Below are 144,179 nucleotides of genomic sequence, written 5' to 3' on the forward strand. Positions count from 1 at the left end.
GGTTTGTTCAGAGGAACAAAACTCTTTCCAAGGGCACAGAGCCTCACTTTTGCCCCAGTCCATGGATGAATGAGGTCTGAGCTACCTCTGCTGGTGAGGTTCTGTTCAGTACTTCTGGGCAGAGAGATGATAGAGCCAATCTACAACATGTATTCACACTGGGTTGTGCTTTACACACATGCCCACTGTTGCACTCAAGCCAATAGGGAATCTGGATCAGATACCAACATCATCTTGTTGATTACCTGACTGAACTGTATTGACTTATCACACACTGTCTGTCTTACTGAGTGATCACCTAGCCCCATTGAAACACGCATTTGTGCAGGCAGACCATTCATCTACTTCACCACCACAGCTAAGAAGCAATGTCCATTGACACTTTGTCAAAAAGGAATTTAGATATTCCTGGAAATGTGTAGCTTAAAATTTTCCATCCTATCAGGTGAAAGGGACACAACAGTGAATTGCTTCAGTGTTTCAGATGTTAGATGAAAGTGACATCCATCTACTGGTACTCTGAGCAGGATGATATATTTATCTTTAAAACTCTAAGAGCTAAATATAATTGTGAGTGTATGATTTGCCTTGTTGGCTGCTGGATAAAAAAGGCATTGTGAGCTTGAGGTAGCGTGTCCCTACTGATGTACATCTATGATCAGTGTTGAGAAAATTGAGAGGCTGGCTAATTCTCTGCAAGATTTCCAGTCACAGCTTCAATCCTGCAGGTCATGACATGTTTAGGGTTTTTTTCGTGTAGTGGGTTGGGTTTGTTTTGGGTTTTTTTTTGCCCCCTTCAAGCCTTTCTGTTTGTTTCTTGCAGAACTTTGCAGATCACAAGAGTTTGGCTAAGCTTCAGAGGAGTCATGTGAATGTATAGGATCACAGGTGAAAAGAAACTTTCACCGATTTGGTGAATGCTGCTGGAGCATCTGGTTTTGTAGAACTCTCAATTTGTTTTTAGATTTTAAGAGTGTTTGCATTCTTTCAGCTTTCTTCCTATACTTTGGTAACTCCATTTATTTTCTTGGGAAGGGCTTTGGGGCCCAATTTTTAATCAAACTTATAGCTGAGGGCATGACTTAGCTGTAGGAGCGGAGAAAAGCCTCAAAAACAAAGATTGAAATGATCAAGAGAATACTAGATATGTTGTAGAACTCTTACAAACCCCCCATAAATGAAAATACATTTATTTACTAGCAAAGCTGATCAATTGAAAATTATTAAATAGTACATTCAAAACTGTTTGTACAACACTAATTCAACCACTTTGTTTATGTGCATTACACTAATTTATTTTCTTTCCTCCTATGGATTTTTGTTTTAATCAAGAACAAAATGATTTAGAAAAGATTTACACTAAAAAAATTAATTTTGGTGCTCAATCCTGATTGTAGTTTGTTAGCAAAATCCCTAATGTAGTTTTAGAGAAAGGAAGCACTATATTCATTTGAACAGAATCCCTAAAGTATCGAACCATTTTCAGATAGAGCTTAAATTCAAAAGTTGAGTTCAAACGTGCCTGGTTCACAGCACTAACACCATTATGTAGACTATTAGCAATGATGTTCTGTGTTGTCCCTTTGTCCTACTTCACTATTGCTGTTCAAGCTGCTCCATCAGAAATACTCAAAAAGTAGAAATGTCCCTGATAATGTCACTTAACTCCAAACCCATATGCCTGTTGTGCTTATCTTTCAGTAGGGGCAGCAAGACTTTTATGAAGCCTGTTCACATCTGAGATGCATGCAGAAGTTAAACTCAGTGAGTTTAGGAAAGGATGGAGTTCCAGCTAGAACAGTGAATTTCCTGACTTCTGATTAAAACCAGATGCTCAGTACTGTTATAACACAGAGTTTTATGGGTGAATACAGCAATATTTTGTTTCATAAATGTGTGCTTTACAACAAATCTAATGGGAATTGTAAAGTAGTACCTCACAATATCAATGTTTAAATGTCCCAGCATAGTATATTAAAACCATAGCAATTCTTTGCTCATGACACAGCTGAGGTGCAAATCCATATGCTGATACCCTCTGTAAAATGTGTCAGATGGAAGATAGAAACACAGTCTCTCAGGACAATATTTCAGGGCCAAATGCAGTCTCTCATGGGAGGTCTTTATAGATCGATTTCTTGAGGTTATGAAAAATAAATGTAAACATTCTTGCAAATGTCTGTCAGCATTTAGGGCTTTGCATTATGTATAACTTCTGTCCATTTATGTCAGAAAGAAACATCACAGTGTGTCATACAGATTTTCCTATATTACATACTAAATGTATTGGTGTGTCAATGGGATTTTGAAGACAATCTTCTCTAGCTCAATGTTTGCCTTCCTGGAAAAAATTAACTGCATATCTACATCCTTCTCCAATGGAAAAATCCCATGTAAAGCATTCTCCCCACCCCCACCCCCACCCCCACCCCGCTTCCTTGCTCTGGAAAGGTATCCAGCCATGTAGAAAGAAAAGCAGAAGTACTGAGAGATGTACTCTTGGGCCAGTAAGGGGTGGAGCCAAGTGGGCAGCTGGCATTCCAGTTGCTGTTTCCTCTGCCTGATCTGTTAGTGCCAGTGCCACAGACCCATTCATGCCAGTGCCAGACCCAATAGTTCATACAGGAAATAAGGAGGCTTTGGTTGTGTCAAGGCTACTCAAGCTTGGTGCCCCAAGTTTTCACCCTATATTACATTTTATAGCAGAGGAAACTTGCCTCTGGAGTAAGGTAAGGGTTGGACTTACTGTACAGACAGCGTCCAGAGTACTGAGGCGTGATTTGTGACTGAAACAGCTGTACTGACAAAAATTCCTCATGTGAATGGATATACACAGATTAAATTTTCCTTTAATTAGGGTTGGAGGTGTGGTGTGGTGCTGGCTTTCTATGTCCACCTTTGGTTTTTTGGTTTTTTTTTCTGTTTTGCTGTAGTCACTTCCTCTGCTTTCATTGATATTTCCCCAAATCCAGTATGAACATGAACCCATGAAGGTAGATTTCAGATGCACAAGGTTTCATTAAGTAGCAGATATTAGAGCTATAGTGTTTCTTCTATAGTGCTCACTCCAAAATATTGGAGGAAAAGAGCTGTCACAAAACATTAAACATCATTTTTCTTTAGGAACGCGAATCAGGACAAAACACTACCATGGAGTGGTTACCTCATTTCAGAGTTAAAGTGGTCAAATTGTTGCAGTGGTTCACCTGTAAAGATCAATTCCTAAATAAGGCATTATGCTTTTGTTCCAGTTACTGCTGGTATGGCTGAGATCAGTAGTGTTGGAATGGGTTGGTATCTTCAATCTTTCTCCTGATTTCTGTGCCAGGGTGTCTGTATTTCCATAGGGAGTACAAATGAAGGCATTATATGGATGAAAGTCTGGATCATACTGGGCAAGGTCCATCACTATAACTTTTTGATCTATGAGGGGAAAAACACGTCCTTTTACTTTAGATCTATTTGGTGTTTGTGAAGACATATGGAGTGAGAATACTGGAAACCACATGCCTGCATTTATCTGAAGGTTGGGGATTACCTTCCTGACGGGTGAGAAAGAAGTTGTCTCAAATCTCATTCAAATGTTTCCTTTGTTTCAGTAAATCCTGGAAGAGCGACAAAGTATAGCAAATATGTAATTTTGACATGAAAAACAGTCTTAAAGGGCCTGAAATGTAACCACAAATTCCCTTTAGCTAGGCACAGAGATTGAGTGTGACTCTTGCAAATGATCTGTTCTCGCATGTTGAAATTCCAAAGGTTGGTCTCGCTCCTTCTTTTTCTCTTTTTAATTGAAAAAAAAAGATTATTGCTCCCCCATCTCATTAATTTTGCCAAGTCTCTAGGGGTATTGAATCTCTCTTCAAAGTAACTTAAAGCAGCCCTTGAACATTATCTTAAACATGTGCCACTGTCGGCTCTTTGAGGGTCCTGCATCCAGGTATCAAGCTGGGGTGCTGGTAAGAGAAGGACCTCAAGGAGAGGATCTTCATGTTCGATCAGACTCCTTCTCACTTTGACCTTTGCAGATCAAATATGACCTGAGGGACTTTATGAATCAATGCAATGTAGCAACTTTCTGTTCTGGTTCCAGGTTCACCACTTAACTGCTCTTTGAGGTTGGTCAATGTGGTGCTTTATTTCTGTGTCTCTACTTTGTACCTCTTGAGACAGACAATCAGCTCTTTGGACACATGAGACATCCCTACTGTGCAAAGCCTGCTTATGCCATGTCCTGCAGTCCTGTGCCCAGAGACTTGCCTACATCTACTCAAGTCAAGGCCAGAGCAAGATCACCCATTTAGTCTGGCAGGCTGAGCATGAGGCTGGACGATGCCATTGCTGGGCTGGAAGCAGAGCAGAAGAGTCTGGATGCTGCTGCAACATGATGTGGCTTAATAATGCTCACAATGATCCACAAATGGTAATAATAAAAATACAAAGTATGGTATTGCTGTAGGATGCAGCACTATTGTCTATGTAGAAAGTAGAACATGTGGGGTTTTTTTCCACTCATCTTCCACTGCAACTGGCAGATGCGTTCTTGTTAGGAAAAAAGTGTACCACTGAAAGACCCATGAAAATTACTTTTCTGAATGATCATTTGCACCAGCTCAGTAGTCATTTTGCAAATTCTAATGTTAAATATTAATATATTTCAGTGAGTGTCAGCTGCCAACATATTTTTTATTAGTATATAGGCTGTCACATCATTGCTCTCAGCAGTAGAAAGTGATGGCATTCTGAGAAACGTAGAAAGCTGCTGTTAACTTTGTCATCCTCTCCTTCCCCACAGAAGGTCCCTCTCCATTGCATTGTATCATTTGAATTTGAGAGCAGTGTTTTACCTTTCTATAGATTTACTTAAGGCAAATATTGGTGTGATGGGAATCTGTAACAGACTTTCTGCTCACAATTGTGATGTCACATCAACTTTGTGACCACTTCACTTCTGTTTTCAGCTTCTCTGGCATCACCCTTTAGGGCATGATGGAGAAAAATAAACCAAACCCAACTATAAAGTTCCTATATAAGCAAAATAAAATGCTGGATTAAACTGTCTGCTAGATCTGACTGAAAGCTCTGCAATAAGGGGTAAGCTGCTTGTTAGAGGGGGTTGGAAATGGTGCAAGGAGGAATTTGCAAAACAAGGCTGTACATCTGTGCAGGCCTCTGGAGAAACAGAGGGAGGAAGGCAGGGAGGTCTCCTCTTTTATTATCTGATGAACATCAGTCCCTTTGGTCAGACTGCTAGGCGCCTACTGGAGCTTAACCTCAGATTAACATCTGCTTCATTTCAGTGTCTGTCTGATAGTGATATCAATAAACATCATCATCTTACAGTAAAAGCTGATAATTAAATCTGTGCCTGCTGACTCACTATCTATTGTGCCCTGGGGAATAATTGCAGATAGTGAAGATTTAATAGATAAAAAAATATTTTGTATATCACTGAGTAATGAATATGAAGCTCTTGTAAGTGCGATTTAACTACTTACAACGTGTATCTATAGATCATATGAAGAGCAGCCAGAGGCAGGCTGAACTTCCCTGTGTTTTTGTAGACTTGCTGTAAATGGGTAAGTCCTGTTAACCAGATCTGGACCCATTACACCAGGATGGTACCGGCAGGTTTGAACCCTGTCTCTTTTGGCTTTGCAAATATCTGTGACAACTGAAAAGAGTGTATTGGAGGAAAAACACAGGTGAGCACAGTGTCACATTGCACATACATTTGCAATGAAGAGCTCTTGCACTCTCTAGTAGGCAAATCTACTGTCAGGCTTTAGTTGGACAGACCCGCTTTTGAGCTACAAAAATCAATTTTTCATGATTTTCCTCTAGACTGCCCCATGGCGTCTGGTAAACAGTCTCTTGAAGTGGTGGGGCTGCACCTACCACCAGTGACAAGGAGTAAGAAACATCCTGAAGGAAAGTGTGAGGCATGAAACACTTTGAGCAAGGCAAGGGCTGACAAGCACTTTCTAGTGTTACATGTGAGGCCCTGTTAAGAACAGAGTGTCATTCAGCAGGGAGACTCCTGGCCAGCAGAAACAGCTCTCCAAGGGCCTTCTGCACAGTAGTGGCTGAGCATCCTGCTGAAACCAGTGCACAGCCCCCAGCAAAGTGATGGAGAGATGCTCTTGTCAGCCTCCATTAATCACTCGCCTTGCCTCTTACTGTCACTGCCAGGCTGAGCTGTTAGAAGACAGGAGCTGCAGAGAGCTCAGTCCCCAGCCCTGGAGAGGTTTATGTGGGTGTTCAACTCTCTGGGCTGTCAGAGAGCCTTCAGTGGTGCTGCAGGCAGGTTCAGAGTCTTAATCTGAGGGGTTTTGATTGGTCTATTTAGAAGATAGAATGGGAAAAAGAGAGAGAAAGGCAAAAGTTGATTCCAACTCAGTATATTTTATGATTCTATGATTTCATTTTTCTAAACAGCTAGGCTACATATTTGTATATTCAGAAAAAGTCACTCTCAAGAAATGAAAATGTGAAGACTGCATTGGAAGAAGAGTACAACAGTGTAGCTCTGCCATAAGCAAGAGAAAAGAGACTTCTTTCTTGCATTTTAAATCAAATTTTGTCCTGCTGGTTTGGAAAAAAAGATAGAGCCGGGCGTAAAATCACTTGCATAAACACTAATTTAAAAATAAGTTTTTAGTGGGTAAAAGAGTAAAAATCAGTTAAAATATTTCAATTATGTGCACACTTACCTTCTTCAATCTACCTGTTCGAGACCCATTGGTGTAACTCACCTAATGTCATTTCTTCTGGAGATGGACCAAGGGACACATTTTGATCCTTCTGTGATTGAGGCACTGCATCATCAAATCTACATGAGGATTTGAGCTCACTTCTGAAATAGTGTGTGCAAGGTATTTGGGGTGCTGCTCGCAAGTGATGTACTCAGGTATGTAGAAATTCTACTTCTGCATTTGGGATCTGCTCTGCGGGATAGGTCATGGAGCCAGCCAAAACTGAAACTGTCCCTGGAATCATTCAGGTTTAATTTGAAGGTCTGAATTTAGTGCAGCTTGAATTGTTTATGAGTGAGGATATTTAAATATCTTTTCTAGACATTCCTAGATTGTAATACAGTTAAAATTTATTTAGATATAATTAAAAAGCCCAAACGCTGACAATTGTTCACCCCAAAACCTCACAGTACTACACTATACTGACTGTCAGAACATTAAAGCAGAGGGAGGTGAAATATCACAGTGTTCTAAATGTGGGAACACACAGAACAGGAACCTGTGGACCCATATTTAAGGAATCTTTAGAGATCTCAGATATGCTGTTCCTACTTTAGTTGATTTCTTTCATTAAAACATGCACCGTTATCATGGATTAACACATATCATGTCATGAAGGCCTGATCCTGTGAATAGCAAAGGTAATTTGGCCCTTGATCTTGATGGGCTTTCAATTCAATTATTGAAACAATTTCTATTTAAAAAAAGAATAAAAAAAATCTGTAGCTCTATGTGTGTATTTGATGCAGGGACCCAACCAGAGATCAGTGACTTGCACCAATATTTTATGCAATGCTTCAAACTGATACCCATTTGGCAGGGAAATGGCAAACTGAGGAAAGACAATTGGACACAGTTGTCAAAGTTTTCATCGGCAGGACAAATCTCCTTTGCCAAGATTTAGGCTAAAATCTTTTGCTTTCACTTTTCCCATGGGGACAGTCCCTGTGGTTCAGCCATGTGCATTAACCCACTTAGCTGCCCAAAAGTGTCTATTGAGAGAAGGGAGAAACCCTCACTCTTATCCTCTCCACAGAGGAGAGGAGGGGACACTTGAGCTTTGTTTGGCTTAGCCTCTTTGTGATTGTACTTGCATTAGGAAAAGAAACTTTGTGTTTAGTGATAGATGAGAGTGGCAAAAGCCTCTGGGAGACTGTGGGTGGTCTCATAAAGTCTGAATTTCAAATCATGCTTTGCTGGAGATTCAAGGGTCTTCCATACTCCAGCGAGGCCCTGGGCAACTTGGAGGGAACCAGGCGTTCCTCCACTGCTTTGAGCACATGGGGGCACCTTGCAGTTTTGGGTCTCAGAGGCATCTTCACCTGTAAACTAGGCACTGGGAGACACACAGCCCCATCCTGCCCTGCTTGCTGAGCCTGAGGCTTGGACAAAGGTTTGCCCTTTCTCTGGGCAAACCTTTCTCTGGTCTGGGTCCTGCAAGCTGCTGTTGAGCTTAGCTACAGTGCTGCTTTGCAGCCCCGAGAGGGGCAGGTTCTGGTAGGTGCCTGTGACTGGAAAAACTTGCTAGGAAAGGTGGTCTGTGGCTCGATGGAATACCATGGGTGGCCAGGTGAGGTCAAGGCAGCCGGCCAGCATACACAAGGTTGTATCATCCATCTTCCTCCTGGCATGGGCTGCAGAGCCGTGCAGGTGGGCATGGACCTGGCCAGTGCAATGGAGCAAGAGAATCCCAGGGAGCTGGGATTAACTGGGTAACTTGTGCATGTTGCTTTGAACATATGAAAAGGTATAAAATGCTAATTATTATTATGAGGTGTCTAACAGCCCTTTTTAATTTACTGGTTGCTGTTTTCTTTAGTGTGCACTTATAAAGGGCTTTTGGCAAAAGGGACTGTTATTGTTAAAGTTCAGAAAGTAAAATTTTGGGTCACATGTCCAGCGCTGTCTTGGAAAAATTATATAACTTGTCCAACTAAAGTGAGACCAAAATTAATGGAGCAGGACTTACATAAATGGAGCAGAGCCAGCTCATAGCCTTCGCTGTCTGATGTATACAGATCCCCCAGAAGCCTTTCTACATGACTAAATGTATTTCAGTTGTGTTTCTTGAAGGAATGGTAGCTCAGTGTGTAATAATATTGACCATATCTATAGAGAAAACACTTTCATCTGAACTCTTAAGTGCTTCGCTGACATTAATGAATCCTGGCTGAAGAGAAACATTATTTGTATTTCTGAATAGGGCACCTGAGGCATGGAGAGACTAAATTTCATGAGTGAAAAAGGCACTTACATCCACCTGTGCAACGTGATCTCTGTGGCTGCATTTACTAAAGCTGGGCGGATGCTGACACCTGTGGCTCAGCAGCACCCTCATGGATGGTGTCAGCATTAACCCACCTATGTATTTCTCTCATTGCCCTTAGTGTTCTCACACCTAGAGTTAAAATGCCAAACACTTTCAAAGATCTTGCTGATTCTGCAGATTTCCCGGTGCATGTTTTCACTGCTTTCAGTGGTTTCTGGTTGGGCTGGAGCTTCCACAAATTGACACAGTAGAAAAGAAGTAACTCATGATACTGGGATTTGTGTCTGAACTGGGATCACTTCCCAGCTCCCAGGTTATCTGCTTGCCTTGGCCAAATGTGTCATCGTTGCTGAACGACACCTGCACCTATCTCTTCTGCTGGCACCTGGTATCTGAGTGATGGAAACCTAGGTGCACAGGAAAAAAGGAGCTGTGACAGCCTCCACCAGCTCCCTGCATGAATCATCAGGGCAACAGGATACCCAGACCACGCAAGCAGCACGTGTACCAGAGAGCATGGGCAAAGATATAGAGTTCAGCAGCACCTCACTGAATCTGAGCGGGGTTCTCCAAGCCGCCAACTCCTTTCAGCTCCTTGAAGCATATCTGAAGAAGCTGATGGGGTGGAATGGCAGAATCACAGCCTGTGGGGGACTGTTTGGCAAGGGAATTGTACAGGCTGTCTTCCAGCAGGTGGTTTTCTATGAGCTTGGTGAATCAGAGAGAAAATAATTTGTAAACCCCTGTTATTGAGAAGGTATCTATTTATTTTCTAGATCCTGTTGCTGGTTCCTGGGTTACCTCTCTAATTTTTGCATCTGGTACACAGCTCAAGTATGAGAAGCATTGTTCCAAGACAGCAGATGGATGAACCACTATAAAGGTAGTGGCATCTCAGGTGAGTTTCCCATTGGCTTTACACTATACATTGTTTCCTCCCTTGTTTTTACTTTCATTTTTCCCAGTAAGTATTCCTGGCATTGACAACTATCATGTTGAAATCCACAAATGCAAGTTGCAAACCCAGGGAACTCACTTTTCTTTTGGAGCTGTAAAATAAGGTATTATTAAAAGCCCAAGCTGTACTGTTGCCAGACAGTGCCATTAAAAAGAGGTGTGAAATAATTTGTATGCAGTTAAAAACCTATGCAGTGTTTCTCCCAAAGCTCATATCAAGGCTTTTGGGGGCGTGTTGGAAGGATTTGACAATGATGACTATATGTTTGAGAAAATGCACAGCAACAGCCTTGAATATGTTAGGGAATTAGTGCGTATTTTTTTCCTTTTTGGCAAAGGAGTTATCTACAGCAAATTGTTTTGCATTATATTCTCCCTAAACTATCAATTGGGAGGAAATTTGATAAAATGTGCACAAGAGGAATAGAAACTAGAGCTATTGTTTTGATGTGACAGGTATGAAGATGAAAAGATAGAGAACTGATTTAATTTCTATACAGAAATGTGTAACTGAAGAAAAAAGGGAATTGAGGGAGTTTGGTTTAGAAAGAAGTTCTTTTCTTCTGCAGGAAAATTCGAAGGTTCGTGCTGGGCTCTGTGTGGTGGCCAAAGGCTTTTTTGGGAAAGCAGGACACCCCTGAGCTGCAACCTGTATAATTTGTCCACAGTCAACCAGAAGTTAACTGTAACTCTGATTAAACTAACTTTTTTAAATTACCAAGGGGTTCAGTGTCCCTGGATTTCAGAGTATCTTGCAGATAGATTAGGAATTGGGCTCTAAACTCCATTAGAGTCATGTCACGTAGTTTTTATTTGTAAGAGAATTGTGTGCTGGAGTTTGGTTTTGGGCATTTGTACTCAGTGTTAACATCTTCTTTCATTTAATTTTATTGTTCAAACCCTTTAGATGTGGGGTTTTACACGGATTAAATTAGGATATAACAGTCATTGTTTAGTCTTCCATTCAAAAGTAAGTACATTTAAAGAAAAGAAGCTGTAGCATTTAAGTAAAGGACAGTAAGGAGTGTATACCCAGAGGGGCTGTCACTTTAGATAAGTACGACTGCAAGTTCTGTAGCGTGGTAACATGGAAAGCTGGTTTCTTCATGTGTTAGTTTTGTTCACTACTTGATATAATCAGGAATCCAGGAACTCTTTAACCTGACTCAGAAGAATAAAAGCTATATTGAAGCAGAATGCTGATAGGTTTTCAGGATCTATTATATATCCCATAGTATATAGGGGAAAGAATACTCCAGTCTGTATTCAGCACACAACAGTAAACACTAATCTTGTTATTTACCATGTTCTAAAAACATATATTTTCAGGAATGACATATATGCCTGGATGACTGGGTTAATCTTTACACCTTGATTTATGAACCTGTTAACAAGCCTTCCTATTCTCTCTGAAGGAGAGTGCTATAAACACTGTAATTTAATCATAAAGCTTTTGACCTTAGCACTATCAATGGGAGGCCTTGTTGCTGGTTTAGCTTGTATAGGACTATGTTTGAAAGTTGGTATTCCAAAAATACGTTTGCTATGAATTAACATTTGAGTGAATTTTGGCAGCTACTTTTATGTCTGGTTTTGTCTGTTCTCTGGTAAAAAACTTTATCTGGAAAATATCTGAGAGGAGTTACATTCAGACTCTAAATGCAAAAGTATTCAGTGATACAGAAATGTATATAAGCTACACAGTTATTTTTGCTCTCTCAGCCAAGGGCTGGAACCAGTCCCAGTCATGACCAATAATAGCTGAGCAAAGCTCAGTCTGGAACATTAAGTATTTCTTTACAAACTGACTTGGTAGATAATTATATATGTGCTTATTGAAATAATTGGTAAATTAAACAGTTGCAGATGTTTGCAGGATGGTGTTTGCAACTAGAGTTCTACAGAACAAAATAATTCATTTGACAATGGTAGAAAGCAAAATGCATTTGAGGAAATTACAACTGATTTTAGATATTCTGCAGATGGAAAGAGACTCTTACATCATGGGATGTGTTATTTATTGAGAAACAGTTGTTCCAGCTCCAGTTGTGGAAGAAAGACAAAATTTAAAGTGATCAAAAATTACACAGAGCAGTAAGTGTGAGATTTAAAATTCAAGTAGGAAATGGGAAAGAGCTATTTCCCCATGGTTGAATTGAGATAGTGACTTGAGATGAGATCCTTTTGACGCAGTTTTGCTTCAAGGAAGAAATGGTCTGGAGGGGAAGAAAGACCCAAATTTATAGAGTGCATAGGGAGAAGGAGAAGACAACAGGATAAAGTTAACTTCACTGTTTCAGACCTCAGCAAATCCTCTGGATGTCAAGGAAATTTTTTGTGAAAGCTTTGGTCATACCGTCTTCTGCCTGACTTTTCTTTTGTCTCCTGTTTCAAGGAATTTAAAGAGGAAACTTGGGAAATGTTTTGTTAGCTAACACTACTGACCAAGACTTGTGGGGGTTTTTTGGTTAAAAAGTTGGTGAGCTTTAAAAGTACACTTTGAAGCGGGTTTTACTGGTCTGTTTGATTTCCATGTGGATTCGAAGACTGACCATCAGGAAGAGGCAGTGACTACAACAGTAGAGCAGCAAACAGTGCTGCTTCCTTTGTCTCAGAGGGGTAGGATGTTCATGTTTGGAGCACAAGGCCTGAAAAGAGTGCCCTGTGTTCCTCTCTTTCAGGTTATCACTGTACCTGTGCTCTCGCAATCTCAGAGCATTTATCCTTGAGAAGGTCTGATAAAGCAAGATAGTAATATTATTCTCATTTTTCAGGTTGTGGAATCAGGAAGAGAATGTAACTTTCTCCCACTGTGACAGAAGCATATTTGAAGCAGAAAAATGAGTCTCAGTATGTCACAGTTTACTCACAATGGAACACAAATTCCAGAAAATAAGTCATTTGAGGACTCAGATTAATATACTGATTACTCTTTTCCAAAATAAAGGAATGTTATTTATTTTTATTGCTTTTCAGGTGTAATGGTTCACAGCAAATAGTATGGACTGCTCCTCCACCAACCCTGTGATGCTCTTCCATGAAACTGTGCCACCTCTTCTACACCAATGTCTTTCCCTTCTCCCACATCTTGATGCCCCTCTGCCATTTTTACCTGCACTGAAAATGTTGGTTAAATTTATTGTTATACTAATTACTCCATTTACAAAAATACAGTTGTAAGCCTTTCCCTGAGTACCTTGCCTTACATGCTTTTCACTTAAGTCCTCACAAAATTACAAGTCTTCTTTCTCCTTAATCATGCGTTTCAGCAGCTTTTTACTCTCACTCTTCAGTGGTTTGTGGATCTTTTCTTTCCAGTTCTTCCCTTTGCTCACTGGAGATGCTTCCTCTTTTGTCTTTGTGAGATGCTGTCACATAGCTCCACCAAGCCACGTGTAGGAGAGATTTATTGCAAACTAATGATAGCCCCTGTGTTTATTTGAGCTGCTGTCATGTTTAGTCTCCATCAAGGCGCAGTGAGTGGCTGCATCACTGCCTCTCACTTACAGGTTTTTTTAAATGCCACTTTCAGCACATGTTGTAAAACACCGCATGGTGAAGATAACCCATTTTGTTAGTTCTGAAACACAAAACTCCTCTCACCAGCCACCAGAAAGAACCTCACATAGGTTGTATAAATGACTTTGTTATGGCCAGGCTAGATACTGAACTCATAGATTTTTGCTGTCATTACCTGCTTAAATGGAAGTGCTGACAGGAAAATTCACACTGACAGTATAGCATGACTTGGTTTACTATGAAGTCAGCATCCAGTTTTCTCCAGCAAGCATCTACAGCTATTCCACTTCTTGCATGTTAAAAGTTACTCTTGCTGTAGGCAGCAGCTCATTGAAAAAAACCATAATAACTGATGTCTTAATCCTTTAATGAGCACCTGCAGAAAAGTTATCTCTAGATGCAGCTTTTATGCTGGGTGTGACACCAGTGAGGAGAAGGGGCAATTGGGAAGCTTTCCTGGGAGTCAAGAGCAACCTGGAAGAAGGCAGCTCAAAATGATGGAGCTTGTCTAAAGAATCAGATACCCATGAGAACATATCAAATATAACTGTGGAGTTGCTTTGTCTACAGTGGCTCTTGAATGAAGGGAACATAAACAACATAGCTAAATCAGAGAAAGGAAGCTATGGATTTATTTCTCTGTAGCTCTCTCAGAATGGAGTAACTCTTCAACATCATGTTTAGGAAAATAATAATCTTTACTTTTACTCTAGGACTTCTCTGATGCTGAGCGATATTAAGTCGTCAGAGTAGCCTGCTCAACTCACTGGGACACTTCGGTTTTATTTTCCACCTTTCCGACGTCTTGCCCAGTTTAGACACTCCTCAGTATTAGGAGGATCATCTACACAAAGACGAAATGACTGGCAATACAAGATATCTCTTGGGGGCTGGCATATTCCTTCACCAGATAAGAACTTCCTTGGCATGCAGCATGATATCAGGAAACAGCCTGAAACTTGGGAGTCCTCCACACTTTGGAGAAAAGGCCTTCTGTCCACCTCGTGTGTGGGATAGATAAAGTATGTGTTCATCAAATCATGATGTGTTTTAGAAAACCACTTCTGTGACTCATATTGCATCAGTCGGGAAAAGGGCTCCCTACAAAAGGGACAGCTGACGGAGAGTTGCTTCACTGACTTGTCCATTTTTTGGGGAGGAAGTGGGACGATCTGCTAGTTCTATGTGTCAGGCTGGTCCAGCAGAGGGGGCTTTTACACAGACGAGAGACAGCTTTGTGTGTGCAGTTACCAACACCCAGGTGCAAATGCTCCTGCAGCAGGAAACAGCAGTCTGACCAGAATCCAATTACAGCATTTAGGATGTAAACACAGTGAAGGGTTTATTAGATTAAATTTGTGATGCAGGAGACATTTCATATTTTATTTGTGCCTGGACCAGTGGACTGAAGACAGCTGGTGCAGTATTGTTATTGTCCATTAAAAAAATGTTCCCTTGTTGTCACTCCACCTTCCCAATCGCAGGATGTTTCAATAATTGCTATAAAATGTGCTCATGCTGATGAAACGTAGCAGCAGCTATATGATCTTGGAGGAAACAATGATATAAAACCTCAAAATATTTTAGAACTACATTTATGCAGCACCTAGAATTGACCCTCTATAATATAGAAAATGCTCTATTTGTGGCTCTGAAATGTCTTGTTTGATTGTTAAGCTAGTTCCCTACACATGGAAAATTAAAACTCCATAAAATAAAACTTGGTCATTTGTGCAAGCAGGGCCTCAATGAATAAGAGAAGCTTATGACCTTATTTTTGACCACTAAGCCCCACTCCTTGCAGCCAGCCACACTGTGGGTACATTAGCTTTCTCAGATTTCATTTATACATCCCAAAATCATGCTTTACAGCAGCTCCTGGCTCTGTCTCTAGTCAGATAGTGTTGCTATTTTCTTTCATGCAGAGGCATATCTGAGTTGTGACCAAAAATATTAAATAATGTATTTTCAGTTATTTCCAGCATGGTTGAAGGTTTGATATAAATAATCTTAGGTGCAGAATGAGAAATGAAAGTTCTGTTAAGGTGGCTTCTACTGTGGAGCAACCCTAGCTGTTGAAATCCAGATGTGACTTCCACTGGCTTTGTATGTCCCTGTGCAATGTATATTTTAATCTACTACTGTTTGTAAGCTATTCATCTTCTAAGATTTCTATATGCTACTGCATATACAACAGTAAGCACTCTGGCAGACTCATCTCAACATCTTAATTGTGTTAATTTTTTTGTACTTGCTGGTTTGGTTTTGCGGGTTTTTTTCTTGCTGTAAATGCAGGCTTTTAATTTGAACTGGTTTGCAACCTGCACTGCATCCTCAAATAGAATATTGTCAAATAATATTCAAAAAGAAGAAAGTATAATTTAACAGATAAGGGTTAAGAAAAATGTATTTTAGCAACCAAGTAGGAGGAAAAGAAGGAGAAAGGTGTGAGAAGAGCACTGTAGGAAGGACATGGCTGCTGCGATGTTTAAGAGTTGATTGGAAGGTGAAATCTGCATTTCATGAGAATGTCTCCTGGCAACTCTCTTTCAGAGTGACCATTTTTTCCTGAACATTTCTGCAAATTGGATTTATTATCAGTTTGGCAAAAATTTTCATCACGAGGTCCATATAATAATGGAAAAATCCAGGAAACTATCTGAGACTTTGGACCCAGGACTCTGCAGGGCAGAGGGATTTATGCAAGGCAATGCAGGTGATACAGTTTGAGTTTGTGATCTGCTTTCATGGTAGAGAAAGAATATGATGTCTGAATAAAGAGAGAATGTGCTTGCTTGGGAAAAACACTTGAGCAATTTGAATTCTTTGGCATCCTTTTAAGCATTTGACTCCCCGTGGCAGAGTGGAATCCATATTTGTATGAATTAAAGCCCAGCCACAAAGAATAACAAGTTAGCATAGCATAGTTGGTTCAAGTAATTAAAATCTGACAGTGCTTCTCTCAGCTTCTTTTTTCTGACTCAAATTCTTCCTACCTTCTCAGGCATGTCCAATAACAAGTAGCATAACTCCAAAACGTCCTGTGTGACTAAGTAAATGAGCTTTATTCATTAAGTATGTTCTTTTAATACAGTGAATTTTCAGTGATGCACAAAGACCATGCATGGTAATTGAATATTGGAACCTATTCTTCAAGCATAGTCCCATGCTATCTAAATTGTGGTAGTGGTTTAATCCTTTGTCTCTAGGCTAAATCTCAGTGGGAAGACAAAAGATACCCCATTATGCTAAAAAAATAAAGACACCTAATCCTATACTTTAACACTTGCTGTTGAAAATCCACATAAATTCTGCCACCATCACTGGCCAAGCGTGACCACTGAAAAAATACCAGTTGATTTTTATAGAGTTACAGTTTTTCTATTATAATTTCCTATATACGACAGAAAGATCGATTGTGCTTTTAGTACCATTTTGCCTAGTAGCTGCTTGAGAACTTCTTTTGGCTGTTTTCTGCAAGTTGAGTTCACTTACTTGATCATATCTAATCCTCTGGAATAAACCCCATCTGTTCATTTTTAGAAAGTGAACTTTTACAGCTTTATTACTGACCATACAAATTGGTAGTCATGAGTTTTATGTTTCCTAGTTGTACTTTGTACAACTCTAGCTTGGTAAAACTAATTGAGGAAAACCCATTGAGGGTTGCAATAAAAATCATGGAAGCAGAGGGTTGAAAGGCAATCCAGTAGCTTGTCTGGTTCTTTCTGTTCCAGGATAAGAACAACTACCTTTATACTAATGTTGTATTCTGTTATCATATCTCCCTAATACATTCTTCAATACTTGTGGAAACACCACATCACAGCCTTGCCTGCAGTACACTGCCATACCACTTACCACTACCCTATTTCTAACCTTGAAACAGTGTGTACTATTATAAATCCTTCACTCATTCTGTGAAAGCTTTGAAATATAATAGATGAGCCCAAAAAGGTCAAACCACATGTCTGTTTCAGAACAAAACTTTCCGAATGACCTTCCTCAAAACGGCAGTTTTGCAAAACCAGCATCACTGAAACGGTCAGGGCTTTCTGGTTTATGAATAATCAGGACTATGATCAAGAAACATGACATGAGTGTGAGTAGTGAAAAATGTCCCCTAAAGAAAAGCCTTTGTACATGGCATGAGATGAAAAACAACATTGCAACTTGCATATATGTGTATGTTTAAAACAGGATTAGTTTCCTATTCATCTCCAGAAAAGGAGATGCTCTGTGGTTTGCATAGTTCAGAAGAAGCTCTGGGAATGATATTTCATGAAGTTTTGAAATTACTTAATAGCATGGAACAACATGTCCCACTGTGCCAAATCATTTTGACTGAAAGCCACTGGAATATAATAAAAATTATTGCTGCCTCTGCAAAATTTCTACCTATCCCCAGAACAAGTTTATAAAGAATTAAAGGAAGGAGATCACTATGAAAAAGAATTAAAATCTCAGCTGATACATAAATAGCTAATCGTACAGAACTAATTTGTAACTTGGGAAGAGCAGCAAAACACTGACCCTTGTTTGCTCTTTATCACATTGAATAGTTGCTGTGTTTGGACAAATGGGAATAACTTTGCCAAGATTTCCTATAAGCTGTTTTTGTGGTTTGATACTCTAAGGGAAAAATTATACCACAGTGAATTAACAGAAGAGCTCAGGTTGTGTTACAGCTTGGTACGCTGACAAGGGGTAAAAATATGTTCAAAGCATACCTGCTATATGACTATGAGAATAGCCTACCCTCAAAATTTGATGGAAAACCAGACAGCCTATAGTTAGGCAGAGGGCAACTAAAGACCTGACCATCTCAAAGCAAAGCCCAACCAGCTCTACAGCTTAGGTGAGGCTTGCAAATGTTAGTTCAATGGAGATATTTACTATGCAGCCAGGCACAAGGCATCTTCAGCACCTCAAGGTTTTCTAGGCAGACCGTGCCTAGGGCCAGACAGGCCCTACTGACTAAAACTCCACCAGCCTGGCACTGAGAGCAAAGAAACAGATGGAGGAAGAACTTCAACTGCTCAACACTTGCTCAGAACCTGGCTGAGCTGGTGCAGCGCTGCTGTGTAGCATTTCTGCGCATGTTATCCTGGCTGGATTAAAACCAAGGAGAAGCTCCCACTGCCACTGTCCCAGATTATCCACTGAGCTCCTACTCCAGTGTACTGCAAAACCCACATGCTAGGGGTATTGGCAGGATAGTGGATAGGCCTAGGAGTCAGACCTCCTCCTCTTCTTCACTCTTTGTCTCTGGATTAAAAATAAAATTGTAACAAAGCACATCTAATTTGCAGTCTTTTACACATAGATATTGTAGCTAATGCAATTAATTTAATTCTAGTGATGATCTTTGGTCTTGCTCCATGGCAAGATCTTTACAGTGTAAACAATAATTGAATAGTCTTAGAATAAGGATTCTTTCATCATTTTTTAGCATCATCATTTTAAGCTATTTTTTGGATCAATAATATAGCCTTTTTTTTTTTTAATGTAGCTGTTGAAATTCCATGTGGTAGTCAGGCTATTAGGAAAGACATATTTGCTTCAATATTCTTTATGTCAGATTCATGGAAAATTAATAACTGCATCATAAGAAAGAAAAAGGGTGGTTTCTGTTCCCAAACAAGAGTCTGCCTTGTTGAAACCTCCGACCATCCACTTCACTTTGATTGCGTATGTTCATTCTTTCTTTGATCACCTCATTAAAAATGGAGAAATGATTGATTTGCTCTACTTTGTTCTGGCCTTAACAACTTTGCAAGCTGTGTGAGACAAACAAAGACTCCTCAGAAAGGAGAAGAAGGAAAATGAGAAGGAAAGAAAATGCTGAAAGGTCTCCTGGCACTGTGAGTTGAAGCAAAAAAAATTGATTATGACAGTTCTTTTAGTGGCAAAGCACAGACCTGCAGAAATCAAGTGTTTAACTTCTCAGGAGGTTGGTCTCTTGGTTGATGTATTGCCTAACAGCAATGCAAGCCATTCATGCTACTCTGCAGACACATTACCGTGCTTTTGCTGATCATTTCTGCAGAGGGAAGGATCAAAGATCACTCTCTCGATTCAGAAAAAAATTACTTAATCCTGCTAAAATTCCTTACATCATTGGAATGATGCTCTGCTCTGCTCTGCCATGGAAAGCAATGCGAAGCACTGGGTAGCAATTTGTGCTAGTTGGTTCCCTGCTGTGAGATGAACTCATGCTCATTTGAAGACCAAGTTCTAGTTAGAGCCTCTGTTTGCTCCTCACACAACCATCTCCATATTCATTCTAGTCTTGGTGCATCTGTCTTGCCTCTGCACGAGCAGGGTTACAGTCTCGGAGTTTTAGGCCACTTCTGGCTTTACCATTTCTTAAGGGCTAATCCGTCCCTTTGGGCTGCTGACTTTCTGGATAGCTCCTTCAAGGACAAAGTTTCATAAGACCTTATTAACAGCAGTATGTAATATTGATCTATGGAATATCAAAAAGTTTTGCTTTATAAAATTTCCAAGAGAAAAAGTGACACTGGAGCACTTAATCCTTAGTGAATTGAAAGAAAATTAGCTTTTTACCTCAATGTAATTTTCTGAATCTTCTCAAGGGGATGCTGCCATCTTTGCCGGTTTGCAATGTGTGAGTAGTTCCCCACTGACTTGCTGGCTGGCCTCCATTATTTATTTGAGTACTTCCTACTCCATTACACACTCCCACAAATCACATAAACACCACATTTAATGTAGAGAGAACCCTGGAGCTAGCTCATATTTTGTAGATGTAGAGGATTAACTCAAAAGCACAAGTCATGTCTGAAATGTTTTGTGCATCAGATGAAAGATGAGAACCAGTGGGTTGACCCAACTACCACGTATGTGCAATCACCTCCTGGTCTGCATTCCTGGGACAATGGACAAGAGGAGTGAGAAAGAAGTTAGGATGAAAGGGACAACAGGTGGAAGTGAGGATGTGCATCTGAAATACACAGTATTAGTAGAAGTCATGGAGGGACCTGACTCTGACACACCTGCAGATCAGCTGAGAGAATGTTGTCATTCCATGCTGCCAGTTCTAAGCTGATACAGGTTACCTTGGCTTGCAGTTGTCCCTCTGGTGCTCTGAATGCTGCCAAAGAAATCATAGAGACATTATTGCCTCTGGAGAATGGTTTTGTCCATCCCATTACGGGCAAGTAGCCCATGCTTGCATCCATATCATACTGCTCTCTTCCTTAATGGGCCAAGGATGCACTAGAGATGCTTCCCACTGCTAGGGCTATGCCAGGTGATTCAGATTCTCAGAGGCACCAGCAGAGAGAAATTCATCATACTCCCACCTGTCTGCTCCCTCTGTCAAAGAAAGGCAACACAGGGCTGCTAGATGCAACCACACAGGGCGAGAGCAGGAGCGAGACAGCACGGCTGTTGGGCAGGGCTTTCCCAGAGGTGTGGGAAATGCTGCTTCCAGATCCTGTTCTACTTGATTCATATCAGGATTGGTAAGAGAAGGCTTTTCTCATCAGTCAGACAAACCCCCAGTCTACTAATTGAAGAGACAGTGGGCAGAGCAGGTTTTCTTCACAGCTTCTGCATGCACAGTCCTTCCCTTTTATATACAAAATATTATTATGGAAGCAGGAATGTGAACTGTGGTCATTTATGCAGGAAAAACAGATCCTCAATCCAGACCATTGAGTGAGTTGCTCCATTGCAAATTCTCTCTGGTTTTCCAAGAAACAAATTTTAACTATCCAGCAGGAAGTGCGTGTAAAAAAATTGAAATCAAAAGTGCTAGGGAAACTGTAGGAAAAGTGGTACTGAGCCAGCACTTAGGTGATTCCCTTTCTCTGGATTTGTCACGTTCAGTGCCTGTCACCTTGTTCTGCTACATGAGCATTTAGAGGGGAAAATCAGTTTAGTTAACCTTTTTATTCAGCAGAATGTCTGAGAACTCCATTAATAAAAATCTGCAGGCGGGAGAAGAAACGTGACCTCTTTTTTTTTTTAATTTGAGGACTGTAAATTTTTATTCAAGGGACTGATGTTTTACTAGGTAATGAAGCAGCCTGATTAACAAATTCAGGAGTCTTTCATTTGTGCAAAACAAAACAGACCAGCAGTCGCTTTCCAGACCCACATTACTTTTAGCAGGATCTCTGCACTCAGGTTGGTGTCCCATGGAGTATTCAAATTGCTGTTGTGATTTCTTTTGCATTTAGCAATACGACATGGCACAACCTCTGTAACAGAGCAGGGCTGTGGCCCAGCTTTGTCCAGCAATCAGCTGGGGAGGTTCTAAGAATGCTGTGCAGCCTGACTCCACAGCAGGTCCTGCTTCTGATGCAGGGCTGTGTCTGCACCACTTGTGACAGTCTGTGTTGAAATGGAGAGGTGCAGCTTGATAAGTGCTTCCCACCTTCCTTGGAGAGAGCCTTCAGCTGCCCCATGTAACTTCTTCTATCACTGCTTGCCTAACCCTTATCTCACTAGGAAAGAAAGGAAGCCTATTGGCTGGTTCTTGTTTTTAATTTTCATGGCAAGATAAAATAAAGATTCCTTCCCTCTCAAAATATCTGCTGTGCTCCTCTTAAGGGGTACATTAAAGGATGACTGAAGAACACCCCAGAGACATTCACTTTCTTCCAATGATATATGTGTTGGCATATATATTTGTTAGTCACTCATTTGCAGTCACTTTCTAATTTCTGCCTGGTTTCAGCTCTCTTGTCTAGAAAGCAGAAATTTTTGGGACTGTATGCTTTTTTGCCTTGTTAGATTGAATAAGAAGGTTGTCAAACAGGTATTTTTCCTCTGGAAGCTAAGCAGCTTTAAGAAGTCAGGTACTCTCCCAGTCATTTTCTCTCACAGGTTTTGCACATACCTAACTGTAGGCTTTGCTCATGGATCACAGAGTGATCCATGGTGGACACATGCTCAGAATTACATCTTGTCCACACCCTCCATAGTACAGGTTCATCACCACACAGTCCTCCTGATGGAAACTTGTTTTTTTTCTTTTCCTTCAAATTCCAGAAAACCTCAAATAGGCTTACATGTGAAGGAAGAAAAACAATATGAAAGACAAAACACCCCTTCCTTCCTGTTGTGTTTCCAGTGAGTATCTGCATGTTTCCTTCCACCAGGGTTAACTTTTCATGTTAATATCCCTTTATGTACTTGAAAGCTTGTACAAACACAAACATACGACAATCCCCTTCCAGAGCATGAGGAAATCTTGTATGTATCCGACTATCATGAGGGAGAGTAAGAAATTACATCAGGGCAGGCAAATTAAAGCCCATTTGTTACCTACTCCAGAGGCTTGTGCACTGGCTTGGTTGATCTCCCTTTGCAGGCTGGCCTGCTCAAGCTACTTTAGATGCACTTCCCAGCCTCCTGTCTCCTCTGAAATAACTAACTCCCGAGTTTGGCTGGAGCACTTGCTTCTTCCTCTCCTGAGTTGCAACAGCAAAACTCTAGGCACACTATGATTTTAGGGTTGGTGCTCTCTGCTTTTAGCCAGGAGTTTAACAACAAATGTATTTCTAGGAAGAAAAGGTACTGGCTGTTAAACCTGAGGGCTGCTATTCCAGCCCGCAGCCGCCCTCATGGCCGTCAGGGACCCAGCTGCTGCTGCTCCTGCTCCTCTTCACTCAGGGACTCTGGGACATGGGTTCTGCTTATGGGCAATGGACAGTCCCCCAGCACGCATTGCCTTGGCAGCAAGAAGCAAGGCTTTCCAAATGTATGTCCTCCTCATCCTGGTCAATACAATCCATGTACTGCTGACAGGTCATGGGAGGCTGGCATGGAGGTTTCACCTTCATGCTGTGTGGCAAAAAGGAAGTTGACGCTGGAAAGGGCATGGCATTTCTTAGTTGGAAAGCAACTCAGAAAAAAAAGTGCTGGAGGCCAACTTCTTCCACACACTTTGCATTTGAAGTCAGTGCCTTTGTCTACAGATCTGTCATCCTACTCATCACCTTCTCACCCAGTCATGCTCTCTCTTGGCAAGGTAGCAATTACTTGATGGCTCCCTGCATGGGAATAAAGTTTCTTCCAAGCAGGAATAGAGACCATTTTCCCTTCAATTTTAAACAAAGATTATTTTTTCAAAGTTTCCTTTAAATCCTGGTACCAGAGGAATGGGAAGAGGAGTTAACACAAGAACAAAATTAAGCTTCCCTTTAAGTTCAAGCTCAGAAAGTTGAAAACTTGGTATCTTAGGATCCAAGCTTGTGATAAAAGCTCTGAAATATTTTTCCTGAAAAGGCAGATTCCAGAAAGTTTTAAGGGGGAAAAAAATTCTTTTACCATTTCCAGGACCAAATAACAGAAGGAAGTCAAATACCCCCCCATTCCCCAAAACACCATCTTCAGAGAGAAGGAACTTGTGAAGAGCAACAGTCACTGGTCAGCCAGGTGCAATCTAGATTTAGAATTCTTGCCATTGCAGAGCCCACTCTCCCCTTTGCTCAGCGTGTGAAAATGCAGATGGCAACATACACAGTGACTTTGCCTCTCAAATCCCATTTTTTGAAGGACTGGAAGAAACAGAGAAAGGCAGGTCAGTAGATAATCTGCACATGGACTGTGCATCTGTGGTAATTTTGTACTGCAGAGCAGAACCTGATAATACCAGCATGGTCTCTCTTAAACCCAAGAGAGGTACTTAAAGGCATTTCATGTACCTTGTGCCATCTTCTATCTTGTCTCCAAATGGAGAGCTGCCAGGCTAAGTGAGGACATCCATATTCAAGTGAAACATGAGTAAAGTAATGAGTGGCAAGAACTTTGTTAGAAGATGGTTCATGCCTGGAGAGTAGGTCACACAAATCTCATAATTATGTACTACCCTGTAATTACAACAGATTTTAATTTTCTGTCTTTGAAAACAACTTCAAGAAGCCTTGATGCAATAATTACTCCAAATTTAGGATTTGTGACAGTCCTGCTGGTGAAATATCTATTTCTAAGAAAAACATTGGCTCCCATTCATGATCATTGACATGACCACTGTAGAGACTAGCTTTAGTTAAAATACAAAAATATTTTCTTATGGATTTCTTTATATTTGTTTTGGAAGCATTCCCAGTTAATAATAATTACAACAGTACTCAAGCTGTAAATGTAGAAGATACTTAAAGAACTGATAAGTCACTCTTTAATGATTGCTTCTTTCTACAGTTAAAGTTTTATAGTTTAACTTAACTTTTTTATTCTAACTATTTCTCTCTCTACAGAGTTGCAATCCCTGTAAGGTATATATTACTTAACAGTATAAACAGTCTCTGTGAAATAAAGAAGGACTATTTGTACTACTCTTGCACAATTTATGACTACTGCCATCAGTAGGCACAGGCAGGGAAGCGTAACTTGGAATAGCTCAACAAAACAGCAAGCAGGACTGGATGTTTCGCGCTTGCAGCTCTTGTAAAGAATTATGAAAGTGGATAATATTGTTACTCTTTGGAACCATGCCAAGAAAAGGAGTAACAAATGATGAAACCAAGAGGTATCTTGTAGATACCTGGAGTGTCTGCCATACTGTAGCATTAAGCTTATCAGCAGGAGTAAAGAACAGTTTGCTTCCAGCATTATTGCTTAACTTCAAAACTAAAAAGTGACAGCTGCAAAATTACCAACTCGTTGATGTCTGATACCACACTTTGCTCTGCAGGCATCTGACCAGCGCTGTGGCTTTTTAACTACTGAGAACTTTCCCACTAGAAGAATGAATTCATGAAGGACTGACAAATGCATGCTGCATATGGAATCATACAAGCCCTTTTTGAAGGCAGCATCAGGAATAAAACCATATTCTGTAAACTTACTTTATAGTTCGTTGCCATTTCACAACACTGCAAGTTCAAAGTTTGCATAGGATACTTCAAGCAGTGAGCTGTTATTCATAATGAAAATTATATGTTCTTTTAAAAATCTCTGATTTTAAAAAGAAATTCAGTTGCTACCTCGTAAGAAAATAACTTCAAGAAGTTCTATACATCAAATATTCACCTATGAGACCTCTACATTTAAAAGATTTGTATTTTATATATATAAATGCATACATACTTTTGATGAGTTTTCTAGATTTTGACAGAATTTAAGCAGCCAAATTAGCTCCTGGTGCCTCGTACTATCACTATCATACACAGAGGAGCATGAGAAAGTGAAAAAAAAAAAGGAGAGAAAATTAGGGAAAAAAAAGTTTTCTAGAGACCCTTGTACAGTTTGGACTTATTGAAACTGCACACAATTGAAGTTCACTCCTTTGAAAGATGGGATGCCAAGGAGCGATGCATGTCCAGCAGCTCTGGGCAGCCAGGGAGATCAGGACAGGTGCTGCTCAGCCCCTCTGAGGTTTGCAGGTGAGCACATGGCTCTGGCTGTAGCAATGTAGGGTACTAGAGACACCACAGCATGTGCTGGTTTTCCAAGCTGTGGCAGAGACTTTTGGTCAGAAGTGCAGTATCTGCAGTTATACAAAGGCAGGCTTAGGAAAGTCTTTCTGGGTAATGTGACAATCAATTTGTCCTCTCCAAATACCAGCAACCTTTTCTTTCTGTTTTACATCTCAAGTTGTTTAATTTTTTAGAAGTTTAGCGCTTTTATTTCCCAGCATAAGACCTTCAAGTTTGTTATCCTGACCCTGTTGAGGGAGGTTGAAAGGAAAGGAAAGGAGCCTTTTTCTTGCCCAGTCTTTGCTGGCTCCTTCACTCAATCCTCCCCATGGTGTTATATGATGTTAGGAGACAGAGATGTCTTTGTTTCTGAGGCTCCCACGCAGTATTGTCTTGCCAAGCTTGCTTTCTGTGAGCCATGCCATTTTGTGCATGTGTCCTGGAGCCTACACCAGTGCCACAGGCAGCTTAGAGGACCTGTTACTGGCATTCCTGCTGCCCTGCAGGGCAGCACACAGCTTTAACACAGCAGCTACCTCCTTGCCTGCTACAAATGGATCATTTCCTCTGCTCAGAGCAAAGCCCTTAGTCTCACTCGCTGATGCACAGAGAGAGGCCACACCCTGGGGTTGCAGAGCAGGGAGAAAGTAATATTTTGTCAAGGCAGTGCAAGTAGTGAGCAGTCCCTGGGTGCCAGAGTGCTCCTACAGCAGCAGGGATGGGTAATTTAGCAAAGGAAAGTCAAAACTGCTTACAGCTGCATGGAAGAAAGCAACCCAATGCTAAAGCTGTGTAAGACCTTGGTAGTTGTCTGTCAGGGATTTCTATCTGACTTCCTCACACTGAGCAAGCCAGAGCTTCCCAGCCTCTGTATGCAAATCTGAACAAGCCACCAACATTATATGCTGTGTGGAGTGCTCCTGGACAGCTGCCACATCTCATTTCTTGTGTTCTTCTTTTGCTTGAAGGAACAGGTTTTACCTGATTTAATTCAAACAAGTCTAGGATCAAGCAGAGAAATATCAGCTCAAAGGTGTCCTCTCAAAGAGACATATATTGCATAGCACCAGATATTCTGGAAGTTTGTTCCCTGGGTGTAGTGCATACTTAAAAATGTTTAACTCATGCAAATTTTTCTCCTGGCCCCCATGATTTATTGCACTGGATTGTTTTCTACTGACAAGGCTGGCTGCGAAAATGGGGTGGGACCTCAGCTACGACGAAGACTTTAGGCTGGAGTGTCTGAGATTTTCCGAGTTTTCTCTTGAATGTCCCATCAGTTAAAAGCAGCAGAACAGAAGCCAAGTTGCCTTTTCTGTTTTAAATTAGCCCTGTGAAGAATATGACTATCTATCCTACACTCAACATCATACGAGCATTAGCAGCCACCCATTCAAATTGCATGTAGTAGCTTCAGGCACTCTGTATGGGTGGGTCAAGGTTCTCTTCTGCCAATCTAAAAAACCAGATGCATGGGGTAAGTCAAGGGGCAGAAGGCCCACAAAGAGTTGCCCCCAGACTGCATTTTGCAGTCAGACCACTGGCCAAGGCTGACTAGGTCTTCTCCAAGCTCCCTGGGAGCACTGGCATCCCCTCTGAGGGAGACTCGTTGCCCACAGACAGGGTCAGGGGCCCCTGGGTCGAATATTTCTTACAGCTGCAGGATGCCAGGCCCAGCACATCTGCTGATGCTCACTCTCTAGCTTTTGCATATGGGCACAGTCATGCTGGGTGATATGGGACAAAGGAGGTGATATTTGCTTGGGGCTTGCAAAAGCTCTACCTGAAGCAACAGTTTCATGAGCTATGCTAGAAGTTATTTAATGTACTTCCAGCCTAAAACTCTTGGATGCCAATAGTTGTGAGTTAAATTCTGAGATGGCACGGAGTTGCCTTTATGAAATGCATAACTCTTTGAAGTGATAACAGGCCTGAACTGCTTTTATCTCCCTCGACAGGGACTCCATTATAAAACAGCAATAATGTTCCCAAGCAGACAGCATGCCCCCAAACAGCTGTGATCTTACCTATCTTACAGATAGAGGCCTTGAATGATCATCAGCCTTTGTGAGCTCAGTTTATCTTATAAAGCCATGTTGAAAGAAAAAAGCAGAGGAGGTGAACAGCAAAGCCTTTGCCAACTGTATTTCGCTGTCTAATGAATACTTAGGAAAAAAACATTTAAATGCTCTTAACAGTTCTAGTGACACCATTTGTATGCAAGTGCCATCATCGTACTGAACAAACTTGGGATCCCTGGTATTTCTAGAAAAATTTTAAAGGAAAAAATACTGACAAAAAAACAAATGGTTTATGTGTGACCTTTAAGGCCCTTTTAGCAAAAGTAAATTATTCTATATTATTCCAAAATTGATATTTTCTGTTACTGATTCCTTTATTATAACTTGAGTTACTAGCATTTCTATGGTTAGATGAGTTAGATGCAAAATACACAAGAAGCCTCATGGCTCATTTTTAACAGGTAAAACTAAATTTCTGCATCATTTGATACTGCAGCTGATACAGTTAAGTGTTAGCACTTCATTAATATTTTTACTTGGAAGTGCAGTATTTCTATTAATGGTGAGTCGCATTAACATTCCTAAACCAGCCTGATCTGAACAGGTGGCACTACACTCTGCAATTTCATTCCTACTAGAGGTGCAAAACAGGGTGTGGAAAGCTTAGTGCCATTTTTTAATTTGTCATCTGGGCTGTGGAGATGCTGCTTGTGCTGAAGCAAGGGTTTGCTCCCTACCAAGCTCTTAGGCTTCTGAAGGGCTGGAAGGTGGCAGAGCAGGTACAGCTGAAGGCATTTATGTGAGGTTTTCTGCCAGTGATTTTGTGGGCACATCACCCAGAGGGAGCACAGAGGTCACCAAGCTGCTTGGAAGAGAATGGATAAAGAATGTTTATTCAGCATTTTCACATTAGGCAATGTGGCAAACACTCAAGAAACTTCTTGGCCAAGTCCAGCATTGCTATAGAATCTGTGTTTGCTTGCACGGACTTACTGTCAGCTTTGTCAAGCATTTCAGCTTTGTCTTTGAGGCAATCGCTATGCATGAGGGACAAAGTGTAGCTGAAGGTAAGGCTGTACTGTACTCCCTGGACAAGCTGGCAGGAGAGTGTAAGCTATGGCTCTGCTGCTCCCCACCACTGTGGCTGTGTTCCTGCATGGGGTCAACTTAGGTCATTCATGCCTAGCATCTTCTCTGGACCCAAAACGTTTCTTCTTGCAGGGATAGCAACAGATTGTTGCTGGAGTGACGTGGTGATGGATATGTACCTGGCCACATAGTGCTAAAGGACAAGCATGACACAATTTCTTTCATCTGATATCATCTTTCTGGGTAAGCAGCAGCCCACGCTCTGTGGGATGTCAGGATGATCAATTCTGCTGGGGACTTCTAGCACAAGGTCATTGCAAGTCATGGCAGCTTGGCAAAGGAAACTAGAAAGAAGAGTTAATTTCTCTGCTTGGGGCATAGACAGTGACTCTCCCTACTCACAGCCTTGCCAAAGTTACTAGCAGTGTGCAGTACATCCACAAAACCTGTACTCCTTTGCTTTCCACAGAATCTTAATAAAATAAGGATTTATTTACATGCTTAATCTCCACTCCTACCTCAACTATATCTGTAAGCTAGCCTGGGTCACAGGTAGCTGCCAGAAGCATAGAGAGGTGTGTAGTGGAGCCAAGGAAATATAGTTTCTGCTATAAGCCTGAAAAAATCCTATACTCCCCACATTCTACTTTTTTTTTCTCCCTAGTTACTGGAATTCTTCCCAACAGCAGAGCTGTACCTACCTTGGAAATCCCCCTCTGCTCGGCTACACTCTCTTGGAAATCCCCCTCTTCCACTCTCCCTGGGATAATACTGAAGATGGTAGGCTGCACTTCCTGGGATGTATATCCAATTTCCTCTTCTTGCTTCTCCACTTCGAGGCTGCTTCTTGGCCCAGTTCCCAAACCAGGCCTCAGGAAGGTCACCAGGGTCTCTCACAGCCCCATGCATCCCCACTGTGGGCTTCCCACTCTGCTTTACCCTCTTCCCTCTGCCTCCAGCTTGTGCTCTCTTTGCTCAGAAACCTGTTATTTGTTGTGGGGCTGTAAGCCTGTCCATGGGGAGAGTGGTGGGGTTTCAGCAGGGATACGCTGCAGTCCAAACATTTACACTTTGGGTTCCTCCTCTATTATACAGGTGCCTGTGACATACACATAAAGAAAAAACCATGTGATGCTTCTGTGTGGTACACAAAAACATGAACTTTGGTAGAGATTTGCTGGGAAGTGACGTGTCACGCTGTAGTCTCATACCTGGAGAACCGCTTCTCTTTTTCAATAGCTGACTTGGTAGCAATATAGAGAATGAAATGGATGTTATGGATTAATAAAACACAGAGACATTTTATTTGAACCAAAAGTTAAAATTTTATTTGGAATATCAATATACCCCAAAAAAATAAAAATAAAAATTTCCTTTTATGTAATGAAATAGCCATTTGAAAATGGTAAAATAAAGATATTTATCATACTATTTCTTCTAGTTATTGTACACATATTTAAGGTTTTTTTTTCTGAATATAAATCTAGCTTAAGCTTTAAGGCTCCAAAAAGCCTCAAGCATGTAGTGGCCCTTTTGAGAAAGCAGATAAGTCAATCAGAGCTGGGTTTTTTCAGCAGACAGGCCTTTTTGAAGCTGTCCAGGACTGGACAGATGTGAGATTTCTCAGGAAGGTCACTATTTCAGGGGAGTATTACTTTGTACCCATTGGGAAATACACTCTAACCCCTCTTCATGCAGCATTTTACATTATGATGTCCTGGGGAGGGCCCTGGTTCCCCTTAGCTGTCAAAATAATGTGCAGATCCAATGTTATTTGTGTTGGTACAGTTGACTTAATTTAAGAAATCAAATGCTACCCTGTGATGTTTGCTCTGCTAGAAATTAAGTCAGCAATAAGATCCTGGTCCTGCCTTTACCCCTGTAAGCAAAAGGTTTCTGTGCCCATGTATTGCTGCATGGACTGCAATGGAGCGTTGACGATTGCAGGATCAGGGACTTGTCTTTTGCTTTCTTTTAATAAAATAAATGGAATGGAAAATGTATTGAAATAAAACAGTGAAAACCCACCAACAATTCTGAGTTGTAATTCTTCCCTTTTAGAGGGTTCATTGATGCTAGGCTGGAAAATATGACTGAAGACCCATGTCAGTGCCTGAGTAATGCCCCAGGTGGTTCATGTCACAACTAAGCAAACAAGGGAATTTAGCTCTTGCATCACTGTCTGCAAGTGGTCTCCAGTGGGCTGAAGTAAAGCTCCCTGAAGTCACTGGACATCTCACCAACAATCTCACTTTCAGTAGGCACTGGAACAAGTCCTGAACTTAGGCGGTATAGTCTGAAATCTGCTTTGATTTATTCCTCGATCAAAGCCATCTTTATTACTTGAAGTATGAGTGTGTATATGATTTGTATATAAAGCTGTTATACTTCTGCTACTAGTTCTGAAGCACAGGATAGACTGCAACTACTAAAGATATTACAGCATTAATGCAGTATATCTCGCACTGCTTACAATGCTCTTTCGTGGTCATAATAACTGGTCTCATGCTCTTTGTTGCCTGAAGCCACTTGAATATTGATCCCTGAGGTACCACTGCTTTCAACTAAAATGTCACAGATTTTTACTTTCAGGAGAGAAAAATAAAATACACTCAGGACTTGAAAAAATTATTAGATGATGGATGTTCCTACAAACAAATCCATAGACCCATGTTTGCACTGAAGGAGCCACTTCCTAATTAACTTCCACAGTAGGAACCCCTACACACAAGCCTTATTCCTCCAGCCACCTCATCCGGGGCACCTGGTGCTATGCAGCCCACTCTTTTTCCATGTTGCCTTTCCTCATCTCGGAAAGGAGTGAGCATTCAGCCTGGAAATACTTTGTCCTGGCATATGGAATGTCTCCCTCCTTGCCTCTCCTGCAACTTGTGCTCAATATTTTATGCTTACTACCCTGCTTGGCTGTTTCGAGTGATTCCTTTTGCACACTTTGGCCCTTATCTTGTATTATTTTAATGTGAGATTCTGGTGAGAGGTCTCTTTTGGAGCCAGCTGTTCCTAGTTGTGTGTTATCAGTGAGCCCAGACATAAATAATTTTTGACTGAGTTACAGAAGGTCTGCAAGAACAAGGGGTTTCCTTCTCATCACAGGCACAATCTAAAGAGGCCGCAGAATTACCCAAGTTTTTGTTCTTTTGCTAACTAGCTGAAAATATTTTCCTTAAAGTGTTCACTACACAGAAGCGGTGTTAAGGAAGGGCCAAATTCAGCTGGCAGCTGCCTAAGCATAAATCCATACCGACCTTTCTGGTTTTATTTCAGTACGTTAGATTAATGCATCAAAACATAAAACACAGACTTCGACACTGGCAGAGCGACCTTATCACCAGTGTAACTTTCCTGACTTCAGTAGTGGATCCCATAACAGCATTTCCAGCGTCTCTTGTGGCTGTCACAGGTCCCATAATGCTTGGTAAATTTACATAAAGTTTGAGTTCCCCGTGGCATGTGTGCAAGCAACAGAATTACAACTTTCTTTAAAACAATTAGAGAAAAAAGGGTTCTGGTACTGGGCACAAAACCTTGAAAGCGTGACTCCAAGGCTCAAATCAGCAGAAATAAATAAGACCCAAGTATCTTGTGGCTCACAGGTTGGAACAGCTGGAGTATTGCTGAGGTGTCACTACATTAGGATTGACTGGCTCAGTGTTTGTACAGGTGAGTGGGTTAAATGTGATGTCTAAATATTATGCATGTATGTTTTATTTGGGGGGAAGTAAGAAAAACAATGTAACTTGCTTTTGTCTTATCCTCAAATTCTTTAATGCCAGTTACACCTTTGACTTCAGTGGAAAACCTCAGAGGAAAAGCCTAATGGAATAGTAAGGCCATAGGACCTGTGTAAATGCATGTGTGATGTCATCTCCTGAAGCAAATGGCATTGTGACAGCCAATTCCCAGAGTGGCGATAAATGTACCCTAATTTACCACTGTACTTTACGTGTCTGATCTTGCTGCCCCTTCCCTACATGTACACTTGTCTGCAGCCTAGTCCCCCGCCAGGGTGCCCACTGAATTTGTGCTGAGTAACCCCTCCACACCAGGGGTACGTGTGCACTGTCTGTTGAGGAGGTCACTTGGGGTGGTGTCTGCGCTGGAGCCGCTTCCCAGGCAGCAAGGAAGCTGGCCCTTGCCCACCCAGCCTTGGCTAGTAGGGTAGTGGGCACACTGAGGAGCAGGTGCTGGGAATGGTGCAGAGGTACCTACAAAGGCTTTGGGAGGATGGGGAAGGAGCAGGTGAAATTCTTGCTCCACTGAAGTCAGTGTCAGCATTGCCAGCATTGCCATCCAGCACAGAGAGGTGTGGGGTTTTTTTATGCCATTAAGGAAAACAGAGTATGAAACATGGTAGGTGGTTGTTTGTAACCCATCCTGTTTTCTGCCTTTGTTACACTGAGGCCACAAGTCCCTGCCATGCTGCGATATCACTTCTTATAGATAAAGTTTATGGGGTTTTTAAGTCATGAGTCATAAGCCTCAAAGTAGCAGGAGATGTGCACAGTTCCTTCCCCTCTGCTCAGACAAAAGGCAGTCAGGCACGCCAGCTCTGTTCAAAGCAAAGCAAAGCCTCCACTGACTTCACAGAGTCCAAGACTTCTGCTCCAGCTTCAGCTCCAGACATTGGACCACTTCCACCCCCTCTTGCTCTATTTGAAGAACTCAAGACACACAGGACTGAGGGTCTAAATGGCACCATGGTGGACTTCTACCAATGCTTATCAGCTAATTGCAGCTTGACTTTAATTTTGCCTTTTCCACTCTTAATCGGTCTTTTTAACCTGCTTTTTAGCCAGGGCAAAATTAAACATGAGGAAAAAGGCTTATTTAGCATTATAATTATCTACTCCCAAGCTGTATAACAAAATGGTTTACACATTTAATTGGTTTTGTCTAATATTTCCACGTATACAGTAGTCCTATTAATGAATATCATAGCTTCATTACTGCATATCACATTTTGCTATGTTTTGTACGATAAAATAACGTCAGCACATCAATAACTTAAATAACACAAATGTAAACTCGTTTTCTGCTTGTTATAATTATGATTTTAGCCTGAATAGGCTTTTGATTTGTAAGACCATTCACATAATATGGAATGTAACTTTATTTGTTTTTCTTTTGTATATAATGAGACACCGAAAGCCCTTGTCATCTCTTAACAGGATACTAAAGCAGCTCTGTTTCATGAATGACAGCACAATTAAAGCTAAAAATCATAATTAAGAAAACCCTTTTGTACTGTACAATCTCAAATTAAAGCAAGAAAGATAATGACAATCTTATGCATTAGCCAGGAAACGTGATTCTCTGCCACTGGGCTGCTTTTTCTTGTTGACAATTCACAGAATGTGTATATGGGTGTAGTTATAGGTGTGTGTATATCCTATGCAGAACAGCAGTCCCTATTTTGTTGATCTAGCTCTTCTAATTTTTTAGTTAAACTACCTAGCTGTTACAATTTAGAATACTACATTAACACATTTAACATCAAGTTTACATACTTGCGTCTTTGAAATACTAGGAACTTTTACACATTTTATTTGGCTTTGTAAGGACTGAAATATCACAGATAATGCAACCTACTTGTCTTTGAAAGAATATGGCTGTTCTCAACTAACTCTCTAAGGTTCAGAGTGAAATATGTTTCTCCTTATATCTGTAGCTGACTTCATAGAAGAAAGAATGTCCTCTTAAGTGGTCAGTTACAGTACAGATTCTGCAGAGATACATATATATTTAATGAAGGATAATTCTCTCTGGACTTTAGAGTCAAGCTGTTGCAGCAAAATTACTTCGTTTAGACTAATTTTTCCTATACAAATCTCAAGAAAAACCTATTCCAAGTATGTTTTGTAGTAGTATCTCCACATGACCAGAGGAGGGCACTTTAAACATCTTTGCACTGCCCAGGAGGCAGATGCAGAAGCACAGTGATACCCAATGTCGTGCAGTCCTGCCACCTCTTCTAACCCAGGCAGGCACCCTTGCGTCCACAAAAACACGGAATCCATGTTGTACCACAGGGCTCTGTTCTGAAAACAGTGGGCAGATATATCACTCTCTTCTCACTAACTAGGATTTCTTCCGATTTCCCCCATTTAATTCAGTGTTGCTGCAGGCTAAATCAAGAGTAACAGATAATTCCTAAAAATCACATTAGAGGAGTTGTCTCCCTCTCCTTCCTGAACATCCCTCTGCTATTAGCCCCTGTTAATTTAGCAAATATTGATTGATTGATTTAACCCTCTATGACTTATCCTGCTGTAGAAATTCCTTGCCTTTAACTGAAAAATGCACTTGGAAAATGCACTCTCTGAGATATGTATTGCAACAGTGCATCTTTTCACATTAAACTCTTGTAAAAGTACTGCTCCTTTCCACCTTCTGAGGGAGGTGACTCTGTGTCCCAGATCTGCTCTCCTGACAGAGTACATAGCAGAGAAATCAATCTCTTCTCTTTTTCATTCATGACCACAGTGTGGAGTTCAGCAAGTTTCCATGCAGGAAACATCCTTTTCAGCTTCATTTTGGCTAAAGGTATCAACCTTCTATGGAAAAGATTTTAATTCTGCAATCTTACTGCTATCATAGACAGATTTTTTTGTCACTTCTGCTTTGTTTTGTTCAAGTTTAATGCTGATAAATTATTAGAAAGGATTTAGAAATCTTTTTTTTTTTTAAATAAAAGTCTCTCCTCCACCCTGGGGAAACACACTGCTTATTTAACATACTTTCCCCCCCCTCAACATTATTCCATTTCTCTTTTCTTCTCTTTTCTTCTCTTTCTTCTTTCCTTTTTTCTTTTCTTTTTTCCCCCCTTCTTTCTTTCCACCTTTCTTTTCTAGAGCAGACAGGTACAAGAAGGAAGTTGTCTTTCATCAGCAGTCCTTTGAGATAGAGTAGAATTCAGTGAGTCCTCACCATGATAGGATCATAAACTTACTGGGTTAAACCAAGCTAACTTTCCCTAAGCTGCCAAGTTTTAGCTGCACCATACATATATGTTTCCTTGTGCCTTTTTTTTTCTTATAATTTTTTTTTCTTGATGACCCTGAGCTATGGCTTCTCATTTCTACCACTAGTCAACCTTCCTTTCTTTTCTGGTTTTGCCAATATAGGCCTCAAAGAAAAAATGGCAGAAGAGCACAAAGTAGCTGAGGTACATGAGAGAGGACCAGATGATGTTCTGCACGTGGGAATGGCACTGGCCCTGCTGCATCCAGGAGAAGACCAGGTAATTGATCACGCAACCGATCAACATCTGAGTGATCTGCGACAAGGTGATGAACATGGCAAACTTGCGTGAGACTCTGAAGCCAGCAGCCCGCAAGGCATAGTAAGAGTACATAACAGCGTGTACTCCATAGTTCATGGTCATGAACCAGCCGCCGCCAGCCACCATGTCCTTGTAGGAATACCAAGAATAAAGTAACACAGTAATGTGATGGTACCAGTGTAAGAAGATGAGCTTCTGTTTCCTAAGAATAATGAATATAGTATCACCTGTAACAAAACAAAAAAAAAAAAAGGGGGGGAAGAATGGAGAAACATATTAAACAATTCTATAATTAATGCAGTGCTCTCTTCCCTTTGCTGTTGCTGTAGTATATACTACCTTGGAGCAAGAAAAAAACACCTCAGCTCTAGATCTGAGAGCTTGTTTGATCCGAGAGCCAGTTTGGCTCCTAATCTCTATGCAATCTTTAGAAAACCAGAGTATCTACATTTTCCTGTGTGAATAATCCCCATTTGAAAACTCCATAGGTTTACATGGCAGCCCTTTGCTGCAAACGTAATCCATGAAAATCTGAGGTGAGGTAGGCTGATGTATGTGTATCATCTCTGATGTGAGACTGTCCATTACATACAGTCCCTGGAAGAGAAATGCAGTTCAATAGAGAGCAGAAAATCTGAAGAGGAAGCAGCACACTGTCCTCTGATTCAAATGTCTACATGGAAACTTAACCTAGTTAAAATCAGTAGAGCCTTTTGAGATAATATGCAAAAGGCTATTGCATACACAACCCACAATACTGAAAAGTATGTTATTGTGAGGCAGACAATAACATAAATTTCTTATAGAAAGAAATTTGGGTTTTGTTGAAATGCACATCCACTTCAGGCAAATTTATCTTACTATCGTAGAAAAGTAAATTTTATTCCTCTTTCCTGCTTTTTTTCTTCCTTCTGCTTTTTGTGATTGCAATGAGCATCTCAATTAGATATACGGATATATGTATGTTACTTGTTTTCCATTGTTATAGGCACAGTGTTTCCAAAAAGATCCCTGAGATTTGAATCTGGGGACTTATTTTGATTTATATGGAATAGATTTATATAGGATAGATTTAAGGAAATCTATATCATGAATATTAGTCATGGGTGGAAGCAAAACTGCACCGTCTGCACAAGGTCTATAATGAGCCATAATGCTACTGTTTACTTCATTAGCTTGAAGATGTTGATTCACATTTTAATAAGTAATCATATGTTCAATTTATTGTTGCTGTGCAGTTCTAGCTGATGTCTCCCAGTTTTAACAACTACATTTCTTTGGGTTTGCAGCAATTTAAGCAGCAGGAAAACAAGGGATTCTGACACAGCAAGGCAACTGGTGTCTGTCTCTTTCTAGTTTTCATGCTGATGAATTTCTTTGCTCTAATTTTCTGAATCAAATTATCCACTGAAAGGTAAAGTCTTATTTTTGCTGTACACCTGAACACAGTGATAGCTGCAGCCCTTTGAGGTTTAGTGAGAACATCCTCCAAAATGAAAGCTGGAGGGCTGCTAAATCATTGCCTCCTCCTTTCCATTAAAGCAATCCTTTCTTACACTAATAAGCTGTGAATGAGAACACATTAAGACTATTAAGTTGCCTTTGGCACATTTATCATAAATATCCTTACCAGAAAAGCTGTTGGAAAGATAGAAGTTCATAAGAATAAAGACTGGAAAAGCTAGACATATTATGGGAAATTTGTTTCTATTCAGAGGAAGCAGACAGCCACAGCTTTCAATGCTTCCTAATTGTATACTTAGATGTGTATTAAAGGATGAATGCTACAGAATGGAGGCAGAACCTGACTCAAAGCTTCTTGCTGACATAGCTGCTACAGCCCAGCCTTCATTTCTGTACCCGTGGGGTCAGTGACTGACAATTATGCTACTCTTATTTACCTACAAGCAGCTCAGGAAGAAGTATGTACCAGGTTGCTTTTACCTCTTGACTGCCCTGTTATGTATAATCACTGCAGTTTATTCCTGGGTTGGGAATGGTCTTATTCAACTGCACATTGCTCTAACTTAGCCAGGCTGGAATTAATCTCTAGAGACTAAAACATGCAGTTTGGGCTTCGTTTATGTTTACTCAGTTTTTATAAGACTTAAATGAGGTTTTGACAGCACTGAGACCCTTCTTGTGCTTCCTGCATGGACATTTCTGCTCTAAATATGCACAGTGAGAGAAAGAGAGAGAGGGTACTCACCTAGTTCGGGTGCTTTGCTTAGCACAAATGCATATGCCCAGAATTTGCTGACAGGTCCAATGTAAAAACTCTGGTCACACACTGACTGTTTCAGGCCTTTGGTCATCAAAATGTACAGCATATAAGCACCAGTTCGAACAGCACCGAATATACTTTAAAACAAAAAGAGAAAATAAGAAAGTTAAGTGGACATTTGAAATCTACGTGCCATGACTTCAAATTATTAAGGGAAAAAGGCCAAAAATGTGCTGAAATAGTAAATTTGAGACAGCCTAAAACCTGAAACAACTCTGCTGGCTTCTAGGAATTTATTTTGAACTCAGACTCATAAACTGGACTGCAGCCGTATCCCCTGGTGAAAGTCTGGAATGGTAACATCAATGGTTTTTATTTCATTACTACAGGAATGATCCTTCAGTTTTCAGGAGCAGAGAAACATCTACTTCAGCTCAAAACGACATGCAGAGTTTTGCAGCTGATGGCCGGGAAACTAGACAAAATGAGTTGATAAAGAGCTGTATCATCATGATAATCAGGACAAATTCCCTCTTCTGGTTTTCTCAGAGTTTTCTCTTGTCTTTCCCTGCGTTTGTTATACCCACAGGCAAACCCAGGCAGGACATACAGATTTTGATGGATTGTCTCAGTCAGGGCTGGTGTTTTGGTGCACATGCTTGACTTCATCTCTTAATGGGTCACTGCTAACAGAGGGAACCACCAGTTGAATCAAGCCGTAAACAGCAGATTCACCCTCATCTCATCAAAGTGAGATGCAAGGTAACAGTGTTCTGTAAATTAGAAACATCGAGAGATTTGCAACTATATTAATTTAGTGCAATTACAGAGGGGATAGGTTGACATCCAGCTGATATAAGGAACAAAGGCTTCTTTCGCAGCAGCAAGGAGCTCTGCAGAAGAAACCGACTCACTTTTACAGCGAGAACATGCTTGCCCCTTGTCTACCATTGTAGCTTGTTGGCCCTTTATAAGTGTTGATGAATACTACGTGAAGGAAGTAGCTTTCAAGAAAAAGGAAGAAAAACAGACCCAATCTCATTTGAGGTTGAGTATATCTTACTTTATGCCTATATTGTATGTCCTCGTCCCTCTACCCAGCTCCATCTTATCTCCCCTCCTACTTCTTTGTGACCTTGACCTACCCTGGTTCCTGCTCTGCCTTGCTTCTTTCATGACTATAGCCTGGCAGCAGGCAAAACAAGCCACCTAAAACTGAAGTATAAACCCATGTGGGCAATGCACGCTACCATTTATGCAAAGTATGTGAAATAAGGAACAGTTCCTCTGAAGTTTTAGATTCTCTGTTATTTGTCCTTGTCTTGTGAAGTCAGTATTTAAAAAACATGTATTAAAATCACCAAGACAGCCTCAAAAGCTGAGGTCTACGGCAGTCCTTATGGCACTTGGTCTGACCAGACGGTTCTAGTAAGCCTGCTGAACACAAATACTGCTTACTTAAACTTTTATATGATTTGCATAAAGTATTTAGATTTTCAAATCTGCAGCACTGACATACCCAGTCAAATCTGTCTGCTGCTAAGCAAGTGCAACTTGCTCTCCCCTGTCCACTGCAACCAAGTGGAGTACCACACTGTCTGGTGCTCCTCAGGCTGTCAGTGGCATCACAGATGGGGCTCTACAGCCAGGTCACGCCCAGGGAGAAATGCTACATCTTGGCTCTCCCACCAGTATCTTCTGAGGCAACCATTGCATGTGGTTTCACTGTGCCATCAGGAAATTCATACAAATGTGAGCACTTATGAAGCTACTATTATTATTTGCTATTTGCATAGTGGTATTTGCTCATGGGCTCTATTGCCTGATGAGTCCTCTTGAGCTATGTGCAAATAAACAACCCTCCTGCTGTGGTACAGGTATGCTGAAGAAGTTCAGCTGAACCTGGGTTTCCCATTAGCACTGCCCAAAGCAATGCCTGCATTCCCAGGCTTAGGCAGGACAGCTACTGCAGTCTCTTGTGTTCATCCACTCCCGTGTGCAGAAAAGACAGCACAGTATTCTTAGCATCTATGCAGCCCATAGGGTATCCTCTCCATGAAGGGTTGTTTCCTCCCAGAAATGCTCTCTCAGCACACTTTTCTTATGTCTTTCAAGCATCAGTCCTTTTAAGTCAGCAGACTGCCAAAACCTGCAGGAGGAGTTTTGAAATGAGGTGCAACTCATTCTGTGTCTTCTCTTTGGCATTTAACACATGCACTTTTTTTTTCAGGAGTTGCATTTCTCATTCCCAAGAAGACAGGAGATCCTGACAGAGACGTGATCTGATCACCTCCTGAGGCAGTGAACTCCTCAGGCTAGCCAGGGCATGCTGCTGCTTGCTACTATGTTTTGGGTGGTGGCAAAACTGGGTGGAGGAAGATCAGACAGAATACCTAATGATACGCTGATTCTCCCATTAGCAAATACCTCACTGCTGACATTAAAATGGGGGAAAAAAGGAAATTTTAAATTATAAAATCAAATAGCTGCAAGCAATATGCCTTTTCTTGTAAAGAAGCTACACTGCCTTTTTAAAAAATAATTTATTAATAAAGTTTTAAACCCAAAGAGAATTCTGTGCCTTGAACACAATCCCAGATGAGAAGAGCGCTTGTTCAAGCAACAGGCAAACATTGCTTTAACTGTGATTGAGTATGGACACCCAGAGATCTAATCTGGACTGATAACAGAGCCAAAGAGTCTCCCTTTGCTGTGCTTGAGATTATATTGATGGTCACACACTGACCGTTTCAGGCCTTTGGATTACAGTCTCCCTTTGCTCTGCCTGAGATTATATTGATGTAGTTCTTCCTATCTTTCTGTTTAGCAAGTACTGCAGAGTTCTCCCTGGAGTGCACTTGCACACACACATTCATTCACACACACACTTACTTTTCTATAATTCCAGAGGATGGTGGCTTCCCCTAGTTCTATGACTCTAGAAGTGACTCCAGTTACTGCTCTACACAGTGTGAGTCAGACTAATCTGAATTTTCATCAGTAGAAACCAAGTTACATTTCTGTATAACTCACAACGGAAGGTTTTATGAGTAAGGATAGCAAACTAGAAGTAACTGATTCAATCACCTAAATAGACACTGTGAGCAGGTAGCTGATATGAGATGTGCTGCATGCCAAAACACTACCTTGAGAACAAGTGCGCGCCATCAGAGACAGAAAAAGGTCTAATACCCAACTGCAAACATGTCTTGGACCCAGAGAGCCAGGACTGCTTTTTGTGCCTCTACCACTTAATCTTTTTTTTCTGACCAACAAATTTCTATCTTGCAAAGACATGATGTGCAGCAGAGTGATGACACTGCTTGCTCAGTAAATCACTTCTGCTTCATTCTGTCCTCGCCCTGGTCTCTGCTGTAGCTTTTGTGAAGCATTGAAATGAACTGCTTACCAAAGCAGTCTGTCTGGTGGGAATCATCTGCAGGGATTTTAGAAATAAGGTAGCAGTGATTTACTGTACAATTACAGTCTTTTGCAACTAGAGAGACCGATCAGAAACAAACTGCACCAGCTAATGCAGCGCTCTCATCTATTCAGACTCAAAATGTCCTACATTGTCCTCCCTTCAGGCAGTGACTTCTCTTGTAGATTAACAAATGCCCAATTGATATTTTTAGTGTCCATAGTATGATCAAAATATATCCATGAGTAAAATAAAAACTAATACTTTTCCCTCTCAAACTTATTTTCAAGCAAGGGTTGGTGGCTTGACTGTAGCTGGACGCCAGGTGCCCACCAAAGATGCTCTATTAGTCTCTCCCCTCGGCAGGGGAGAGACAATATATCAAAAGGCTCCTAGGTCAGGATAAGGGCAGGGAGGGATCACTCACCAGTTACCATCACGGGTAAAAGAGAGTTGACTTGGGGAAATGATTTTATTACCAAACAAATCAGGGTAGGGTAATGAGAAATAAAAACTAAACCTTAAAAACACACCCTCTCTTCTCTTCTTCCTGGGTGTAACTTTACTCCTGAATTCTCTACCTCCTCTCCCCAGAGGCTCAGGGAGCAGGGGATGAGGAACAGGGGTTGTGGTCAGTTTTTTCATGCATTGTCACTGCTGCTTCTTCCTGATATGAGATGTGCTGCCAATTCCCCTGTTCCAGCATGGGATTCTTCCCACAGGTGACAATCCTCCACAAACTTCTCCAACGTGAGTCCTTCCTGGGAGCTGCAGCTCTTCATGAACTGCTCCAGTGTGGGTCCTTTCTGTGGGGTGCAGTCCTTCAGGAACACACTGCTCCAGTGTGGTTCCCCTGTGCAGTCCTAAGTCCTGACAGCAAACCTGCTCCAGTGTGGGCTCCTCTCTCCACAGTCTACAGGTCCAGCTGGGAGTTTGCTCCAGCACAGGCTTCCCACAGGGTTATAGCCTCCTTTGGGCTTCCACCTGCTCTGCTGGGGTCTTCCATGGGTTACAAGTGGATTTCTGCTCCACCATGGCCCTCCATGGTGGAGGGGGCACAGCTGCCTTACCACGGGCTACAGGGTAATCTCTGCTCCAGCACCTGGAGCACCTCCTCCTGCTCCTGCATTGACCTTGGTGTCTGCAGGGCTGTTTCTCCCACATATTCTCACTCCTTTCTCCATCTGCAACCACTCTCAAGCAGTAACTTTTGTGGTTCTTAAATATGTTATCCCAGAGGTGCTACCACCATTGCTGATAGGTTGGCCTTGGCCAGCCCTGGCTATGTCTTGGAGCTGGCTGGCATTCACTGAGGAAGTTTTTAGCAATTTCTCACAGAAGACACCCCTGTTGTCCTGCTACCAAAACCTGGCCATACAAACACAAAACAGAGGACCTCAAAACACATTCCATGCACAGGTTAGGCACAGGTTAGGTGTTGAATACTGAAGACAATGCAGGCGTTGAATGCTGAAGCTGCTTTCTGCTGTCTCCATCGTAATTGTTAGGAAGGAATGGAGTACTTGTTTCTCAAAAGCCCAAGAGGGCAGCAGGTAGCTCAAGACCTCAGTCCAATCCCAGCTGCCATTGTAGCAGGCTCAGCTCCTCCTCACAGTGGAGGTCACTGCCCATTTTTGCTAGAGCTGCTTCCTATGCAGACCCATCTCTGCACTTGGCTCCTGACACCTCTGGACATCCCAGTCCAGGATCAACACTGTGGAACTGTGCAGAGAATGGGACTTCCACATAAAAACAAATTTTAAAGTTCAGCACAGAATATAGTAACATGTCCTAAAGGCTAATCACAGTGGGAAGTCTCTGCTCTGGTTTGCATCTTTTAAAAGAACTTAACCAAACAAACCATGCAATCTGTATATGCAGATAAAGATGGCATTGAAGGGGATAAAAGTCTTGACTAGAGTTATGGTGAATGAAAAATATGTTAGCTACAAGCTAGAGATCAGAAGTGGAGTATCTATTCAAAAGCATGCCATCCTAGGTACCCATCACCAGCAGAGAGCAGCAGGGAGTCTGCAGACAGCAAGACCCAGCTGAGTTGCACAAAATTAAGAGCTAGTTGAGACTTCAAGCAGAGCCCTCCTAACCCAGGCCCACAGGCTGTTCAACATGGCCCAAACCACTGGCACCCAGCTGTTTAACTAGTCTCTGAGGTGTCTGACTATCCTCTGCCTTGGGCGTGCTGGGCTAGTCCAGCAGTCAGCTGGCCATACACCCAGCCAGAGCTCCCACAGGTCCGGCTCCAGCTCCCAGCCTGGGGTCCAGCTGCAAAAGAGAAGAAATCTTAATTCTGTCCCAACCTATTTACATGGCGACTCATAGGAGTCCCAGCAGGTGAGTCTGTGCCCTGGGAGCACAAGGAGGTGGCCACACATGCAAGTCACAGCCCTCTGACTGCATCCAGCTTATACTGGAATGGCAATAAGGAAGCAGGTTCTTTAGTTTTTGTTGACTCTTCTTTTTTTTCATTTTAGCATGTGAAATATTTACAGAGGAAGCACTCTGAATTCAAAAGAAACTTCTAAAAGGCAACAGGTGAAGAAAGTGGAGCTTCCTACAACCTTCCTTCATGACAAATCAAACCACATTCAACTTCTCGTTCTGTTCAGCAGAAGTGTTTTGGTGGACATACCAAGTTTCCCTTCTGCCGCTGAAGAGCTGGTCTCTTAACGTAATAAAATGACCTTTCCGTGCCCTTCTGATTTAAAACCCACAGTCCTCAGGAAAGAGGAATGAGTTGGCGTGCTAACGCTGAGGCACAGGAGCACAGGAAGCACAGAAACCCCTTGGTCTGACAGGCCCGAGCAGCAGGGTAGTCCAAGAGCACACCTAGAGACAGCAGTTACCTTAAAAAGGGGCAGCAGAATATTTCTGTGCTCAGCCAGGCAACAGAAAACATGTAAAATATGAACTGATACTGAGGAAACGCAGGGAGGAAGCACATGTAAGACAAACAACTCTCAGAACTAAGTTTCTTGAAAAGAAATGCAGCTTCATCAAACATCACTGAACTTCCCAACAAGACAGTTGTCAAACCTGTAAAGAAACTCCCATGAGCAAAGAAACTCAGAAACTCCCAGTATTACAAAGCAGCGTGTACTAATGTGAAAGAAACATCTCACATCCTTCAACCATTCCCTTGCTGTTCTTTTCAACTCATTCCTAAAAATAAGTTTGTAACAAAGCAATTTTTCAAAATGAGTGGTAGGTTTGTTTTGCAGTTCTCTAGAAGTATTTATAGAGTTTTTCCTCTCTACCTGGTACAAGTAAGCTTCTTGCCACTCACTCTTACCTGGACCCAGAGGACCAGCCCATCAATGATGTGCAGCACGCAGATAACATAGCAGGGACAGGGCTAGATGACTAATTTCTTTAGAAATTGATGTATTTTGTTGCTGCAAATTAAGTTGTTTGTGGGAGATTTCTATTTGTCTCCCATAAAACCCTGCTTTGGCCACATGAGAAGGAATGATAGTTTTTGGCTGACTCAACAGATACCAAGGCACCTCTGGAGGATGCAGGCATTTGAGGGGCCACTTGCCTTGCAAACCAGCGCAGGGAATGGTTTTTTCCATGCTTGCCACAGTATTACTTTTTCGTAGGTGACTTCAGATAAAGTTGGCAGACCAGTGTTGGGAAATGGCCCGTTCCAGGCAGGAAGCATACAAGAATAGGTCCTACCTGGCAAACAGAGCAGGAGTTCTGGGAACATGCATTTGTATGGTGACCACACACTAAATACATATGAATACATACATATAATACCACTGTATTATAGGAAGAGATACCTAAACTATTATCTGCATAGACAGGTGAGGTAGTCGGATCACAGTGTGCTTGCTGCGTTGTTATTTCGGCAGTGATTATCAAACCAGTGGGAAAGATGGAAGATTTAATGAACCATTGGCCTGCTCCCAATCTAGAATCTGTCCTTACATTTTGTGGTGGTTTCAGGTCCCCTAGGAACAGAGTACTCTGGGAAACTGCTAACCTTTATGGCAAAAAGAGAAGACTGTCAAACAAAACTTTAGCAGCTAAACAGAAGGTTTATGGGAGTCTGCCCTCATCATCTGTAACAAAATAGATAAAACTGCATTTTTTCCCGTTCTCCCAGGATATGGCTATAGAGAGGGTAGTTTCTTTTTAAAGTTGAGCCAAACCAGAAGGGAACGTCCAGGTTAAAGTGTTTATCTGGGTGGTATCAAATGAGAAAAGAATATTAGAGTCTGGTTTGTGCTGACCAGAATTAACTTTTCCTGGTGCTTATTCAAAGCTTCTTGTTCCAAAACCTTTTGTGGGTAGACATGCCAGACTGTTTTGAGGCTGGGAAGTGAATTAAAACCATGAGAGTAGCCTCCTTAAGAGCCTGCCTGACAGAGACAGCACTCCTTCCACCGCAGGCAGAGGACTGGTGAAACCTGGTCACACACCAACCTTCCAGAACACTGAAGCAAAGGTTGAGTGATAAATATGTTTCCTGGCTAATTAAGTTTCCTTAAACTTGCACGTCCACAGGCACATGTTTACAGGGTATCACAGACAGTGAATGTGGGTACTCCAGGCCCCACTTTCTGGGGGTTTTGACATGAGAAGGAACGTAGTGAAGGAGCAGCACAACCCACCAGAATTTGCAATTGTTTTGATCTGCTTTCTGATACCTAAGCTGCTCTGGGAGGTGTTTGTGGAGTGGCTAGATTTAATTGCAGCTGTTCCACTCCTTCTATCTTTTTTTTTTAAATGAATCACCTCTTAACTCTTCTTGTGATTTTTTTCCAGTGATGTACACTTTCATCCACACTTAGCCAGCTCTGTGGGGGGAGGAGAGGAGCAGCACCACCTTCACTGGGTAATGTGCAATACATGATGATACAGGATTAAAAAAAAAGTTGTATTTTCCAGATGGAATAAATTTTCTGAAAGAAAGGAGGAATCAATTAAGCCTATGAAAATCTTAATATATAGTTTCACTAAAAAGGTTGTCAGACTACTTAAACGTTATCTTAGTTTTGACTCCTGTCTTAGTTTTCCTTGATGATATTCAAGAGGATTGAAGTTATGTAAGTTCCATGAATTACCATAAAATCCTGCATCTTCTTGTACTTAGATAGGTGTAGAAACTATGAAGTTGCTTTAGGCTTATCTTTGATTGCTAAATCATGATATTTGCACTGTACAGTGAGAAACCATACACTAAGAAGCCAATCATTAAGTATAAATGAAATGTGGGTAATGACTGAAAGCTATCATTTGGATGTTGTTCAGTGATCTACATGGAATTAATGGCTCTTGTTTTGATTTCACAGAGTTAATGAGACCTGTGGCTACATGTCATGCAATATGACATGTCCTCTGATCTCACAGAAAAGCAACCTGGGAAAGGATCTGGCACCCAGGATCCTAAATGGTCAATGTGACAAAAGGACAGTCTATACGAAATATTCATTTGCATTAATAACTGACTAGAAGAACCAGCTTTTTAAGTCTGCACCTGGTTATTAAGAATATTTTGCTAGGTTTGTGGAAGAGGGTTTCATTTCCCAAATTAAATTAAGCAGTCTCTTGGTGAGTGAAGGATACACAGAGATACAGTATTCATGTAAGTGATGAAGTCTGAAAAAGAATAGTACTGACTATGGATTTGGTCCCTCTTAAATCTAAATGTAATATTTTTTAATTATTATATAAGCATTTAAAGAAAGGACTTCTTAACAGTGAGGTACCTTGAAATCCTAGAGAGACACTTGTTCAAATTACAGCTGATGAACTCAACCCAACCGTTATTTTCATAAGACACGGCAAAGAAAATTAATGTAATTAGGCTGTTGTTTCATCATCTTTCAACATTTCTGAAGTGCTTTCAAGCAACGACAAGGTTAGTGAAGGAAAAGGAGACCTCTTCCTGCAGAAAGACTGTTGTTACAAGACACTTCTCTGTTTTACCTCCTAGAACCAATTCAGGGACCTCCCCAGAAGACTCTGTCTCCTCATTGAATCCACCTAAGATGAAAAGGTCATCTCCATTCTCTCCCCATAGCAGACATTCTTGTTGCCACACCAAAATTTTGGTCTCCTCTTCTTTCCAACAGTCAAGTGACCTACCACCTCCAGCTTGGGCTGTCCCAGAGTTACCAACGTCTTAATAATATTCAGGCCAGCAACTGCTTTAGGCCAGATGTTCCTGTGTGAAGAACTGATAAGTACAAAGCTGTTTATAAGATGGGGTCTCTTCAGGTTCAGACCTAACTTCCTTCACACTTCTGTCTGTGTAGACATCTTCAAGGCCCTTAGCATTGTATTTGTGAATACCTCATAGAACCTAAGGGCCTTTTTACTCGTGACAGCCTCATAAGGTGGTTAAGCATAAGAGCCATTTCAAAGACAGAGAGGTGAGGTAAACTGAAATTTAATTGTCCTGTCAAAAATCTGTGTCTGAGTCATGATGAGAAATGATGTGCAATGTCATGAGCTGTGGTTCAGTGCCCTACTATGAGGTCTGTTTGATGTAAGCAGAAAGAGGTCTGGCCTCATCAGTGAAAATAGTATTACTGAATTAACAGTAAATACGCTCCAGTAGGAGGAATTTTCTTCAAGAGGAATAGTTCTTTGACCTACTACAGATTTTCTTTTCACTTTTTAAAGTTGCTTTCTAAACCTTCAAGTCCCAGACTCTCCATCCTAATTACCTGGGGTACACCTATATCTTTCAAGATAAATAGTTTATAGGCTTAAAAGCTATTGGTACACTTCTTAACAACAGACTTCATTGTCTGCACATTTGATAATTTGGTAGCACACTTTCAAGACCTAAAAATACAGGTTGATAGGCAGAGACATACAGACAAGTTTACAAACTTGAGCTGTCCTAGAAACACTAAGAGCTCGAAAAGTTTTTGACCGAACCAGAAGACCAGTCCTAACACTCACTCAGATCCTTGCTTTCCCGCTCTTTTCCCTTGATATGTTAGGCAAATACCAGTGTGGATTTGGCCTGATACAGCTGGACAAAAGCCACAGAGAATGTGAACCTATGGAGTTAGTTCTAAGAGCATCCCTGCTTGTATCTCCCCTCAACTCTCACACCTCTTGAGCTTGCACAGGACCAGACCACAGCAACTGACCCTAGCCACAGGAGAAAATATTTGGATTTTCTCCCTTGTGGAATTTTTGCAGTTGTTCTAAGCATTGCAATTGCTTGCATTAATGCTCCTTGCCGATCCCCCTACTCGCACCAGTGGACTACAGAAGAAAAGCAGGCACAGATCGGAATCCATGATGGGAGGGCTGCCTAACTCCTTGCAACATGAACAGGTACAAAAGCCATGCTATGCCAGTGAGGTGAAAAATTCAATGCCAATACTCTGAGAAACTCCTGTTCTCTTTTACTAATGCCTTCAGTTGATAAAACTAAAAAAATGCACTTTTAATACAGCAATTGATTCTGTGGGAAATTTATTTTGAAAGGCTTCTATCCACCCAAGTGTTTGAAGGAAAAGCCTGAAGACATAACCAGTGAGTCAACTGTGGACAAAAACAAAACCCTAAATTCTCACTGTAAAATGAAAAAATCTAACTATTTCTAAGCCAGTCTTGCAGAGGACTGCAATGATTGTTTTTATACGGATTTAGGACTATCATAACATTGCTGATAACCTAAGCTGAACTTCTTTCTGCTCTATACTGTTTGCATTTCACTGGGAAAAAAAAAATCACACTGGCTATAATTTTCTCATCTTTTCCTTTTAGAAAACTAATTTCAGGCACAGATGTGGAAACGTTACTGAGTCTTCTCTGGTGCTGCTAAACTATGGTAACTATTTACATGCTCATTCTATATTTAGCAATTTTAGTATAAAACTGCAAAAGCAGAGAAGGAGGTTTGTACTAACATATTTTACCCCTGTGTTTAGACAACCACGTGCTCAGTTACTACAATTAAGTTGCTAGCAGATATTTGAAAGAACTCCCTGTGTCCTCCCCAGTTTAGTATATATATGAACTTATTTGGGACCATTATTTATTCTCTTGCAATGGGCAGGGACAAGAAAAAAATTATGGAAAAAGCACCTTGGTCTCATGATATACTTTTTTCCTATGGTAACTGAACACCTTTAAAAGCACGTTTTCAAAAATTAACAGTCATTTAAGAGCACTTATGTTAATCTCATTCTTTAAAAAGAATGCAGAACTCATCCTCTTCGGCCCATGTGTCTGAAAGGCTGCAAGGTATCTATATTCTTCATAATGCCTAAACCATTGTAATTAAGAGCACAATTTTCACAAGTGTTTTAGACTAGGAAATATTTCTAACTTCCCAAACTCCCTTAAAGCTTGTAATGACTAACGCCTTTGTTCCCACTTGCAATTTTTACCTCTCCAGCTGAGACAGGAGAGGTAATGCATTATTTGAAAATGTTCACTTTCTTTGAGGAGGTGTGGGCATCTCCTCAAAGGTGCAATGGGCACCCTCTGTGGCACTTCTCTCTCTGAGCTCCTGTACCCATGCATCCCACAGTGAGCTCTGCTGGCCTCTTGCACTGGAGCTACTTTACCACTCACCCTGCAGGCAGGGTGCTGCCTCCACTGCCCTGCTGCCTGCCCAGTTGTGCTGCTCTGGCTGGTTGCATGGCCATGCTGTTTAACTAGACTGGTGAATGATGCAGATAAAATAGTCTCTCCTCTACTTTTTTTTTATAACATCATTTCTTTGCTCTTAGTCACAGTGGGGAAAACGAAGACCATGGAAGGCAGGAACTTTTCCAGCCAGTCTTGGCACTAGAGAGTTCAAAATGTGGCACATGCTCTGAGCATCTGCTCTGCTCTGGGAACCATTGAAAAGGCATTTAAGACAGCGGTTTGTGTCTCTGCTGGATCTTGTTTCAAACACGGTTCCTTTACAGAGTGACAGAAAATTTCAGGACTAACTAAAAATCTTGGAAATACACATGCTACAGTCAAGAATGCAGCAGGAACCATACCAATGCTGTATTAAGTACCACTATTTTTACTACAAATTCTGTCTCTGTAATCCACTGCTCTGAATAACAAAACTGGGTTCCTCCAAAACATACTTACACAAATAGTTACTATCTCTGCAAGGGCACGAGAACACCAAGAATTTAACAAGCCCCATCCTTCTGATGCCTTACTGCCCAGCTGCTCCTCAGCCTCTTCCCCTGCCCGTTTCCTAACTGGGAAGGAGAACAGATGGATATCGCAGCTCACCCACACAGTCCTCCTTTGCCCTCCTTGAAAGTGATGGAGACTCGTTCAAGGTGGAGTTCAAGCCACAGCATTGTCAAAAAAAAGGTAAGAAAAGAGGAAGATGAGCAATAATATGTTCTTTTCAGTGTGATTCTTGCTTATCCTAAATCTGATAGCTAGCAGTAGTGGATGTGTTTTATAATGAGGTGCTCTGGCTATCAGTACCATGAATGTGAGCAGAATTCATGCTGATCTTTGCAGTTTTTATCACTCTTTTTGGCAGAAGACTTTTCTTTGCATAAATTCACGCATACTTTGAGGTTTGGGTTCAGTCCTATCAAAATCCCAAAGTAAAATTTGAGAGAATTCCCCTTCCATCTCTAAAAAAGACTCCCATCACTGAACCAAGCACACAAGCCTTACTTTTCAGACCTCTACCGTATCTGACCCAGATGCCTTTGTAGCAACTTTTTCAATGCAGTTGGGATCAAAACCTGATGTTAGGCCAGCTCAGAGTGATTTAAAAATTGTGCAAATATTTTACATGGCTCTAAGAAATAATATACCATTTGTGCAGGTTTATATACCCATAAGCATATGCATACATGCCTGGGTGGTGTTTAGTATCCTATGCAATAAATTTTGGGGAGGGTAATGAGGTCCGTTAAAGTGACAGCTTGCTCTGTCGTTTCTGAGTGAGGCCACATACTGTGTGCCTTGCATCAGCCTTTTTTTTCTCCTCAGCAATAAATCCTTCCATGTGGGTCCACTCCCTTCAGCCCTTCCCTCTCATCGGTAGATTTCTTAGTCACAACTCACCTGGTTCCCAAAACCATTTCTTTGTATGTTTTATTGACAAAAGTGGAAAGAAAACTAGACTTAACTTATTTCCTTCTTTCCCCGGGGACCTCAGTAAGCATACTCAAAGTGACATCTCTGCAGGGCCCCCGATCAATGGACACTGTCATCAGGAGATTTTAATCACATTAACACCACAGTAGAAGAAAATCCATCTGATATTCCCTTGCTAAAGTGGCAAGCTCAACAAATTCTGCCAATTGCTGCAACTACTACTCGTAAGGCTTATTTATATGTGTGGATAAAAATCAATCTACCACAGCCATCGCCTTCCAGTCCCTTCTCACAGAGCCTGAATTCCCTCTCCAGGAAATGCAATTTGATCCCCTAGACCTGCCTTCCCTATGACTGCAAATAGCTATATTCAGACAATCCTGAGAGCAGAGTACAAAAATGTCAATAAAGTGAAGTTTTGTGAGCTGCACTGCTTACAAAGCATAGCAGAAAAACAAATGCCAGGGCTAGATCTCTACCAGTAGTCTGTGTAACAGAGGAGAATACAACTGGTGAAGGTAATAGGAGTTATACTTGCATGGAGAGTCTTACAGACTACTTGGTAGCTACACAAGGCCCGTTGGGTTTTGCTAGAGATAAGCAAGGAGCAATGGTCATGCTGAAGGGCAGCTGCACTCAATCATTACCCTAGAACATGAGAGAATAGCATAAGCTGCTTACAGGGACACCCTTGTAATCATACACTGCTGAAAAACATATAACTGTTTTCTTAAGTGAATGAAAAACAATTTTTCAGTTCTACCCATGTATCTCTGCATCTCCTCTGACTTCCAAAGAGTCACTTACAAGTTAATCAATAGTTATCACCTATCATCTGGTCTTGCCAGTGTGCTGCTACCTGACACTGCGCCCTGATTATCTGGTTCATGGAGGTTAGGAACTTGCAGGAACAGTTTCTTGATGAAAGCTGTTACTTCTTGAGCAATAAGTCACTATTCCATCACAAAATAATAATTATTGGACTTTTGTTGTAGCGAAGTTCCCGAGAAGCCTGTGAAGGCTGTATACATGGTGAGATGATTTTCTGTCAAGAAACATTTTCTAGTTCTTAGATATTTATTTCAGCAAGTTTGGACTGTGGCTAAATGACTAAAAAGGAAAAAAAAATCAATTTTCAACTTAAGCCTTGTATGTGGTGCAAAATCTCATATGAATTAAGGAATCCATCTGAGGATTTCTAAAGTAGCCCATGAGGATTCATAAGCACAGTGTACCTCTTAAGCAATCCTTAATGAATGCTTCAGGGGCATTTGCACTTGTTCCTGTGTCGCCACTGAAATTATTCTCAGCATCCAACATTATCTCAAGGCAATTTTAGAATAAGTGTAGTATTGCAGAGATTTAAATGATAATCCAAAAAAAGTGGCATTATCTAGTTCTGCAGGATAAATTAAAGATACTTATGGGATCAAATGTATCAAGTTGGCAGAGTAACTGTCATGTATTGCACTGAAATGTATGTATTCAGGAGTTTGAAATTATCCTATGCAAATAAAGCCAAACAGTAATAAAGTAAAAGATTTAGCAGAGAATCAAGCCAACCAGTGGAGCCAGCCATCAGTAAAGCTGTAAAACTGGCAGATAACAAAGTAAGCAAAATCTAAGTTACAAGAAAAGACTAGCATTTGACAGAATAAAGAAGGCTTGAAGAAGCTAAAAGTTATAATATAGCTGTAATGAGCTGCTCAGATCCACAAATTTAATACCAATTGCAGGCCTGGAGCCACTGACCTTTTTCACTCTCCAGGGCAGTACTCCTGCAAGCACCTAGAGAGGTTCAGATCTCAGGGATCTGCCTACAGTTGGTAAATAATAAATATAGTTTTCTTATTCAGCAACCTAAGGAAGATGCTGAATGGTACAGACACGAGGACACACATTTGTTTAGAAGTCGTCAAACTTGTCAGAAAACAGTGACTCTCCTTAACCACAGCTCGACACCCGTATGCAGCCAAGCCCTGCATGTAAGCACTGTTGGGTTTGGCAGTGTTTATTAACAGCTCGTCCGCACATGAAGTGTTGGATTTGATAGGTCATGCAAGTTAACACCTCTCAGTGTTTTATTCCCACTGTCACCAACAAGCACAAGCTGTCGGGGACTTACTCAGAAGAAAAACACACAGGGATTTCAGTTCCCTGGGGATTTCTGCATGGAGGAGGTCCTTGGTTGCTCATGAACTAAGTATTGAGGCTGAGTAAAATGCAGAAGTGCTGCCACAGGGAGACAGAAGGAAAGTTTGATTCCTTTTGAATTAATTAACTACTTTATCTCTAGTGCAGTTCCACTCTTAAGCCACCAGACAGATGTTCTTTGTTCCTCAAATACACTTTTCAGTCTGCTCCCCATTTAAAATTGAGAGACAAATCTCACTCCCAGGGGCTCTGCTTTGAGTACCATTCATACTAAGTGGTGGCCTGCAAGGGCTCCTGTGGGCTGGGACAGGATGATCTCATGAGGAAGGTGTAATTCAAGGTGACAACACTAAGTGTCAACACACCCACTGATGTAAGAGAGGGGAAGGAACAGGGGCAAAACAAGCACAGTGGCTTTCCAAATAATGTACTGAATTCACTTTGCTAAGATGTTCATTTTCCAGCAATAAAGATAAGCAAGCTAAGTCAGAGAAAAGAAAGTTTTAAAGAAAGGAAGTCCAGCTTAGCACTGAAAAAAAGAGATTTTCATAATAATTTTTAGCCAGTCCTATCCATATCTCCTGGAAACTGGAATCAGCCAGGGCTCACGGTGACTCCTTGGCTCACTTTCAGTTAGGCCTGATTAGGTAAAAAGAGTAAAACCAGTTTACGTTAAAAATTACTTTGATGGACACAACAGAGTCCACAGCAATAAAAGCAGAGGTAATGAAGGAGTGAGATTTTAGAAGAGAATGGGCACAGCATTTTGTCACATGGCATCAGTTACAATTCTGGATATTAGGATAGTTAGAATAAATAAGGTAGATACTGGAGATACATCTTCTTGACAGTACTTTATTGGTCTTGTCTATATATTTTTTTTATTTTAGTCTTTATATTTTTATCACCTCTATACTATTTTTTTAATGCCAGCTAGCACTTGTTTTGCACTGTATGAATTCCCTCTACATAGCACTGTTTGTTCTCCTACTGGGATTACAGTTAAGTTTACGAAAAAGAACCTTTTCTTCTTCAACTGTTAAATCTCATACAAGGGATTTTTGTCTTCTCTCCAATCATTCTGAATTTCTTCTGTTCACCCAACTTTCAACTTCTGCTCCAAAATGGTAATTAAAAATATGTTTCTTTATCTGTTACATAAGAAAATCAGGTAAGTATATAAAGATGAACATGGTCCTATAGAAATAAATTGTTAAGTATGTATACATTAAGCCTTTTACTGATTTGGGTTCTGAGAAATGTCCTACTGAGCATATACATTAATGCTTCACAAATATAGGGACTGTTTCACTTGGAGTTCATTTGCTTTTAAATTTATAAGCGAGAAGATTATTAATTCACCTGAAATGCTGCTTATTTTAATGTTATTTGGTAAACATTCCTCTTTTCAGTAATTAATCTTTGAATGTACTGTCAGGACCTTATAAAATTTCAGAGTATTTTAAGATTTTGATGAGTTGCTCAGCAACACATGAAATTAAGTTGTGTTTAATCTCCATGGCAAGTACCTGTGAATAGCAGCTCTTGCATCAGGACATAAATCTCAATCATCTTTCATCCCTTTTCCTAGTTATAAGCATGATAACTAGAATGTATTTGAGAGTCACAAATCCAAGCAACTGAAATAGTTTCTTTAAGCATATGGGTAGTCTTTTCCATTCAATTCAGCTCAGAACTGAATTCCTCACACAAAGACGTGTCTCAGACTGCCTTGTCAGGAGCCCTCTGTGAAACAAGGCAAACCCTTTACAGCATGCTTTTGTGCTTCCAGTAACGAAATAGTTAATACCAGTCCCATAAAAACAAAGTGAGTCCCCTTCTTTTAGTGACACTCTTTGGTTTTGTCTTTCAAATATAAGACCTGTTGCTGTGGGAAAACTTTGCTTTTGGGGCTCTGGTTAGCTTTGTGGCAGGCAGGTAAACACTTTCTCTCTAAGTCGTAGAAATTATATCAAATGTAGCTAAAAGGTGTTTACCAGGAAGACAGACATTTGGAAACTCTGTATTGACACCAACTCATTTCAACCACTGCTACAAAGCATAGCTGGGTTTGAATTAGAATCTCAGCGATCTCAGGTGATGATAATTGCTTTGTGGTAGTGTAGTTTGGCTAGATGAAGAGATATTCCTCCTCTCACTACACCCACCAGCCATGGTCAGGCTTAGCCTCTGCCTACAAATTATTGCATCACATTAGATGTTTTAGCTTCTTTGCCTCCCTTATTGATATGACAGTACTCCTGAGGGAAAACAACCTTTTACTATTATTAGTTAGTGCCTTGACCCTGAAACTTCTGTTGTCAGCCCCTTAAGGATGGAGAGCACGTGAAAATGCTGCCATGCTGCTGGTCTTGTGTGACGATGAGGCGATCAAACATGTTTAAGCTCCTTGATAGAGATGCTACACACACAGACTCCATGGTCTATAAAAGGAATTACAAAAATCCATCTGAGATGTAATGTAATGAAAACATGAATAATTTTATATCCTTCCATGAATCCTGGCCTCAGCTTTGCTGATTTCCACAGATGCCAGAATGACACTTTTGATACACTCCAAGTAAAACATTCAATGAATGGCCTTAACTTTATGTTCAAAATGTCATGAATATAAAACTGGCAATTCAGGTTTCATGTGTTTTGAAGATTTTTAACCCCAGGAAATATTCAGAAATACGGGACTGACTGCCACTTTGATTATGTAGGTGAATCAGCAATGGTTTCCTTGGGGTTTTATGGGACTGAAGAGAGATCTTTTGTGTCAGCTTTCTAACAGGGGATTCCCATTGACACAGAGCAGCACAGGACTGCTCCCCCACAACCTCAGTACATAACCAGGCTGGGCAAAATCACTCAAATAAAGTGTAGAAAACAAAACGAAACCGAACAAAAGGAAAGACTGGAAACATTTCAGACAACAAATCTTCAATGCCTGAAACAAGTCAACAAACCTGCTAGGGAATAAAAAACCAAACCAACCCCACAACCCAAGAGAAATATATGAAACTAATTTCTCAGCAAAAGATCCCAGAAGATCATGTTTTCACAGTGGTTTCCAAGTCAAAACCAAGATTTACTGTCATTGCTCCTACAGAAGTTTTCACTGAGAAGTGGTAACCTATTCCAGAGACAAAGTGTTCAAAACTAGTCAACACTTTCAAAGGGAAATAAAGCTGCTTTTTTTTCCCTCAGAAGTCCTGCTGGTTGCCAGTGTTGACACAAAAATCACTCTTGACTGGGCTCCTGAATGCTCAGCAAGCTCAGCAGGGTGGTGTAGTTGTTTTGTTTATTTATAAGCGTGGCAAGTTTCCTACTGTAGCTGCTACCACATTTAAATGATCTTGGCAAGAGCAAAGCATACAGGATACGTTCTGAAGAAGGACCATGTGATTGCCTGGCAGGCAATTTCCTCTTTTTTTTTTCAAGACCAAAACACATCTTTTCAGCCTCTGCTAAGTGTTACTATTTCTGAGGACATTTGAAGCAGGTAAAATGGTAGGAGTGCTAGAAGGGAGACAAACAAGTAGTCCAGAAAAAAGCCTCACACTGACCTTGAGGCAGAATATTGAGGGCTCTCCAGGCAGGTTTTTCTTTCCTCGGTACAACCACTTATGGCAAATAAATAAATTACTTAGAATTTCTGCAAGGTATTTTAAAAGTCTTACTATTTTAGCATCCCAGAAAGCCAAAGAGGAAGTCTTTTTAGAGTTAAGAAGCATTTTCCTGGATCCATAGTAAGTCTACAGGCAGAACATTGGCATCTAAATTTATCTGAATTGACCTTTGGAGGAAGCAGGAATGTTTTTCAAGCCAAGCATATATAAATGAAACACCTAGTTATGCAAGGAGCCAGAAAAAAACCAGATCCAAGTTACCTGGAAAGTTTACAGTATTCAAAGTCCTTCTTCCTAAGAGAGTCTGTAAGGCTGGGAGTGACAAATGGTCCTAGAAAGCACAGTGGTGCTGAAGCACCAGGTAATGGATCTTCCAGTGAACACTTATAAGAAGTCTTCATCTCAGGTTTTAATGATTTCTTTGGCATTTCCTCTGTTTTCTAGGCAAAAAGTCAAGGGGATTTGTATGGGATTGCATGTTGCTATGAAGTTACAAAGGTTTCAGCCTCTGTCTTACTGCAAGCATTTGGAGTTGTTTTTCCCCCTTCCCTATTTCACTCTTCTTCACACTACTCAGAGCCTCAAAAGAGCAAAGCATAGTTGTAATCAACTGATGTCCACTAGCAAATTCAGCAGGTTAAATGCACAGTGCTTCTGTGTAGGCCAAACATCTCACACTCCTGTTCAGCTCTTCCCTCTCCACTCTGCTGTCTCATTTCCTGACACAGAGGAAAGTGTAAGTTCTGCAGTGCTTGGGGAACGTTTGTCCCCGAATTGTGTTATTTGAGCTGATGGAGGAAGCGAACCCTGCCGTGTTGAATCTTCTCTAACTGTGCCCTTTTGGCCAGTTCTTCTCCTCTGCACAAGTAGAGCTTAACTCGAGTGCCTGCACTGAGGTGTTCTCTCTGGCAGATTCATCCTGGCAACTTGTAGCTTTAAAACCTGAAGTCCACAGTTTTTATATCACCCAGCATCACTCAGCAGCTTATGCTGACCATGAGTTAACTATTTCATATGATTATGATGGGAACCTACAATTAGAAAGTAATGAATATGTTGATTTCAAAGTCATCTAAACAGTGTAAATTCATGCTATTCCTTGATTGCTGCATTGATCACTTATGATTTTGGGATTAAATTACTAGTGAAATTGCTTTAAAAACCCCAACATGCAAATGTCAGCCACAGACCCACTTCAAAATAATGTGATTTTTAAGTTTGCTCTATACATCTTACGCAAAGGACAGTTCTGAAATCATGCTTCACCCCCCCAGATTGGGAGCTAAACTACAAAGCCAGTGTAAGCCAGCTAGTTTCTAATGTCTACATGCAATAAGTGCAATCAGAATGTGCATTCTGGGATCCTGCTGGCTACAAAGCGCTTCAAAAACTGATCCTCAAATGAAATGCTATCTAGGAACCAATTCAACAGCTGTTGAAATTCAGCCATTACTGTAACAAAGGACGACAGTTGCTTACAGGACCTTAACGCAAAATGATGTTAAACACAGCCAGAAGTACAGCACCAAATGCAACCAGATGAAAATTGTAAATTTTCAGAGTGTTAGAACTTGCTCTCAAAGTTATCTAGACTGCTAAATATTTTGGCTGCTCTGAGATATTTTTAAGGTGTTGAGGAACAATTAAAACCAAGCCAAAATAAAATTCTTCTGTTAGCATGCCCTAGCTGTTAGAAATACAACTTATTTTCCCCTGCCAGAGTTTTAGGAAGTCTCAAGGTGATATAATTTTGGAGACAAAAAGGAAAAGCCATGAAAAAAGCCAAACTTCTCCATTCCTGCTTTATTTCACTTTGTAAAACCTCTCAGCTAAAACTGTTCCCATGCTGTGAAAAATCATGCACCATTCACAGCTGCTCAGTAAGCAAACCTGTTTTATGTACTTGTGAATTAATACAAGCAGTAATTATTACACTGAAATTAGAAAAAGATACAGCTGTTTGATAATGGTTTGTAAATGGTCTCTATGCTGTTGAGTGATCTACAATTTACAGTCCCAATAGGCACCGAAATGGAGGATAATCCTTGGGTCATCTGTGTACTGTTACTAGTAAATTGTACCAAAAGTTCATTTGTTTGCAAGGGCTATTTTTATAAGCATTTGTTTTTTTCATTCATTTATCTTCAGCCTCATTAAAAATTAGCATATTCAGCAGCTAAAATGGAATTAAGGTTGGTCAGTTGTATTCCTGACTTCAACAACTATCCAGAATTTGAACCTGACATTGCCCAGACTCAATGATACGGTATCACAGCCAGACAGAGTGACGCACAGCCAGAGAGATGTGCATCACTAAAAACCAGCCTTTCCCTGTGGAGCCACCTTTTTGCTGCACTCACAAGCAATTTGTGATGGAATAACCAGAAGCCAGATCCTGATTTCAATTACAGTGGCCTAATTTACCTGTCATCAAAGCAGTGACTTTAGGTTTACCTCACTGTAATGGAGAGCAGAGTCTTGACTAAATATTCCATATATGCACACATAAAATTGTAATATGACTAGTAAGTGAGAACAAGACTAACATCTTAATGTGCTTATTTCCACTTGTAGCTTGCATGGTATATTGCAATGATAAGCGTTTTTTTCTCGTGCATTCCTTTATTTTCACCTTTGTTCTTCAGGAGGGTTATTGATTTCTCTCCTCTTCAAATGCTGTATGATCTGGCAAGTCAACAGGGAACCATTTCACCGGTGAGGAGTGGATCAGGATACAACCCTGAACAGCAGAACTAAAGAAATGCCATTTTTGGGTGAGCCTGTTGTTGCACCAGCAGTGCTCATGTATGTAAAGAACCCCAAAGCCCCTTTGTGGAGTGATGTCAAAGGCAGTTGGTGTGAAGAAGTGCCTACCTGAAGACGGCGAGGCTGAGAGACCAGAGCACTAGCGGTTTCCTCAGTTCAAATTTTGCTCGTTTGTTCATTAGGTGCCGACCACCAAATATAAAGGCAGCATACAGAGCTGAAAACAGGAACGATTTCTTCCTGCAAAACAAAACCAAAAAACACCTGTCAAGAGCAGAATCACCTATGGACATCACCACTAAGGGCTTGCGTATTTCCTCAAAAGAAAACTCTTTTGAAGATGTTCCTCCATCCCAGCTGAGTTTATAATTTCTGTATGAATCTACATCCCTACACATAGAGAGTTAGGGCCAGGTGCAGGCAAAACTGACCCTGGGGAAGTTCTGAAAAAGAACACCCAAATTTGGTTTCCATTCTTCCCCAGTTTCTAAAGACTGAACTTCCGTGAGGAATAGAACAGATATTGCAGAGCCCAGACACCCTTCTGCAAATCCAACATGGCTGATACTTGAACCACCTGATCACATTTTGTGCCTCATTTATCTTTTTCATATAAATTCTTGTTTCCTGCAGGATCCTTGCTACCTGGCAATTTAGTTACACATTGTTCCCTCCAAGAAGACACTTAAAGATCATGAGCACTACAACACAACATGATGAGCCTCATGAAAAGCAGAGAACCAACAAGGAGAGGTCAATAGCTCCATAAAGCAGCAGTGACCATGCTGGGTAGCATTGCCCTGTGGCAAAAAGCCCTGCCTTTGACTGCCGGTTCAGGATATCCAGGGCACTTGCTGAAAGGTCAGGCAGGGTTTTGTTAAGGAACTCCAATGATACTATTCAAATTGCAAGTTTTATTTTTAAAACTGCCTGATAGTAGTCCAGCTCAGCAATAATCACCACACATTTGAACTCTGCTGCTATAACTCATTGTAAATCAACCAGTAGAGGTCAAAAATAGATTTGGCCTGGGATTCCTTCCCACACAGCACAGTATTACACTGACTAAGACTTAATTTATGTACAGCATTAATGGTAGCCTAACTGGATGGGCATCTATTCAAGCACAGAATTTTCTCCACAAAATCTATAATTACATTCACAAATATTAATGGACTACGATTTTGCACCAGGAGGTTCTGGTTCTTTCTGGACCCCAAAAAGAAAATGACAAACACTCTCAAGAAAGGTAACTACTTCATTAACATCCCAGAAAAGGCATCAGCAAGGTACAAGACCTTTTGTTCCTTCTGATGCTGGAACCCCAAGATACAGGAGTAGCAGATAGACCTGTGATCAGGTCATGGCATGCTGCCCATGCTTCCTGTTGGTAGCGAGGCTCACCCACATTGTGGTCTTCAGAATTTTTATAGGATTTTCAACTGGATGTTTAAATGAAAGTGTGTTGCTTCACCTCAAGACAAAGACAAGTACATGCCGTGGTGTCACTACTGGTACCAAGTAGGTGCCACCTCCAGTCTCCTCCATTATGATTAGCCAGCTGAGGGTACCCCACAGCCAGTAATATATACAGCACAGCACAGTCCTGAAGGCCAAGCAATACGTGCAGCACAGTGTGGCACAGCACAGCGTGTGCCTGCAGCTGCTCAAGGGAACTGGTACATGGAACACAAGACCCTCGATGGACATGGGTCTTCCTGCCAGGTTCAGAAAAACACATCTCTGGAAATACAAAGAAAGCACATGAGCCTTCACTCGAGAGAAATCAATTTTATATAAGTTTGAAAGCTAAGTGAAAACTAAGTCCAAGGAGACGGAGGCATACCAGTATGGATTCAGCAGCATGCCATTCTCTGCCCAGTTCGAAACTCCTCAGTTTCTGTTGATGTGTTTATAGCTCTGTGTTGCAAGACAAAGGTAACTGCATGAAAATCCACCCAGTTCTCTGCACTGAGAAGGGAGAACTGGTGGCTGTGGCTTCCTGGGTGAGCTTTAGCATTCACGCTGGCAAAACCCCCAGAAAGACCAGGACAATGACAGGTCCAGCAACCTCTCACCTTGCACATTGAGAGAGTCTAATTGCTATGGCAATGGTTATTACAACCAGATTCTGAAAACCACAAAGCCCTTATTCATCTCATAATACAGAAAAAAAACCCATTCATTTTCACTTCTTTGGGCTTGGATTTCACAGTCAGGGAAGGGGCAGAATCACCACATTTGATCGTATGATTGCAGTTTAGCTTGTCTGGACATCAGTAAATATTTGTTAACTAGTCTGGGTAATGACAAACCACCTCAAACCTGCTGGTATCAAACCGCCTAACTGTTTAGATAATATTTATGGGTTACAAGATAGAAGCAGGCTGTCAGTGTGAGGATGGACTGCATTCTCAGCTCCTTCCCTCTGCAATTTTATCAGCAGCAGTGTGCAGAGCAGCCCATTGTCAACCTGGTCATGGGCGAGGGAAGGCAAAGGGAGTCTGATGGGCTGTACTCGCAGTCTGCAGTCCTGTCCTGGCTGCCCCTGGGCAGCAGGAGAGATGTCTGCTCTGCATGCTTCTGCCCCTTAAATCCCCCAAAAGGCTGGGCTTACAGCCAGTGCAGACAGACAGCAATGCACATGACAAGGTATGGAGATATGCATACACACGTACAGCCACTTGAGCCAGGTCACAAGCAGGGGCTCCACAGGAGGGACCCCGCAGCCCCATGCCATGAGGGAGGTGTAAACCCCCCACCTCACAACACTGCAGTGGGAGTCCCTCATGCCAGACGCATGATTCATGCATGGAGCTCCAAAGCAACCAAGAGCAGTGAAGGATGCCAGCTCGAGTAGTGCAGGATGACATCCCTGTTAGTGCAGGATGACATCTCGAGTAGAGCAGGGGAAAAGACTGCAATACAGTGCTGCCATGCAACTGCCAACAGGGAACAGGCTACACAGGCTGGCATGGGAGGGCATCAGGCTTCAAGAGGAGTAGCTAGAGATAACTTTGCAGGAAGGTAGGCAAGAAGCAATTCATTTCTGGATCATATACAGCCAAGACTTCAAAGTAATGGTTTGATTTCAGTTCTAGTTCAAGAAAAAAAGACCAGTTTGATTGAGTTAGTAGCTCAGGTCTGTGTTCTGTTTGACTTCCTTCTTCCTGAGTCAGTCAGATACTCTATATATTTACAGCAAGTAACATTTCATTTTGCTTCTTATTACTGAAAGTATTTTTTGTGAGTTCAGTCAGTTTGTTGAGGTCAATAGTTACATTACACTAATTTGAACAGATGAATTTTAGATCACTTTTAACAGTTTTGTAATGAGTTCAGCATTATTTACAATGATGGTAAATTATATTCCCCCAGTATACAGCTTTGTATCAGCAGTGGCAGACGAGAACATTTGACTGCATGCATGATCTGAACCACTGAGAGCAGCTGCAAAGTAAGCAGTTTCAGACAAGGAGGGACACAGTAGTATTATCTCCATCACTCTGTTTTGACACCTGTTGATAACTTTTGCTAACTTTTTGCATTCAAAGGACTTTGAATTTTCCCCTCTTTGCAGCATAAAAATGGTTGAAAGAACTGGGCAGGCCAGATAAGAGTTACAAAGGGTTTGCAAAGGTATGTACTCTCAAGATGTCTGATTAACTGCATTAGACTGGTATTAACCAGTTTCCTACCAGAGTTTTTATGGTTCATGACTATACTCTGGTTCTTGGGCTTATGACACAAAGCAATGGTGATCTGGCAGCACTGAATTATATCTGATAAGATTTTAGCCAAAGGAGAGTAATGTCAAAGAAGCATTTTGAAAGACAGAGGTTTGGAGTTGTTCTCGAGCACTGTAAATTTTCATTTCTATTATTCGAAGAGAAACTAAATAGAGCAGAACAATGACAAAAAAATTAACCTTGAGACTAAAAGAATAAAATCCCCCAAAGTAATTCAGGAGCAGACTCGCATCCAGCAACTTCAATGATAGCACATTCATATGTTTGTCTTCAATTCTGTTCTGTAGGGTAACACAGTAGACATAAAGACAGGGCTGCCAAATCCTCCACATTTTTCTGGCATTTCTGCTTCTCACAGTTGTCTCCCACCTTCCTACATTTTCAGACTTCAGGGACTAAGTACTATCTCTACTGAATACAACTCTGTGTTTCCCTGACAAAAGTTGCCAGCTCTTTCCCCCTTAGTAGGTTTCTGGAGAACTTATAGAAGGCTCTACTTGGGCTGCGGGTTACTACCAGAAAGGGAGGCAAGAGCCTGGGCCTATAGGCTGAAGATAAGAGACAGATCTTCCAGGTCAGTAGCACAAAGGTGGCTATATCATGAGGCAAAGGGACAGGCAGAAGCGGTTGACATGATGGGAGAAAGAAGAGGAAGGACAAATGGCAAGCATGGCAGCAAATGAGGGCAGATGGCAGCCATGACATTGATGTGAAGCTGGGACAGCATGGAAGGGAAGGAGGCTTGAAGTCCTTTCTCTCCTGAAGCCCCTGGAAGGATGCTTCCTGTGTCCATGTGCACACCTATGGCAGAGGAATTGAGACAGGAAAGAAGAAAAAGAAAAGAAGTATAACTGAGAAGAAGAAGGCAGAAACTGGGGCTGATAAAGTAAGACAGAGGAAACACAACCCACCAGGAACAAAGCTTCTCCTCATTTCCAGGCAGGGAGTCCCACTCATGAAAGCCCAGTCAGGCACAAAGGAGTGACAGGGACAGGTCAGCCACCCAAGCCTCAGGCAGGAAAACACAACACTGGTAATAATCCAAAGAGGAAAACAAATAGCTCAGGAGTAAGAAATTCTGACTGCCCCAGCAGTATGTTATTTATAAAATACTGAAAATACAAAAATTACTACAGAATCCTAAAATAAGAGGCCTGAGGGTGAGCCTCATGTGCAGCAGTGTGAGACATCCCCATGCCTCTGATGCAAAGTGAAATAGCCCTGAATATTGCAGTGCTGTTGAAGGAGGTGGTTTCAGCCCAGATGCACTGTTGCCATTTTCCCCATGAAAATCGCAGACTGAGTCATTATTGTAGAGTTCTCTGATGTTAATGAGTAAACTGAAACAGACATATGTATATGTTATAAAACTGACTATTTCCATAGGTTTTTCCTTAATAGTTAAGGAAAAAATCCTTATAGAAATGCCCAAAGGATAACCTTATCACAGATCTTTTAACTATCTTCTCTCACGTAATACAGGATTATCTGTGTAAGAGATAATCTACATTTAGTAGAGGAGTAGTCAAATGAAGCAGTATTAGCCCCCTCTTTTTACATTTTATAGGATTTTTAAACTTTTTTTTTAATCAAGAATGCACATGCAAAGCTCATTTTTTAAATTCACTACAACTTCTCCATATGCTGTAAAGGGAGAACAACAGGTAAAAAAAAATTCTCTGCAATTGCCAGAGCAGAGTGCTTCTGGCAAGGAATCGCGCAATTTCAGGTTCCTGATGTTCTTTTGGCCTTCTCCATCACCATTTTATTGATGTAAAAAAATAGGCTTACTGAAAAAAAAGAAGAAAAAGGAATGTTTGGTTGTATGAAATATAAGGGAATTTTCCTACCAGTTTCTCCCAGCTTTCAAGAGAAAACAAGAACAATCACTTGTGTTTATAATTGAAACTGCTAACTTGAGAGCCTATAACTAAAGAGCTTTAACCTGAACCCATGTGAATCACACAGCCTATCCATGTCCGCAGATCACAGGCACGGTGGGTACCCTTGCAAAGTTACTTTCTCTCTGGTGCTTATTTAAAAATAACACATTCTGTATAAAAAAAAGGGTGTGAAAATGCTTCTCAGTCTCTCGGTGTTTCTACCTCAGAAATGCTGTCAAAACAAACCTTTCTCTCTCTCTACACTACATAATTTTGACAGAACCAGCAAAAAGAGATCCAATGTGTGGATATGTCAGATCTGCATATGAAAATATAATCTGTACTCCTGGTTTTGATTTGAGTTTCTGCAGCTATTTCCCATTGACCATACCAGCCTTAATAATGGAGAGAGGAGGACACACAGAAGAGGATATACACATGCCTACTGATTTATTCCTACAGCCCAATATCCTTTGACATTTATATTTAGCACAGCAATGATGACAGTCACACACACGTGTAAGTGACTCACTGATGATGGTCTTTGACGTAACAAGCCATCAGAGAGTAAACAGGGATGTATCTCATACCGATCATCTGATCCCTTGATTTCTAAAGACTGCCTCTCAAAAGACCATTTCAGCCTCCTCACGGCAGGTACTGTTGGATGCGCAGGTCTGTGCTTCCCCCAGTGCCAGAGCAGCTCTCCAGGCACCTCTCTCCCTGCTGGGAGCAAGGGAAGAGGAGTCAGGGACCTTGGAAGACACACCTGTCAGGGACTGTTATTCCCCCACATCTGCCTTCTCTCTAAAATCCTGTTCCTCTCACCCAAGTCATGTCATAACTGACAGACAGTACTTGTGTCATTGCCCCAACTCCTTAACCCACAGAAAAGAAAGCAACACAGTGCTGTTAGGCTGCCAGAAGGACTGCTGTGGGAACTGTCCCAAGCTCGACTTGGCTGAAAAGGATGGAGGATGAGCAAGACTTGTGTGTGCACTCCTTGCTCCATAAGGGCTAAGAGCTGAGCTGAGGCACAGCCTAAATTCCAGGTCCCTCATTGCCCAGATCTGAGAGGGAAGGATGAGAGCTGCAGGGACAACGACCTCTGAAGAGCAGAGTAACTATTTTTTTGTGGTATATCACCAGATCATAGCCCGCTCTGGTCCAGTGGAGGTAGCATCAGTTCCCCACCAGTCACCTTGCTGCCCTCCCAGGGAAACAAGCAGCTGTGCCCACCTGAACCTCTGCCCACATTGCATTGAATCAGATCCAGGAGCAGAGAAGCAGTCTTGCGTTGGCAGGGCAGGAAACAACCCTAAAATTACAGAGGAGAAACAAGGGCACGGCAGAGTGGAGGCATGGGAGAAGGTGGCTCATGTCCTGCACCTCCCTGATGGTTGACTTTGTTTTGTTGAAATATGTTTGCCAGTAGTTTGTAACACTCATTGTTCATAGAATATACCTGTTACAGAATACTAGCCATATACTTAAAATGTGTGCAGCTAGGGACAAAAACAGCAGCAAATTTTTCTTGCTTTTTCTGTGAGTGGGAAAATGCAAGAGAAGCTTAAAGGTGAGAAAAGAAAGTTAAAATTCAGGAACTTTTTTTTTCAGAGGCAAACTCAGCTCTGAAGCACATGAAGTCCCTCGTTCTTTATAAGCCTTATATAGGTTTGATGGAACAAACCATAAACCCCTAAAAACCTCATAAGCTACAATCTCAAATGTAAAAAACATCACAAGAGAAAAGAATCTCTTAAATAGAAAGCACTTCACAAAACAAAACAAAACAAGCTCCAGAACTTTGGGTTTTGAAACCAAGTTGCCAAAATTTTGTTATCACTAGAAGGAAAATCAGCTTCATCTCTGGCTCTGCCCCGCATTTCCTCCACTTTTAAATTATGCTTTGAATGGGGATACACCCAGTGGAGATAGCAGATGATAGTGTGCTTGCAGTGACAACAGTCACCTCTGAGTTTTCACCTTGCACAGATAGCAGTGGGTTGGATTGCTGGGATGAGCCCTACCATACCCTCCTACCCAGTTGGCATCCCAGATGACACGGTTCAGCCTGAGTCAAAGCCTACGTCACCCCACCTTCAATGCCCCCACTCATCCCCAGGGATGGGCCAGTATCTGACCTCACTGTTCCTGACACTGATCATATGTAACAAGCACTTTTGCACAACCCTCCCAATATTTATATTGCCAGAGCTAGGAGTTGAATCTAGCCCAAGAAGAGTCATAGGAGCCTACTGGGAAAATGATGACCATTCCTGTCCCTGTTAATAGTCTTTACAGCAGGTCAGTGTAGTCTGAGAAACTCTTAAAATTCTTAAAAAACTCTTAAAAAAACCCTCTTCTAAATCCATTCATATCACTCTGACAACAGATCTACTTCTTAAGACAAAGGCTTGGGATTATAACAGTGACAAAGTAGGATGTCCCAATGTCCCTTTGGACCCACCATGGGTTTTTCCAGGCTTTGCTGAGGCTTTCAGGCAGTCGGTGGAGAGATGGCAGAAAGCAGAGAAGCTAATGTAGGTCATGGGCACTGGAGGTCTGATGAAAAGCTACAGTACTTTCACTTCTAATTTCATCAATGTAAATGTAAACCTCTGGCCTCCACAGTAAAAACTAGTAAACACAACTGCAAGTGAACTTAGGGACTACTAACCTACATCTCTCCAAGTTGAAGTCATTCTGTTTGTTCCTACATCTCATTTGAAAGCAGTTAATGAAGATGCTAGTGTAAGTATGTCATACAGACATAGCACGAAAATAGCTCATCTCCAACCACCTTAGTCCTTTGATCTGCTTTATCTGATCAAATCAATCAATGATTGCAACATTTAATAACTTTACACTTAAGGGAGTACATCAACATAAGTCCTTCAGCTCCAGGAAGCTCCCTGAGGAAACTCATAAGTGTTATTTATATAGACAAGTGCTGCTTTTTTAAACCGCTTAGCAGATTGTATTTGTTTGTTTAAGAGGACACAACACAACAAAAGTAACAGATCAATAAGAATACTTTACTGAAGTTACCTATGCACTTACAGAAAGCCTATCCATCACAGTGGCATGCTCAGGTCTCTCTACTATTGCAAATGCAACTTGTAAACAGCCTTGGAAATAATGTCTGTCGGATCCCAAAAAACATTTAAGTAAAAAAAAAAAGTAGTCATGCAAAATGAAACATGGAAAATGCAGGGATTGCAACCAATGTGTTATTCTTCCACCTGTCTGCCCTAAAAGGCATTCCAGTAGAGATTGCTTCTTTCCAGCCTTCTGAAATACAACCTCAGAAAATGATGTTGCTACAATTGTCAGTGGCTTGCAAAACACAAACAAATAAAAACTGTTCTGATTTTCCTGGGAGCGTTCACAGCCAAAATAGACATGCATGATTTTCCTGTGGAGCAGAGCACAATTTTAGAAACAGGGCATCAAAAAGTAATGTATAAATAAACCCTTACAGCTAGGGCTTGCTGACCACCTGGAAAACATCACTCCATAACACTTTCAGTCCTGGAAAACAATTAAATTATCCTGGAGGAAAACAAACTGAGGGAGTGCCTGAAAAGCATAATAATTTACAATATATACCTACCACCCTTCTCTTACCCATCTAAAGACCTAAAACCATATAGACAGATCAGAGGAAGCCAGGAATACAATTGGTGGCCTATTTGATTAAAAGGGGATGCTGGTACTAGTGACATTGCAGTAATGGAGCTGTGGAATCAAATGTCTTGCTTTCAAACCCTGTGAATGCTCAGGTGTCCTGTGGAAGAGAAGGGAGCAAATTGACTTACAGAAAAAGACATTTTGGTAGAGAAGCAAATGAAAGAATATCTTCCGGCATCCCTTACTGAAGAAAAATCAGGTCATCTGGAGAACAACTGCTCTGATTGGTCCTACAGTACGTTTTGATGCATAATGTCAAGAACTGCTTGATGTATCCAATAAAATCTTCAAGGACATCTGACCTTTGTCTATTGCTGAGAGAGTAAGTGACAAAGGATGCTAATGGAAATGCTGTAGTGAACCTGGACCTAACTCTTGACTGATAGGAAACCAGAAAAAAATAGGGCAATCTTGTCATAATCTTTTCAACTACCTCTCTAAAACAAAGAGCTCTACCCAATAGCCATTTTCCTTCTTAATCAACTGGGAATCAGGTAAGAATAGATACAAAGGTGTTTCAGTGGAGCTCTAAACTTGCAACAGGAAGCAGTTCAGAGTAGCTAGGAGGCAGGTTTATGTGCTGCTACCTCCTTTCAACATGATGCTTTGCCACTTGTCCAGCAAGTCCACTGGCAGAGAAGGTACCATATGCTGACTAAGTAATCATTAACAAATGGCAATTTCATGAACTAAACCTTACCACTGCTTACATAAGAATTTTCTGCTTTTCACTCCCAGGAGGCTTCAGTTCCCAGAATAATCTACTAATAAATTTCCCAGTACTTTCAACCTGTCACAATTCCCATGTCATTGATCATAATCTACAGTTTCTCCATTAAATCCAGAATTGTCTCACTTGAAATCAGTCATGGCAGTACCTTTAAAGCAGACCCTTTCAAAGGTGAAGGAAGAGGCAAACTGGCCTGAATCTGACTAAAATTCTTTGAGGAGTACATTAAACACAATGAGAAATTCTGCAAGCAATAAACTAGTATGAGTAATTTTCTAATTACTGTCAGAATTTTCAGGATCTGACATAGACAAAATGTAAGAGGCAGGATGACATTCCAAAACCTGTAGTAGAAAAAATGAGAGCAAGGAACATAGCAAAAACCATACAATCATGAACACCCATTCCTCAGCTAAATATCAGCCTGGCTGTTTCCTGCAGACATCCCACTTGCAGTCTTGAACCAGCCTGAAACAATCAGAATAAACCATCAGGAGTGGCACAAAGCAGTACAAAGTACATGGCATTAAAGTAGCTTATCTCTATCCTGTCAGCAATATGTTTGTGACAGCTTGTCCTGGCTTTCCACATCTGCCTACAGCTTCATGCTTGGCATAGGCCCCTTCGTCTCTCTCTCGAGGTGGCAGGACCTGCCAGCTCTCCAAACTAAAGAGTTTTGGTCCTTTTGCTTCCAGTTCTGAAGGTTTGGCTGACTGCATTCTGCCCTCAGGCACCCCCTCACCTAATCAGATGGGATCCTAAACTGCTTAGCAGTATTTCACTTTCCATCACAGTATAAGAAGACCAGGTTACTAAAGGATTAGCAAGTATAACATTAAAGTGTTATATATACAAGAGAGTTGCCTGTCCTAGTCTCTGCTAAATCTTGGTCACAGGGGACCTGTTAAAAGATAGGAGATGCCAAAAGGAAAGAAATCACAGACAAACAAGGTGATGAATCTTGACTATGGTGGAAGTGACTGCACACACGACCTCTTGAGAAGGAAAAGGAGCATTACCAGGAACACACTTTTAAAAAATTCACATATATCAACAGTCAGAACTTAATAGCTATGATCATTAAGGGGCAAAAAGGAGAAAAATATTATCTCAAACGAATAAGAAAGACTGTTAGCATGTCACTGATACTGCTTCAGATTCTTTTCAAACAGGACACAGCCTCTCATGAAGGCAAAGAAATCAAGTAAGTTACCTGACCTTTGTTTGTTCCCAAAGGTCACACAACCAAAATCTGTTTTACATCTCCAAACATATTCCATTTGCTATTCTTTTTCTTAATTGGATTGTCCGCCACTGATTACCTCTGTAACTTGTGGATTTTGCTCAAGTTTCTCTCCATGGCAGATTTACTAACTTATGGTTGGCCTACAAAGAGGTAAAAAAAAAAAAAAATCTGTTCTAGCACAAAGCCAGGTTACTCCAAAATTAATTTCTGTATCACATAGTTAATATAGTAGAATACCCTCTATCCTCATGACCTATGCTCAGCACCTTTTTTTCCTGTGGCTGTTGTAAGATCAGCAGTAAATCTGCCTCTTGTATCTGCCCACTATTTCTGTCGTGTTATGATCAGATGACACACAAACCTGTGTACATCAGTATCTGTTTCAAGGATGCTCTATTCCCTTTGCAAAGGGAATACAAGAGTCCTTTGGCCCCTGTGTGCAGGATCTGGTAGGCAAGAGAGGGGGGAAGAAAGTGATCTTCCCAAAGATACTGTTTTCTCAGAGAATGCGCTGAGGTGCTGCAGTGCTTTGCAACTCTCCCACCAAAGCCCCTGCCAGCAGCTAAACCAAAAGAATGCCGACACACTGGGCACTCTCACTGCACCTGGTGGCTCCATCACACAACTCACGCATGCCAAGACTGGGCATCTTTGATGCCTTCTTGCTAAGCTCACATGATCCAAGTGCCTACCACAGTCTGCACAGGTGGAGTACTCCAGTTCTGGGCATTAAGTACATACTAACAATAGCTTGCTTTTACAAGCCTCTCTCCTGGGGGAAGGTAAATGCTGTCTCTTTGAGGTTGGTAATGATAAATGCAGTGGCATATTTGCCACCCAGTTAACCTAAGTGCCCAGAGAAAAAGTTGTAATGCTGTGTATTCAACAAGTTCTTCCACTTCCATGATACTCTAGAGCAAATGGCAGTTTACTAATGTTTACTGCTTTCAGTTTTGTTTCTTCTTTAGCTGTAGCCTGCTTTGAGATTAAAGAGTGTAAGCACACTATAAATGCATATCAGAGACTTCAAGAATTACTCTGCATCTGGACCAACATTTCACTCCAGCATGTTTTCCAAATGGCAAACAGTCTTGGAATTGAAAACATCAAGGGACAAGAGTTTACTTATGTTTTAGGGGCAGTGATTCCCCTCTTGTCCCACTGCAAGGGATTTTGTACTTTATTTGATTTCCCCAGCTCACTGGGAGTCCTGCCCACTGAAAACAAAAATATTTAGAGACCTTGACCTGCACCAACAACTGACAAACACAGCCAACTGACAAACACAGCCCCTGTGTTTGCCTGCATCCTGGCTGCAGTATTGCTGTGTTGAGGTCAATTTGTCCCTGCACTGAGAGCCAGGGCAATGGTCTTAGGCATGACCTCTACTTTGCTTCTTTGGGTCTCTGAGCTTCTATCTTCACGTGGTCAGCACAGTGCAAGGGTGCACCGGCTCACATGGATGTCCAGTGCAGCACTTCATTTTGGTCCTTCCCACTAGCCTGAATCACAGAGGTGACTGCAAGTGCAGAGAGATGAGTGGCAGAGAAACCTCTGAAGAAAAATAGTCCAGTCCTCTGTCTTTTGCCAAGAAGGCACAACATCCATGTTCAAAATACATTTCAGCTCAGAAGTTTCAGTCCCATTGGTACAACAGCCTTGGCCAACCAAAAACACATTCGGTTTGTGATTCATTGCAAATTATTCAATTCAGCCTACAGTTTATGTTTTTGTTCCTCTACCCATCTACTCTACCAGCCAAAAGAATCAGCATTTCCCCACCTTAGATGTTTAGCAATCTTATGGGACACTGGTGACTTGTTCAAAGATTTATCAAACCTGCAGTTGCAGAAGTTTGTTCTTTTGGAGCACTGAATTCTTATAAATACAGCTTTGCACTTCTCATCCACATTTCTGAAAAATGCTGGTTCTGTGTTACAGCTGCCACTCCACCCATCCTGCCCCACCCCTGGCAGCTTTTACCCTGAATAAAACAACGATATTAACATGGCTACAAAGCAGACCATGGACCTAACTAGACTTTAGTCACAACAGTACCAGTTGCTATTATTTAAATTGGCTTGTGCTTCTTTCTTCTTCTATTTAAACATTGTGCTGATATACACCAAACTTCCTATAGCACTGTTACACACTTTATTCATGTCTCAGATGTGCTTGTTTGCTTAGATGGCAGAAGAATAAATCCTACTTCTACTCCCCACTCACTCCTGTTAAATAATACCAGCACTACAGATAACAACCAAATACTACTGATAATACCACTACTGGTAACATGCAAATGATCCTCTTAAATAATAATTAAAGAAAACAGGTGATAATGTGGCACTATGTAATTTAAATTTAACCCAACCACAGTGCTGCATTTGCATTTACAGAAATACCATAAACTTTGAATAAAACAACATTCAAATTATTTGGCAAAATTTGTTGCTCACAGACTTTCTGAGAAAGCTCATGAATTGGTTCTATTAGACCTCCTAAAACCTACTAATGACAGTATATATCAATAAGCAAGAGTTTGGGAGCTCCTTGAGACCAAGAAAAAGCTGCTAATGATGGGCCTATGTGAATTTAGTGGCTGCAGTTATCCAAAAGAGCAATGCAAAAATGTTCTCAAGCAGCTCCTTCTCTTCCTCACCATGGTATTCTGAAGCATTTTAAACCATGCAGTCGTTTAAACTATAGGGATGGCACACTGAAAAGCCGCCTGGCATATATCCTGCAGCCAAAATGAAAATGTGAAATTTCTGGTACTAAACTTAATCATTCTGCAGCCAATATAACTGAAAAGTGACAGAATACTGTCTTCATGTCCTGGCATGGCTTATTCTTGTATGCTAATCCATTTTGGACAGCATAATCAGTCCTGGAAAACTCTTGACATCTGAGGTTCCATGAACCCACCAGGACTAGGGCTCCTTCACACAAGGAAGCCTCCTTCACTGTTTAGTTGGTTTCCCAGCAAACCTTGTGAACTTTCTAAATTGTTGTTTCTATGGTGTGCCTGGGGGCAAAATAAAAGGCTCTGCTGTCCCTTCTGAAGCTGTCAATACTGGACCAAAAAAAAAATGGAAGAAAAACATGGCAACAAAAAACTGAAGGAAACTAAATTCAGATATAAATACAGAATGAAGGTAGGTCCTTTTCTTTCTTTCTCTCCTCAATGCCAGACTTGCTTAACAAGACTCCCTTTAGTGAATTTTCTTTTATAATTAACAAATGAAAAAGAAATATGCTTCCCTGCATTAAAAAAAAAACAAAACAACAAAAACCCCAAACCAAAACGCAGCTGCGTTTTGCAATTCATTTTCATTTTTAATACTGGGAAAATGTTTTGCCTTCTCTGCTGAAGTAGTCTTACTTTTCAGCCATCTTTAATTTGGAAGGGAGGAGAACAAGCAAGTGTCTTAAATGATTCAGGATTTCTGCATTCATATTAAATGATAAACACTAACAAAATAACAGTGAGAAACAGTCTCTTAGCATGCAGGCTGGGGCAAATTTATCACAACAAACACAGTGGGTGGCTGATCTCAAAAGGTCGGAAAGACTATCTTAATCCTCAGCCTGTGCTAACCACACATGCATTAATTTTTATTTTTTTTTTAAAGATCTTTTGATGCCTTACATAGGCTCACACAACTCTGCCCTGCTACATGTGTATTAGAAGAACCTGGCAGGTTGAGTTTGCTCTCATGTAAGGGGGAAGGTGAGGAAGGTATAAAATTGCTCCACTTTTCTTGGCACCAGAACAAACCCGCAGACGCCAGCCCTAAGTGTAGGCAGGAAGATGACTCCCAGTCATTAGGACATCCAAACTCTGTGAGACTCTCCTTTCTGAGTGCAAAAACATTTGCCTGCTTCAAAGATGGGGCTTGGCAAGTTTGGGGAAAAAAATAATTAAAGACTAGGTGAGGGGCTGCATGACCCTTCAGGTCCCTTACAAAATAAAACCGGGCTTAGGCACCCCTGCCTGCAGCCCATCACTTCCTGGATGACTGTACTGAAAGCGATCCCTGAGAACACAGATCCAGGAGAGGAAAAGCTCAATGGTGCTTGGTACAGGAGGGTGTGACACATGAAGGTGGCAGACAAGTTTCACCTCTACCCTACAACAGATTAGATGCAAACAGAAGCACACAAAGCTGGCACCTTTAATTTGCAAAAGCTTCTCCCTTGCCTTTCCAGTAAATATGTCACTTATAATAAGAGCACGTTGCAGTGCCAGTGCAAACCCCCCCAGGCTGCAAGGCTGGGAGGTGTTGAGCAAGACGTACACAGTGAAACTCTGACTGAGCCTCCTGCACAGCACCACAGCAACGAAACAACAATATACAGCCATCCTCTGAACAGGCAACTTTCTACAAACCACCTCCTGAGGAGAGCTGCAGAGTTATCAGCAAGGAAGGGAAATTCAGAGAAGGAATGAAGGAAAAGTAAGTTTGCAAGCATTAAGAGGCAGAGAGATTTGCTCTTGCACAGCCATATAGTGAGCCAACCCAGCCCAGCTGCTATATCCTCTTTTACATCACTTCTGCATCCTTGCAGCCCAGTGGCAAAGGATGGTCTCTGTCCCCAGGGCCCCTGAAGACCAGGCCTGTCTAAACCCCTCCGACTCAGTGACCAGGAGCTGTGAGGTGGCTTGGGAAATGTCTCATTATTCTGGACCCTGAGACGGGCTGGAGTGGCTGTAGCTGCTCTGGCAGTGGGATCAGCAGGTATCCCAAAGTGGTCCCTGTCAAGGTATCCAGCCTTCCTCCAGCACAGTGCTCTGTAGAGCCAGGGGTTTTGGCTGCACCGATAAAAGCTGGCAGCTCAACCCAAAACAAATAAATTAAAATTAAGATTCCTTTGGGGCTGACTCATAGCAGACGTGTAGTCTTTTACTGGCCTGTGCTTCCCTTCCCCCATGTGCTTGCCTCCCTTGCAGCAGAACGATGAAGAACTGCAGTTCGCCAGGCTCCCACACCTCCCCAAGCCAAGCCCAGCTTTACTCAGCGCTCTGCGTCCCTGTAGCTACACAGTTTAAAGGGCTCCAGCTCAGAAGGCAACTCAGAGCCAAACGTTTAAACACCTCACTCAAAAAAGCTCACCAAGCAGCACCCATGCACAGATTCTTCTTCCTTCTTTTCATCTGTTTTGCTGAAATGCTTTGCTGCATCAGTGTGTTGATTTGGCTGACAATAGTGTGTTCCTGGGAACTAAAAAGTAAACTATTTGCTAGCCCATTTCCAGTAAATATGTCACTTATAATAAGAGCACGTTTTTTCCTCGCTTGGTTTGGATCAGTGGCATTATTCTGTAGTGGTATCACTACAGAATAAGACGAGGATAAAGATTTCAGGATTTGGCCCTACACTGTGTGTGCAGAAAGGAGAGAGAAAGGGAGCCTGGCTCTTAGAGATAACAATATTTATCTGAGCTTAAGTCTTGGTAACGAGAAGTTTTTACCAGCTGATGATGACAAGTCTTTTGTAGTTTCAATCCCCTTTCCAAGGCACCTCCTGAAGGACAGCACTGCACTGCACTGACGGCACTTGGCAGCTCAGCTATTGTTGCAGCAGACGCCAAAAGGGCTGAAGGGGAATTAACTGAGTCACTCTCCCACTCCAAGTCAAGTCAGCCCAGGTCACAGCTGAGGTGACGTGGAGAGACCTGCACTAATCAACTTTTAAGGGTGGACAAAGGGCTGCCACGCTGGTGTTTGCTCCCAGTTGTAAATGTTCAAGGGCTGCCAAGCTGGTGTTTACTCCCAATTGTAAATATACTTTTCCACATAATTCTCTAGCTGTGGCCATGCATGCATCAAGAAAAAACAGAATCATAGAACCTTTTAGGTCAGAAAAGACATTTAAGACCATCAAGTTGACCCAGCACTGCCAAGTTCACCACTAAACTGTATCTTTAAGTGCCACATCTGCACATCCTTTAAAAGCCACTAAGGACAGTGACTTGACCACTCCGCTGGGCAGCCTGCTTCAGTGCCTGACAACCCTTTCCGTGAAGAAATTTTTCCTAATATCCCATCTAAATGTCCCCTGGCACAACTTGAGGCCATTTTGTCTTGTCCTATCAACTGTTACTTGGAAAGGATATCAAGTGGATGGAGTCATACTCCTCTCGGTGGTGTCAAGCAATAGGATGAGAGACAGTGGGCAGAAACTGGAACACATGTTCCATCTGAACATGAGAAAAAACTTCTTTAGAGGGTGACTGAACACTGGAACAGGTTGGCCAGAGAAGTTGTGGAGTCTCCTCTGGAGATACTCAAAAGCCATCTGGATACAGCTCTCAGTAATGTGTGCCAGGGGACCCTGCTTGAGCACGGAGGTCGGACTAGATGATTTCCCAGGGTCCCTTCCAATGCAACGCATTCTGTGATTCTGTGAAAAAAGACCACCCCACACTTCACTACGACCTTCTTTCATGTAGTTGTAGAGAGTGAGAAGATCCACTCCTGAGCCTCTTTTTCTCTAGGCTAAACAACCTCATCTCCCTCAACCTTCCTCATAGGACTTGTGCTCTAGACCCATCACCAGCTTCACTACCCTTCTTTGGACACATTCTTAAGTTAGTGCAACTTACTGGGCAGTGAGGGCAGGGAACAACCCTTGCTTAGGGCATAAGCTGGCAGAAAGCATCTATTTGTACAGCTGAGAAATACAGCTCAGCAACTCCAAGCCAAACATAAATTCTGCAGGCAAAGCTGCTCTACTGCCTGTAAAATAACAAACAGTTGTATCCTGTCCTCTTTATCTGCACAGGCCCAGTGGGAAATAACAGAGTGAGGAGGCCAAACACTGCCAAAATATGTGGTGAAGCTGCATAGAAGCAAGGAGAGACTGCACTTCTCTCTTACTACCAGAGAAACACTTAGGTCTCAGCCAGAGCTCAAAGGCATTAATGGAAAATTCCCTAAATTTCAGAGCACTTTGGAGAGGTTGCATATTAATTGGTGAACTCTTGTTTTTGTCATTTTCCACCCCTAAGTCAAACAGCAAAACTCAACAGCTTTAATAATGTTACTTTATTTCTTGCTCCCCTAAGGCCCTCATCCAATATTTTTTCTTGATTAAGCAACCTTTCTTAAGGGACAGATCAGCTTTCAATGATCTCTCCTTCTCTGCGACCTCTTCACAGGCACAGGTGCACTGAATGTCTGCTCCCCTTCCCTGGGGTTCCCTGCAGTACCTCCAAGGTGTTCAACTGCCTTTTTCTGACTTGGTTGGCAAGAGTACCACTCCCCATATGGATGTGTTGACTATATCACTATCGCTTACTAAGTGAAAAAGAAACATTTCAAAAAGCTATTCCTCATCTAAAAAATTCACTTGGCCCAGCTTCCAAGAGTGAGTTAAACAAAGGCATCTCAAGAGCGGAACTACGTCTGACTGTGTTCCTGCTGTGGCCAACCGCAGGAGTCAATTCAAGACATTTACAACCTCTGCATCCTCACAACAGACATTAGCTGGGAGTCAGAGGGGGATAGATGTCACTGCAGGCTTGCCTTCCTGCTTCCTGGGGATTATCCTTTTGTGACTACCACTCACTGAACACAGGTGGTGACACCCCTCGTCCCTCTGCAGCTTCACTTCTTCTCAAGACAAACTGAGAAGTCTGCAAGCTGCTGAGGAACATTCCTTATAAAGTAAGAGCAAGTTGCACTCTACTAAATAAAAAACCCAAGTTGCCTCTTCTATTAAATTTTGGCCTGTCCAACCCATCTGAGCCCATTACAGGTAATTTCATTGACATTTGTGGCAATACTATGTGATGGTATTTGCACTGGTGCCAGGTTGTCTGCATTGTGAATCTGCATTGTACAACTCCGTTACACTTAACTCCAGTGCAGGTTTCTCTGAGAATGTCTGAATAGCAGAAGTAAAACCAGAACTTACTGGACCAAAGGTAACTGAGCTTCATCTTTGGTTTATAATAGCTCATTGGATACAGCATGTATGTTACATATGAAGGTACGACTTCATGATCTTAATTTTAGGTAATTTGAAGTATCTCAGTTTAGTTGTTCAGATACAAAATAAATATATAATTATAAACAAAATAAATATATATTTTCTATGTCTGCATCGTTGTCTTAAACTTTGGAGACTCCCACCTCCTGCAATGCATCTGTAACATAACTGTGTTTGCTAGAGCCTAGAACAACACAAAGATCAGAGATAATAAAGCCAAGAGGGAAAACTATCTTTTTAACTTCTTGTACCTGTGAAAAATACCACAGCATTATGAGTCACATAAAGACATGTTAATATGCATAGATTCACAGTAATAATCACCCATATACAGTATATTTCCTAACAGTGGACTGTTGGTAAATGCAGCTGACTTCAGGCCATAAATTACTATAGTAAGTGGTTCATCTACCTTAAATGCCTGTGTAACCTTGTTACTGCTCACACTCTTCTCACACTCTTTTACTTCATTCCAGAACAGGCCAGGGCCATTTTACAGACAGAAGACTGTGCTTCAAAAATAGACTTGGCCATATTCCTATCCTTTCTTTTGAGTCGCTTCTATGAGGGAATGCTGTCCAATGGAAAGAATTAGCAGAAACAGATTTAAGGTTTCTTCCCTTTTCTCTCCCCTCCTCGCCTTGCTCACTCTAGGAAAGAGAAAAACATATCTTGGACTTCTCATAGGGTCTAGGATCATAAATACAGTGCTCTTGGATGATCCTTAGCAAAGAACTCTCTCTTTGGGGTCAAAACATCCAGTTCCCATTCTGTGACTGTAGGGGAACCATAAATGACCACATGATAAGGACAACTTTGTTTTTCATTCTTGAAGGCAGCAGATACCTCCAAGTGTGTGCTTGGACCTTCACACCTCCATGCTGTCTGTGGAGCACATTCAGGTTCAGGCAGACATGGGAAAGGACCTGACCTGACATGCTATACTGGGTAGGGGAATTATGCAGTAGACAAATTCACATACTCTGAGCAAACTAGAGTCATTGCAGTGTTGGGCTGCTAGGTTAGAACTCGGGAAACTAGAGCTGCTCAGTCACAAACTTTCCTGTGATCTTGAGCAAAGAAAAACTGACCATGTCCTTAGTCACAATCAGATGCCAAATTCCTACTAAAATCACTTGAACCTTGTGGGCTCTGGTCAGAATTCCTTGGTATGCTCAGGTCTCATCTCTACATAACCAAGCTAGTCTTGATACTGGATTGTGTTTGATTTTATCCAAGTCAATGACAGCCCTCCTTTCCTACAACCTTTCTTATCTTGCAGAGTTTTTGGTGCCTGAGGGAAGAAAAAAGGCGCAAAATATCACCCAAGACCCTTTCTCTACTCAAACACACTTTTGATTATTCATTTCATTAATTGATTGTATTAGGGAACAGCAGCATCAAGCACATCACATTTAGGACATATTTGCATTCTCCTTTTTAATACCTCTTCATGATTTGCAATGTATTTCTCTCATTTAGAAGCAGAATAACATTTCCTAACACAGACTGAATTTATTCAGAAGCACAGAAGTCAGTTGCCTTTACCACTGACAGATGCACTTCAATGTAATTAGTTTCATGACTATTAATGAAATAACTCATTTGAACTTTTGCCACTAAAATGTTAATGAGTAAGACCAGATAGTGGTTAGGTAATGGGATATAGATCCTTTTACAGTTTGTTAGTTCAGATCTGGCCCATGTCCACCATGACCAAAGGTCATTACTACCTGAAGACTATTTGATAATCTGCGTGAGACGAGCTGGTAGCATTAAGCCCACGCTTAGCAAGAAACAGCCTTATAATTTGCTCTCAGCAGAAAAGCAAAGCAGAGAAAGGTCACTGCAGTGTGCTACTTTTACACAGCTGCGGTCAGAAAATTCCAGTTGTTAGAACTGTTCACCCATCATCTTTTGCCAGCAATGAATTCAATGAAGGTAGATGAGAAATAATTTGAGTTGAAAAAGCTTGGGGATTTTCTGTGCAAGATACAATTAGCCTCTCTGACTCACTGTCACAGATTGTTTGCTTTTAGCACACTCGTAAAGAGAACAGGAAAAATAAATAAATACTAAACCCATAAAAGATCATGCTTGGTCTTTCTTTAGCCAGTCATTCATTAGGTTCAGAAAAGCATTTCAAAGGTGAACCATGTTATTCCTGGTATATTGTTCCCTCTTGCCAGTCCAGCAAACCAAAAGGTTAAAAATGACCTTCAGTAGTGGCCAACACATTGCATCCACTCCTTTAAAAAATTATGCACTGATATAATTGGGCACTGATATAATTCAGCCCATACATAAGCACATCCAAAATTAATAAATTCATCCTGATAGCACACCAGTGCAAGCCTTAAAAAATATTGCTACCTCTTCACAGACAGTAAATAATGTGACATGCACATGCAATAAAATTATTTACTCAAGGACTTAAAAGAACTAGGACTTATTAAGTTTTCACAGGGAACTTTAGGTAGGGTAGGCACAACATAATTACTCAAACAGAAATTCAATCACTGCACTCAAGCTGGCAACCCTTCTCTTATGACTGCACATGGGCTCGACTGAGGTTATGTGTCTCACTAACAGGATGATACCTTCAGAACCACATTCTCTCGCATTGCCATCTACCTCATGCCTTTACGTTGAGTCACAACACAGATCCATAATGAATCCTGAAAAAGCACCCTCCTAAAGCACGGATTTTGAAAAAAATAGGCAATGTATGCAATAAAAGCAATTCCCTAGCTTACCTTAGCTTTCTCCTTTTTCAGTCTCCTAAGAATATAGTTTTATTTGGAGTAGATTATCTTCTGCAAGAGATTACTGGTGGGAGATCTCACAAAGTCTCACCATTTTTTGGCCATGGAAAATGAAATTAAAACTGCTCTGTGGCAACCAGGCCTCTGTGGACTTGACACTATGATGAGTGCACTCTTTCAGTTGTAATTATGGGCTATGGTCTTCAAATGTCCATATGTGCAAATGTAGGATAAATGAAATGCTTGCAGGGACCTGTTATTACTTTAATTTTTAAAAATAATGATCAAGACTTAGCTTTCAGTCATATCATATAAGATAGTAATTCCAGCTTATGCTTTTTTTAAAGGATTGCAGCTTCGGTAAAAATCAGTCACTCATCTAACTGGGCAGTTGTCACATATTTACATTTACATATATATATGACTGGGCATCAGCAATTGACAATACATGAAACATCCAAGAACAATGTATTGAGTAGTGTTGTCTTAGATGTCACAGGGGACAGCGACTATACCTGCCTGTAGCTTTCACATGCCAAGATCTTGGCAGTCAGTCTGGCTTTTAGAGTGGAGCTGCTCAGCACCTTTTGCAGACTCTCATATGGTGTTTCTGATTAGGAACCTACTGGGGAGATATAACCATTAGTCACTTTGAAAATCTCCAGACGAGGTAGTTATCCAAGGTTAATCATCTCAATTCATGCATGTTTCAAAGGAAAACTTTCACATTGTATCCTGTAGCCTTAACTCCATAGTTACTGGTCCGCTCACAAATACTCTTTTCCCAATGTTTCCAGTTTTCATACAAATACGTGCAGCAGAGTAATAAATCTCATGCATAAGATTCAAACAAATAATTAATTACCTAGTTAAGAACCCTCCAAAACCCACACCACATAAACAGAGTTTTTGCCCAAGTTACACGTGCAACCTTCAGTTGCTCTGTGCTTTCACTTGTTCTTCTCCAGCTGGGATATGGAGTTACTCCTGTGGTCCTTGTGTAAACTGACTGCACATGGACAACCTCTCTCAGTAAAACCCTCAACACTAAAAAAGGTTCCAACCGAAAAAACCTTTGACAACCTGCAGTTTCTTGATGAGTGGCTAGTACTTTTATCTAGGAAGCCACACCATCAGTTTTGTCATCTTAACTACAATCACATTCAAATTACTTGTTTATTGGCTTTAATACTTAATCTAAACAGATTGGATGGCAGCTATTGATATTACAAGGCAAAGGCAACAGAAGGATTACCTCAATGTAGCAAAACCAATTCTGTCTGAATTCAGAGACTCGACAAGAAACAGGTGCACTTCTAATAACACTGCTTGAATACAAAGCTTTGATTCGCTAGAAATGGGGCACTTTATTCTGTATTTATAGTCTCCCTCAAACAGCAAGCTATGGCACTGTTGTACCATTGACAGATCTTTTTCCTGGTTGCAATAATTTCTTTTTTTTTTTTTTCAAGTATTTGTGATTCTTCTGAAGTGGGATCTTGTGCATTTCACAGTGACATTCCTGAAATAACTTAGAAGAAGAAATAATGAGCCTCCCCTTACTTTACAGGTTCTCTAATACAATGTAAGCAGCTTTACAAGGCTTAGCTAGTCTCTGCTGACCTAACGGCACATTTTACTCCTACAATAAACTAAAATAAGCAGCCTGCTTCCACAACAATTGACTAATTAACATAGTGATTTTGTTAGTTTCTTATTAAAAAAGCAATCCTAGTCTTTAAAAAATCAGACATACCAAGTATCAGTGGAGGAGATTACTAGAAAGAGAGACAGAGAGACACACACAGACATCTCTAAGTAAGCAAATCAATGTAGTGCTAAGTTTGTTGTGTGGGATTTGGTTTTGGTTGCTGGTTGTTTGGTTTTCTTTTTAGTTTCCAGCACTTCAGGGTAGTTTTTTTCTTTGCCTCTGATTCCTTTTCTCAAGTGCAGACACTATGTTCAAATCCCTGTTGGGTGCTGTGTTTGAGCGCTCGCCAATCAGCGCTGTGGTGTTTATATGGGATCTGTCTGCTACTGAGTCACTGTGTCCCTGCAGAGAGCATGAGGTCACTTGCTGCTAGATCAGAGCACCCGCAGGGTCGGCCCGGAGCTGAGCCGGACTATGGCAATGTCTTTTACATAAGAGGCAGGCTCCTCTCCTCTGCCCAACATGAACTGTTCTGCCTCTACTCCAGAAGAAGCCGATAATGGGCTTTCTAATAACACATGCATTTAGGAAAGACAAGCTCGCAAAATTTACTATCCGGACCGTCTATGTCTCTTGCACTGTGCGAAAACAATACCTACATTCTATATACACACTGTGTGCATACTGGTATTGGGAAGTTCTGGGAGGAGACGGCATTTAGTTGTAACAAACTCAAAAACTGTTTTCTCAGACTCAGCCTATCACACCTTTGATGGCAGACAGCATTCAGTTGTGATGACCCCAGTGTACTTCTTTTGTGTTTGCCCACAAAGGAATCAGCAAATTATGCATTTAAATTGCTATGATTAAACTCTCAGAGCTGGTGCCTTATGGAAAAGAAACTAGGTAGCACTCAATTCAGTTTAAGCTATCGGGCAGAAAATTACATGTTAACGCAAACTTAGTTTGCAAGTGTTTAATCATTTTCTTTTCAAGTACTTAGTTCTATCTTATCTGAAAATTTGGTTTCTGAAATCCAAGTGGCAACTCTGAGCAGCAGTATTTGATCAAATATTCTGTCATCCTCTGTCTTTACTCACTGCCAGCACCTTTTGCTTTCAGAAAAAAAAATGGTTTGCTACCCATAACCAAAGCTCAATGCCCTCAGTATTTTTGGATTCCTCATTTTCAGAGCTCCACTTTCTGGGTGATTAATTTGGTCAAAGGTATAAGTAAATGAACATAATAATCCAGTGGGAAATGAAAGGCAATGGTATTTATAAGTATTGTTACATCCACAGCATGTAATAAAACTATGCAGGTAAGAGACTGAACATACATTTAAGCTGATCCTGTGAGCTCAGGAGCAAAAGTAAAGAAAAGGATACACCTTGTCTCCAGGAGCTGTGTATGTGACAAAGAGCCTCACCTCCCAGAGATGCCCCTATCAACACTGGTAACATATGAAGTGGTACAAATGAAGAACTAAATATGGCAGTTAAGAGTAATACAAGTTTTCAGCCTTGTTTCGCTACTGAAATTCCAGAAACTCTACACTGAAGCTTCTACCTAGGGACTGATAATATATGCTTTTTTCTAAAGATGTAACTATCTCAAGAAGAACTAACAGAAAATATTTAAGAAAAGAGCAAAATCTTCTTAGGTGCCAAAAGGTTTTACAGTAGTCTCATTATGTAGGTTACTAATTTGCTCTAATGCAGAATCAGACTTATTACTACCCACAGTTGCTGTGCACAGGGCTTCACCTCTCAGGCACAGACCCTTGTTCATCCTCCCTTTACAAGATGGAAGAACTTTTCAGTGCTCAGTTATTTCCTTTCCTTTCTGGTGCTAACATGATGATTTTGGATTAAATCACCAGATAAGTGTTTGAAGTTTTCCTCAGAGGGCATCTTCTGTGGCCCTTGCATCGTCTTCGAGTTCTTTCACAACTTTTCCGATCTTTACAATAACACTGTCCATGCTGGATACACGCATAAAATTTTTTCAATATTCAAAATAATTTTTTGCCTTTATTCCACGTTTGTCTCTTTGGACATGCACTCATGTCTCTTTGGACATGTTCTGTGCAAGGAAATACCTGACCTGTCTATAACAGTAACAGTTGATGCACCAGCACATTCTCCAAAAGAGCTGCTTGAAATCATTGGACCTCCAAACACACTGGATGTACCATTAAACACTGGCTGTGTGCACTTGATTTCTCTACAAGGCACTTTTCCAAAGATTAGAAATGATCAAGAGAAGCTGGAATTTCCTCCTTCTTGGCTATAAAAAACAAATACCAAAGCACTCAGAGGCTGAGCAGCACAAGACAAACTGCAAAATGGTTGGGCTCCCCACAAAGGTTTGACTGGAGGTCATTCCCAGCTGTTGGGAAGAAATATCAAAGAGAAAAAACTTAGGATGGCTACAACTAAAAGCACCACCTAAGACCTTAACCACTGCCTCATCAGAAGTAAGCACCAAGGCCCAGAAGTGCTCCAAACAAACTGCAGCTCAGCACCTGCTTAACACATGTATTACATGTCCTTCTTGGGATAAGATGGCTGAAGAATCAAAGGAAGTGCTATGCAAACAACTCACTACTCAGTTTTGAGGTGAAATTTTAATTGCACAAAAGTGAAGGCCTTTGGCGTTATCATTACAAAACCAAGTTTATCATTGTCCTCTTGTGTGTTTGAATTGCTCTTGATTGTGCAAGTGAACAAATCACCTGGTTGCGCAAGTTCCACCGAGGTGACATTTATGCAGCGAATATATTTAAGAAACTGAACTTCTAAAATACTAGATGCATAAATGTAATTGTCTGGTTTCCTGTAATTACTCTAGGCTGCAATTTAAGTACCATCCCTCCAATACAACTTTGTAAAAACATGAATCTGTACCATGTGCGTAGATTCAAAAGGCATTCTTTCCTATAGCTATGGGTATATTATCAATCCAATCTCATATGGATATATTATCAATCCAATCTCATGTTTCATGTTGGATGATCATAACATTCTTTTTAATGAAAATTTATGGGGCAGAAGCAAAGTGGCACTTCATACAGAAACTTCTAAGCCCAATCCCTGTATCTTCACGCACGTATCAATCATACCAAGAAAAATCATCTTACCAAAGAGTACCTGTATCACCAGCCAAACAAACAAACACAAACCCCCTGATTTTAAGTTACAACATGTATTTATTTCTTATTTAACTTTCTGTGGCTTATCAAGAATGTTTCAGCAGTCATCCCCCTATTGTGTCTTTGCATTGCTTTTCAAAAGTTTTCATGTAGGCATGCATCCATTCATATAGCACAGCCACATATTCTGGATAATCCAGACAAATAATCCAGCAAACATCACAAAAACCTATAGTTTTTAACTGCACACTTACAGGGGTACTTTGAGAACAATTGCCTGTGCCTTGTTCTCAACTAGCACTACACAGTTCTGGAAAGATCTTGGTCATCCTGGGCAATTCCAGAAGCATTCAGGTTTCTGTATATGCAGTCAAAGTCTTCCACTGGATGCCTTAGAGGTAACGCATCTCTGAGGCCAAATGAAAGTACGATACAATTTTGGGACCTTCACCAGTAATAAAACTTAGCAGTGGCATCTTGAGTAGAGTTTGATAGCACTGAAACCTGCATCTGGTCTCACTTCTTCTCAGTCAAGAGAAGGGACATATATTTGCCAAAAGAAAGCCAAGACCAACGTTCACCTGCTGCTCTGCTTTGGTTACTGTCATTAATTATGCACAAATTCATTGAACTTTCAAGGGTTTATGGATACCCCGATGTTCTGGTTTCATTTTGTTGGCACTTATTAAACTTTCAAAGGACTTGCCTGCCTCAAGTGGTCTTTTCCTCTTCTGATTTGATGGTACATCATTACTACAGTGACATGGCAACAAACAGGAAGCCCCAAGGCAAGCAGTGCAGCTCATCCCACAGAGCTCAGAGGATTATACATGGTAATGTTTATTTGTGCAACATACATAACTTCATGTGTGACCAAAGGGCAGGGGCGGACAGCTTGCATTCCCCAACCACACAGTGTGGCTACCTGCAACCAGGAAAAGCCATAATCATGACGATACTACCCTGGGAATGCCTGAAAGGAAGATGGTGCCAAGCTCATACCATGCCATCTTCCTCCCACAGCTAGCAAGAGGGGTACAATCTCTGCAACTCCTCTTGCATAACTGAGGACTGAATTCAGCCCTCAGGGTTTTTTTGAGCAAACTGAGTTGAAACACCTTTCATTACACAAGGCAATTTGCCTGAATCAGTTCCTGGCAGGTGCGTGTGTGCGGGCATCAGGTAAAATCAATCATGGGATTACAGAATCAATTAGGTTGGAAAAGACCTCTGAGACCATCGAGTCCAACCTTTGACCAAACACCACCATGTCAACTAGACCATGGGATAAAGTGCCACGTCCAGTCTTTTCTTAAACACTTACAGGGATGGTGACTCCACCACCTCTCTGTGCAGCCTGTTCCAATGCTTGACAACCCTTTCTGTGAAGAAATTCCTCCTGATTTCCAACCTGAACCTTCCCTGACGCAGCTTGAGGCCATTTCCTCTCATCCTGTCACTGGTTGCCTGTGAGAAGAGGTCAACCCCCCACCTGGCTATGACCTCTGTTCAGGTGATTGTAGAGCGATAAGGTCACCCCTGAACCTCCTTTTCTGCAGGCTAAACAACCCCAGCTCCCTCAGCCACTCCTCATGTGACTTACTCTCTAGACCTGTCACCAGTTCTGTTGCCTTTCTCTGGACTCGCTCCAGCACCTCAATGTCTTTCTTTTAGTGAGGGGGCCCAGAATGGGACACAGCACTCGAGGTGGGACCTCACCAGTGCCGAGCACAGAGGGACAATCACTGCCTTGCTCCTGATGGCCACACTATTGCTGATCCAAGCCAGGAAGCCAATGGCCTTCTTGGCCACCTGGGCACACTGCCGGCTCATGTTCAGCTGCTGTCAACCAGCACCCACAGGTCATTTTTCACTGGGCCACTTTCCAACCAGTCGTCCCCCCCAGCCTGTAGTGCTGCATGGGGTTGTTGTGGCTGAAGTGTAGGATCCAGTGCTTGGTCTTGCTGAACCTCAATCAACACACCTCTTACAACCAAGGGTGTAATTAAGAGGGAAATTCCCAAATGGCTCGGCCCACAGTTTTGCACAGGAAATGCAATGAAAATAGAGCATGATATTTCTTCTCCAATTGTTTCCTGTTTACATGAAACCCAGCACTGAAAGGACCCTATAAAGGCAAACCCTATAATTGCTAAGAGCTCCCCAGGTTAATCAGGTCTGCAAAGAAAGGTCCAGACCATGCTGTTCTCTTTCAAATTTTCTCCATCCTGGACTCCAAGGAAGAAGTTTAAAAATACAAGGCTCTTTTCTACTGACCATTAAGCAAATTTAGGCTTAGCCACCTTTACACTTGGGAGCTATGAGGAGTGATCCAGAAAGATTAGACAGAATACAGCAAATTCCTTTTGGCCTTACAGGAAATGGCAGCTTGAAGTTCCTTGCAAAGAAGCTAATTTTCTAAGCCTTTGAGATGTTGATGAGGAAGTTTCAATGATTTTTTTTCCTCCTGGACTCATTCTCCAGTCTTTTTGCTTATTTCCCAGCTATTTTAACTACCTAAACTATACTGAATTGAACTAAATCTAATACAGAATTATGTGATCATCCTAAGAACGACTAAAAGTACAGGGCAGGCTGATTCATTCATTATGATCTTCTAAAATGACTTCAAAATTTGCCTTCTGGGAGGACTGTGACTGAGCCTAAAAACATAGTAAACCTGTGATTTTTCTCTCCCCACATAGACACTGAAGTGCACAGAGAACAGATGGATCTCTGCACAGTTCTGCAAGCACGGAACTGGGGAAAGAGCATGCAGGGTCTACATGAGTTTGCAGTTGGGGCTGTCCACTATTCTTCTACTGATAATAGGTAGTAAGAAACAGCATTATTGTAATGCTGTATCGGATACTCTAGTCTGGTCACGCTAACCTGTGCAGATTATTTCATCACCTTTTGTTACTGAGGAATAGCTTATGTTAAACTTCAGATATTATTTTATCACCTTCTAAAAGGTTACCATTGAAATATGGAACCTGTCCCTGCAGTTAATTCTGATGTGAAGTCCCATGCTGAGCAGATTAACACACATCACATGTTGAAGTTTCAATGCTCTCAGGAGCTTGGCTACCTGATTTTGCCTGTAGGAAAACCTTTATTTTGGGAAAGGACTACTGTGCCTGTATTTGGTCTGCGACATCTATTGTATAGTAGGACAGCTGTTATGGTCTCACCCATGGAGAGCAAAAAGAAGATATACTAAACAAGAGAAGAAAGCCTTGGCCTCTCAAGCAAAATTATTATTTTATAACTGAACAGTAACTGTATTAGACATTAGCTGTTAGTAGAAAAAATATGACTCTACCCACAGAATAACCTAAAGACAAAAGCGATCTTTCTTTGGAGAGCTTTTTCTGCAAGGTGAGAACATTTCACATCTCATTAAAACATGAAATGGCCTTGGCTTTTTGATTCTGGAAGTCTGTACTTGCTACTTTTTTTTCTACTTACTTAACTTAAAACTTGGTCCTGACTTACGAAAAGGACCTTTTCTGCACTGGCAGAAAAGGACTAAAGTATAATGCTGAAAACTCTGCTACTATATTCCAGACCACACTGCTAAAATGACAGAAGTTTAAGAATTAGGTCTCCCAAATCAACCTCTTATCAGACTTCGATGGCTACCCAAGCAACACCAAAAATGTATTGTACATAACTGAAAAAGTTATAGAACAGAATTATATATAAAAAAATAGTAAGAGTGGTTGTTCTATATTTGGAAAAAGTAACCCTGGAAGGTTTGAAACCTTCTCTGAATTCACTGAAATGAACTCATCTGAACTTTAAAACGTACAGCCTGTTGGAATTTTAGACCTAGTTCACACTCACTGTAGGAAATAAATAAGGATAAAAATCAGAGATTTTCAATATTCAAAAACTCTAGTATAGTTGAAACCTGGGCCTGCAGATTTGCTGGATCTTCATTCTGAGGTGAACTGGAAGCAGCTACCAGAGTGAGAGAAAGGGTACTAACTCATGCAGGACCACAGTCCAGGCTGGTACCAAATAAAATGTGATGCTGTAAAACACAAGAGTATACACAATGCATAGTGAAATGGGAACAGGGGTTTATCCCCATGTGTCAGTGACAGAGGGTGCAGTAAGTCTTTACAAAGCAACATTCACTGCATTTGCTTTTGAGCAGTGCCATAAAATTGAGACACTGCATGATGCTACTCAAGGATACCACTATTTTCTTCTCATGGATGATAAAACGATGTTTGACATTAGTATGACTGCAGCCTACTGGATAAACATTTGGTGGAGTCCAAATATAGTTATTTGTCTAACCTGGATTAGAAAAAAGATTCCCATTTCAATGTCTACTGGGATACGCATTTCAATGTCTACTGGGATATTTCACTTAACAGTGAAATATTTCACTTGGGATATTTCTGGGATATTTCACTTAATAATACTGGGATATTTCACTGGGATATTTCACTGAGATATTTCACTTAACAGCTATTTCACTTAACAGTGCCTAATGGCACAACAGCACAACTCTCTCTACAAAGCCCTAGATCCCTTACAGAAGTGTTTATTGCCTTTGTTTACAAGCCAAAGATCAAAAGATGTCTTAAGCTAAACAGATCACAACACGAAAAAGTGAGAGGCAAGCCATGAAAGCCATATGGACCGAGCACTGACACCAGGAACCAAAGACTACAACTTTGGTAATATGGGTTTCATCATACATGCTTAACCACTGAATTTAACCAGTGAAAGTGCTGTGTAGCCCTTCATGAACTAATAAGCAGCCAAGAAGAATTTAGAGAAATGCTAATTAAAGTGTACTTGTAAAAAAGCCCAGAAACCCACCACAACAAAATTGTGTGAATATCTGCAGGTTAAGTACAACTTCTGCAAAAAGTGCACTTACCTGATGGAAAATCATAGCATCACAGAATGGTTTGGGTGGGAAGGAACATTAAAAATCATCTATTTCCAATCCCCCTGCCATGGGCAGGGACATGTTCCGCTAGACTGTGTTGCTCAGAGCCCCATCCAATATGGCCTTGAACAATTCCAGGGATGGGGCATCCACAACTTCTCTGGGCAACCCATTCCAGTACCTCACCACCCTCAGAGTGAAGAATGTCTTTCTTATATCCAATCTAAATCTACACTCAGTTTGAAGTCATTCCATCTTGTCCTATCACTATAGGCCCTTGTAAAAAGGCTGAGGCAGATTTAAACAGACATTGAGACAGATTTACTCATAAATCAGTCAAATATATAAATTCCAGGATTTGCACACATTATCCTGAATTATTAAACAGTGAAGGCTGATGCAAGAAAGGTCAGCAGACATTTGGTGACAACACACACCAAAGAAAACAACAGACAGAAAAGCTTGACCAAATATTCAAGAAAATTGCATAAGGATAATCTCTGTAAGAGAATCAAGTATTTATATACCTTTGAATCTCCTCTCTTTTTACGTTAGCATTCTTTTACAGCTGTTCATGGTATAGGAAAAAACTTGTCCTATGGCATTGTGGAAGCTTTGCCTCAGCAAAACATGGCAGGGCTGGGTTTGCTGCCTGAAACATAATAGCAAAAACGTAGCAGCCACAGGTAGAGACTCAAAAACTGCTTAAGTACATTTTTGATATTGGCCACAAAAGGTGCCCCTTTGAAGAGATGAATAGTCAACTGGAAGACACTCACACATTGTGTAGCTACAGTTATACATCTTCAATTCTGAATAAACCAGGAAATCATCAATAGTCTTTACATTAAAAACAAAACACTGAATGAAACTTTTTTAAAATAAAGCAGGTACACATATAATATGTGTTTAGTTTAAAACCTGACTTACAAGACAAAAATGCCTGAATCCTGGAGTACCACCAAATCCTAGCTAGATTACTTTTAATCACTGCAAATCAGGATAGAAATTGCCAGCTAGCAGAAGGCAGATTAAACACTAATGTAGGCAAGAAACTCTGAAATTTAAAATTGAATTGCTGGAGAAGCACTTTTATGACAAAAGAAAAGATGTTCAAACAACACAGAAAAACGCAGTGGCTGATACTTATTCTATTGTGCTGTAGCCAGCAGGATGTTTTTCCCAGGGAATCTGAAGAGGGCTGAAAGCATCCTGTGCTAGGCTTCACTTCAGTGAACAAGGTCGCATGGTCTGTTGGGCAGCTTCTCAGACCTCCTTGGCTGGTGCAATGTTTTATGCCTCATTTGAACCAAACCAAATCTGTTTCTTTCTCTCTCCATCAGCCTTCCACCCAATGCCTCTGCCTGGCAGACGCAAATAGGCACAATTTTCAAAATCAGTCAGTGATGCTGCTTACAATGACAGCATCAGGCTCCTTTCTGCAGATGGCTTTAAATTTCAGTTCAAATGCAGAAATTAAGTCTATGCTGTTTAACAGCAGCAGAAAGAAAACCCTCCAAGTATCTGGAAAATACAAGTACTCTTTCAGAGTCCTGCCAAATCTGAAGCTTTAAAAAGTATCAACATACCATGTAGGCCAATAAGTAGCAATGGATTAAACATGAATGCTAAAGGTCTACTAAAGTAATTAAAATTAACTTAACAACTTGGACTTAATAACCTCTAACTGCATTGAGATGTCTCAACATGCTTATAAAATAAACAGCTGGAAAATTCTGATCCAACTATCCATATAACTAATATATGGATATTTCCTTGACTGCCCGCAGCCCAAAGCATCTTCCAGTGGATATAAATCTCTTTCTACACCTTACAGAAAAAGTCAAGTGGCCAGCTTTGGGCTGGGGAGAGGATATGGCTCAAAGCTGAAGTGTCAGCAGTTTGAGGGCCAACCACAGTGGGAGTAGGCTTAGGGTTTCCAGCCTACAGGGTACTCTGGTAAGGCAGTGAAGCCTTCTCCTCAACTCTCTGATAAAGGACATTTGAAAGCTGGGTGGCAAAGTCCTGGTTTCCAGTTTAAAATCTGCACTAAAGCAGCTTTTCATCCCAGAAACTCATTATCCAGCTGCACAAGGGACATAAAAATGTTACTGGGAGCAGGTGCTGCAGTCAGGAGGTGGAGAAGAGTTCATCTGTTCCAGTACCAGTGCTCACCCAGTCCTGTGAGAGTGTATCATGCTGAAGAAAAAGCTTATTGCTCACCTTCATTTCAACAGAAATGAAAAAATATTTCAGTAGAGGATATCTCAACAGAATACATGCTACCACTGATAAAGATAAGGCCTCTTTATTAAAGTTCTCTTATTATTGTCTGTTATGTGACTGATTTCTGTTCACTTGGGTAAAATAAATCAGTAAGTTCTCCCTGCATGGGTTCAAGGTGCCAGGCACTGCTTTTAAGAGCCAATAAAAATTAGTGGCTTTCAGAAGGATTTGGACAATTTTCTTCCCTCTCTCCAAAACTTCTTCAGCTGTATTGCCCCACACAATATCATCAACGTACTGCAGGTGTTCCAGAGATTCATCCTGCTCCAGTGCAGTCTAGGTAAGTCCACGGCAGAGGGTAGGGCTGTATTTCTACCACTGGGGCAGTCGATTTCAGGTGTACTGCATGCCCCTCCAATTGAAAGCAAATTGTAGCCAGCACTCTGCTGCCAAAGGGATTGATAAAAATACATTAACAAGTGTACAAAAATGTGTGTACAAGCACACATAGTCCTGATTTTAGTTGAATATATATTTGGTCCATTATCTATTCAGAATCAATAACAAAAATGTAAACCCTAAAGTGAGTAAAGCTGGTCGCAAGTCCTTAGCATTGCCACTGAAATGCCTGGAGGGCTTTCAGAGCTTGATTCAAGAAGCTGACAGTTATCTCCACTATGAAGAAACAGCTAACAGAAGACACAAGAGAAGCTGCATGTTTAATGCCCTCCAGCACTTACAAAAGTCACAGTCAAAAATGCCAAGATTTTTCTGAAATTTCTGTTTGCAAATGCTAAATATCACTGATCTCACTGAATGTGGAATACTGAAACCTGCAATAAGAAATCCTATAGATACTGTTTAACTTGAAAAAAAGCAATGATGCCTAAAAAGAACCAAAAAGGCAGCCTTTTCCAGGCTGAAGTTCCCTGAAGTGTCCAGGCACTCAGAAGATTGCCTCTATTCAGCTGCTGCTGTGCAAAACTAGCACATGGAGGCTGTAGTTTCAACACAGGGAGGGTTTTGAAGGCACCATTGAAGCTGGATTCTGCTTGGTCGGGGAGCGCTGTCTGTCTGCTCCCCATCTAACACAATGGTAATAAGTATGAAAAGGCACAGAGGGGGAAAAGCATATTTTGTTTACAGCAATGCTGCTACAAGGTGATTCTGTGTGGTATGATCTCCTGGGAATGCATACATAATGCTCTTTGAACCATGAGGGAAGGAACTGTCTGCTAATTAGTTCCCTGGTAGTTAGCCATACAGTGTCATTCCTCACATGAGGACTATTGTGAAAATATTGGACATCATCTGATTAAAACATGACACAGGAGTGTTGTGTGATAGCAACTTAATGAGATGGGCTTCAAACTAGACCTAAACAAGCTGGACAAGAAAAATAAATGGTGGTCTGTTCAGAACATAAGATAGATGCAACCATACTCATACACAAAGTTGAGGAGCCTCGGCTGTAAAGGGAAAAAAACCTGAAGGCATAATTGTCCTTGCATACTAACCTGGATCTTCAAACACTTTAGGACCATCGCTTAGGATCACTAGTATTTGAAAAGATATGTCTGAAATGAGCTATACCTCCAGAAGTACACGAGCACTGCACATCAAGAACATGCATTCTTTGAAGTGGCAAGATACTTAATGGCTCCGGGTGAAAGATCAAAGTGGGAAAGCAAGCTGGGCTGTGAGGATGGAGGGCTGCTGCAGCACAGCCATAGAGGAGCTGCCAAAGAAGCCCTTTCAGGAGCACCCTACAACCAGTGCAACTGGAAAGCAGGACCTTAAAACACCCACACTTCCCCTAGGAAATCAGGACAGAGCAGACCCAGCAGCTCTGCTGTGGTTCTCAGCCATGGCTGGGTATGGGTCCCACTTTGAAAGATTTTAAGAGTCTGAATTTAAATTAATCAGTCAAAATCGTATTGGGGAGCAGAACCTGAAGAGACAGCAAGACTGAACACAGGTGGTGGTGCAAAATGCCAGGCAATGATCCTGGGGATGGCCCTGCCCCAAGAGCAGTGTGTCACTAACCTCCCTCTCACGCCAGGGGGGTTCAGACATCTGTATTTTGTTCCTATTATTCACTTGCGGGTGAATTATATTAACATTTGTATCCAAATGTAGATACCTCCCACCCACATGGGAGCCAAACACAAACACGCTGATTATACAGTGTCTGGGGCACAGCCCTAGTAACAGAGATAAAAATCAACACATCCAGGGAACAAGAAAGAAAAAGGCAGTGCAAGAGTGAGTCAGCAAATGTAAGCAATATGTTAGTCAGGCAAGCATTTCTGAATGCACCACGAGGCTGCTCATGCTGCAGACAAAGTCACAGCCTCAGTAACCTGAACGATGCACCACCCTGGTGTTAGGGTCCCTTCCTTTTACAATGAGACCCCTGCATTTTCATACTGGTTTTGAGAAGGCTTAATGTTGATTTTTTCCACTGCTGCCGAGCCCCCCCCCTCCCCGCTCCCCACCTTAAGCCTGAGAAAGGAAAAAATCTGTGCCATGTTTAGAAAGACGGAGACGTGACCATGGAAATCTGGTAAATCAGAGCCGGCCGGCTGTGCTGCTGTGTCAGGTGTCATGATAAAGGCTGCAGGTTTCCAGGATTAACCTGGTCACTTTGCAGGCCATTAAATGCTCCACCGAGCCTCTTTACAAATTAGCCTGTGTTCTGGCTCTTCCTCCTGCCAGCCTGCATTTCTCTGCAAAACAAGTCACTGAGTGCCTCTGAGTAGTGCTGTGACATCCCACCAGCGGGTGAACCTGCCCCTCTGCAAACAGCCACTGCACAGTGGGGCTGCACCACTCCTCTCTGGAGTCACACACATCACAAACCACTACACCAAGTCCAATGGACACAGCTGCAGAAAGCAGCGAGGGAGAAGAAAAAGCAAGGGATGAGGCCAGGAAGTTTTGCAAAAATCACCGGATTTCAAGTCACTAGGAAACTTATTTGCAGTTCCTCTGATCTAAATCCAGTTGTTCCGCTGCTTTGAAAATGCAGACTCTAATTAACTCATATTCTTATACACTCTGGTGCCCTGAAGGATACTTGCTTTTGTAAATGATATTTATAAAGCAAGGGTTATTTAATACCTGCTTAACATATATCCATAACCTTCAGAATGTCTCCTATGAGTCAACACAGCCTGACTTAAAATGACATCTTTCTCCCTCCTGTTCTGTAAGGCTTTCTGCAATGTGCAGCCACTACCTCAGAGCAGAGAAGGCAGCACCTTTACCCACTGCTAACATTAACTGGTTCAACACTGGATAATGGGTAGTTTTATTCTGGAAGAGGAGCACTTGCACAGAAAGGATTGCATGTAAGCCAGTCTCTGGGAAACAAGTCCTTTTTCAGTTTAATCTTCACACTGAAGAAGTGACCCCCCCATATATTACCATTTACTCCACAGTCAAATCTTGCATTTACATCATCTTCACCAGTATTTCTGTGGGAAGCCTGCAGAATGCTGGCTTATTCCAACTTCAGCAGCGCTCATATCTCTGCACCAAAGCTACAGGTAATGGTAGAGCCATCTTGTACTCAGGCACAAAAACTCACATCCACTTCCCATTTACATCACAGATGTCTCCCACTGAATTGGAAGAATCCAGACCCCAATTTTAATAATGAAGGTCTTTGAAAGTCTATAGTTCTCCAGATGGGTGCCTTATCCACTCTTTGAATGAAGCAAGTTGAGCAGGATAGTCTAAGGACCACAACACAGGTTGTTATCATAGCAGACTGTGAGATCCAGTTGGAGAGGGGTGTTTGTCCAATTCACAACTTAAGAATTCCTACTCATGCAGCTAGAAGGAAACAGCTCTGACTGCATGGGTGCAACATTTTGGGCACATGAGCCATGAATACCTCTGTATATAAGCCATCATGGGTACTATTTAGGACACATCACCTCCATGCTGTGCTGTGTGTGAGACTGCTCTCAGGAACCTCCAGGCAAGGCAGGTGGAGCAGTCTGACAATTTTCTGCCTCTGCTGGTCCCTTTTGCTCCGCTGCAGGAGATCATGGTCCCAGGAGAAGCCACGACAGGCAGCTCAGTTCACCCAGCTGTAGCAGTGGTTGCATCTGCGTGGCATGGGGCAAAAGTTCAGCCCTGGGAAGCTACTCCAGTGCCAGCAAACCCAAAGCAACCCACCCTGACATCACCCCCTTGTGCAACCTGGGTGACAGGGAGGCTGCTCCTCTTGCCTCATACACTGGCTAACATTCAAGATGTAGCATTGATCCAGCAGCTAGGAAAAATGCACGATGGTACCAAGTTTATGTCTGTATATGCAATGAGAGACTCTCAACAGTGTTAGGAACCAAAGTCTTGCTTTCTTTAAATGTCATATAGGACCTGGGTGCTAAGAAGAGAGACCTCAGCTGAAAGTCAGAGAAATTGGCCATTTTCATTCGGCAAGAATTCCATTTGAAATTACTTCAGGCAGCTCTCAGAGCAGCCCTGGTAGTGCAGATTCACCACTTTCAAGGCATCCCTCCTGTTCTTAGAAATGTTACATTATAGAGCTTCTGTCATTAAAGCACCTAACTCACCAAGAATGTGACTGTGGAATTCTGTCTGGACCTTAGCAAAATGAAAAAAGATACTAAAATACTGTAACTCTCCATGGTAATACAGCGAATACAAGTGTCCCTCTTTCAAGATGTACAGCTATTTTAACAACAGAAGAGCTATGTGAAACTCCACCAAGCCTCATTCTTGAAAATTTAAACAAGGTAAATGGGCTAAAGATGTCCAAAGTCAAATTCATGTCCCCTGTAAACAGCTACAACACTATCTAGTTTAATGGAAAGGGGCCTAACTGTCAGCAATAAATATGGATAGTAACTAAGGTCATCAGAACACAGCCTATGAAGACAAAATGCTGGACATAATCGTAGGCAAGATACCTGTGGTCTGCCAAAAGCCTCCCTCAATCCTATATGCCATTTTAAGGGAAGCAGTTGAAAACTGCTCACAGTACTTGCAACAGTTCACTGAGGTTCACCAGTATCTTACATACTTAGTATGTCCACCCCGAAGCCACCAGCATTTCACTAGGGAAGATGTTCCATGACACCAGAACAGCTGAAGTCATGGGGACTACCAAGGCAAGAAGAGTATTTGGAAAGCCTGAGGTCAAAATCTGCATTCCCAGCTTTAATGCTGACACATGATAGATTCTAACAGATCTTTTTTGTTACCCTAGTCCATTTTTCTTCTCGGTCAAGGGCATGCTACGACAGAAGGCACAGGGAAGAGCTCTGCTTGTTCACCCCACAATGAAAACCTCTGGTAGCTCTTACGATTTCTCTCTAATCTCTAGATTGCCCATATTATCAGCCTGGTGTGTATTTCTCCAAAATGCAGACACAATTTCTTTTCTCTTCATTTTCTTCTAGCATCTTTCCTAATTATTCCATTTACAGTAATGACCATTTCAAAATATGTGAATTGTCATAATCATTTTACATACCAGATGCTACATTACATTTAGCCAACACATACAAGTTTAGGAACAAAATCTCTTACATTGAAGGCAACAGAATTTTTACTGTAGACTTTGTTCAGGATTTTTCCATTTGGTGACTGAAAAGTGGCTTTTAAAATAGATGGCCCTTTTATATCAGGATACGATGGGCGCTGTGGAAAGCTACAAACAAGCACTCTTCTTCAGTTATTATTGTCCTTTTCCAGAAATCAAGGACGAAGTGACTTAATCAAAAGGTGCAGTCCTCTTTCTGTTCATCCAGAGACAGCTCAGGGCCTGGTCTGTACTGCCCAGCTCCACCAGCCCAACACCAAAACATCTGCCAGCTGTGTCCCACCCTGCAAGTTGTTTCACAGAAGCATACAGCCACCCGTGCTGCTGACCTGACTGGTCCTAAATGGGAAGAAGATATACAGAAAACGAAAGAGGGAGGAGCAAAGGGTGATAACAAGTAAAAATAAAATAGGTATCAGAAAAAAGAAGAAAAAGCATGGTGGGGAAGGAAGGAAGAAGGATTGTGAGAAACAGCTATGGTTCAGTTAGCTCCCTGGAGTCTCTCTACATTTGTTAAAGAGAAGGGAGTGGTTTTAGAACACAACTTATTTCTCTCAGCTCCCTATTTCCATATGAGATGACTCAGGACACCTTACACAGCAGGCATCCATGGTCAAACAAATCCCATCACCATGCCTGCAAGGTGCTCCAAGGACTGGATGAGTGAACACTAACATTAACTGCCCACAATCACCAAATACCAGGATCTCAGACATGCAAACATCCTGAGCAGGATCAAAACACATACATGAAGGAATCTGGGAAAGGGCATCCACTGTAACTACCATCTTCCTGCAGGGGAAACATACACAAGGACCACCTCTCATGAACATCAAGGGACAGGTTTTCAAAATGTTTCTTTCAGCAGTTTTCTTTCATTTCTAACAAGTGTAAGCATCCTGAGTACAACAGCCTTGTGACAGTCTGGCTCCAAGTGTTGCAACAGGAATATCTGGTGTTGATCCTATCTTTCAAACTAAATTTTTAAATTTGTCCATGGTCCAAGTGCTGATATAGGAGGGAAGTTCTTGGAAAATGCTGGAGAGCTCATGTGAATTTGTTAAAAATAAAAACCATGCATTTCAGACACAACACCAGAAGTCAGTGAACAAGGACACATTAGCTGAGGATTCCTTCCAATGCTATAGCAATTACTTTTCTTCAAGGTGTTTGGCTGTCTGGAGCCATCCTCCCTCTGCTGGGACAGAAGCAAAACTCCCAATTGGGTCACAGAGATGGTCGCAATGTAGCTGCACAGATCTGGCTCTCATAGTACATGCAATAATTTATCTAAACCTTCTCAAAAGTAGTAAGTTTTTTCTGCCTGGGCTACTAGTCTTAAACTAAACCCACAAGCTGTTAGGGGCAAGAGAAGAGTTTTTTACTGTGTCCGCAGACAGTGCCTTGCCCAGAAGCAATCTTGCCAAGCATCAGGCTCCCAAGCAAGATTTAAAAATAATGTATTTAACTCCACAGTATTTACAGAGTTCTAAAATAACAAATAATGTTGTAACAAAATAAACTGATTATCTGTGTACACTGTCATTGCGAGAGAGAATGTCACTTTATCAGGCATGTGATCAAAAAAGGATATTTAAGCACAGAGGAGAGATCAGATCAGATCAAAGGTTGAATTAGGCCAGTATCTTGTTTCAGACAGTGGCCAACAGCAATATCTTATGAAATACCATAATGGGGAAATGCCCTCACAAAATAATATAAAGAAACATTATGCACCTTGAAATACTTCTACCTGTTAAATAACCTGTTTCATCATGAGTCTGCAATCAATGCTGCACACACTCATCAGCAGTTCCACTTAGCACATCCTCACAGCTTCTGCTTTTGCCTAGGAAAGGCAGTGAAATCACCAGCGGGTTTTGCTGGGTTTGGGTCAGTTGCCCGAGCACAGAAGATGCCTGAGCACATGAGCAGGATCCCTGTACACCCAGGAGAGCGGCAGAGATGTAACATGGGCTGGGGCAGCTGGCAGCCCCAGAGCTACCATGTCAACAGAGCAAAATTCCTTGTGAAAGTGGAGGTAGACAAGAAGATCTAGACATCAATGTGGTGTACAAAATAGCTTGGAGTTTTCCGCTTGGGTGCCAAGACCAGGAGGATGAAGACACAAGAAGGAAGGAATTGAAATGTAAGGTGTCTACATAATTTCCTCCTAATAACCAATGTTTCACTTGGTTGTGACCTGCAAAGATATGGCAAAGGAGTTGGACAGCCATATCCTCAAGGGAGAAAAAAAAGGAAGAAAACTAAGGGCTTTCAGCTGCCTGGAGATGTCATATGTTGGAAACAACAAAATTCCCAGTAATGTTTACAGGGACCTGCATTCAGAAGATGCACACCAGGAGACCTAGAGGGGAAATTCCCAATTAAAGCTAAAAAGAAAACTACATAAGGAAAAAGCCAGACTTCATAAACATTTGTTAATAAACCCAGTATTTGAAAGGCACAGTGCGAGAACTTTGGCACCCTGCTTTTGTTTATACTTAAGGGATTTTACTGTCATCTTAAGTAGCTCTTAATGGCTCTAAATAAACTAAAAAAAAAAGGAAGAAAAAAATAAAAAAAGAAAACTGAAAACCATCTTTATTAGTCAGAAGATCAGATTCCTCAATAATAGCATTCTGATACTTTTTCTGAAATTAGCTTGGCCCATTGTTTCTTCCCCTTAAAATATTAATTGGCACTCGTTGGGATTGCTCTTTCCAGGCATATTTATACTACTGATGGCTCAAGACATACAGGGCAGACATTTGTCCTTAATAACACTCTTGACTGACCTCAAGTTCTATGTCCAGGGGTAACTGAGGCCATCAGACATCAAAATCAACACATTCAATTTGAGGAGCTCACAACCTGGATGATGTCAAATTCATTTTTCACTCTTTCTGCAGATTTCATATACTGAAACTAATTACCAACAAATTTTAAAAATTCTATTTGAAAGTTATCATTAAATGTTGAATAGTCTGAAGTTTTCTTGGACTATTTGAAGGACAATTCCTTTCATAAATTTGCAATTAAAACTTTTGCAGTTTAACCACATGGTACCAACACTAAACTGCCTTGCCTCTAATATTACAGCAGCTCTTCTCAGTCCTCAGTTACCCCAATGAAGGAGACAAACTTTGTCCTACATCCTTGGCAAGAATAAAGTATTCTTCAGTGCTAGTACAAGCCTCATAGTAATAGTGTAAGACAGTTATGTTTTCTGTAGTGTTTTCATGTACTTATTCATATGGGTCTTACCACATCAGGATCACTTTTTTGACATGGTAGAAAACCAATTCTGAATATCCCCAGAGAGGAATTTTACCTATGTTACAGCTGAGGAACTGAGGCACAAAGAGACCTTTTCAGAGATGACACAGGTCCTTGATTTCCATTGAAATCATGGGACTCAAGCACCTGACTGATGCCCAACTTCTACAAGGTGGCTATAGCTGCATTCAGTTTGAAGTCAGTCTCCCCACATCCTCAGAGGTGTATCTGTCCCCTGCATACCATGCGCTGAATAAACCATTACGCGTGCTCTGCAAAGTCCCAAGTCCACTGGCATGAGGCAAACAACTGACTTGCATCTGCCCCTTTTCTTCCCTACTCCAAATATCGGCTCGTCCCCACAGGAGGTCAAGGACTGCTCAGCATGTAAGATCTGCCCACCACTTCATGCCATGTCCGCTCTGTAGGACCTGGGTCCCTTCTCTAGCCAAACTGAGGTTATGTTGCTTTTGGAATCCTTCCACCTTGCTTCTAGTTCCTGTAACTAGAACTCTCAGCAATCAAAGGGTAAGACCTCCTCATAAAAGTCAACAAGATTTGCAATGGACGGTTTGCAATGAAGCATATAGTACAGGGCACACCATGAAGGGCAGTATCAGGTACCATTGCTACTTTGGATCTGAAAGCCTTAATAACCACCCACGAGAACTGATACAATTTTCTCCTTTTATTAGCCTGGTCTGACCACAGCCTGGTTGTTTCCCGTTCTGTTACCAGCTTGCAAAACGCTAACCTGGGTGTCCCTGCAGAGCGTCCCACCAGGCTGCACCAGCCTTACCCAGCAAACCAAGGGAGCCCCAGGGGATGTGATGCTGTGACATGAACAGGAACAGCGTGGCTTGTAGTAGGAGCAGGCTGGGGTGCTTTGGTCAGGGACGGGGTGGCACAGCAGAAGGCAAACCCCTTCTACTCCAACCCAGGACAGGGCTCAAGCGGGCTGACAAAATGGTTGGCAAGAAAAAAGGTACTGGGTAGCAGTATGTGGGTAATGTGGTTACACAAACATCTCACATGTTGATATAGTCTGAGTCAGTGAAGTTTATTTTATATTTTAGATTATGCTAATTTACATTTAAAAATAATATCTTTTAACCTCTGCCCATTTCCAATATAAAAAGAAGTATCTGAATTCTTAATTAAGCTTTCCAAAAAGTGTTTTACATCATCTTGCCTTGTGCAGTCCTAGTGGACCCTGTGCTACATAATCATTCTCAAATCTGTGAAAAGCTTCATGAACACCAACAAAAGTTCACTCTCAAAGCAAAAAAAAGAAACCCCAGTTCTGTACCCTCCAACACTTCCAGCTCTGTAAGCTTTTCCCTTAAAATTTTTTCCCCTTTTTTATCTCCATATTTATTCCTAAGAGTCAGGACATCAAAGTCAGCTGAAAAGGGCTTGGGATAGACTCTTCAGCAAGGGGCAGAGACATGATGGAAGAAAAAAGTACGAAACATCCTTTTATTCAGAGTACCACTATAGGCAGCTGTGGAGAAGAGATCGACAGCAAAACACAGTGCATAAACTTGAGAGTTAAATAGTCTGACAGACCTTTCTCTGCTGAGACCAGTGGGAATGCAACCACATTTGACTTTTTAAAGGAGCAGTAGATGTACTGGACATGAATGCTCATTGCATTTTTACAGGGGGGTCAGGGAAAAGGCCAGCTACATAAGGCGTTGCAGATCACACTATGAGTTACAAGTAGCGATCTCCTGCTTTCCCTAAGCCCATTTAAAGGCAGCAACTACCAGCATGGAGTCCATTAAAAGAACAGGATCTAACAAGTTATTGTAGCCTGTCTACAGCACTTCTTTTACCAGACTACAGACAACCAGACTGTGCCCATTTGGGGGAGGAGAAGAACATGGAAGCTGTAGAGATGTAGATTTTATTCACCACTTTTAAAGGAGACATTTTTTAAATGTCTCTAAGTTGCAAGGGACAACGAACATGTAACTAGCAGGAGGAAAAAATCATCAACTTAATAACAGTGGCTCATCATCAAGATATGACTAAAACTCGGTAATTGGGACGGTAATGCTGCTGTGGTGCTCAGGAAGGGCTTAGAATCATATGCAACCTGAGAGCAGAACAGCCAACAGCAACTCACGTGCTGGCACATAAACTGCTGTTTCCTCAAGGTGAGGCAAAAAACTCTCTTCAGATTCAAAAGGGCCAGGGCGTTCAGAGGAGGAAGGAGAGAGTTGGGCACTCTGCACTCCAATCTCTAGGGGAAATCAGTTTCTTCTCATCGCTCCTCTGCCCACTCACAAAAAGCACACTGCTTCCAAGGGTTCACACCACCACTTGCTACTCAGCCCATGCTTATTATAAACACCCTTCTGCGTACGCTTAGTTGAGGATATGAGCTACTTTTTCAAAAGAGCTAAAATAAATCAGAATCTTACATCTCATCCTAAACTAAAATGTTCTCAAATGTCCATATTTACTTCTGAAAATTATGACAAGCTCCTAGATTACTCCTTGCTCCATTCTTACAAAATTATTATTCCCAGAAGCACATGGTGTTTCACGTAGTAGAAGAGATGTCTTCACTCTCAGAGGCTTACAGTTACTTAAGCTACATGATGACAGATGTGTTCATACCCTAGTAGAGTAAGCAAAAGGCTAAGGCCTATGCTTTAGTAGTAGGCTGAATCCAAAAGACATTGATGTACTTATCTTCAGGATGACATTTTGGTGCCCACCATATTTTTTTTCTCCCCAGGCCCACACATAGACTGAAAATACCTGAACTCTGAAAGGACACCTACTGTTATTCCACACAGACTCCATCCTTGTACTTTCAAGGAGCCAAAGCCCTGCGATACTCCATCAGTCTTTTGCTCAGACAGGCCTGTGGGATGAAGGCAAAGAGGTGGGTAATCTCTGCAGCACCAAGGCTGCCATGCACTGGTGGCCCTGTCAGCTCTATGGCCAGTTTGCACAAGACAGCAGCAAAAATCCCCTTTGGAGAATGACATGTGGAGGCAAGCTCAATTCTTGGGCCAACTGAATTCTGCTCAAATAAAACAGTCTCTCTGTTGAAAAGAGCAACTCATACATCTTCCCTTTGAGTCCTTGCTGCAGCACAGAGAAAAGGACAGGGTGACTGCAGCATCCCTCTCCACATCCTTCACTTGGCATCTAGCAAGAGCTCAGGGAAAAAAAAAAAAAGTAATTTACATCAGTTTTTGGCCGCTACACACATATGCCTGGAGAGATATGCTCACAGCCTCTCACTCTTGATTTCTGCATGAAGTAAGAGCAGCTTAAGTGGATGAGGAGAGCTTGTTCTGCATTTAGGAAACAAACCTGTCTAGGACGATGGTGCTTGTGTGAATTATTAAAAGGCAACTGCATTTACAAATCCAAATTAGCTGACCATCTGCCCTTCCACATCTATCTGCAGTTTTGACTTGAAAGAGAATCACACCAAAGGATAAATTTCTCTCAGCACTGGCTGCACTTTCTGCCTCTACCACATAAAAGTTTTGGTAACAAAATGTTAAAAATAACCTCCTGCACGGATGTTTTCTTTCAAATACACAAACGTTTATACTCACCTAAGGTTCACAAAGTTAATTTCAGAATCAAGTTTGAGTTGCTAGAGCCCTTTAAAAAGCAAAACATGTCCAGCAGTCCTAATGCAGTGCTTCTCTCCTTATTGAATCATTACTTTTGTTAATGATAACAAAACCAGCCTGTTTCTGCAGCAGAGCCCCACAGCATCTTTAAGGAACAACCAGTTTCGCTTTCATCCTGCTCATCCTCCTCCACTCCTACTCAGCTCCTGCTACTATCTGCAAGCACACTGCTGGCTGCCAAGGGTTAAACCGTGGCTTTTCAGGGAGAAAAACAGGAGAGGCAGAAGAGAGAGGAGCGAGGAGAGCCTGCCCAGGGCAGCAGCTGGCTAGAGGGCATCGGTGCCAGGGCAGGGATGGCCCAACCGCTGCAGCAGCCGGCGGAGCAGCAGAGGAAAAGTTTCTGTGATTTTAGGCAAGCCCTCGCGTGACGTCACCTCGCCCAGATAATCTCGGCGCAGTCAGCACAGGCCTCCTGGCTCCCCATTGGCGAGCCCCTCGTCAGCAGACATCTGAAGATAATTATTATTGGCCAGACAATTATAACAGGAACGACTGTCACTTCGTGCTGATGCCCGAACCTGGTGCTCTGCAGCAGGATGGAGAAGGACTCCAGCAGTCACCACTCCATCCAGGCATTTCTGTCACTTCGGCTTTCCTAAGCACCAGACAGTTTTTGCTGCCTCACTGGCTGCAGCTGGGAATCAGGATCTTGGCACTACAACCCTCTTTGCTGCATGTCTGACAGAACTGTGAATTTTCAAAAATAATAATATACTTACCTACGAGAGATAAAGAACTAGAACTGCATTAATTCTCATACAGCAGTTTAAGGGGAAAAAAATCCTCTGCAGAGTACTTACTTCATACCACTTTCCTGTTTGAAGAAGCTTGGGAGGAGGTGTTGGGAGAGTTTGATTTGAGAAATCATTTTAAGCAATTACTTTAATAAACATTTGACTTAACCCTGGTCATGCTTAAATCAGACCTCCCATGGTTTCAGCACAATATGATAGTGTATCTTAAAGTGATACTGTATTTTATATTTAAAGCTACATGATGGCACTATACTTAAACTTATATGAACAACAGCTTTTCCCGCAACATAAAGTCTAAGAAGTTTCATGACAGTAAAAGGACCTGTTAGTTCTTTAACCTCCTGAAAACCTGCCATTGCTTGTTTAGGGAAGACAACTAATTGGCAGCTCTTACCATCAGAGACCAGCAGGCTGGAGGTCTGTCTTTGCAGCCTCCAACTTTGCTCAGCCTCTCCTGCCTCCATGCAAAAGAATCAGGCAGTCTGGGGCTATACCATTACAGTGTGCATAAACATAAAGCCAAGCACTCAGGGAGGCATGAAATGCATCAGCTTATAAGTATCAGGAAACAGACTATTCATTTTTCCTCTGTGTCAAAACAGTACCCTCTTTACAGCTCTGCTAATCCAGGCGCAAGTTTTAAAGAGGTCTCAGAATGATGCATGTTGCAGGATGGGGCCCTCCATACAGTGAAACAGAAACATCTGGAATGAAGCAAGGAGGTCCTCATTCGCTGCCATTAGACCAATATGCCATCAGATGGGCTCCATTCATGTCAGACTCAGAGAGATGATTTCCAAGGGCAGATGGCAGTGAGGAAACAAGCCCTAGGATGAGGGTGTGCTGAAGAAAAGCCTGGGTGCCAGCGACTGGAGAGGGCAGAGGACATGCACTTTCCCCAGGCAGTGATGGAGCTTGAAGTAGACTCAGAGGACTGAGGAAAAGGAGGGGCGAGCCTTGGCTGACCCAGACACTTCATTCCTTGCACCATGATCCTTCCTAACCAACCATACCAGTACCTAGGGGTATGCCACTACCCCGGGCTTTGCATTCAAGCTTTTCCAGCTTTAGCCTTACACAGTTTTAATTAAAAGGGCTTGTTGGTGCTTTAACCAGCTCAGAAGTCAGAAGGTATGTAAAAGAATTCATGTCCATCCTCAAACTAGGCTACGTTTTCATATGCAACATAGTCAGACTCCAAAGATGCATCTAATAATCCAAAAGTCAGGGTCAACTCCTTAGAACCACTTCATCTCCCCTAACACCTCACAGTCTTTTTTTTTGTTTTATAAGGTATCAGGAAATATTTTTGAGATTAAGTAAAATAACAAATGCCACACCTAAAGAATTTATTTCCCTCCATGCTGGACATTGTAATAGTATCACATCCTAATTTAAATAGTGATTACAGTTTAAAATCCTGCCATAGTGTTTCCTTAGTCTGTCTTGCTGCCAAAAGAATGAAAAAACATGTTTATCCCTGCAAACTACTACTTAACAACCTCATCTTAGAACGTTCTTACGTTAATGATGTGTACATTAAGGCTACTCCTACAAAGTGTAGAAGCCATGTACTGCCATTGATGTCTGCATGCACAAACCTATTGAGTCACCCTGATAAGTAAAAAAGCCTTCTTGTGTAGCCCTTAGCTGCTGTATTTCACCAGTTAAGCTCCCTGCACAACTCAAGTGCTTGAACAGGACCTGTATCCCTAAGCAAGTGCATTTCTTGAAGATAAAAATGCACAATTTAACCTGAAACTCAGAAGTCATCCTCAGCATTTTCAGGGAAAGCCTGCCACGACAGAGACCTCAGAGGGCACAGCTCCGTTTCACTTCCAGAAACATTCCCAGGCCCCCAAGCAGATCACTCTCCTTTACTTTCATGTGAATCAAAGGTACTAATTCATCAGTTCCCTTAGAGAAGGGGAAACTAGATCAGAAGGCTTGTGCACACGGATGATCATGTCTCTTTAGCTGTAAAGCAGCAGTGTAATACTGATGGTCTCTTCCTCTGAACCTGGGAAGTGGGAGCCCAGCATTACAGAGTCCAGCTGGTGACTTCTGCAGCACATGAAACTGCCAGGGATATTTTAATAACACTGCTTAGCATTTATATAGTACCTGACATCTTCAAGGCACTCGGCAAACATTATGTAAGTCATTAAAGCACCTCATATGGGCATTTCAGCATTATTATCCCCAGCTCCCCTGGTCTTTCCCTGCTGGGGAAACTGAGGCCTGGAAGAAGTTATGTAATGTTCCCAAGGTCATATCATGAAGCACAGGAGAGCCAAGAAGAAGATGCAGAAGTGGTGGTTGCTAGTCACGTTCTTTATTCTAAACTGCATCTCTCCTGGGTTATTTGGCTATTATATACACTCATGTATCACTCTCTCCATCCTCTTTTACCAGCTTGTCCTATTCTGATGCCAATTTTCTTCTGGAACATGGACAGAATGGGAAGCATCCAACACTCCCAGCCCAAGAATATCTACGTGGTCTCCTTTTTCCTGAAACATGAGTGACACTAAGCACTCTTCAAGAGCTAATGAGCTCACCTGGAGGAGAACAGAGGGAGACATACATGCACTTAAATGGTCATTTTAATTATACTGCCCTTAAAAGTTCCCAGACCAGTCACTAGAGTATTCTAGCAAATCCCTGGCTGACATCCATCTACAATCTGGGACCATTCTGCCCTGAAAATGTAGACACCAAAGCCTGGGCCCAGAGACAGTCTTATCCTGCCATTGTCACATCAGGGTGATATGGGTAGGGTCCTCACTTGAAAGCCCAAAAAGGCAGGCAGCACTGACAAGGGAGGGCATGCCAGCAACGAGAAAAGTAAGTAAAGTAACAAATTGGGGGCTAGCTCGGGAGACAGACCACAGGAGCAGCAGAAAGGGCAAGACTGGGCACCAGGCGAGGGTGGTCAGTGATGGTGCAGCAGCAGGGCGCAGGTGAGCCTGGGCAAGCCTTGAACACAAGGCCAGTGCAAGTGGACAAAGCTAGGGCGAGGACTGGGGCACCGTGTGAGTAGGTGTGATAGAGAGGGGAACCCTCTCCCGAGGACAGGCCAGTGGATCCCGCGGAGGGGGCAGGAGCAGCTGGGGCGCTCCCTCCATCCCTGTCTCCATGATGCCGGCCAGGGCCCAGGGATGCTCCCGGGGCAGTGCCGGGCAGAAAGCAGGCTCCCGGCACAGCCACTCCCCTTCGGCGGACCGGGCTGTGAGCGTGCGTCCCTTTACGGGTCCGTCAGGCTCCGGCTCGCCGCGACCCGGGAAGCCCCGACAGGTCTCTGCGCACCCCCGGTCCCGCCGCGGCTCGGCTCGGCTCGCCCCGGCTCCCCAGCCACACGCACACGCCGGGAAAGTTAATAGCCTCATGGCTGCAAATGAAGTTTTATTAGGAGCTGGGGGAGGGGAAGGGGAAGAGAAAGGGGCTCCACGGAGAACGCGGGCAAACGCGCAACTTGTTTGAACGGGGGCGTAGTGGGGGGAGCGGGAGGGACGGGCAGGGATGGAGGCAGGGATGGAGGCAGGGGAGGCCGAGGGCAGAGCCGGGGCACGTGTGCGGCTCTGCGCCGCCGGGCCGGGGCGGCGGCGGGGCTCAGGGCCCGCATCGCACCGCGCCGGCGGCGGGATGCCCCGGCCTTGTGTAACCCGGCGGGTCAGTCTCCGCCCGGGCGCGCAGGTAGCGCCGGCGGCAGCACCCGTGTGCCCGCGCACGGCGGCGCAGAGCCGAGCCCAGCCGAGCCCAGCCGAGCCCAGCCGCGCCGGCCGGGCGCAACCCGCGCACCCGGATGGGCTCAGCGCCTTCCCGATCCGGGCGGGCGGCGGGGCCCGAGGGCGGCACTCACCAGTTTTCCTGCATCCACTGGATGGCCGCATGCTCGTTGAACTGCTTCTCGAATTCGTATTCCTGCAAAGTCAACACTGACATGTTCATTGGCCCGGTGGCTGCGGAGCCGCTCCCCGCGCCGAGATGCTGCCTGCCGCCGCCTCGGGAGCCGGGCCCCTGCGCGCCCGCCGCCGGAGAGCCCCCGCCTCTGGCCTGGCCCGCCCCGCCTCAGCGGTACCCCGGGTTTAGCATAGCTCCGCTCCCCTCCGCGCCTCTCCTCCCGGGCCCGCCGGTCTCCTCCTCTTCTGCGGCCGCCGCGCAGCGCCCGGGGGCGGCGCGGTCTTAGTGCCCGCCCGCCGCCGCCGCCGCCGCCGCCCGGGACACCCGCCCCCCTCCGCCCCGCGCACAACTCGCAGCGCTCTTCGGGGCATCCGCTGCGGGGCTGCACTCCTGGCGGGGGAGGGAGCCCCCCGTGCCACCCCAAGCCGTCAAAAATAACTACAAAAATAGGAAGCCCCCATCCCCGGGCTGAATCCATGCCGCAACGACCTGCGCGCCCTCCCCGGCCACGCGGGAACTAAAGAACGACGAGTTAAGATTTGGGCAGAAGGGCAGACGCATATACTGCCCCAGAAGAAGCCTACACACACCCCCTACACGTCCTTTTTGCATTTAGATCCCAGTGCACCTGCTGTGGCTGCTGCCACCCTGCGGGACTGGGCCCTCTGCCCCGGGCCTGGCATGCTGCAGGGGAAGGGTTTGCGGCTGGGTGTCCCCATGCGGGGGGCACTGTCCCGCAGACAAGCTACCCTGAGCTCCCTGCTGTGCACAGCCACACTTTTGGATGTTACAGTATGCATGGAGCTGGTAGAACATGGGGCAGAGACCTCGACTCTAACTATCACCTGCTGAGCTCATCTCACAGCTGGGTCACATGGTGTATATATAGCCTTAATTTTGCCTTCCTGTCTCGTTTGCCACTTGCTGATGTCTCCAGCTGAGTTCTTCCGACTCCAGCAGCACCCTGGATATGTGTTACAGTACGAGCTGACCTAAAATAGTGGTCCCAGCCTCCACTGAGCTTGCAGTCTAAAGACAGGAGGTGAAATGCTTTCATGTCAGAAAATCCAGCTGTAATTGAGCAGATCTGGCACAGGTCAGCATGCTCTTTACTCTCCTGGATTTTAACTCTCATTGACATGGAAGTCTTTAATATTAAAGCCAAGCACTCAGAAAATAAAAAAAAAAAAAAAAAAAGGGGGGCCCTAAAGCTGTAGGACATCAGCAGGTAACCAGTCTGGTGATCCTGCTTGCATTTTTACTACAATGCTCTTCTGAGTCATGTTTTTCAGCACATTAGCCAGAAGGTCGGAGACCAGCTCTCTTACACTGATGGCTTCCTAAAGTTGGTGCCAGAGCTGGTGAGGTTATAAAATGCTATGGCAAGGGCTCCTTTAGGGTTAGGATGGCTATAGGGTTTCAGATGAGTCTGACAATTGCCCCCAGGGTTTCTGTCTACCTAGGAGTTTAACTGCCATCCAGACTCACAAATCATCCATGTGGCATTCAGTGTTCATTCTGGAGTGCTGACTGTGCAAGACATGACGTAGAGGTTAAGTCACAGCAACACTTGAAAATCAACTGTAACAGTTTCAAGAAATACAATTATAACCTGGAAACACTAAACCCTACTGGGATTCATGTGAGTCTCAAAAGCTCACCAGGGACTTTTCCAAGTTTTCTGTAGCTCACAGGACTTCTAAATAGGTTAAATGATCTCTAATAAATCCTACCTCCCTGCCTGTCCTGATCTTATGGTGTCTATCTGAAAATTTCCCCTAACATGTGACTATCTGCAAGCTAATGCCTAAGCTTGGGGTTACTGTCAAAATCTGCATGAACAGTGGAAGAACATATAAAACCTTGTTAGCCTTGAGGAGTTTGTAAGCTGTGCTTCTAGTTGATTATATCAATTGCAGTCCAGAACAATAAACAAAAATTTATGGTCTATTTTAAGGGGAAATAACTTTTATGTAACCATTTTTGAAGTATTTTAGTTAATTCTCACATAAAAGCACAAACTTGAAGTAGTGAATACCTCTCAGGAGAAAGCATGTGGGGAGAATGATACATTTTCAAGAGACAATCTTAGTCCCTCTGTGCACATTCATGTGCATACCTCTATATTGTTGTGGGTTTTTATGGGGTGCCCATCTCCTTCTAGTTCAGTAAGTTGATAGTTATTGAGCATTACTTTTTATTCTCTTTATTTAGCATCTCTCCTAAGGCTCTGTAAAAAGCATAGCAGCTAAATGGTACATTTTCTACCAGATATATGTTAGTGCTGTTTCCATTTACCAAAAGCCCTTTGGCTGAATAATGCAAGCAGGTTCATTCAGGATTTACAAATAACTCTCTAACCAGGTTGGGCACCTTACCATTATCATTTCTGCTACTAAGCTAATACTTTTCCCTCCCTGTCATAGTGTTAATTTATTGCAAAAACCATTAGGCTTCTATTGCTGTAAGAAGTAATTTTGAATAGTTTGTTGTACTGATGTATAACTGAGTCTCAGCTAAACTCTTAGCAGCTGCTGGAAAATGAGATGCTATACTGCTGACAAGTCAACATAAGGTATAGTAAGTGGCAATGAGAGTTGACATTGTGATTTAAACATAACAACAATTACTAAAAATACACAAGGACTTGAAGGAGGCCGGTGTGCTCAAAACCTTATTTCCAGCTGTATCAATTAATGGATTAAAGGATTTAATATCTCTCTCTGTGATTTTGCCATACTTGAAAGCAAACTAACATACACGTAATGGAAGGCATGGAAAACTGGGTTCTCTGATATACTCTGTAATCTAGAAGCAATTGTGTGATGCTCTTGGATAAGATAATGGGAGTTATATCAAGAATAAATAGTAGACTCCCTAGGACTACTAGCCAGTCCTGACTGGTCCTAACAAAGAGAGAGGTTTCATCAAGTGCCAGGCAATAAACAAAAAATAGCCAAGGGATGGTTATTGGCAGCCCAAGTCCATGTGGCAACTCAGGCCTGCAAATCATCTGTACCACTGCATAGAACCCAGACTCAACCACGGGTAGCTGGAAAGCTACTTGAGTGGATGCTGTGGTAAGTCTAAGCAAACCCTATGAAGAAGTTGTTGTACTCATCAAGTGTCAGCTTATAATCAATAGTAAACACTAATCCAAAATAAAATGTTATAGGGAAATTTAAAGTAGAATTATTGTGTCATCTTTCAGCTCTATAAAATAATCCATGTCTCAATGTACTCTTGTTCTGTTGTGCTACATTACCCAGGGACTTCAGCTTGATCATGCACCTAGAAATCACCTGTGTGCTCTGAAACCACGCAGATCTAAGCTCTTCTGAAATATTTTTAGTGTAGCTCATGCCAGTTACAGCAGAAAAGACAATGGACAGGAACAAACTGCAGAGTGCACTACCAGGGCCAGGCAGCAGCTCCAGGGTGCAGTCCTTGTGGGTAGCTGAGATGGAAATCTGCTCCTCCTCATTGTCAGGGCTATGGTTTAGATTGGCTTGATAAAAGCTCACTGTTGTAAGTGGGGTAATTATCTCCTTGTCTTCATATGGTTCACCTCCTCAGCCCCTCTCAGTATTTCCTTCACAGCCATAAGAAGCAGAAGCATTCTTCAATTGGTGCAGAAGCTCTAGGTCATGGTTTTTGGCAAGAAGTAGAAAATATCTATGATTTTGGAGCAAATGAATTCTTGTGTATAAAGTGCTATCCAACAGCAAGAACCCCCTCATTATAGCCATTTTCATATAAATCACAGAGTTTGTATTTGCTATGTTTGCACACACTAGTAGCAGTTCGAAGCATATCCCAGATGGTATTCATTCATAGGCAAAAGACACTAGTCTTTTTCTACTTTGTCTGCCAGCACATCTGCAGACCTGTGGAGCACTTCATCCCTAGAAGCTGGGAAGAGCACGACACCAACAGCATCCTTCCTTCCCTACCACCTTGAGTACAACATCAGTAAATGCGAGAGAAAATAAATTGACTTTCATTGCTCAGAGCTCAACAAAAATAATTTGTTTTGTAAGACAAGGAGGCGAGATGCAGAAGTGAAAGGCAGAATAGTTCACGTACAGGCACATCATTTTGGAACTGGATGCCTGTGCTGAACTACCTGAGTTTGCATGCTGAGGTCATGCTAAAGGTCTGTAGTAGAGGCTGGAATAGGAACTGACTTACGGTATTTGATGCTAATCCATATATTTTCATGACGTTCCTATGTATTATTTTTTAATTAAATTAAGTTAAAAATTGAAAAGGTGGCTGAAATAATGGGGTTTGTGCAATCACGTTCTAAAGACTATTTTAATTTTACATTACAGTACAAAAGAGCTACAGAAGCAGAAAGCTTCATGTGTTTAGTGCTGTTATTACAGGTGTCTATTATGCGTGGGTATGTGTATATTTTGGGTGATGAGTGGAAAGATATAAACATAGCAACAAGTGTGTGTACTTCAGCCTTAACTTTACATGCTTTTTATACTTTGGATTTCTTGAAAGCCTGTTTCTGCATATTCCATGATCTTGGAAAGTGGGCAAAAAGCTGACAGGTGCTTTGGTAAAGTGGCTGTAGAGCCAAGTACTGGGCACCCTGAAAATCATGTAGTTGGGTTTTTCTCTTCTCGATTTCACCCTCTAGCAGTGAGATTGCCTGCCAACTGTGATTAGGAAAGTGTCATCAAGCAGGCCTGGACTCTTCACCTGCTTCTGCTCTGTGCAGGTTTAGCTGCTTCCAGAGCCAACACAACTGATACTGCTATCTCTCCTGAACGAATCAGTTCACTCCCTTCTTAAAAAAAACCCTGGTAATGCAACAGTGGTATTGCCAAATGGCTTATGGGCTCTATCCCAACTTTTTCAGCTTGCACTACATACAGACAGTGATTCTGTCGCAGGATTTTGTGCTGTATCTTGCAGTGGCTCTGGAAAGTCCTGCTGACCTCAGCAGGGACTAGATGTGGTGGCACACTTGCTGTCTGAGGTGATGGAGTCAGTGATAGGATTTTGAAAGAGTGCTCAGCCCACTTGCTGCCTATTTGAAGATGTAAACCATCACTTGGGCACTTCCTTCACAGCAGGAAGGCAATAACAGGATTAATTTCTGTTAATTATTGCTTAACTATTCAGTTAAAGTTACTATTACTTTCTACGGTTATTTAATCGAATGTGAATGTGTTACACAAATGCCATGCAGAAAAATGAAGGACAGGACTCAGTCATCAGTTATGTTTCATAATCTTCCTGCTGCTGACGAGATCATACAGATATGCACAGAGGCTCACTGATTAGAAAGGGGAAAAAGAAGGTCTCACTCTTCCATGTAACAATGGGGCATTTAACCATACAAATAACGACTGTATTCTCTTTTAGGGATTTATCAAAAAAATAAACCCCTCAAATGATGCCTAGGCTGATTCTTCAAGACTGAAAATGGGAAATGATTGCTGAGCTTTTCTCTTGTTCATTCACTTTATCAGTGAGACTAAATCCTCCAGTCAGTGAGGAAGGGGAAACAAAAGCTGAGTAAATCTTTATAGTCACCTCCTCTAAAATCTTTAGCTCTGCATGGCAAAATCACTTGCTCTGTGCCATCTGGAATCTGTGCAAAAATAGTATATAAAAGAACTTTACTTTGCAATTTAGAGATGCATGCACTTTAGAGTACAAGAAAGAAATGTTTTATACAAAATTAGATTCACAGTTGCACAGAGGATCTGTTTTTAAAGGGCTGCCTTTAATTTTTAAATACATCTTTGCACATCTTCTGCACAGGTATTTTTTGGCTTCATAAGTGCTTTTTGTTGGCATAAAAAGTGGTCTATGATAGCATTAGGTTGAATACATAAAGAAAGAGGAACAAATTAAGACGATAATAAAACTACCCGGATTTTTGTAGGAACTCAGTGGGATCAACAGGAAACTTTTCTACCCAGCTGTATATAAAATCTGCTGTCACTATTTCAGAGGTATGGGGAAGTCTGTGAGCAGGCTCTACCACTGCTACTCAAGCTTTGGAGTACCCCGTTTCCCAGACAGTTTTATCAGTGTAGTTGGAGCTGTGTTGTGTCACTGATAAGGATTCTAACATTAGTCAGTTCAGTCTCAACTCATTTTCAGAGATGGATGTGTGGTACTGCTATTTCAGATGTCCTCCAATACTCTTCCTGGCCTCCAGCAGCTGTTCCCCGAAATCCCACGTCCCCTCTACCAGCCCCAGGAATGGGGGATACCCTAGCCCACCAACTGGTGGAAGCAGACACCTGCAGTTGGGTGCATAACCATGCCTGTGTGCCACAAGCGGTTTGCATTCCAACAGAAGAGCCACAGGAATGCCAGTCATTTGGAGGATGAATGCTATTTGGGGAGTGTTCCAAAATAACTGGTCTTCCTGCTCTCTGCACTCCAACTGATTGCCACACTAACAGGGAGAGACTTCCTGGGTGGAAGGGCTGTACCAGCCTAGTTGCCACAGAAAGGGAATTTCTGCTCCCTGCTCTCCAGCTGGTCATGCACTTGCCCTGCCTCTGCACCACTGGCATTCCCCGGTCCCTCCATCAACTGATTCAGCTCACTACAGTGGATCTGTAAGTCATCAAAAAAAAAAAGGTAAATAGCTTGTGTAGTGAATTGTGTTGGCTCCCTGAAGGGTCAGGTCTGGCTCATGGAGAGAATGAGTAGCGTGGCTGGTATTGGAGCTGGAGCTGGGATGCTCCCTTCCACTTTCTCAAAGGGGCCAAGCATGCCAGCTGGTTGTAGTGGCCAACTCTCTAAATGGTGCATTTGTCCCAGGGGAAGAAAGACCACCTGCTGAGTATGGCAAGGGTGCTAAAGTGTGAAGTGTTACTTCTCTTTGGGTTTTATATATTCTTGAGCAGACAGGTTGCTTCTTGGTTTCAGCTACCTGCTTGTTTTTTTCTTGCTTTACTGCTTCAGTAGTCATCTATCTACCAATCTGTAACCCGGGAAATGCATATTGTTACAGCCAGGTGTTGTCCGAGGGTAAACCCACGGCATTGTAAGCTTACAGCAGAAACAACTTCTCACTAATAGAAGCAGAGTGCATGAAATAGGTTATTGTATGGCCAGCTATTCTGACCAGAAAGGGACAAGTTCAGGTTTCCTCCAGTTGGATGACTCGTGCTCAATGTGGAAGAGGGCTCTGCTTGAAGTGAGGTTTGGCTCCTGGTTTGGAAATGAGAGGTTTCATATTTCTGGTATTAGGGCCATACGTAAGTTGTCATATGGACATAAGGTAGGATGGGAGTATATCTGTGTAAGTATTATTGACTATCAAAAAAAAAAAGGGTGATAAAATCTAGAACTATAATTTTTTTTTCAACCTTTTTAAATGTACAGATATTGGGAAAGTTCTTTCCAGGGATAAGAATTGCCTTCCCACAGGAAGATACAGAAATATACCACTGTCTTTGATCTCATACTTCTTTTCCCAGTCATTTCCCTCTCCCTTTTCCAGGATAATCCAAAAAAGAAAGATCAGTTTTTCCAGCATGCTCATATGATATGAAGGTTTGAATACACATGGGTCAGGTATGACCACTGATCCCCATGGGGAACTGACCAGAAGAAAATTCTTTGCTCTTCATGAGCTTCCTTAGGAAGGACAGTGAATCGGTGCATTTCTTATCTGAGCACCTCATTTTGTTCAAACCAGCACTTAGAAGACAGGAAATTTCATCACTTACTTCCCATGCGTATAATGTGTGTCACCAGAAATTCATGGCATAGGCTCCAGAAGTTCAAGTGCTGATTCTTAATTACAGAAATCAACAGAATATTTGTTGGACTTCAGTCAGGCCCCAGAAGCAGGCATGTACAAATACAATTTATGGTTATACCCCAAAACTCTGAACTTAGAGGTTTTTATTCATTGAGCTTAAATGGGTCAATGACAGAGTTTCCAACATGCTTCTGACTAGTCACTTCTCTGCTTCATTTTCTCTCCGAAGAGCAAAACTAACAACTCTCCCATCACAGCAGATACAGCAAGGCTGAATTCATCACTTAGTGTTAAAAGTTAGGAGAGCCTTAGAAGAAAAGTGTTATTTTACGTACAAAGCATAATTGTTATGTTGCTTGTCTGTTATATACATAGTCCACAAAATTAAAATGTACCATATCCATACTGTTCACAGTATAAATGCTTGTCTGTGATTTGTGTGTGAAGAAAGACCTAGATGCCATAGTGCTGTAACTAGGTGTTAATTGCTTTCATGTTGTATAATATGAGAATTGCACTTGCCATGATGATCTACTGAGACAAACAGAAAACTCAAGTGTGCTTTTAGTCATGCCACAGAGGGAGAGCCCTGACTGGGGAGAACACAGAGCTAAAATGAACATTGGGAGGCTTCATAGGAAGAAGGGGTCCCTGAACTCTCCCTCGCATAAGGAAGGCACATCTCCTGATTTGTAACTCCCTGAAGGATCTATATCAGCTTCTCTGCATGTGTTGGTTCAAAAGGAGGAATGCCCTTCCTTTGCTTGGCCCCTTTGAAATGCTGCACAGGCTAAGTGAGGGGAAAGGGACCTGAGCTGTCCCAGCCCAGAAGAAAGGTCTCTGTGCCCCCGTCTCCGCCTCTGCCCCATGGCTCACTGTTGAACTAGGCACAAAAGCTAGACAAAAATTATCAGCTTATCTGTGAGAGCCAATGGATTTCCTGTTTCTTGCAAAGCAAGCACACTGCTCACCAGATAACCCCCAAAATAGTGGAAGGTTTTTTGCAAATAGAGAATGAGGGCCAAATTCTCATCTCAGTCATAAATTCTGACCTTGCATCTGTTACCTCTAAATCCAGTACCATACCAGTAGGAAGAAATGGTAACCCTTAGCTGCTAGCTTAGGAAGCCTGCCTGATGCATATATCCAATATAAGATCATTAAACATAATATTGCAAAAAAAGCAACATTCTGGCTGTGCTAGCTTCCTTTCACTTGCCCAGACTAGACACTCATGCGCTCTGGTGCCGAAAGTGGACGCTGCACCTCTCTTGTAAGTGGCAGGGACCAGGGTGTTTTTAAAGGACCCCAGCTTCTTTTAGGATGCAGCTGGGGTCGGTAGGAACTAGCCCTGCTGAGTGTGGGGCATCTTGTCTCCCAGGAACATCCTCCTCTGATGCTGTCTCTGCCGCTGCCCCAACTCCCTGCTTCTGCTGGGTGGCTGTGCCCTCTGCTGGAGCCTGCAATTTGGACACTGCTGGGTAAGGACCAGACCCAAAACCAGGCTTTGGCAAAGGGGCCAGACAGTGCTAAAATCCAAGTAAGCCATCCACAGGCACCCTCTCACTAGTGTGTGCCCTTGAGGGTAGGCTGTGCCCTGGTAGGCTGTTCTCCTCCAGTCTGCTATCTCAGGGATGGGGCTCTCCCATGCAGGTTTTAAGGCCCCATTGGTTGCAAAGGTGTCACCATTGGATGTTGGATGGACGCTGAAAAAACCCTAGGATCAGGCACCTGAGCTCTGGTGTTGTGCTCCCAGGTAAATTTTAGGTGCAAGGCGCAGGAAATCTCACTGTGGGTTCCTCTCTGCTCCAGTGGGAGTTTAATTAATTCCTGCAGTCTATACAGGAATTTCCAGCCTGTTAGCAGGCTTTCTTCCCCAATGCCCACTCCATCTCTCTCCTGCACCAAATACAGAGGGATTCCAGTCTTGGGACTGAGAAACCCTGATAAGTGGGTCTAGCTGCTGACCTAGCTTTTAGTGTTGCTTTCTCCTCTGTTTGGCAGGGAGAATCAAGACTCGTGCACCAAGAGGTAATTTGGAGGTTGGGTCTGTAAGCTGTGGTCTGTGGAAGGCTTTTGTCACAGCTTCCCTGGATGTTTGAGCTATGCTGAGTTCATTACTCAGTACCTCTTTTGTACTGTCCTGAGTATTGTTAGGTACTTCCAAGCTATTTCCTTCTGTGCAGGGAAATACAACTCATATGGAGTTATATGAAGCAGATACAGCAAATAAGATGCTCTGCTTATGCTACTTATTATTTATAAACCTTAGGGGAATTAACCTAGTGAAATGTGTTCTACTGAAGGATGTCCTACTCTGGAGAATGGTTAGGTAGCTAACCATAGGCACAAGATGGATGAAGGTATTTCATGAAACTCATTTACTAATAAGACACAGATCTGGGGAAAGACCAGAATTACTGGGGCAGATTTTTACTGAGGGTCAACCACTTTAGCTGGGTGGAAGTCAGCAGAGGTAGGGCAGTTGACCTCAGCTGGTTCAAGTCTGCTATGAACTCCTTCACAGCTTTTTCCTCTGCTGACAGCAACGTAGGGAAGGACTCTATTTCACCTTCACATCCAGTGCAAACATCCCAAATCATGTTTTCATTAAATGCTTTTGCAAAGACCCCCTAGAGACCAAAATGAATACTAAAACGTACTGCTGACTTATTCTTTCTGAGATGCCTTCACTGACAGATGTGAGCTGCATTCTGGTGACAGTTTCATCTCTTGCATACAAGAAAGGTTATGGGATCGCCTTGATTTTACCTTAGAATAGCTAAGCATTTTTGAGGGGAGACTCCTAGTTTGGGAAATTGTGCTCCGACAAAGTTAATATTCATGCACACACACAATTACTATGGTCTATGCATAGTGATGGGAGAGATTTCAATCCAATTGCAGAGCAATACTGGAAAATCCTCCCATATTATTAGCATTCTGGCATCTATAAACAAAAGCGTCCACTCTGACTTGCTGTGGACCACCTAAAATGTTCCCTCAGGAGCCCTGAAGAAAGTGCTGTATGTGTCCGTACCATGGCTGGTGTCTAGACAAACATATCTTGTCCTGTTCACAGCTTATGTAGGTCACAGTCACTGTTTTGCTCAGATAAATGGGAAACACAGGCATATTTTTTCCATATTTGTTCTTAAATCCTCTGATAATAGCGCTCCTTTAGGAGTTTTTCCTGGTGGTTTACTTCTACAGGTTTTCCAGTTTCATTTAATTTCCTGATCTATTGACCTGAAACTTGTCACGTCTCAATTCACCCAAAACCAGTAAACCTTGATTTTGGAATAGTTGAGGGAATAAAGATGACAAACAGCGCTACACACTGCACAGAATAAATTGCTACTCCAAAAATTTACTTGAATAAAAAACAAATACAAAGCAGAGCAGAAAGAAATCACATCTTTCTACCCATCTGCACGCACATGCCCCAAAACCTTTCAATTGCACTTGGCATTTTGTACTTCTACACCACAGATTTTTCTAAGCACACTGGCATAAACACATCCTTGCTATAACTCCAGTGATATTAATGACTGGCTTTCACACGGGCTACCTTTAACCTCAAAGGCCTGGTGCACTTGTTGGGATCAGCACTGCTCAAAGGAGATCCTCATCATTTTCAGTCACAGGCAAAGTGGTTAGACTGGCTGTGAGACTGTACTTTTGATTTTTATCGTCTGGCTTAGCCTTTGGAAATTTCCTGTGAAACGCTACACCTGAATGCACTTAGAATAAAGCCCTGGATTTCCATAAAAGCTCCCAGACTTTGTGTTTCAGACCTTACTCTTCTGTTGTGATGGCCAGGAAGTCGATCTTGAGTCAAATCAAGTCCCTTTTGAAATCAATGGCAAAACTCTTTTCATCTGTGTTTTCTCTGCAGGGAAGCCATGCTCTGAACTAGAAGACAAATACCAGGGACAAAAACTACTGAGATCTATGAAGAGAGGCGAGAAAGGAAACTGAAGTAAAAGGGGAGTTATTCTCGGGAGAGTGTTAAAAAATTATATTCATTCAACTTTGTCACCACTGGTTTTGTGTATAGAAATACGTAATAAAAAAGTAAATTGCTTTTCTACGCCTGTGTTTTAAACAACTATGCAACTTACTTTACCATACACCTTATTAAAGGTAAACAACATTAGCCTTCCATGTAAAATATCTCCTAGGTATTTTGTAAAATGCAATGTAATGCACAACAAAATAGCATTTTGTATATTGTAACCTGTTTGTAACACTGAAATGAAGTAGGATCAGAGATAATTCAGCACTGTATATACCTACATATATCATGACTGGCATAGACAGGCTTTTCATTTTTGACAGCTGAAACTAAGGATAGTTTTTCTCCTGCCTTTCCAAAGGCGTTCATCTGCAGTTCCAGCCTGGAAAGTCACCACCCTCCTTTTCTAACAAGACAAACCCTCTACAAAAAGCTGTGCTGTAGCTCAAGCTGCAGAGAAGACTGAGTCAAAGTACAGAGGACTGTGATGATGAAAATCCAGGTTTCAGACTTTTATAGCACATCTGTAGCCCCTGTCTTCCTGCTGGCTGTAACAATCACCTTCTTACTCCAACATCTATTTCTTCACTATGTTCACATTTTCAGAGCCTGGCTGACAAATACTGACAAATACCTTAGTCAGATGTTAAGGAACTGGTTGATATCTCCTTTATTCAAATAATTCATAAATACAAGTGGCATAAGCACCTTAACTGCGGAAAACATTTTAGGGGCGAATTTTGCTCTATAGATTATAAGCATCTCTCACAGCCTAGATAAAAATATTTCAGGGATCTTCTGGTAAGATTTGTTTAATTTGTCCAAACCCATGTGTACCTACTGAAATCAAATCTTCAAACATGCAATATATCATTTTTATAACACCTTTTCTTCATCATCCAGAAGTATTTCAGATCAGAAACAATTTTCATTTAAATAGTAAGAAATAAAAAATGAAAAAGAGTGCAAATTTATTAGAAATAACATTAGAGCAAGCACAGACATGTGGCAACTATCCAGGCCACAGCATGAGCACAATTGTACCATAAACTCTAATTATTAAGCAAAAAAGAAAAAAACAAGTCCTGATTAAATTTTGTTAGCAAATGCAGTTAAGTATAATAAAGAAATCAGTCTCAGGTGTGCTCACATGCATTCAGCTGAATTAGGTTGGATCCCATGCTCCTCTCTGCCCCTGATAACATATTTTAGGATAAGCCAAAATTTCATCTCAATGCCTTTGAAACCTAAAAGTTCAAATTTTCATTCTGTAAAGGTTTTTTTTAATTGCTTTTTTCAGCTCAAGAGTAAAATTAAAGGCTTCAGTTACCAGAAAACTAGAGAAATATTAATTTATTGTTCCATTTGATTTGGGGGGTGGGAAAAAGGAAAAAAACCCCAACAAACAGATGATTAAAGACCAAGCTCGTTACTTCTGTTACCAGCTTCTCTCTGGCCTTACAGGTCTGGCCTGAGTTCCTCATGATGCCACTGGCACTCCTGTTCTGCTTTCCCATTTGCCTGTGCACATCTCAGGCCCCTGGTACTAGCCTGGATCTTTCAGCCTGTGCTGTAGATAATACAGTGGGAAGCACTGACTACATTTACTGTAGGTTTCCTTTCTGGCTGTTCTGCTTTCTCTTGTGAGTCCTTTTTCTTTCCACGTCAGAGTGCTGGGAATAGATACTGCCAGAGCCAGCACTGAAATGGCTCAGCTCCCCTGTACACGAACGTACCTAATTGAACCTGCATACAGGTACAGCTATAATTTGTGAGATGTGCACTGAAGCGTGCAGGCAATGATCTCAGCATTGCAGTTGACAAGCAGAGTAATAAGGTGTTCTCCTGTGCAGCTTGGATACCAACAACTCTCTCAGCTCTGACTGAAAAACAGCAGCTCAGATTTTACAGAAGAGGGGTTTGCTGCTGAAGGCGCCAGGCTTTTCAAAGCGACATGAAAACACCTGGCAACTGACAGAGTTTAGATAGTCTTCTATTCCTGCTTCATTATTTTGGGATACTCAGTCTGTAAAGGTTATGGTTATAAGGAGTCAGAGTTAAAAGACTGTGTGGGAAAACATGCTTTTCTATTGCACCAGCAATTCCCCTTCAGTGAGGCACTAAGGTGTCTTTGAGAGCCTCCAGATAAGAAATATCAAAAACCGTGTGCATGATCATGTTGGCCTCCAGAAGTGGAAATCAGCTACAACCCTTCCTTGCAAATGCAAGCGAAGCCAGTTATGGTGATCTCTGGGATCTGGACATTTGTATCACCAAGCAGCTGTCACACAGTGATGGTCACTAGCAACTGGGATTATATTTAAACCAACAACTTACAATGGCAAGATTTTCCCTTCTATTGTCCCCTAAAATAACCTGAGAAACTTGAAGTTTAGTAAGACACTTTACTGACATTATCAAAGCTTATCAAAGGTGAAGTTGAGGCAAACACCTTCAGTCGTTAGATTTTATTACTCAATGGAAGCGGGTCACTGTGGTAAGCCCTCCCTCCTCCTGTACTTTGCGCTGTGCACTAACTGTTCTGTGTGACTTTGTAAGGGACAATCAATGTGTTGCTGAAATGCTTTTTTAAAATTTTAATTTCTTTAAGGTATTCTGGTAACATTTCTAATCCATTTTCTGTATGTGTTATCTTTGCATTCCCAGGTAATTTATTTACAGTAACACCACTAAGAAGAAAAAGATCAACCCTTTGATATCAGCTTCTTTTATCAGACTTGGAAATACATATCCTTTCTAACCTGCCTCTTAGAACAAAACAATAGCAATTAAAGGTAGAAATCGCAGTCCAAGATGTCCTCTGTCCCATCATCTGCTCAGTGGGGAGAGGGGAGGTCTACTCACCATAGTCCCTATTTCAGTACAGATAACGCTGTTATGTACTGGTTTTAGCAAGAGCAACAACAACAAAAAAGTGTAGTACTTCTATTATACAAATACATTATCCACATAACTTTGGTGATAAAGCCTAGCATGTATCCTTATGCTAATTATGGACGATCCCTAATAAATAATGTAAGTTGAAGTCTCATGGCTAGGCATAAGATATTATTCTTCTGAGGGAGAATTATGTGGTTTTTAACATAACTAAGTCTCAACATCTGGGTGACTACTAAATCTACCTGATTGTGCAGGCAAGAAATTGTGCCTGTGCTCTTAGGCAAAACCAGGATTTTGCTTCTTTTTGAATTCAGCCCGTCCCATATCTAGTAAAAGCTGAATGGAAACAGTTGGTAAAGGAGGATATCTGCCAAGAAATGTGGAGAGCAGCAGCACCTTTAATATTGTAAGAGTCCGTGTTCTAGATTTAGTATCTCTGAATTTTGCACAGTCTTTACTTGTGGCTTTAATTATTACACCTAGAGAGCAAGCTAGCAAGGTGCACAGTGCTTCCCTAGGATCAATGGTAGCTGCAATCTCACAGACACAATTTATACACTTTATGCATTTGCAAAAACCTTTCAGTGATCCTGACAGGAGACGAGCACTTGGATTCCATAATGAGGTGGCAGCTGACGAATATTTATTTTTTCCTTTGGTACCTATCTTGTCTGCTTTAATTGGCTGCTTGGGAATGCACTTGGAAACCTGACACAGAGTGCTGACACACTGTCTCCTTCACTGTGCCGCTCTGAGATGTGGGTGGGTGCCATCAAAAACATTTGCTTTTTAAACTCAAGTGGCAGTGGGGGAAAGTTAGATGACCGATAAGAAATGATAAGGCCTATACCCATGATTCTATGCAAGAACTTCAATTTCCCTCATCTCCTTTCCCTTCCTTTCCTTGCTTTGCTCTTGTCTGCTTAGGATATACCTTCTTTGAGGCAGGGGATATTTTTTCCTAAGTGCTTTTGCATTACACAGCATAGTGGGACTGCCATAGAGAATTAAGGAAAATAACAACAATGATGATACAAGATTTCCTGGAAAAAACCCCACTGACCTGCAGCAACAACAACAACAACAACAACAACAACAACAACAACAACAACAACAATAATACAAGCTTTCCTGGGAAAAAAACCACTCACCTCCCACAAACCTGAATTCTCCTGCAATAAATACAATTACTTCCTCCCAAGCTGAATTTGGCCTATTTTGGAAGATACTGAAACAGGAAAATAACCTAATTTCTTTAAGAATGTGCATTCCAGAGGGAGAGTTTGCAGTCATTACCTTTTTAAAATTAGGCTAAGAATTTTTCTCTTTGACATTTTCTAATGAGAGTTAATATTCAGTAATTTTAGCCATCTTCTGGTGAGATTAGAACCACTGCAGGAAGGCAGAACAGAGAAAATTATTTTTTCACTACAAGTTACTGAATTAACTGAACCTGAAATGCTTTGCAAATAAATCTGTGCCAGTGAAATTTAGAAAGAAAGAAAGAAAACAAACAAGATCTCTTCAGCAGGTTTCTTGCCTGTCCCACTTCCCAGCCACTTGGCAGCTCTCTTTCCTGGGGAAAAGATGCCAGGTAAGCTAGTCTGCCTGGCATACAGATCTCTGGCAGGCAAAAATTTTGAATACTTCTAGGACTGAAGGCTCTAGCAATGTTTGCTATGCAGACAACATTAGTCAAGAGTAAAGATGCCTTCAAGTGCTGACATGAGGGACTCAAATTGTTTTTTCCACTTGAATTAGGGCAAAACCAAACTGTGTAATCTCCAAATCCTCAAAGGCATAGAAATGTGTTTCTATACATAGATTTGTAGTTTTGGACAAGTCACTCGTTACATTAATAAGGGATTTCTTAATGATGGTCAGAAAGACAATTAGAAATATTCTCCAATGGTAAAAGCTTGGCTTTCACTATGAAAGCTTCCTTTGCTTGTCAGCAATCCCCTACATTCAGCATATTGCATATGAAAACACAGAGTGCTTGTATAGGCCCGATTCCCACCCCCCCGCCCATTTAAAGGTTATTCAACCACAGCAAAAGAGACTTTCACCTCCATAACAATGACAACAAGATGAAAAAATCAGTTCATTTTCCCTTATTATTTTCTTCCAGTAGCAATGCTGTTAGCACTGTCAGGACAATAAAATACCAGGATTTATTAAACTAGTACTTTAAAAAACCCTAATAGTTACAGGAAAATTGCTCGATGAGTAGCAAGACCATGCAAATATTACTGTTAAAGGAATTTTCTAACTGTTAGACAATTTTTTTAGAAAAGAGGTAGAATTGCTTTATGCTGCCTCTGGGCAATGGCTAATTGCATGCTGTAGTTACAAGCATGTTTCCTTAGCTAGTCCTGAGCACAGGTACATCAGGAATGTTAATTCAGCACAACCAGTACACCGCATTTTTTGATTTTAAGGACACTTGCATCTTGCAGTCAATGGGTGTGTAAGCTGTCTGCTACTGGTCCAGAGCCAGTGTAGATGTGTCTGTCTGCTTCAGCAGCTGCAAACAATCCAGGGGCAGCACACAGAGGCCTGTGTAGCTATGAATATTATCGCGCTGTGGCTGAATCTGTGAATAATAGCTCCCGTAACTGTTTGTGGCAGATCTGAAAACTGATGAAATTGTGACTGATGATGCGATAGAAGTTACCGCTATGGAGGGAGCAGCAATTTGGCCTTGTGGTCCCATGACAAGTTTGTGGCCTCATCAGTATGTAGGGCAAAGCAGCTGCTGTAATCACAAATGACGGCTTGGGGTTCCTGAGCTCCTGAGGTCTCTGAGAAGACTTGCAATTCACAGACTGGCCTAGTTTCCCCCTCTACCAGAAGGATGGAGCCTCATATGCCAATGCTTGCCTCAGCAATGGTGGGGAATATCAATTCTCAAGCTCCTAAGTGATGAGGAAACTCCTCTCAAGCACTGCTTACCCCAACCAGGGTGACACATTAGTAATGTTCAGAAAGGCTAGGGGGAACCCGAGCAGTGCATTGTGCTGCTAGGAGTCACATTTGTACCAAACCAGCACAGGAAGGCTGCCTGCAGCCTCTCACAGAAGGAAACAATGCTCCTACGTGCAATTACCACAACCTCAAATCACACATTCTCCTGCTTTTTCCTCCCTGAAATCAGTCTATGTATCATATATTTTTTCAACTATTAAACATTGTGAATAGTTTGAAAATGTCTAGTTAATTTGTTTTTCAAAGCACCTGCTGCATTTTCTCGCATGTATTAGACAGGCATTAGGTGGCAGTATGGACTGGAGACTTCAGCATGGGGCAATGGGCAAGACATTCATATTCCTGACTCCAGTTGTAACATGGAAAGATTCTCTAAACCTTCTCTTTCATCTAAAAAATGGAGGTGTGAGTAATGATCCCCTGACATCCTGTGATGATTAATTAGCTAACGTCTTCACAGAGCTCTGTGTATGAAAAATGCACTCTGTGAGTACAGAAATAGTCAAGTAGTTTTTCTTTTACATCAGTTTAATGTCACACATTTTGTCCTTGGTTTCAGCAGTGACACATTTGATCCATAATTCAGCCTGTACATTCTCAACTATTCTATTTTTAGATTTCAGAGAGGCTCAGATCGGAATTTATAGCGAAATCTAACTTCCCAAACCATAGTCTGACAAGACAGATCAGACCTAAGTACACAGTAGTTAGTGAAGGGCTGACAAAGTGCTTTCATAAAGTCATCACAAGTTAAAGATGGAAAATGCCTAATGGGTCATCTAATCCATCTCCTTGCCTTTGAAACATTTTTCTTCATGCTACAGTTGTGCTAGTGCTGTATCTAAGCTGGTGAAAATGTTGTTAGAAGGTTTCTAGAGAAATCCCCAGTCTGACAACCAAGGAAGATCCAGATTTCCAGATCAGCTTCAGATTAATTTTCTCCAAGATTCAGCCCATAACTTCCTGAGCAATGTGCCTCAATCCAATCTGGATCACTTTTCAATATGCAAACAGGAGTTTGGCTGAAGCCTGACAGGTGTCAAAATACCTCAGCTAAACTCTGATCCAAACATACTTTGACCCACATCAGGATCCTTCTTGAACTAATTTCAATGACTCCCAAATTGCCTTGTATTATTGATATTTCAACTTGCAGCATGGTATTTTTCTTTCAGGAGAGCTGAATCTTAGCAGGGCATCTTCACCTGATGCTGTGCTTGGAAACTGGCAGCAGATCTTCCTACAGGTAGAGTTTAGACTCCAAACTTGTGTTTTTACATCTGAAATCCAGAACTAATGTCATCTTCTAAGCTACCACGTCACACTGCAGACTCATTTCACTGGCTCTGTACTCCCATCTTTACACATTTCTTATCTTTCAGCATAGCTGCTCTGTATGATTCTTCCTTTGTTTGGATTATTTCCATCATTTCCTCTGCCTCAATGAGGTAGTTTATATATTTTTACCCTGAATCTCATGCTGTTATTCTGTGCCCATGTTGTTATCCTTTACAGCCTTTGTCTCTTATTTTCCATTTCCTCCAGGGCAGTTACTTATATTTTCACATCATCTGCAGTTTTCCTTACTTTCACATCATCTGCAGTTTTCCTTACTCTCACATAAATGCGAACACCTGCATAAGAAACGAGCCTAGCACAAATCCCTATCTCATCCATTTTCCTTTTAGTATTCATTTCACCCTCATGTGTTTGTGTAAAACTCCACTCTTATCAGGCCTCCCTGCCTGGCAGGGAGTTACTTGGGTTCTCTGCTACTCTCATTGCTCCATGCCTTACACAAGTTATTTGTCCAACCAAACCTTTTCACTTGCAATATTGGATTTCTTTTTCATTTCAGCCTCAAACACTGGAACTGTCTTACATCTCTCTTGTCAGCCAGTGTTCTGTAAGGTGCCTGTTTTCTATGTACATGTGAGCAGTCTAGAACAATTATCTCAATATTCAAAGCAGTGTAAAGATTTGATTTTAGGTAAGACCCTGACCTCATGCTTGTATTTGTGTCAGTGTAGATGATCATGCAATTTTAACTCACTTATTGTTTGAGATACTCTCAGTAGTTTTCTCAGATTTGTGGCTCTTGAGCAGCACTCCCCCCTGTTTACTCTCATTACAGTGTAGCTGTAAGAAAAAAAATGAAAAAAATAGTTTTACAAATTGCTACCATAAATTTTAATGAAAGCCTCACTGTTCAATCCTGTACCTTATTTCTAGTCCCATTTCTCTGGCTTCAAGACTGCAGAAAGCCATCACCAAAGCTTTCCTCCCTTGTAAGGTCTTATGGATTGCAAATAAGTTACCCTTTAACTTTCTTTTTATAAAATACATACTAGCTCCTAAATCGTGGATTTTCTGCCCATAATAAATATTTCCCAGCTTCTTAACTGTTCTCTTAACTCTTTTCTGAAGCCATTTCAGTTTACCAATATCCTTCTCAAATTGCAGATGACAGAACTGGACACAGGATTCCATTAGTGCTCTCTCCAGTGCCAAACACAAATATCATCTCTCCATTGCTATTTGAGCTACCTCTGTTTATACATCCAAGAACTGCATTAGACACTACCCTGTCAGAGAGAAGCTTATTACCCCACCAGCTCAAATTACCCTTCAAATCCTTTACAGAGATGCTGCTTTCTGGGGCACAGGAAGATTTCCTTACCTCACTTTTATTATAAATTGCACCCAGATCATGTAATAAACTTCAGTTTAAGACCTACATTGTTTAGCTTATTCTCAGTTTGTTCAGAGAACCACGTTGTTCTGTATGGCTTTTAAGCCCAGTGTTGCTGTCACTGTAAACCTCTTTGGTTTCTGGCACTTAATGACCAAGAAGCAGTTACCAGCTGACCACTCTAAAAGCACATATGCTTGCTCATGGTTACCTGCTTATGTGTACTGAAGACCTGGTACCCATCTTATTTTTTTTAGATGGCTATGGTAATTTTGTTGCAATCTTATTTACTTAAAAATATCACATAAGATCTAATCAAATTCTTACCAGATGTCTGAGCACATTATATCCCTAATGCTAGACAAATTTATCCCATCTTTATCTAGCAATCTATATGAAAGCATCCATTTAAGCTCTTTAATAAAGAGTAAGAAATAATAATTATAAGCCCATTGATTTTTTCTCTATTTTCTTATTATATCCCATTTAAAATATTTTACCAAGAATGAATGTCAGAATGAGAAATAGCAGTCGAAAGCATGTGAGTCATGCCATCTTCTGATTGTAAACATTGGCATAGCATGGGAGAGGCCTCTGTCTCTAAAGAGTTATTTAAAATTCATCCTACAAATACCGAGGTCCTCAGCCAGCTCATTTAAAACTCTTGTTGTTGAGGAAGCAAAATAGCTTCTTTCTCTCATTTTAATGGATATTTTTAACAAAGTTTTTGTATAAAGTGTCTCAGACTTGTTTGTGAACACAGTGAGGTTGTCTAACAAAACTGTCAGTAATGACTTCCTGTTTCAGGTAGGTGCCCTCAAGATTTCTCTGGGCTGCCACCTAGCCCTGGAAGCAGTAGTATCCCAATTGCATCTGTATTTCTCTTTCTGGAACTAATCCCCTCTGAAACAATCAAACTGGTACTTTTGGTTGTTTATCATACTTGCCAAAGCAGCTACCAGCAGCCCCTTAAGCCTGGTTCTTGCACAAAATTCAGTGGCGAGTCTGAGTCCCCATGTGCCCTTTCCAAGAGGGGACCTGCAGTGTGAAAGGCAGAGGCACCCACTCCTTGGGGATTTGGTGAGATGGGAGGTAGTTGTGGCCGTTATCTCCAGAGGATATTCCTGCTTGGAGTGTGTCAAATGGTTTACCACCAGCCTGGATTTAAAATGAGGTGAAGGCTTCAAGCTGTGCTCCCTAAAGCATTCATCTATGCAGCTAGGGCCAAGGCCTAGGAAGGACCCTCATCTATCCTAGCAAGGATCCTCTTCCAGCTGCTTATGGCCCAGCTCTCCCTGCAGCCAAGGATGTGTGGAGCCCTGCATCAGCCTGCTCTAGGCAGAGCCTGTAAAACACATCCTAGAAATTCAGCCTTGGAGAGGGCACTTTTCCACACTTGAACTGCCTCATTTAGTGCATATTTCCTGGTGGAATGCACAACCAAAGGATGAAAGAGAGATATAGATTTTTAAGTTTATGGTTCCAGTTAAAAAAAAAAAAAAAAAGGTTCAGATCCTGTTTCATACCTGACCTGGCCTCTGGCTTTATTCAGCAGCTTCTGTGTTAAGAAAATGTTCAGCAGGCCAAGGAAGAGGAGAAGAGGGTTAGGAGCTTAAAGCTGTTTTGCTGCTACAGAAAAGATGGGTGAGAATAAATTATATAAAAATAATCCACATAAAAAATAAGTAGAAAAATAATGCTAATCCTATTTAGACGTGGTGATTCTCGCTGTATGTTTTATTTATGAAACTGTAATCCTAGAACAGTAAATAGTGCTATTCTTTATTCTCCCATGAAGATAACGGGGTAGAAAGGTATGTAGTATGCAAAAAAGCACACTAAAGGAAGAAATTGATCACATAATTAGAAGAGATTTTTTTTCATGGAACTTAAGAATGTTTTAAAACAGCATTATGTAATGGAGATTTATAAGGGATTGCTTTCACATAACCTATAGTACACTGAAAATGAGGGAAAAAAATTACCCAAACATGTTACATTTCAACTATTTGACACTGCACAAACACCCTTTGTCCACTAGAGAACCAGATGGTTTCTGCTGAGACTTGTTAGTAGGAACAACTTCAGCTACTACAACTGAGAACAGGCTTGTGTGTGCCTGTGTGAACGCGAGCCACACAAACTCCTCATTTGCTCCTCAATTATTCTTTCTGCACTAGTTCCCAAGGAATATTTATCAGTCCTGGTCGCTCAACAATCCCCCGTGGTTTCACACTGAGTTAAATGCTGTCATGTGGGGCCCGAGTCTCTGCCCATAATGCGCTAATTGAAACTTGGCTTCGAGAAGGAAACAAAATGAGAACTGTGGCTGGGTCAGAAACCAAAGGTGAATTTTCCTGGCTGGCCAAATATTTGAATTAGGTATGTTCTAATTTTGTGCCAAAACAGGGCTCCAAGTCGAGCTGGGAAAAAACATAAACACCTCCCATGGTTTCGATCTGTCACCTAGCAAAAAGCGCATGATTGCTTTGTATAAGTAAAATCCCTGTTCTTGGCTTTATTCATCCAAAGCTTGATTGCACCCTATGAGGCAACAATTAGTGATGGCACAGAATTCAGCAGACTTGGCCTGTGAATTCAGCCATTGCAATAGCTCCTGCTCAGGACTCCCACTTTTATCCATTTAATAGTCATGATTTTGGTTTGACATCTCAACTTGTGTGGTAAGGAATACTGTAAAAACACTTCCTCTTATAACATGTGCCACAACCCTCTCCTTCGCTGGAATGGTGGTATTCTGGGAGAAGGACTTCTTGCACTCTTCCTGGTTCTGCAGGAGACCACTGGCAGCTTCTCCATAGTCTTCTATCTCCACCTTTTTTAGAGGGTATATTCAATGACACCATCAGCCATGACTGCCTTGCTTGGCCTGCTGTGCCACTTAGAGAACAAGTCTATGGGTCCAGATGGGATCCAACTAAGGGTACTGAGAGAGCTGGCAGAGGAACTTGCCAATCCACTCCCCATCATTTATCATCATTTCTGGATAACCGGGTCCCAGATGATTGGAGGTTTGCCATCTGACTTCCAGCTACAAGAATGGTCAGAAGAAGGGTCTGGGGAACTACAGGCCTGTCAGCCTGATCTCAGCACCAGGGAAAGTTATGGAACAGATCATCTTGAGTGGGATCATGCAGCATGTACAGGACAACCAGGGGATCAGGCCCATCCAGCATGGGTTCAAGAAAGGCAGGTCATGCTTGGCCAACCTGATCTCCTTTTATGACCAGGTGACCTGGTCACCAGTGGATGAGGGAAAGGCTTTGGATGTTGTTTACCTGGACTTCAGTAAAGCCTTTGATACTGCCTCCCACAGCATTCTCCCGGAAAAGCTGGCAGCCCACAGCTTGGGCAGGTGCACTCTTTGCTGGGTTAAAAACTGGCTGTGTGGCTGGGCTCAGAGAGTGGTGGTGAGTGGAGTTACATCTAGCTGGCAGCCAGTCACTAGGCTCAGTGTTGGGGCCAGTCTTGTTTAAAATCTTTACTGATGAGCTGAACAAGGAGATTGTGTGCTCCCTCAGTAAGTTCGCAAACTACACTAAGTCTGGTTGATATGGTGCTGTTCGGTCAAAGGTTGGATTCAATGGTCTTGGAGATCTTTTCCAACTCTAATGATTCCATGATGCTGTGTGTGTAAGTGACTCCTTCCGGTGTAGTCCTGTATACACTCCTATTTTCCACATACAGCAGAGGTAAAGGTTGAGGTGTAGCATCATTATCATTACCAATGCACAGTTCAGTTTTTAGCTTCCTGACAGTGACTCAGAAGAGCTGATTTTTACTCCCACCCCTGCCATTTGAGCAGGCACCACAGCCGCAATGACAGAATAGTGCAGATGTACCTAAGTCAGAAACTCTTTAAGTTAGCTACTGCTGCAGCACTAAAACTCAGTGTGGAAGTAACCACTCTGTTGCTCATTCAGCTTCTCCAACCCATTTTGTAGCACTTTCTGCAGTCCCTGATGTTGTGTGTACAACAGACAGATGTTATCTGCTCTTCTGCAAACTAAGCTGTCCTGAGCCAGCTGGAAGCACCACTACCCTGCAATGCCTGTTGGGAATGAATGGAGAACCTGGGTGACTAATAATTCATGTCTTTATTCCGTCCGTCTACACGAAGGATACTGAGGATTGTTGCTTACCTTTGTAGTGCTTTGAGGATAATAACATAAGCAATTTTCTGCACCTCTAAATACATTATGGCTTAGGAAATCAGCTGGTGCACAGAGAATCTGATTATGTGGGACTGGAAACAGTGTCTACCTTCAAATCAGAAATAAAAATCTTGACCTTAACTTCTTGCTTCTGCAAAGGCCATCTGGTGGTCAATTGGGCATTGGCTATGCAAGTGATGATGTGCACACACTACAGAGAGGTTTTAGAGAAGAGCACAGCACTCCAGCCCTGCTTCACAGCTTCTGATAGAGTAGAGCAGAAGTCTACTCCCTAGACAGCAGTAAAGTGGACACTGACAATATTTTCTTGCACGCATATATGTGAACTTCTGCCAGCCATTTTCCAAAATTGTCTGTTCTATTACTTTAAAATTTGTATTTCAATGGGGACCAAAATACTGCCTGCAGTCATTAGAAGGACTGCAAGCAGAAAGGAAAGGGCCTGGGATTTGCTTTTAGGCTGGCCCTGGCATACATGATGCTTGGGGAAGAGAGAGGGCTGTCCAAATTCAAAGGAGAAAACCTCTTTAAAAAAAAAAACAGAATAGAATTGAAATAACCTGTGTGCTTGAATTCCAACTAATCCCAGTTTCCATGCACTTTTTCATATTGTAACCAGCCATAACAGTTTGCAAACAGTACTAAAACATTCGAAAAAACCTGAGACTCCAGAATAGCATATAAAAAAATAGGCTGCCGTTCAGTTTTCATGGGGCATGTACTGGCTACTTTTGAACTACTGCACATTTCAGTGTAGAAGCCCCATCAGTACTTTACCATTGTCAGTGGGATGCCTGGCTAAGAATTAATCCCTGATTTAGATGCTCCCTTTTGTATGACTATATGGCAGTCCACTTCTCTACTCACAGCCAGTGAAGACATCAGTATCAGTCCCTGCCGATAAAACCTCTTCTTCCCTTTCTACATGCTGGGCTGTAGCTCCTGGCTGGGACTCTGCACTGCAGAACAGACATTAAAAATCATTTTTCTGGAAACTGGGTGGCACAGGGAAATGTCAATGAGTGGCTGCCTTTTCTATTCAAGCACTAGTAAGGCTCCAGCTGGTCCCTTTCATCTCCTAGTTAAAGGCAACTGAAAGCAGCTGCCATCTGCTTGCATAATGTTTCTCTCTGAAGACTTGGTGTCACCAGTCAGTCATAAATGCCTGTGTCCATACAGAGTACATATTTCATTTTCAGCAAACCGTTTAAGGAGTCTAAGGGGCATGAAGATCCCCGAGTTACAGTTTTAGTCTATGGATAAGTAGCGATTTTGCCTTGGCAGTAGCTATATGGGAAAAACATGGTGATAGTTACACAACATAACGCTGACAGCACTGCATCTCCTGTGTGAGTAGGTAGGGAGAGAGGACTGTGCTCTGGGCAGAAGACTGCATGTACCACCAAACTGAATTTTTCTTTGGAGCTGTCTAGGCACAGCAAGAATAACACTTTGGATTTACCAAGGACTTGTCCTATCTTTCCAGCAGAACAAGGAAGCTGAGTCATGGAGCTCCATCTGTGCCTTGCCAAGAGCAGTATGCCAAGGGCAATCCCAGCCCCTTCTTACATGCTCTTTCAAGAACACTTCCTTAGCAATTTAGAAATATATATGCCCAGCACTTTACACCTCCATTTATAGCAATTTCTTACACAAAAAGCTGACTTTTGTTGTTATTTGCTCCATTTCCATAAAAAAATTTAAAGTGAATATCACAGGGCAGATCTTGTACTCCAACTTGCACTCAAAATCTAGGTATTTTTCCTCACAGTTAATGCAGACAGCTGAATTTAACAGTCAGAATTAGGGCTGCAATTGAATTAGCTGCTCTTGCAGGACAGTGCCTATAGCTGTCCCTGAGAGTGCTAGTACTGATTATCCCTGGGTAATACCAAATAAATGGTGTCTGGAACTCAACATTGCTGCTGATTACAGATGGGCATTTTGGAGCCGATCCAAATATTTGCTTGTGTTTTAAAGACAGAATATGATACTAACTGAATTTAAAATATATTACAAGATTCAGTCATGAAAGGGAAATTACATTGCTGGAATTTTTTACCACTTTTCCTCTCCCAAACTGAACACTTATATTTAAAAATTCCAAGTTTACAGCTGGATACTGTATACAGCTGAAGAATATCATATTAGATCACTGTATACTAGGCACAGCTAAATGGTGTTTCATTCCAATGTCTCCTATAGTGTTTTAAGTGTACTGTAATTAACTGTTAGCTATTGGTCAGTTAAAGTTTTTTAGTTGAAATTAAATCAATGACAGTTTTCTTCTTTTCCCAGAATGAACATGCTCTGTGGTATGAGGGAATACCTTCTTTGCTTTAGGTCACTTGGATATTTTCAACTTGCTTCAAGTATGTGAAGGGCTCTTTTGCTCATACAATTCCTACTCCACTGTCCTGACAAAACCACATCTTGACTATTATTGTATAGTCCCAGTGGGGAACATGGATTTTGTCCATGTGCATAGTATTGTAAATTAAGGAATAAAGTCGTAATACTTTGGAAGTAATAGTATCTTCTCTTTCCGTTATGGAACTTGGCATCAAAGCTGGTGTGACTCAGCCAGCTCTTTCCATTTAAAAGTTGATTATCAATCCTATTCTTTAAAAAAAACTTCAGAGATGATTATCATAACATTTTATCCATAATGAGTTAGAAGGTGCATTTGCTTTTTCCAGGTCACAGATATTTGGGGCTAAGCAACTTCCAGGTTTCATTTTAAAAAAGTCTGCAAAGTATGATGGAAATTTGAACCAAGGTTAATTCCTTGCACACTTCCATCGGTGTGACTGACAGAGAACCTGGAAGGTCAATGGTCTCAAAAAAGTGCAAGTACCTCATGTCTTCCCCTCTGTATAACTGCTTGTTTCAAAAGCTTATCTGAGAAACAGACACTTCTGCCATGGCAGAAATGAATGGGATTAAAAGTAACATAAAACTAATTTTGTGTTCAAAGTACCTTGACTGACAGTCTGTGCAAGTCACTGGAAATGTACAAACTTCCTCCCACACTTTCCCATAAATATGCCTCAACCCCTGACAGACTGCACAAGCAAAGGGTGGATTTGTGACCTTGACTATCTCAGCTTTAAATCAGTGCCTAGCAGTACTACCAAGCTTGGTTTATATAATCAGATAAAAATAGGTGGCAAATTCTATTTACTATTAGACAACTAAGTGCAAAAGGTATGAAAAGTTACATCTGGTCTACTGTTTCCTTGAACAGGTTTATAGGACTGGCTAAATGCATGGGTGATTTCAGCAACCGCACTATATCAAACCTGTTAAAAAAGCAATGGGAAATATTGTGGTAAAATATTTGGCATTGTTTCATCCCGCCTTCTTCTAACACAAAACTGCAGCCCTCCTTTGTGACCAAAATCATGCCACTGTCTGGATGGAAGCACAATCAAAATTTAAAGATTGTTTTCTGATCAAAACTGCAGGGCTGTGTTTTGAATATTTAAATTGTGGGGATTACTTTTCTTCCCAGCAGCATCTCATGACTACCAACTAGCTTGTTGCTCTTTCAGATTGCTGAAGTTTCTCATGAGACTGTTTCCCATTTGAAAACCCAACTCAAAATAGAAAGGTACTGCTCAGCTGCTAAAAATGGACATAGACAGGTAGGAAAGACCTTCTGGTACAATCACTGGGCACAAGATGCAGAATAAAATGTATGAATTTATGTGGGTGAAGCAGTAAAATAGTGCTAAAGGACCTGCAGAAGCATTCCCTTCCAGTTTCTGCAATCTTAATGAATGTTTCAAAGCCATCTTAGCAATTCCTTCTATTGTACTTGCCTGACAGACATGCTGCCTTTCTGCTAAATCAGTGGAAGGAAGAGGATGGCATTTACAACTACCACTGTCTGCCTGCAGTTCTGCTGTCCATGAGACAGAGAAAAGATGGAATTACCTAAAATAAACCATTTTCTCCAGTAAAGAAACTTAATAAAAAAGGAGCTAGTAATATGATGTCTGTAGTCTTTTTTTGCCTGTATTTCTTCAGATTTTATCCTACAGCCTGCCTATAAACCTTGCCAGAATATCTGGACTCCCTTTTTATTTGGCAGCAGATAAAGCAGAGAGGCCCTTAGATTTAATATAGCTTAGAGATAAGAGGTGATAACGCCCCTAAATGAAAGTGCTAGAGTTGAAGTTTGCTTACCTACCCTGACTTCCTCCAAAACTCCAGATGTGTCGCAGTCGTGTCTCTAATAGTCCCATAGTGTGGGACAGCCACTGCCCCAAAGCAGGCAGGACAGGGTGGATGAGAGGAGGAGCTGGCAGACGTGGTCAAGGAAGGCCCTAGAGCAGGGCAGCAGGAGCTGCTATGGTCAGCTCTGCAGTCATCAGTGTCTGATACTGCTACATCTGCCTTTGCAGAGCCTGCAAAAGACCCCGATATGTGTTTTGAATATCTGCTTTCTGGCACTTGCCTTGAACTTTTGATGCTAACACTTGAAAAGTAGCTGCAGGTCTGCTAAAAAAAGTAATGCTTTGACAGTGCTGAAATTCAAACCATACACTGAACATTCACTTTTAATACTATCTGGTAAATAAGATTATCAAAGACGTTGATAAGAAGAAAATTCTGTGATGACAAAGTTGATCACATCATGCAGCACCAGGATTCTCTCCTCTCATCTACTTTTTGAAAACTTTGAGAATTTTAGTATCCAAAAATAGTATCTTGGAGTTGACATTATAGCTATTTCCTACAATGACCTATTTTTACTGTAAGCTTCAAACAAACTCCACTTGCATGAGCCTGGTAAAACGTAGGAGAAAGTAACTTTGCACTCAGTGGAAGGGAAGTCACTCATTCCAGCACACCCAGGGTCACACACTGCTGCACAGTTCGTTTTGCCGCCCTTGAGGGGCAGAGGCAGGAAACACAACAGCAACTCTTTGACATGGAGGCAGCTGCCACTGCCAGCTGGGCTGTCCCCAGCAGCAGATATGAATTGGTACAGCAAGGGATGATGCACAACAGCTTTTCTGCTTTCTCCCTCATGTCTTTAAAGGCCACTGCTGATGCCAATAACAGGCTGCCTTTCACAGCTTGAACGTATTTTCTCAAGCTGCTGTGTAGTCAGCTGAATGGGTGGAGGCCTCCTTCCCTCCTTTTGCTGCTGCGTAACTCACTTTTCTTTTCTATCTATTTTCACCTTTACTCTTTTTTCCTTCAGCTTTCTGGTCATATGTCACTCCTCTTTGTCTCGCTGAGCCCTCTTGATAATGAAATAACAATTTAGATAGCTATAAATTGCAAAGATAGTTCAGAATATCCTTGCCAGATGTGTTGCTAATTTAATGTTGCATATTACACTTGGCAATTCCTTCTCTGTTTCATTTAATTAAAGTTTAATTCTCACTAGTTGTAAAAAATACTATTTTTCTAACTCAGCTTGTGTTCTAGCACTGAACTATGTTTTCAGGAACAGTTTTATTCTATTTGCAGAAATACCAAATCTCCCTCTGTCTGTCCAAAAGAATCCATCTTAGAATGGAACTTAAGTTCCAGTTGTAAAAATGCACTGTACTATCATATTTTAAGAGAAAGGGAATGGTTCTTTATGGATAAAAGTACAGTCAATATGTTTTAGGTATTTTAATGAAATCTAGTCTCAGCTGAATAAAGATTTAAGAGATTGAATTAAATTAAGATTCACAACACCAGGCTGAGTGGTATGGTTGACATGCCTGAAGAATAAGATGTCATGCAGAGGGACCTGAACCCATATGAACCTCATGAGGTTCAACAGGGCCAAGTGCAAGATGCTGCACCTGGGTTGGGATGACCCCTGGAATCAACACAGGCTGGGAGATGAAGGGATTGAGAGCAGCATCAGGGAGAAGGACTTGGAGGTATTAATGGATGAGAGGCTGGACATGAGCCACCAATGTGCCCTCACAACCCAGAAAGCCAACCGTGTCCTGGGCTACATCAAAAGCAGTGTGGCCAGGAGGTCGGGGGAGGTAATCCCTCCCCTCTCTTCTGCTCTGGTGAGACCCCACCTGGAGTACTGCACCCAGCTCTGGGGTCCTCAGCACAGGAAGGACATTGACCTTTAGGAGTGAGTCCTGAGGAGGGCCATGAAAGTCATCAGAGGGCTAGAGCACCTTTCCTATGAAGACAGGCTGAGAGAGTTGGAGCAGAGACATGTTCCCACCAAATCAGGAACTACCCCTGCTAACGTCCTTCTGCACAACAGAAATGACCTCCTCCCTCTCTCAGTTGTCCCCATGGACAAGAGCAGCTAAGACCTCAGAAATCCCTCACAACTTCTTTAAATGGAAGACAGGTCATCCAAAACTAATATGTCAGTGTTCAAGGCTATAGCTGCCCATTCTTCAGATTCTATCTGATCTTCTATCTTCTCTGCTTCTTATCTGTCTTATGTAGGAAATCTTCACTCAAAGCATCTTTCCCTTCTCAACAGAACTAGGGAGATCAGCTCAAAGAATGTTTTATTTCTGAGGTTTTGTTTTGGCCTCCCAATACATTGCACTAGGTGCCCCAAAGGAGGTAAGTAGGTAAAGAAGGTCAAACTTCCCTGCCAAAGGTAATGTCTATGCAGGAAAGGTAACACAGGATCAGCACTCCTTGGAACTCCTTGAAGCTCTAGATGTGCTTGAAGTTTGTTGTCTTTGGGACAGGGCAACTTGGCTCTATGTGGCACTTGGAGATATGGTTTAGTTGTGAACATGGTGATGCTTGATGATCCTAGAAGTCTTTCCCAACCTTAATGATTCTATGAATCTATAAAGAGGTACTGATAGAGCTTAGCCCACTGCACTAAGCACTTAGACTACGAATGCCAATAGGGAGTTGGATGTGGAAGAGCAAAAAGCTCAGCAGTGTGCAGGCTCAGCTATTTCAGGCAAATACAAAAAGAGGAAATTTGTTGTGTTTGTTTTTAAAGGAAATTGGTTTGGAATGGACTCCCACATGGCACAGTTTGCTCTGCACTTACTTTTCCTTGGAATTCCTTTTTCTTTTGCCTGTTCCAGACAGATGCTCACACTATGGAGATACTACTGAAAACATACAGTAAGTAATACTTAACCCCTATGGTCAGCTTTTGCTTTGCAGTGAGCTACCTGTAGGCAGACCCCCACAAAACTGAAGAGAAGTTAATGCAAAAAAAATCAACAAAATACTGCCAATGACTCTGTATTAGCTATTCCCAGAACCACATCTATCCACAACAAGGGAAACACAAGTGGCTGAACAAAGTAGTTTGAAATCCTACCCCAAAACTGCACATATGAAATGACTATATGGTTGTAATAAGGGTGGCAGCACCATTTATCTGGCAGCAAGTTACTGTGCCCATAAACAAGTCTATTGCTGAAAGGAGAGATCTGTGTCTCAAGATACTATAGTGACAAGTGGCAATTAAGAGTAGGTAGCACATTGCCCTCCTTATGATAAACACAATTATGCAGTGATATTTTTCACTGTCTGCTTTTGCATATATGCCATTTTAGAAACATGATAAATAACTGGAGATGTTCTTCCCAATAGATAGGACTGCCTGAGGTTATTCACATGCTAGAGATTCAGTGCTCGGAAAGCTTTAAATAAACTGAGCCCAAATAAAGGAAATCAGATGAACCATTAGAGAACTGGAAGAGGATTTATTTTCTCAAGACAGTGCTCTATAGGAGCTGTACATCATTTGCAGGTGTAAGTACAAAATGAACACAGTGGCTTCCAAGCTAAAGTGTGCTGTTAAATGGGAACTGTTAGCAGTAGACTAGATACACATTGCTTCCCACCTGCTTCTCTGTCCTCCACCAGGTAAAAAGGGATAGCTTTTCTTCTTAGTTC

At 41.8% G+C, this 144,179-nt stretch overlaps 1 protein-coding gene and 2 long non-coding RNA genes across 3 annotated transcripts; 2 read left to right on the plus strand and 1 right to left on the minus strand.

Annotated features, from left to right (window-relative positions):
- The first annotated feature begins 9,631 nt into the window (after window positions 1-9,631).
- LOC108492944 lies at window positions 9,632-12,849 on the plus strand. Its single transcript, XR_001873286.1, has 3 exons — window positions 9,632-9,717; window positions 9,854-9,922; window positions 12,756-12,849. It is a non-coding gene; the product is annotated as an uncharacterized LOC108492944 (long non-coding RNA).
- Window positions 12,850-34,118: 21,269 nt separating this feature from the next.
- Window positions 34,119-111,985, minus strand: ELOVL6 (ELOVL fatty acid elongase 6). Its single transcript, XM_017805891.1, has 4 exons — window positions 111,731-111,985; window positions 60,688-60,819; window positions 38,518-38,669; window positions 34,119-36,535 (listed from the first exon to the last, which is right to left on the minus strand). The coding sequence occupies exons 1-4, from the start codon at window positions 111,817-111,819 to the stop codon at window positions 36,111-36,113; spliced, it is 798 nt and encodes a 265-aa protein (XP_017661380.1). The 5' UTR covers window positions 111,820-111,985; the 3' UTR covers window positions 34,119-36,110.
- Window positions 111,986-126,308: 14,323 nt separating this feature from the next.
- On the plus strand, window positions 126,309-127,453 carry LOC108492947. The gene is made up of 3 exons (XR_001873288.1): window positions 126,309-126,334; window positions 126,755-126,846; window positions 127,425-127,453. It is a non-coding gene; the product is annotated as an uncharacterized LOC108492947 (long non-coding RNA).
- Window positions 127,454-144,179: the final 16,726 nt, after the last annotated feature.

This window comes from Lepidothrix coronata, unplaced genomic scaffold, assembly GCF_001604755.1.
Source record: "Lepidothrix coronata isolate B3197 unplaced genomic scaffold, Lepidothrix_coronata-1.0 Scaffold13, whole genome shotgun sequence".
NCBI classification, from domain to species: Eukaryota; Metazoa; Chordata; class Aves; order Passeriformes; family Pipridae; genus Lepidothrix; species Lepidothrix coronata.

Excerpts from the sequence above, each read along its gene's own strand:
- ELOVL6 (XM_017805891.1), bottom strand. The coding sequence starts at position 111,819 with ATGAACATGTCAGTGTTGACTTTGCAGGAATACGAATTCGAGAAGCAG. Across the intron at positions 60,820-111,730 it reads CAGTGGATGCAGGAAAACTG|GAAGAAATCGTTCCTGTTTT; the intron begins GTGAGTGCCGCC and ends TTTGTTTTGCAG. Across the intron at positions 36,536-38,517 it reads AAGCAAAGCACCCGAACTAG|GTGATACTATATTCATTATT; the intron begins GTGAGTACCCTC and ends GTTTTGTTACAG.